General features: G+C 36.5%; 8 protein-coding genes, 2 long non-coding RNA genes and 2 other non-coding genes across 13 annotated transcripts; 7 read left to right on the top strand and 5 right to left on the bottom strand.

Annotated features, from left to right (window-relative positions):
* Positions 1-38,151: 38,151 nt before the first annotated feature.
* On the bottom strand, positions 38,152-39,676 carry LOC110903303. The gene is made up of 2 exons (XR_002571832.2): positions 38,417-39,676; positions 38,152-38,308 (listed from the first exon to the last, which is right to left on the bottom strand). It is a non-coding gene; the product is annotated as an uncharacterized LOC110903303 (long non-coding RNA).
* A 337-nt stretch (positions 39,677-40,013) lies between these two features.
* Positions 40,014-41,860, bottom strand: LOC118485459. Its single transcript, XR_004876165.1, has 3 exons — positions 41,577-41,860; positions 40,614-40,700; positions 40,014-40,528 (listed from the first exon to the last, which is right to left on the bottom strand). It is a non-coding gene; the product is annotated as an uncharacterized LOC118485459 (long non-coding RNA).
* Positions 41,861-42,895: 1,035 nt separating this feature from the next.
* LOC110899524 (exocyst complex component SEC10a) lies at positions 42,896-50,685 on the top strand. The gene is made up of 25 exons (XM_022146410.2): positions 42,896-43,042; positions 43,610-43,684; positions 43,773-43,994; positions 44,086-44,160; positions 44,842-44,943; positions 45,034-45,084; positions 45,172-45,283; positions 45,376-45,486; positions 46,226-46,317; positions 46,383-46,548; positions 46,644-46,720; positions 46,828-46,926; positions 47,014-47,104; positions 47,447-47,532; positions 47,642-47,767; positions 47,970-48,023; positions 48,349-48,465; positions 48,546-48,638; positions 49,062-49,208; positions 49,289-49,386; positions 49,482-49,566; positions 49,752-49,810; positions 50,032-50,130; positions 50,233-50,316; positions 50,432-50,685. The coding sequence occupies exons 2-25, from the start codon at positions 43,610-43,612 to the stop codon at positions 50,499-50,501; spliced, it is 2,391 nt and encodes a 796-aa protein (XP_022002102.1). The 5' UTR covers positions 42,896-43,042; the 3' UTR covers positions 50,502-50,685.
* Positions 50,686-51,260: 575 nt separating this feature from the next.
* LOC110901840 (probable E3 ubiquitin-protein ligase ZFP1) lies at positions 51,261-51,752 on the bottom strand. The gene has a single exon (XM_022148612.1). The coding sequence runs from the start codon at positions 51,750-51,752 to the stop codon at positions 51,261-51,263; it is 492 nt and encodes a 163-aa protein (XP_022004304.1).
* Positions 51,753-52,645: 893 nt separating this feature from the next.
* LOC110903301 (homeobox-leucine zipper protein ATHB-7) lies at positions 52,646-53,629 on the top strand. Its single transcript, XM_022149336.2, has 2 exons — positions 52,646-52,955; positions 53,152-53,629. The coding sequence occupies exons 1-2, from the start codon at positions 52,662-52,664 to the stop codon at positions 53,413-53,415; spliced, it is 558 nt and encodes a 185-aa protein (XP_022005028.1). The 5' UTR covers positions 52,646-52,661; the 3' UTR covers positions 53,416-53,629.
* Positions 53,630-55,151: 1,522 nt separating this feature from the next.
* Positions 55,152-55,858, bottom strand: LOC110899523. The gene has a single exon (XM_022146409.2). It carries the CDS (start codon positions 55,807-55,809, stop codon positions 55,366-55,368), a length of 444 nt encoding a protein of 147 aa, XP_022002101.1. The 5' UTR covers positions 55,810-55,858; the 3' UTR covers positions 55,152-55,365.
* Positions 55,859-58,035: 2,177 nt separating this feature from the next.
* LOC110901839 lies at positions 58,036-58,749 on the top strand. Its single transcript, XM_022148611.1, has 2 exons — positions 58,036-58,132; positions 58,208-58,749. The coding sequence occupies exons 1-2, from the start codon at positions 58,036-58,038 to the stop codon at positions 58,747-58,749; spliced, it is 639 nt and encodes a 212-aa protein (XP_022004303.1).
* Positions 58,750-62,025: 3,276 nt separating this feature from the next.
* TRNAV-AAC lies at positions 62,026-62,099 on the top strand. Its single transcript has one exon. It is a non-coding gene; the product is annotated as a tRNA-Val (tRNA).
* A 6,233-nt stretch (positions 62,100-68,332) lies between these two features.
* LOC110899522 lies at positions 68,333-70,731 on the top strand. The gene is made up of 4 exons (XM_022146408.2): positions 68,333-68,494; positions 68,653-69,488; positions 69,558-69,811; positions 69,883-70,731. The coding sequence occupies exons 1-3, from the start codon at positions 68,416-68,418 to the stop codon at positions 69,594-69,596; spliced, it is 954 nt and encodes a 317-aa protein (XP_022002100.1). The 5' UTR covers positions 68,333-68,415; the 3' UTR covers positions 69,597-69,811; positions 69,883-70,731.
* A 2,891-nt stretch (positions 70,732-73,622) lies between these two features.
* On the top strand, positions 73,623-77,158 carry LOC110899521 (plant UBX domain-containing protein 10). The gene is made up of 4 exons (XM_022146407.2): positions 73,623-74,640; positions 75,382-75,552; positions 75,643-75,846; positions 76,734-77,158. Exons 1-4 carry the CDS (start codon positions 73,843-73,845, stop codon positions 76,962-76,964), a joined length of 1,404 nt encoding a protein of 467 aa, XP_022002099.1. The 5' UTR covers positions 73,623-73,842; the 3' UTR covers positions 76,965-77,158.
* Positions 77,159-113,936: 36,778 nt separating this feature from the next.
* On the top strand, positions 113,937-114,043 carry LOC118485983. The gene has a single exon (XR_004877840.1). It is a non-coding gene; the product is annotated as a small nucleolar RNA R71 (small nucleolar RNA).
* A 21,916-nt stretch (positions 114,044-135,959) lies between these two features.
* On the bottom strand, positions 135,960-137,884 carry LOC110899520 (dof zinc finger protein DOF1.8). 2 transcript variants are annotated; one of them, XM_022146405.2, is made up of 2 exons: positions 137,729-137,884; positions 135,960-137,217 (listed from the first exon to the last, which is right to left on the bottom strand). In XM_022146405.2, the coding sequence occupies exons 1-2, from the start codon at positions 137,750-137,752 to the stop codon at positions 136,342-136,344; spliced, it is 900 nt and encodes a 299-aa protein (XP_022002097.1). In that variant the 5' UTR covers positions 137,753-137,884; the 3' UTR covers positions 135,960-136,341. The 2 variants fall into 2 exon arrangements, with proteins under 2 accessions (XP_022002097.1, XP_022002098.1); XM_022146406.2 differs by having other exon boundaries at positions 137,544-137,746.
* Positions 137,885-144,179: the final 6,295 nt, after the last annotated feature.

Genomic DNA, 144,179 nt, shown 5'->3' on the forward strand with positions numbered 1-144,179 from the left:
ATAGTCCTCCCAAAGATGGTCCATCCCACAAAACTAGAGGGTATGGGAGGATGGTCCTAGATAATCCTGCCCCACCACTTTTATATTTTTTTATTTTTTTAATCTTCCACTTTTTTAACTTCTAACAAATAAATTAATAAAAATATTTATAGCTTATGCACATTAATAAAAATTATTAACAAACAGCACGTTATTCTTTTGGAGATAGGTTATTAGGGAAAAGATCAAATAGGAAGTTAATTTTCGCTAGGAAGGATAGGAAGCCATAGGATTATGACATGTGGCAAATTTTAAAATAAAGAGAAAGTGTATTTTAGTCAATCCAACTCCTTCTTCTTCCTTTTTCAAAACCCAGTAACTTCAAAACCCACCATTTTCAAAACCCACCATCTTCAACTATTTCTTCACTTTCTATCTCAATAATCACTATATTATAGTGCAGTTTTCATCACCAATCAATGATTCAAAACCCGATCAACGTGTTCTTCGGCTTTTTTTTTGAAGAAAACCCAGTTTAATTTCATAAAAAAAAATCTCGTTTTTTCCGGTGATTTTGGAGATAATCACTCGATTCGTTCGATTCGAGCGTTGATAAGTGTTTCTATCATTCAAATTTCGTCAGTCAATTGATGAAGAAATCGGCTTCGATCCATGTAAGAAATTCTTTAATTTCATTTTCACGATCTGGGTTTTTTATTTAGTCATTGCGTTTTACGATCTTTGCGGGGGTCCGGGGGCGACAACCCCAGGTAGCGGGGTCCCAGGGGCGGCAGCCCCTGGCTGGGGTTGAGCTGTACTAAAAACGCATCAGAAAAATTAATTTTCCAGAAATTGGCTCATTTCGAAGACAATAATTCATAGACAATTCAGAAAGTTCACAGTGACAGTTTTGTGTGTCCATTGCGTTTTAGAAATAAGAGAGTTTTATGTGGTTTCTGGCTATTGCGTTTTAGAAAAAAACACATTTTTAAGTGTTTTTAGGCATTGCGTTTTAGGTAAAACACATTTTTTAGGTGTTTTCAGTCCATTGCGTTTTAGAATGAGTCATTTTTAAGTGTTTTCTGGCCATTGCGTTTTACATAAAAGACATTTCTTTGTGTTTTTGGTGCATTGCGTTTTAGGTAAAACACTTTTTTATGTGTTTTCAGTCCATTGCGTTTTAGAAAACAAACATTTTAAGTGTTTTCTGGCCATTGCGTTTTACAAATAAGACATTTCTTTGTGTTTTTGGTGCATTGCGTTTTAGGTAAAACACATTTTTATGTGTTTTCTGGCCATTGCGTTTTACAAATAAGACATTTCTGTGTGTTTTCTGGCCATTGCGTTTTACAAATAAGTCATTTCTTTGTGTTTTTGGTGCATTGCGTTTTAGAAAAATGTCATTTTTTAGGTTTTTTTTTTCCATTGCGTTTTACGTAACTGGTGGTTTTTCTATTGCGTTTTACGCAACTGGGTTTTAAATTTTTTTTTTAATATAGCAATAGTATACTCATTTTAAAGATAAAAAAACGCTCGTTTTTTTGGTGCAATTTTTATAAAAAAAATAATGTCGTATGAAAGAGTTATTAACGTTTAAAAAATGGGAGGGAATTGAAGGAGAGAGAAACTATTGGCTTGGATTGACTAGAATGCCCTTAAGCAAACTCACGCGCCTCTTTTCTTCCTTTCAATTTCCCTGATTTAATCTTAGCCCTTGATTAACTTAATGGATGGTCAAGATCACTTCCTAGCCTTCCTAGCTAAATAAACTTCCTATTGTATCTCCACCCTAGGTTATTAAAGATAATTTCCATTTTTTTTGTTATTTTAAATTTATAAAGCAAGCACTTTATAGCTTATGCACATTTTTATGTTAAAATAAAGGAAGCATTTTTATGCAGAACATTAAGGCCCATACTGAAGTCCAAAGCAAAAGCCCAACTGAGCCTACCACAAAAAAATCCCTAACTTTCACTATCTTCATCACTACCGCACCAACCTTTCTTCCTTCCGGCGCCTGCACTTTTACGACTCCGAAAATGGTAAACTCAATTTCCATCATTTTTTTTATTAAACGGTCATAAAGTTGTGAATGGTCCCCACAATTTTTTGTCATTTACTGTCCGTCTCCAACGTCAAGGTCTCGCCGGTGAGGACGGGGCCGGGATGGTGTGAAGGTGGCGCCGGACCTCGACGGGTATGGGGACGTATGTTGGATCGTCGTTGACCCTGAATGAGTCGATCAGAAGAGTCGTTTTCCAATTCAAAGGCGGAATCAGTGAATTAGATGCTCAAACTAAATATAATGCTTCACTTTATTGATTCTGACAATGTTTACAACCTGGAAGCAAATCGGCAGCACTTCGTTACAAGTTCCAAGCTGTTACAAATGAAACAACCATGCACCTATTTATAGAGATCTTGAACCGCTTATACGGACATGCCATAAAAGCGGTCCAGACAAATTGTGTGGTTCGCTTATATGAACAATGTTCATATAAGCGGTCCAACATGATAGTGTGGTTCGCTTTTATGGTCACTGTCCATATAAGCGGTCCACAATGCTAATTCATCACGTTTCGTTTCTCGAACCTCGTGCACTGGTTATTCTAACCTATCCTATCCTAATACATGATACAAGACGAAGTCAATAGACGTAATGCACCAACAGACTCCCCCTCGGATATTGACGAAGTCTTCAGTGAACATTCTCTGTTATGCCACCTCTTCAGTCTTGATCATATTTGCCAACTTGTTCAGATTGTAACAATATAAGTACCCGTCAATCTTTCTCTTTGATCATCTTTACAACTTCATCATCAGAAGGCTCCCCCTCTCGTCAAGCTTCCGTGCTTTTAGGGATCGACACCTTGCTTTTCAGCTACAAGCTTTTCCTGGAATAATACCTGACTCTCTGCACACTTTCGTTTGCGTTGAGCTCGTCTTCAGACTCCCCCTAAGACTCGGCTTTCGGGATCGTAGTCTGGTTCTTTCCTATAATCACTCATACAAATGATAAGTAACAACATTTTAAAATCATCAACCAGTAACCGTAAACTGACTCTATCCAATTTTCTAAAACACTCCCCCTATCAACAATATTTCTTATTTTGACAGTGTTAAAGAAACCAACTCCTCCACAGATTATCATTCAAGTTCAAATTAATGACCTTGAAGATATTTACAAACTGTTTTTGAAGTTTTTTTTTTTTTTTTAGAAATTTCAAGTTTCAAATTAATGAACTTGTTTTATTTTCAGAAACACAATCAGCATACTTAGATTTTGAAACTCAGCATCTCAGACATCGGTTTATCGAAAATAAAGCAGAAATCAAAATCTTTTTGTATTTTCTGAAAATATAAAGCTGTAAAGAAATATGTACAAGCATATTTACAAATAATATTTTTGATTGAGTATACGTCAGAGGATCATATCAGTTTTTTACAAGTCACAAGTACCGTTGAGCTTAAATTCACATTAAGAATTAAACAATTCACTTAGATTGTCGATATACTGATCCATTTAAATTTTCATACAAATTTCAACTGATTCAGGATACGATTTAGATGTTTTAAGACTTAAACTCATTCATGTGTCCCACCTCTTGAATATACTCCCGTATCCAGAATCCCAATATTCAGTCTTACAGGTAAGAATACTACAATGATGTCTGTACATAAATTAGGGGTTAAATGCGAGAACTGAGGGATCTCAGGTCAGAACTTCCGTTCAGCAGAGAGATATCAGTTTCGACTTTGCAGTATGTCCCCTTTAGAGGATCTTTTCAGCTACAACAGATGATTATCAATTTTATTGTCTAATTAGCTGAGGGCTTTATGCTATATTTCAAGCATTTCAAGATAAAGTATTAGCCAGGGACTAGGTCAGAACTACCGTTCAGCAGAAGTCCCGGAATAATACCCCAGACATCATAGAGTATAAACACCTAGTATATCAGAATACGAGACCTTTCAAACGAGATTTCAGGGATTACCTATATATCCAAGTAGTGTTCCCCACAAAATAAGTAAGTTTGAATTTAGGTTTATATCCCGAAAAAGCTTACTAAATGTATAAAAACCTATCGGCATATCATTAGTGAGACTGTTTAATGCTATTTAATCATTACATTTCTTTAGCATACTGTAACTGTCTACTGATGTACAATCATTTCCTCTTTTTATGCAAAACTCAAATTTTTGAATTTTATCAATTTTTTTGGCTTTTTCAAATTTTCTAATGTTTTTGTATTTTCTGACAAATTTTCTCCCCCTAAAATGCAAAACCATTAAAGAAAATTTGACAAACCGATGTAGATAGCTTTGTCTCGCCATCCATTTTCTGCATCTCATGCTCTGTTTTTCAGAAAGTATAATGTACCCCCATGATTTACAACCCATTGATTTTTACAGTTAGACAACCATTCTTCAACCTGTGACTGTAATCATGCTTGTTCAGCCGTGAGGGTTTCGGCATTGTCCATCACCACTTATTCAAAGTAAACTAACATCAAACATCACAATCATCAACCAAGCAAACAAACAACCAACAAACAAACAGCAATCATCAACCACAACATAAACTTATACAAAACAACAAACAAACTCCCTGTCTGACCAAAACCAGGGATCTTCAACCTCTTCCTGTGCAACACTCTCACAATCTTCATCAGCAATTATCACCTGCACATTCAAACCTTATCAAATACGCAAACAATTTGACATAAAAATTTCAATCAATAAAGATAGATGCCGATTCATGCTTCGCGATAAAGGAAGCTCCGGCAATTCCAACCGCTTAATCAAACATGGTGTCCACCCAGGCCTCAGCAGCCTTAGGTGTAACCTTGATTCTAGCAACCTGAATTTTAAAGTTTTCAGCCTTGAGCGGTGGAAAATTTGCATCATAGGCAACCAAAACTGAATCCTCAGACGTTTTCACCTCAGAAGTTGAATTTATTGTTTCAGTTTTTGGTTTCCAAATTTGTTTCTGTTTCTCATCTTTTATCAAATCAACACGTTTCTTAACCAACCATACTTGACCTTCCAGAGTACCTCTTTTGTAAAAATTTGTTTCTTTCTGAATCTTTTGAGTTTGAACAACATTTTTAGGTTTCCAAATCTCTTGAAGTTTTGTCACACCAACCGATGTTCTCTGACTCTGTTTCGTTCTCAACCTGGGTGTGTGAGAGTTCCAGGTCTGTCTAAAATCAAACCTGTTCGGATTTGATTTCCAATTTTGATTTGAAGCAAACTCGTTTGTGCTAAACTTCCAAGTTTGTCTCGAATCAAATCTGGTTGACCTTGGTTTCTCATTCCCAGATTTCTGTTTATCAACATCAACAGACTTTGGATTTTGACACTTCTGTACAATGTGTCCAATTTGATCACATTTAAAACACACTTTCTTTGACACATCTTTTGGCTGTTGTTGTTTCTTTTTCATGGCCTCAAACTCTGCATTAGATTGTTTTCCAATTTTGAATTTTTCTTCTTCGGTAAAGCTTTTTCCTTGAACAAAAGTCATTTTTGTCTGAAAATTTGACCTTTCAGTTCTGTTTCGATTATGTTTCTTCTTATACCCCAAACCAGACTTCATGTTTTTCTTCTTAGAACCAGGTTTGTTATAAGACCCTTTGAAACCTTTACCAGCAAACTTCGACATTTCAGACTTCTCAATTTCAACCATCTTGAAAACTTTGTCAATTTTTTCTGAAATCACATTCTGAATCGGGAAAACCACATCCAAGAATAGTTTGTCCGATCCAATCATGGTATAAACCAATCCTTTTGAATCATCATTCAAATTCTTCTCAGATTTCGTGTCTTTCGGATATCCATCATAAAGATTTCCTTCACCTTCATCCTGTGATTCAGACTTACCTTTCAAAACACTATCACCCACCTTACATACCACCTTTGAATCATCTGCATCATCAGATTTGGTGTAAGTCACATCGATACTTTCAGGTAATTGGTCAACTATGTTTAAACCCTTTGCCACCTTTTCCTCATCATAAAAAGTATAATTGTCTCTCAAAGGTGGTGGTACCTGATGAAACTCTGAACCAATACCCTTTTTACAATTATTAGTATCTTTGTCATCTGGTGTGATATTGAAAATACGTTCGAGAATGTACGAAGAGTTATGATAACTTTGAAGTTTTGTAACAATCTTTTCTTTTTCAGCCAAGACTTGTTTAAGATTAGCAATTTCATCAACACGCTTGTTTAATTCAATTTGCTTTTCTTTAAACTGTCTTTCATACAATTCTTTGGTTGTTAAAGTTTCAGACAATCTTTGATCAAAACTTTTGACTTGGCTCTTCAAAGTATCATAAGCTTGTTGTACTTTCTGACTTGACCATTTTAAAGAATCATACTGTTTTTGTAACTCTAGAAACTTAGATTCTTTCTCAATGCAATCAACACATTTTGTGTCACATTTTTCTTTCAAAACCTTATTTTCTTTTTCAAAATCATGACATTTCTGTGTTAATTTCTCAACTTTTAACTTTAAGCTTTGCTCTGTGTCAATCCTTTCTTTACATTTCAGTTTTAAAGCATTTTCAAGTTTATTCATTTCATTATCTTTTGTTTTTATTATTTCTTCTTTTTCAGTACAAGCTTTGCACTTTTCAATGCAATTCATGCACTTGTTTTCTTTTTCAACAACCAATTCAACATTTAATAGTTCATAAGATTATATTACCTCAGTGATTGACACCTCGGCATGCTCAGCTGCTTTTGTCTCCTGTATCTTCTCAACTTTTTCTTCCATCTCTTTCGGCTTTTGTTCTTCCTCAGCTTTTTGATTCTCTTCACCAGCAAGCTTTGCAACAGTCTTTACCTCTTCAATCATCTTCTTCAACTCTTCTTCTTTTCTCTTCTTCATCTCTACCACCTTCGGTAGACTAGCTTCAAAAACTTCTCTCAACTTGTTCATCAAATCTGGCAGATAACTTTTATCAGAAAGCCTTTTTGTATTGAAAATACGCTCACTTGGAAACACATTGGTTACAGCATCAAAATCCACTTTTGACGGATCTACCACTGGATTCCCCTGTGGATCCAAATAACACTCCAACTCTTCATTCCATCTCTTGGCTCTCTGTGCTTCTTGAAATGGTTCATACAGCTTGCCAATCTCCCATCTTGCACTGTCTCTTCTCCACCAGGTATCATGATCATCATTTGCAACAAAAGCATAACCAACAGCATCTCGTTCTGGAAGAACTTCTTTGCTCCAGTCATAACCTTCATCATCATAAATGACTGCTAGAGCCCTTGATTTTTCTTCCTGTTGTTTCAACCTTGGTGGTTCAGACTTATTTTGATGATAAATCGCTTTCTTGTAATAGTCTTCGTTGAACGGATTTTCAGAATCTTCAGCAACATACGAATTTCTGCACTCGCGCTTGAAGTGACCTTTTTGTTTGCATTTGAAACATGTCACTTTGGATTTATCAAAACCCAATTTGGTAGATGGCCCTCCAATTGACTTCCTCCCAGTAATCTCCATGAACCGCTGTGCTCGACGAACTGCACTGGCCATGCACCATCTGATATCCATCAGTTCCATCTCCTCTGGATCTATTTGATCATACTCTTCTTTTGTCAAGTTGGTATTTCCAATCTTCCCTGCGACGAGCCCTTCATATGATTCCAGTACAGATCCTAAGAAAATCATCTGTTGTTTTGCTGATTCTTTGCTGAAATTCTGTCCATTCTTCAAATCAACTGCGATATTACACTGGAATACATTCTTTGAATTAGATTGATCTGAAGTGTTTGAAGAAGCACCACTGTGAAAACCACTGTGAAGACTTTCATTGTTGACTGATTTCGAACTTTCAGCAGAAAATGCTGTTTTTGGAGAACCAGCATTTGGTACATTTCCTCTGTAATAAATCTCTACATTCTGCTGATACGCTGGACTGTTGACTTTAGATCTCTTTAACTCCAATTCATGACTTTCAAGCCTTTCAATCAGCAAATCAATCTTTAACTCATCTGGTTTGATTGTATTCTTCAGCATAAGAGCGAAATATTTCCAATCTTGATCATCGAGCAATGCATCAAACAATTTATCCACCATCAATTCTTCAGAATAGTCTGTGTTATATCTAACCAACTCCATTTTCAGATGTCCAAATCTCTCTAACATCTTACAAACAGATTCATTTTTCATGCAATTGAATACTTCAAACTCTTTACGCAACAATTTCTTCTTATTTTTTGACAATCTCGTTACTCCCAACACACTTTCTCTCCAATGCTTCCCACAATTTCTTTGACGTTTTTTCTTGTTCAAGCAATGAAATAATATCCTCTCTCACTGACTGTTTAATCAAAGTTATCATTCTGTATTCAGCAACAACATTCTTTACATCTTTTTCTGTAAAATCTTTCTCCTCGATTAACTCTCCCTCTGCTTTCTCTGGTGCTTGATATTCAGTTACTAATTTTAACCAGCTTTCAGGAGCGAAAGCTTTCACCCATCCTTCAAATCTGTTTTTCCACCAATTATAATCTTCAACTTTCATCAATTTTGGTGGCTTCTGTTGACTTCCGTACATGTTTTCGAACTTCAGATTATCCGAAATCTCTTTTGAATATTCTTTCAACTCAGCTCTTCTATCTGACGATTCAGAAGTGAACGCGTTGTAGAATGTATTGTAGAATTCTTCACCGTTGTTCGACATTTTTGATCTCCTGAAAATCAATAACCTGGAAGCAAACAAACAAACTTAATCACTTCAAACAATATCAAGTAATTTTGAAATACACTAACACTCGATTGTCGTGAAATAATCTTGACACTTGGACGAAATCAGATTGATCGTATAAGCGAAAACCAATTTGGACAAATAAGTGGAACTGGTTGGACAGATAAGCGAACCAACAACTTTGACCAAAAGAGCGAACTGGATTGGACCAAATAAGCGAACCAGTTATCGTTCGAACGAGCGGACCAGAACTTGTCACTCGAGCGGTCCAGAAATTGTTTGTTCGAGCGGACCACGATTGTCTTATGAGCGGTCCAGATATCGTTACTCGAGCGGACCAGGAAATTTTCGTAAACACGGACCAGATGATGTATGCTCGAGCGGACTAAGCTTGTTTTCGGAGCGGTCCAGACGCAAAAATGTACAAATGAGCGGACCAGAATTGTTCGGATGAGCGGACCAAACTTATTTTTGGAGCGGTCCAGATGAAATAATGTACGAATGAGCGGCCCTGGACCTCTCAGATGACCGAAAACGCGGACCTCAATTCGAAGACTATTTTGTCCATTTTTAGTTCGAGTCTTAGTCTGAAAGTTTCAAGGGTTTGTTATTGTCCAATAATACACGTCCTGTGAAAAATTCGACCGATTTTAACCGTGGAAACTTGTCTAAATCGAAAAAGAAGGTGTAGAAGACAGAAAACGGATCAAATTTGAGCTGAACTCTTCTTCCTGTGCTCTGATACCACTTGTTGGATTGTCGTTGACCCTGAATGAGTCGATCAGAAGAGTCGTTTTCCAATTCAAAGGCAGAATCAGTGAATTAGATGCTCAAACTAAATATAATGCTTCACTTTATTGATTCTGACAATGTTTACAACCTGGAAGCAAATCGGCAGCTTTTCGTTACAAGTTCCAAGCTGTTACAAATGAAACAACCATGCACCTATTTATAGAGATCTTGAACCGCTTATACGGACATGCCATAAAAGCGGTCCAGACAAATTGTGTGGTTCGCTTATATGAACAATGTTCATATAAGCGGTCCAACATGATAGTGTGGTTCGCTTTTATGGTCACTGTCCATATAAGCGGTCCACAATGCTAATTCATCACGTTTCGTTTCTCGAACCTCGTGCACTGGTTATTCTAACTTATCCTATCCTAATACATGATACAAGACGAAGTCAATAGACGTAATGCACCAACAACGTACCCCATACCGACAGCCTAATAATTGACCTTATTACTTGTTGGTCAATAATAATTTATGTTTGTTATTTGATCAATGACACTTCTTTCACATTTTGTTGTCAAGGGGCAATCCCATTCATATAATCATATTATAGACTTACACTTGATTTCACTTACATGGAAGGTCGCGCATTTGTCCATTTCACTTAGAATCATCATTGTGAGAAAAAATCGAGTGAAAATCAAGTGTAAATCTATAATACACGATTATATGAATGAGATTACCCATAAAACAAAAGCGAAACTGTAGGATCGGGGAATCGATCAAATGAGTCGATCAGAAGAGTTCTAGACCAAATCAGAGGCGGAATTCATTTATTTGATCTTCATTGCAGCTTGATTTGCACTTAGAAGTAGATTAAATGTCGTTTATATTGATTTGACACAGTTACACGAGCTGGCGACACTTCGGCAGAGCTTTGCTACCGGATTCAGAATGTTACCAATGAAGACACAAGACTACCTATTTATAGGAAATGCCAGACCGCACGAACCTATTTCGCACGATCTGGTCCAGGTCGCACGACCTGGTCCAGTCCGCACGAACTGGTCACTTCGTGCGAAGTGGCTGGTTCTGGTCTGTTTCCCGTTTCTCTCGAACAACATGTCCTGGTCTATCTATTCTATTACATGACTCGATGCAAGACGAAGTCAACAGACATATGCACTAACAAACTCCCCCTTGGATGTTGACGAGTCTTCAGTGTATTGAGTCTTCTGTCTTGATCAGTCTTCTCGCTCTTTTCAAAGTATCTTTCTCTGTAAGCATCCTTCAATCTCTCTCTTACTCTCACAGAATCTCAACCTGGCTCTATCCTCTCTCTAATTCTCTTTATCGGGTCTCTTGATTCCTTAAGTTTATCAGCATCAGCAGCTTCTATCTCGAGCTTTGTTCCAGAATCTGAGTCTGACTCTTTATCTTCAGACTCCCTCTTTCGATAAGCTGGGATCGCAGTCTGGAATCTTTTATCTACAGGTTTTCGCATGTTCAGGAATGTCTCCTGGTTCTCCATAGCAATAAGATCAGAAACCTGGCTCTAATCTGCATATGCTTATGCGGAAATTCCTCAGGAGTCGAAACTTAGCTCTTTCGAAGCTTTTTACCTGCACAAACTCTACCCAAAAGTAAATTTCACAATTGTTAAAATTTAACAATTTTAAAAACCACTTGTAAATATCATTCAAACATCAACAATAGTTATATCAAGTTCAAATTAATGACGTTGATTAATAACAGTAAAATCAGTCTCAAAACATCACTTGTAAAATTCATCTTATAACATTTCTCAAATTATCTCAAACTTTGACTTCATTTTTTATTTCAATCACACTCTCCCAATCCACTGTCGTTCATCATGTTTAACACTCGGAATTTTGAAAATCAGCTTTTCAACATCAGTTGTCGAAAATAAGATGAAACAAAATCTTTTTGATTTTTCAAAATTTTATGCTAAAACGGGTTTTTTTTTAAAGATTTTCAGTGTGTAAAAATGCCATAAAGAAATATTTACAGAGAATATTTTTGTGAGTTTGTGTAAGAGGATCATATCAGTTTATGAGACAAATCACTAACACCGTTGATCTTCATTTAACTTTAAGTTTTAAACAAATTCACTTCTGATTGTCAGTATTGTTGTCCACTTAAACTTCTACACAAGTTTCAATTGATTCGAGATACGAATTAGTGTTTTAAGGACGTAAACTTATTCGCGTGTCCCACCTCAGAATATACTCCCGTATCAAAATCCCCTAGATTCAGTCTTACAGGTGAGTATACCAATTTGATATCGGTATCTGGGTTAGTGCGAGACCTTGAGAGCTCAAGTATGAACTTTCATTCAGCCAACGAGATGAAGGTTCGACTTTAGGTGTGTTCCCTTTAGGGAATCTTTTCTTCAACTGCAATTGATACATATCTTTCGATATTTTTCAATTTTTATGCAGAGGGTAAGCTTTTAAAGCGCATAAAGTATTATACGAAGTCTAGGCCATTGCTTCCGCAATATCAGAAGACCAGGTATAATACCCCAGATATCAAACAGTATAAAGACCTAGTATCTCAGAATCAGGCAATCTCTCAAACAACATTTCGGGGGTTACCCGTATACCCGAGAGATGTTCCCCACAAGATAAGTAAGTATTGATATTTAGGTTTATATCTCAAATTCAATCTACTAGTCGTGTGAAGTCTACTGGCACATCATCAGTGAGACTTGTTTAAAAACATTTTGACTTTCCATTTCTTTAGCATGTTGTGATAGTCCACTGATGTACTATCATTTACTCTTTTTCACAACAAAACTCATTTTTGATTTTTTCGATGTTTTTTTTTACTTTTTTAGATTTTATCATGGTTTTGGATTTTTCAAATTTTCAAAATTTTAATTTTTTACTCCCCCTAAAATCAAAAATATGTTTCAATTTTTGATTTTCAAGGAAAATTTGAAAATAAACGCAATAAACTGTACAAATAAAATGACACAATGACGCAAATTGCTTCAATTCTCCATTCTCTTGGCTTAAACAATCAGAACTCCCCCTGATAACAAAGTATTTTCCCATTATGATTTCAAAACACTTATGATTGTTTTAATCAAAATGGTTTTTCCGGAAAATTAGTTTTGTTGAATTCACACATCATGGGGTTTAATTCATCATTTTGTTCTTTCAACAGCTTATGAATGAATTCTTTTTTTCTTTTAACCACTTGTACAAGCTATAACTTTTAGGTATTTCACAAAAACATTTTTCAAGAATAATGTCGATTCATGCTCCACGATTACCAACTTGGGAGCTCCGGCAAGTCAGGATTTCAGTTAAAGAGATTCACCCAAGCCTGACGGTCCTTGGGTGATTCCGAGTCATCATCACTCGGTTTCTTTCCTTTCTTATTCTTTTCATAGAATTCCTTTACCCCTTTGACCTTCCCGTCAACCATTTTTCCAAAAGTATTTAGAACTTTAGGGTTAAAGGTTTTTTCAACATCAAATTCTTTCTTTTCAGAAAAGAATTAAGAATTGATTTAAAATCTCAACTTTGCCAATTTTTTGCTTTAAGTTTCCGTTTGACAATGGTGGAAAATTTGCATCATCCATTGACGGAACTGAATTTTCTCTTTTTAGCTCAACTTGTGGCTCCTCTGACTTTGACGAGTCAGATTCATCGCTAGAAAGTGCCTCCTTTGCTTCCGAAGAAACAAACTCATCGCCAGATTTAACATCTGATTTCTTAACAACCCACATTTGATTGTTAAGATTCACATTTCTTTTGTAGAATTTTTAAACACTTTGAATTTGTCCGTTGGTGGTTCAGTTTTATCAACAACTTTCTCTTTGAGTTTAGAAGACACTCCCTGTTGTGTGTTGGTTGCCTTTGGACAGTTCCAGGCGATGTGACCAACTTTTTTGCATCGGTAACAGATTCTTGTCTCCTTTTTCTGAGCAACATTTTTCTTCATTCCCTCTTGCTTTTTAGCAAGGAATTCTTTGTTCGTCTGCTTTCTGAACAAATTTTCTTTTTCTTCTTCAGAAGATGTTCCTGAAACAAATTAATTTTTTGGTTTATAAATTTTCTCATTTTTATGATTTCAGGTGGAATAAAACCTAATCCTTTCATTTTGAAATTACTGTTATGGTTTGGTTTCTTTCGATAATCCGAACCAGAACTGTAACCCTTTTTCTTGTTCAATCTTTGTTGAGCTCTTGAAGTGTATTTTTTAGGTTTTTCAGTAAGATTTACATCTTTTATTTCAGAAATATTAATTTCTGTTAATTTGAAAATCTTTTTAATCATTTCAGTTTTAACACCTCTTATTGGAAATTCTTTATCAATTATATAATTTGTCGGAGTCATTCAAAGTATATGCTACTTTGAATATTTCGTCATTCAAATTATTTTTTGATATCAAAAACTCATTATTGTAAACGCTTTTGACCGGTGAACTCGAGCTTTTGTCTGATGAACTCGAATTTTCAGATTTAGACTCTCACTTTGACTCTTCATCTTTATCCAACACCTGATCGACCACTTTCTTAATTAACTCGGACTCATGATCAGTGTCAGACGCTGTGAAGGTGATGTCAATATTATCTGGCAATCCATCTGAAGGTTCAGATTCCCACTTTAAATTGGTTGCCTTTTTGACTCTTTCTGAATTAGGATTTCGTGAAGAATATCCTTCTTCAAGCGGAGGTGGACACCTTGTATAATTGGTACTATGTTTCTTACCAGTATTCTTTACTTCAGATTTCTTCTCTTCAAACGCTTCCATGCCTTCTACTGTAGGGTAAATCCTGTCAATAACATAAGAAGCACATGAATAACTTTTCAATAACCTGTTTACCCTCTCAGTTTCTATCCTCTGAGTTTCCAATTTTTGTTCAAGTTCAGCACATTTCTCAATGTACTGATTGATGATTTTCTGCTTCGTCATGAACGCTCCATTGAGTGTCTTCATAGCTATCTCTTGTTCATTGCTTGACTTGCTATATTGATTCATAGCTTTGTTTAAAACATCATAAGATTCTTTCAGTCTGTTCATGTTATGAATCAATTTGTTGTTGTGCCTTTTCACAGTATCACAATTTTCACACTTCTCAGGTATCTTTTCAGTACCTGCTTCCTTTTCAACCTTGATAGCTGAAATTTCTTTAACCTGCTTCTTTACTACTCGAACATTTTCCTCAGGTTTGACCTTTTCTTCAACAGTTGCTGCCTTATGATTCTTCTTTTTCGCAGCTTGTCTTTCTTTGATCTCTTCCATTTTTCCAGCAAAATACAAATTATACCTATCAGGTGAAAGTTCTCTTTTATAATATTCAAGTTTTCGAATTTCTTCACTGTTATCATCACTCTCTTCATCTGATGAGTGATCAAAGATTGGTGCTTTTTCTAAAGCCTCTTCTGTTGAAACTGGTTCTTCTTCTTTCTTTTTAGGACTAAATTGTTGAGATTCGTAATAAGTGGTACGTGCGCGACTATACATATTTTTACAATGAATTTACACACGAATTGGTTTTAAATTTATAAAAGTGATCATTACTTTTACATCAAAACACACACGAAAGAGGCAAGTGTACCCCGTCATATATGTAGTAAAGTATCGGTAAGAACCAAGTATCGATCCACGGAAATGGGCGGAGAAATAATACTAGACCTTTGTCACTAAATTGCCGGTAAAAACATAATTTGTTTTGGTTTTTAATTAAACTAAAGTAAGCATAAATAAATAATTATAAAACATAGTAAATTATATATAAATAGCCTTGCTTAATACACAACCACAGCATGTCAACTAAGTCAGTTTTGGCACTAGAAGCATTCGGTCAATTTTCCATTTCGAGACAATTAGTATCCCTTTCGGGAATCCTAACATGACAATCATTCGGAAAGTTAAAACGATAAACACACTTTAACCACCTAAAATTGTTCTTTAACGTGCAATTGATAAATGTCTATGAAAATCTCCTAAAAATAAGTTAGTCATCCGTTAGGAGTTTTCTAACCTCACTTAATCAAGGAAAGCAACACCGATAAACACAATGCAACCACCGAGACAAGCATAAACTAGATTAAATCACAACCGAGTTCATTTTACAAATCTTGCACATAAATTCACCAAGATAGCAATTTTGGCCGAAACTACTAACTAAGCTAACAAATCATGGCAGGAATTCGTAACAACACCATCTAACCCGTTAGAGTCCTTCCGTGAGGGCAAGCTCTCTTGATTAATAATAATTACATTTTATTAAACCACTAACCCGTTAGAGTATCATGGTGCCTACATTTTAACCAAGTTAAACTAGTTAACCAAATTAAAAGTTTACTAATACATGATTAAATAAGCTTCATTTTGCAACTATCTTACCTAACCAAGCACCAATCATCCAACACAATTACTTATAATCAAGAAATCAATATCAATAACAAGGTTGCAAACTAATCATCAAAGATAATCATAGAAAACACTTCAAAATGTCATTACAAACATAGATTAACATACTAATGGTTATAATCAAGCAAGGGATTGTTGTGTTTTTGCCCAAAGGCTACATTAATACATAATAATCAGTCTAAATGCTTGAAACATAACAAAATAATGGAAAGATTTGAGAAACCAAACCATAAACAAGCATAAGAATGAGAATCTGGATAGTAAATGAGCAAAACCGGGCAATGTGGCTTGAATCCGAGTGAAAGCAGCAGCCTTCGGAGCCTCAAAATCGCCTGCAGAGCTCCCAAAATGTCCAGAGTTCTCACTAAAATGGTGCTGTTCTGTTTAAATGCTTTTTCGAAGTTGCACGGCCGTTCTTCCGATCGCACGACCGTGCACTTTAAGCATTATTGGTGGTGGGCCACCATACTGCATGACGTCACAGATCGTTGACTAGTCTTCGGTCACGCACGGTCGTTCTTGGTTTGGCATGACCGTTCCTTTCCGAGGTTTGAGTTGCACGCTCGGTTCTTTGGTCGTTCTTCTCCGAGTTTATGTTTGACCTCGGATCCGCACGATCGTTCTTGATCGGGAACGGTCGTTCCTTATCGGGCTTGCCTTCAGTGCCTTGCACGGTGAGTTGCACGCCTGGTTCACTGCCGGATCTTCTTGGTTTGTCGGATATGCACGGTCGTGCATATGGCCGCATGACCGTGCCAAACGCCCAGGTCAGTCTTTTTCCACAGAATCTTCGCAGCTTCATCGTTTTGTCCGGAAAGTCCTCGTTTTTGGTATCATCTCGTCTGGTATGCTGTTTTAGGCCTGTAAACCAAAATGTAGATAATTAAGTATCCGAATGACGGTTTTACGGCCGAAAACGCATAAAATGGGGGTAAAACGGGGGACTAAAATATGTGTAAATTAGCGAATATCAATAAGCATACGCTATTTCATCTTCAGCAGTTGAATCTTCAAAAATTTGAGCAACAAACGCTTTAGAATCTGAAGTTATGTTAGGATCATAATGATCCCAATTAAAACCTTCTGGAATTCTCTCATCTTCTTGATGAACTAGATAAGCTTTCTTTGATGGCTCTTCGATCAGATCCTTCCTAGCATGTGAAGTTTCTGGCGATTGTTGTTGATGCGGCTGTAGATCAATTTGATGATAGATCGCTTTTCGATGATACTCATTGTTGCCGAATGGATTTTGAGCTCCACTTGCTTCACGATTTGTGCATTCTCGCTTAAAATGCCCCTTCTCCCTGCAACGAAAACAAGTAACTTTAGATTTATCAAAACCTAAAGGTGAAGTCCCAGCATCACGAAAATCATCTCTTCCAGTGATCTGTTTAAACTTCTCAGCTCTTCTCAACACTCTAGCCATACACCACTTTATATCCATTAGTTCCATCTCTTCAGCATCAATCCGATCATAATCCTCTTTGGTTAACATTGGATTACCAATCCTTCCGGCTACCAAACTTTCATAAGACTCTAATACAGTCACCAATAAAGACATATGACCTTTGGCAACCTTTTCCGAGAAATTCTGACCATTCTGAAGATGTAATGCAATGTTGCATTGTAGTACTTGGCCATTATTGGTTGCTGAAAAATTTGGATCAAATGATGGATATGAAGAGAATCCATTATTGTTGTTTGATCCTTGAGATGACCCTCCAGAAGAACTGTTTGCGTTAAATGCAGTTTCGATCTTTGGTGCAATGTTGGTCTTATCATTCGTACTTCCTTTGTAGTACAAATCAATGTCCTGTTCACAATTAGAATTCTTCATTTTCTCCATCTTCCGTTGTTCCATCTCTTGAACTTCGAGTTTTTCAATAAACTTGCTCAGCGATAGATTCGCAAATTCACCATTATTCTTCAAAATCATAAGATAAGTGCCCCAAACATCTTGTGGTAATGCATCGGCCAATTTTTCCACCCATTCCTCTCTATCTTTCTTGATATCCAATCGCTTCATGTTAACCACCAAATTGCAATATCTTTCTATAATCATTTTGGTGTTTTTAGTCTTCAATCCACGAAATAGATCAAATTCTTTCTTCAAAAGCGATTTTTTGTTCTTGATCATGTCTAAACTTCCAACAAACTTCGTGTTTAGTGCTTTCCACATTGAGTGTGCACTTCCGTTGTGTTGCAATAAGATCAAAATGTCTTCCTTAATGGCTTGTTGCAATATACTGATCATCATCTTTTCACTTTTGTATTTCTTTTTCTCTTGGTCATCTAAATCTTTAATAGCAACAATCTCTCCGTATTCATCAATCGGTCTAACATATCGTTCTTCAACACATTCCCATGCCTCTAAGTGATTCGCTTGAACCCAATTTTCGAATCGTTCCACCCATCCACTATACTCCTCGATATTCATGAGCTTAGGCGGTTTTTGCATTGTGCCCATTTCATTCTCTAAGTTCACGTTCTGAGCCATAGTGATCGGGGTAGCAAATGCGTTGTAAAATTCAGAATCCATGTTTCGGTTTTAAAAATTCACAATGACTGATTGTTCAAACGATCTGAGTTTTTAAACGATCTGGAATTCAACTCGTACGACCTGGTAAGATTTCAAACGATCTGGTATGATTTCAAATGATCTGGACTCAACTCGTACGACCTGGTAATATTTCAAACAACCTGGACTTAGTTTCAAATGACCTGAAGACCTATTTCAAACGATCTGGTGAGATTCCAAGCGACATGGATCACAGTCTCAAACGATCTGGATTTGCTTTCAAACCGTACGACCTGATGTGCTTTCAAACCGTACGATCTGGTTCAATTATAAACAACCTGATCCAATTTCCACACGACCTCAAGCGAGCTGGAAGTAATTTCACACGACCTGGACACTTTTCACACGATTTGGACCACCTTCAAACGACCTGACCCAAACCACACGACCTGGAACATAGTTTCAAACGATCCGATGACTTGTCGAACGATCTGATATGTTTTTGTCAATTTTTATCAAGTTTTAGGTTGAATTAGGTTCTGATTTGTTCAAGGATTGATTAAAACTCAGTTTTATGTGTTATATGTGAAATTCAGATCATTTTATCCATGAAATCTCGGTAAATTTGATGAAAAAGTGTAGAAATTTAGTAGAAAGAAGTAGAAATCAGATTTTATCCGTGAAAGCAAGCTAAAATGGTAAGAACTCTTCCTCCTAAGCTCTGATACCACTTGTAGGATCGGGGAATCGATCAAATGAGTCGATCAGAAGAGTTCTAGACCAAATCAAAGGCGGAATTCATTGATTTGATCTTCATTGCAGCTTGATTTACACTTAGAAGTAGATTAAATGTCGTTTATATTGATTTGACACAGTTACACAAGCTGGCGACATTTCGGCAGAGCTTCGCTATCGGAATCAGAATGTTACAAATGAAGACACAAGACTACCTATTTATAGGAAATGCCAGACCGCACGAACCTGTTTCACACGACCTAGTCCAGGTCGCACGACCTGGTCTAGTCCGCACGAACTAGTCACTTCGTGCAAAGTGGTTGGTTCCGGTCTGTTTCCCGTTTCTCTCGAACAATGTGTCCTGGTCTATCTATTCTATTACATGACTCGATACAAGACGAAGTCAACAGGCATATGCACTAACAGAAACTTACGAATGATAATGGTTAAATTGGCAATATGGATTATTACTGATTAGTAACTTAAAACTTGAAATATTAAAACCCAATTTGCCTTCTAGATGATATCTTTTTTAACCATGGTAGGAATTATTTCAATGATTTAACTTTTCTTTTTCATATTCTTTTAATTATGTTTATTGCTACAAAATACAAAATTATATACTGTGGTTAATATCATAATATATTTATATTTTTTTATATTTTATGTAAAAAAATCAAATTATAAAAGAAAATTATATATATACACACACATGAAAATCCCAAGGTGTATTTTTTAAAAACACCAACGAATATACTTGATACAAGCGGTTATGCCGATACCCAACAGGCAAATAGCAGAAAATGGGTTTCGTTAAAAAGTTGTGGGGTTTGAATAGGGATGTTAGTCGGATCTCTGTGACGGACTTATATAAATGGGTTTCTATAAAATGTAATATACTTATGTGGAGGGTGGAGTTGGATGGGCTTCCTACTTTGACTACTTTGAGTGCTTTGACTAGGAGAGATATCCAAGTTAATTTTCATTTATGTCCAATTTGAGAGTTCAGTTTGAAGACTGTCGATTAAATCTTTTCGGGTTGCTCTGTGGCTACGGTGGTTTGGCAGTATAATAGTTATAGGTGTAAAGTGCTATATGTTTTGGCCTCTTCGGCTAAGGACTTGCTAGAGCTGTACAAGCTTGTTGGGTTAGGAGAGTGGAAAAAGAACCGTTTCAAGGTATCATGATAATTTAAGGATTTGAAAAGGATAAAGAGATCAAGATGGAAGAGATCATTGAAGATTTGAGGTCATTGAGGTTTTTAAAGCTATTTAAATTAATAATATTATTGTAACTCTTAATTTCTTTTAATTGATTGAGACTAAAAGACAAGAATAATAGTTATTAAATTGTCAATGAGTCTTAAATTAATTGGTTTAAGAAAAGGCACCCTATGGCTTTTTAATATGGAGGTTGAAGTCTCATTTAGTGTAATGTTTTTCAGGTGGATCAGGGGTTTTACTACAATGAGCCTTTGGTGGGTTTGCCCTGAAATGTTGGGCGGACCTGGTCACCAACGTTGTCTATGTTCGTAGGGCATGGGTGAGCTTTCGCCAATGAGTTTGTCCAGGTGACCCGGCTTGTATAGTATTTGTTTGTCATTAAAAAAGTAGTTATTAAACTCTTTCGATTAATCTTTGGTGATCTATTTGATTTAGAGTGAATTTCAAGGATTGTCCTTTACCTTTATACTCATTATCAGGCGTTCTCCTTTATGTTCAAATTTGATGAGTTTTGTACTTTATGTTTTAAAATCCATCACGTTTTGTCCTTTAGGCATAACCCAGTTTGTTTTTTCAGTTAAATATGACCATGTGCAGGTCACATGAGGGTAGATATGCCATTTAATGTCTCTTCCTGAAAACCCTAACCCCAAACCCACCCCCTTTTTCATCTTCTTCTGCAACAAGCTCCACCGCCACCATCACCCTCTACCATCACCAACAACAACACCGTCACTGCCACCATCTTCAGTAACCTCCGACCTAAAACTCACACCCTTATCCTTCTTCGTTGTTTTCCCAACACGGCACCACCACCGCCGTCCGATGCGAATTTCAACAAGCTCTACAGTTATCATCAGTTCCTTCGCTCGTCTTCTCATTCTACAAAATTGCAAGGTTTTTTAGAAGGGTATATGTGGTTTCGTATGTAGATGGATTTAGGTTTCTTATTATTTGTACCCATTTCCGTGTAAACATAGGGAACTAAGTTAAATTGAAGGGTAATGTGTTGTACTAAGGTATAAATGAGAATTATGCCTTTGTTAATTTATCTGTTTAGATTCATTTTTTGAAAGCTAGGATTAGGGAATGGGTTTTGTTTCGAAATGTCATATGGTTGCATCTAAAACTATAGAACTTGCACCATGTAATGCAAAAAACCCTACATCGGAGGTTCACTGTCTACCATCATCATATGTTAATTCGTTGTGCCGGTGTCAGTGGATTGGGCGAATCTATTGCAGCGGCTGCGGCTAATTTGGTCACATATGTTACCGTTAGTGATCGGGTCGACCTACGAATCATGAAACCTGTTAATGCTAAGATCTGGATTATTGTTTCTTTACCTTCACTCTATGATTTGTAATTTGTAGTACATTGTGTCAATGGCGTCTTATTGCTTGCACTCCAACATGTTTATTTACTTTTATCAATTTAAGTTATTATTGGTAACTTGAGCTACGAACCTATTATCAATTTAAAGGAATGGAATACATTGTTAAATTATCATGGCATGCTTGTATAATGTGGTTTTTAACCGGAATAATACGTCGGAAAATGTGCAGGTTTGCCGGAGAACATGAGGGAGGGCATGGAAGTGAGGTTCAGAGTTAAATTATAAAAAAAGTAGGACCCACTTTAATTATTAAATGATTAAATACATTTATAAGTTTTTTTATTATTTAATATTGAGGGAAATGTTCAGGGAGAGACATTAAATGACATATTTACCCTCGTGACTTGCACATGGTCACATTTAACTGAAAAAACAAATTGGGTTATGCCTATAGGACAAAACATGATGGATTTTAAAACATGATGGATTTTAAAACATAAAGTACAAAATTCATCAATTTTGAACATAAAGGACAACACATGAAAATGAATACAAAGATAAAGGACAATACTTTAAATTCACTCTTTAATTTATCCGTTAAATTGCCTTAAATAAGCTTTATGTCATTAAGTTTACCCGGTTAGACCGGAGGGTATGGAGAGCCTCATCCCCAAGGAGATGGGCTGCCACGTAAGCGGGGCTTGAAGGGGATGGACCTAGGGGTGGGGATGAACCCCTTTATATATATATATATATATATATATATATATATATATATATATATATATATATATATATATATATATATATATATCTATATATATATATATATATATATATATATATATATAGGGTAGGGATCCTAAGAGAAGTCCACCCTATATGTGTATAACTCAATATACATATATGTATATAGTCAATTTTAAACTATACATATGTGTATATTACGAAAGGCTTAGAAAAATGTGTGGTCCAGAATGCTTCTCAAGTTTCTCAACTAGCCTATCACTTCTCACATGATCCTTATCCTATATATATATATATATATATATATATATATATATATATGTATGTATGTATGTATGTATGTATGTATGTATGTATGTATGTATGTATGTATGTATGTATGTATGTATAGCTGTGTGTCTAAGGAGAGAGAAGTGAGGCCCGTCGAATCCGGCTTGTGGAGGACGGAGACGACGCACCGGACATGAGGGGGCGGTGTGGGGGACCGGCGCCGGGCCAGGCCGGGCCTAAGCCGGCCCCCATACCCTTTAGTCTTATAAATTCCTTCATAATAGGATATTTTTAAACTTGAGTGGTTTTCTAAGTTAAAAAATGTAATGAATTTAGTTGCCTATTAATATACATTATCTCATTAATGAGAACACAACTTTTTTAAGTGGGTTCTGCTTAATGCACTTAACACGTGAGAGATGAGAATACTATATATTATGTCCCGACAAGATAAATTTGCAATCAATATATAATAACTATCTAATTAGATCATTCGTGTTAGAGAGGGAAAATCAGTAGTGTTGTGAGTACGCTAAAAAGAGTAAAAAAGTAATAAAATAAGTGTTCGTGAATATGATGAAGATAGAGATAGAGAGTTTAATGTGGGAGATTTTTAAAAAAATAAATAAAATATAAAAAATATGTTTTTTAGTTGAATTATATAGATTGAGATAGAGCCTCCAATATGGATGAAAAACCATGTATAAAAAAAATCTTGAAAAATGTTTTTTTTTTTTTAATACGCACACAATAAAAACCATGTAGAATTAATTAACCTCCCTTTATAACTAAAGTTTGAAGTCAATAAATTAAAAAGGACAGGACAAAGATGGAGAATAGATTCACAGTCTACTCCTTTTCCTAAAACCTATTTGAAAACTTCCATGATGTCTCACTGTTTTTTTACTGCCTCTAAAAAGTTTGACAATACGTGTGTATGTGACGGTAGTAATAAAACTTCAAAAAATATTAAAAAGTAATTATAAATTCATATATAAATACTCATATGCAATGTATGACTATAACAATAAAGCAATAGTCCCATCCTCTCACTCAACTAGGGATGAGCATGGTATCCGTTCGGTACCGAACAGGTACCGGTATCGAAAGTATCGGTACCGAAAATTCCCAAAAGCGAGTACCGGTACCGAATATATCTGGTACGGTACGGTACGGTATTTTAGTGTAAAAACCGGTATCGAACCAGTACCGTACCGGACCGGTACTGAAAACGTCAAAAGTCAGTACCAAAAATGTACCCGGTTCGGTAAATTCGGTATCAGTACCGGTTCAATATTGATACCCGGTACCATTTGCTCATCCCTACACTCAACACACACTAGCACCACCATCCAAGCATATAAATTTATGACAAGATACTTACCTATCATAATCGTTAGTATGAGTTTAGTCAAAGCGGATTTAGGTAGTTTGGATCGAACCTGCAAAACACGTTTAGTTAAATGGGTTGCGTTCAAGTTGAACTTAACGGTTCGTAGGTTTACTCTTTTTATGTTATTGTTTAGAAATGTGCTCTAATGTTGTAAGTTAAGCTAGTTGTGTGTGTTATGTCGGTATCTAAAAATTAAAGGAAATACTAGAATTACTACCCGCCACAATGTGGCGGGGGGCTTGATATGCATTGTATATAGCACAAGCCGGATTTTTGTTACATAAAGATGGTTTGGGCGTAAAACCGTGTCTTTGGTCCTTAAAAATGTATACTCATTTACAGTGTCCTCACAGCCTCTTGGGAATAATTTGCTAGGACCACCTAAGGTGCATTTGCACCATCACACCTATATAGTTTACTCCTAACTTCATAGGAGGATACAAAAGTTACATAACAATGACAAATAAGGCCAGCATCACTGTATTCCCTTCTGTAATTATGGATGTACAAAGCTGAATAGAGATTGGTGCAGCAAGCACTACCCCGTTGTTGGCGGTGCCCGAGCATGATTTTGTTACTCCGTTTTCGTGCACCAGCCTATATTGGCCTGCTTATTGACCCTTCAAAAATCCGGGTATATGGTTGAAAGAGCATCTTTTACTTGATTCTGCATAACCGAGTCTTCCACATGGGTGTGTTCTTGCATATAGTTTATAACCAACTTATATTGCTTTTTTATAAGGTTCGGGATTCACTCAAACAAAAATAAATCTAGGGACTTTTGCACGACTTCAGCAAAAGTACATTATCTTTTGACATGTTCCCTTATCATAACATCTTATAATCAAACTATCATGAATCTTGGTAAGAACACATAGAAGATTGATTCAAGAAAGTGAATTTGACCCTTAAGATCATGTACAACGAATGGTTTTCCTTGTATGATATCGAATTGTAACTCTAAGACTGCAATTCCAGGTATGACAACAATCGCATTGAAGTCTTCAACATGCACCTTGATTGGTTCACTAGGGTATCGCCAGAGGTTGGCCGGTTCTTCATCGGAAACCTAATCTGGCCGGAATACGCCTCTGCATCCAAACCGTCTCTGAGAATCAAAACAATCATCAGAACTTTTAATGATTATCTATATATTAATAAACAAACCCAATATAATTATTTGTAATATTGATATTTAAAAGCAATTTACATCGAGATAGTTGGTAAACGGGCTACAAGCTGCGCCGCTACCCCTTTTTGAATAGCAAATTACAAAGGACCTTTTAAGGCCTTAAGCAAGTCGTGAGAGCTGGTTTTATAAACAAAAGAAAGACCTCGCTAATTAATTTATCATTATCTATATATTATTATTATTATTATTATCTATATATTAATAAATTAGTTTCATAACCAAACTTTTGCTTATGGAGAGAACTACTTTAATTTTTCTTTGCTTCAATTTTTAACTTAACGCCTATAATTATTATTATTTGGTCTAACCTAATCCGTATAGGAAAGACCCGTATTGCCTTCTTTCTGCCAAACATTCCCAGCCCTAAATATTTAACAACAAACAATCACAGGCTATATAAAAAGAATTCAACAAAAACAAAAATACCTTCAAAATATATATCTAACAAACCGCTACAGTCCCCTTAGAAAAACAATTAAGAATGCCCAATCTAGACAACGATAATAACAAACTCACCACAACAAAGAGATAGCCCCATCAGCATAAAGGCCAGTTCCAGCAGTGACAAAACAGACCCAGAAGCCCAAATACATGAGAAGATGCAGATTAAACAAAAAAAAAATAATTAGGCTAAGGCTAAGAACATATCAAAGTGCATCAGCAAAATCTTGAGATAAAAACCACAATGACAATTAAAACCATACATCAAATACGAAAATCTTGAGATAAAAACCACAATGACAATTAAAACCATACATCAAATACGAACACAGAGCAAACTTTAAAAGACATACCTACTCTGCAACCACAAGTTAAGATGGAATCACAAATTGACTAAGACCATTTGTACCTGAATTGGAGCATGTCTACCGAATCATCCCCGGTCAGCGTTTTCATCTAATCCTCTTACTACCACCAAAACATGAGTGGGGCCTAAAATTCCAGAAAAAAATAACATAATTTAAAGTCCGACGACACGAAACCAATCAATTCAACAAAGAAAAAGTTACAAATCACGCAGCAAAAGAACAGAATCATATTGAAGCGAAAACTTTTAATGATAGGGTTAATTGAATACAAAATCAAAGCAAATGCCCAATTAACATGTACAAAGATAATAATTGAGATGTATAACCGATGAAAACATGTGTAAGTGCAAGCTAGGGTGAGGATTATACCTACAAAGAGACGGGTTGTTGATCCGATTCACTCTCAACTGTTCATAACTTCCCAAATCTAACAACAATCAATTGGTAAACAACAATAAAAAGAAACCATCAGCAGTTTCACTTAATTAAAACCCCAAATCGCACCTTAATATAGAGACAGGGATGCCGGAACCCTAAGCGCCACCGTGAACCACTTCGAGACACCTAATCGTTGCTAGAAAGCTTGCCCTCACCGGTGGTTGAGTGAGACACCACCGTCTCTCTGTCAACGGAACCCGATCTATGCTTCGCCTCCCAAAACTCCGATTTGGCGTTGATTGGCGACGTTGTTGGAGGGGTTTTTCAACCGGCAGCGTTGGTTTAGGGAGAGTTGTGGGGCTGATTGTTTGCAAAGATGGTATATGAGAGGTACGGTGGACAATTTTTTTTGAAACACACCCAAAGCATATAGTACAACCCATACAAGCCAAATATAGTTGCTTATTTATAGGTTATAATTAGTATCAACATCTATAATCTAAACGTAAATCAAAACAAATAGTGACATGTAGAGAATTCTTCAACACACCTCGATCTTCGTACTCTACTCATTTTCTTTGTATTCTATGTTGCTTGTTTAACCAATTGTCGAACGAGAGATTATTAATTCAACACATTACAAATGTCATCATTCTGAGACAACAACTATTTCTTTGGGCAGTGTGCTAACAAGTCATGGGTGCCTGAAACCGATCTGGTAACATTTATTAACTTAAACTTATTGTTGTTTTGATTATTTACTATTTATCATACCGTTTTTAAGAGGAGTCTGGTGTTCTCGATTCTAACGAGGAAGATAAGGTTGTGTCTGGTGAACATGCCGATCAAAACAAACCGTTTCTATATTGAACGAGCCTCCCCTTGTTGATGAACCATATTGGCGCAACAAGGGTATCTGAATTACGGATACGGGTGTGAAACTTCTTACGTGCAACAAGACTATCCGGATGGATACGGAGGATGCGGTGGTGAGCCTCCATTCATTGCATAGTATGGTGATGAGCAATTAACTAACCCGAGCAATCCTTGCGAAAGTTACTATGCATCATGTTCTTTGTATATTCAACAAGACTATCCGGACGAGAGAGGATATGGTGGTGAGCTTCTGGATACACCGCCATATGATGACGAGGAACCCCTGACCATGGGCAATCCGTAACAAACTAAATAGGTATCAAATTTATTTAGTTACGTGAGACAGTGATATACGTATTTTTTTAGTTAAATGCTATATATTAAAACTAGGTTTAGCACCCGTGTGATATACGGGCTTAGAAAGGGAACATGTCGTTAATGATTAATAAATAAGAAACATACGAAATAATTTTAGAATTGTAATACAAAGTAAATCGATAATTTAACAGAATACAGGAGTGATTCATAGATCTTTGAAAACTTCTTTGTACACAACGTTAGACATTTTATTGGTAACATTGACATTCTTATCTGTTAACATAGTAATGGATATTATTTTCATTCAATAACATTCTATATTTTTTAATGAAAAATCAAATGATCACGTACCGTTTAATTTGGAAACTTTGTATGCGAATTTCAAATAATATCTTGAAAGTTAATAAACCAAGCAATATAATGTCACAAAACCATAAATTATAATTATAAGAGTAAATTACTTTTTTTTGAGTCCCTGTGTTTTAGTGGTTTTAACCACTTGAGTCCAAAATCAAAAAGTTTAACGCCTTGAGTCCCTAGCCATTTATTTTATAACGTTTTGAGTCCAATTTTGTTTATTTTATAACGATTTGAGTCCAAAAAATTGGACTCAAAAGGTTAAAATTTGGACTCAAAAGGACTCAAATGGTTAATGAAAATGCTTATAGGGACTCAGGTCGTTAAACTTTTTGCTTTTGGACTCAACTAGTTAAAATCACTAAAACACAGGGACTCCAAAAGTAATTTACCCTAATTATAACTTCATAAGAAATAAACAAAGAATATAGGAGTAAATTGCCATTTTAGTCCCTGAGTTTTGTCCAAATTTGCTATTTTAGTCCAAATAGTTTTTTTTTTTTGCCTCTAGGTCCCTGACTTTTCTCTTTTGTTGCCATTTTGATCACATACACTAACTCCATCCAAAAACTCCATCTTTAACCAGGGGTATTTTGGGGATTTTCATTTTAAATGTTTTCAATTGCCATTTTGATCCAATTCCAAAAAATCAAAAAAAATTCCAAAAAATCAAAAAATTCCAAAAAATTCTAAAAAATAATAAAAATTCTAAAAAATTATAAAAATTCTAAAAAATTCTAAAAAATGCGTTTCGGCGTGAACTGTTTCGAACCCGAACCGTTTCGAGCTGAACCGTTTCGACCCGTACCGTTTCGAGCTGAACCGTTTCGACGCGTACAGTTTCGACCCGTACCGTTTCGAAGCCGAACCGTTTCAAGCCGAACCATTTCAACACGTACCGTTTCGAAGCCGAACCGTTTCAAGCCGTACCGTTTCGAACCGAACCGTGCCTTGTCGAACCGAACCATTTCGAGCTGAACCGTTTCGAGCTGAACCGTTTCGACGGTTCGGGTCGAAACGGTTCGGTTCGAAACGGTTCGCATCGAAACGGTTCGCGTCGATAAGGCACGGTTTGCGTCGAAACGGTACGGTTCGAAACGATTCGCGTCGATAAGGCACGGTTCGCGTCGAAACGATTCAGCTCGAAACGGTTCGGGTCGAAACGGTACGGGTCGAAACGGTTCGCGTGGAAACGGTTCAGCTCGAAACGGTTCGGTTCGAAACGGTTCAGCTAGAAACGGTTCGGTTCGAAACGGTTCAGCTCGAAACGGTTCGCGTCGAAACGGTTCAGCTCGAAACGGTACGGGTCGAAACGGTTCGCGTCGAAACGGTTCGGGTCGAAACGGTTCGGGTCGAAACAGTACGGGTCGAAACGGTTCGCGTCAAAACGGTTCAGCTCGAAACGGTTCGGGTCAAAACGGTACGGGTCGAAACGGTTCGCGTCGAAACGGTTCAGCTCGAAACGGTTCGGGTCGAAACGGTACGGGTCGAAACGGTTCGCGTCGAAACGGTTAAGCTCGAAACGGTTCAGGTTCGAAATGGTTCGCGCCGAAACGGATTTTTTGGATTTTTTAGAATTTTTTAGAATTTTTATGATTTTTTAGAATTTTTATTATTTTCTGTAATTTTTTTGATTTTTTGGATTTTTTTTTAATTTTTTGGAATTGGATCAAAATGGCAATTGAAAACATTTAAAATGAAAATCCCCAAAATACCCCTGGTTAAAGATGGAGTTTTTGGATGGAGTTAGTGTATGTGATCAAAATGGCAACAAAAGGGAAAAGTAAGGGACCCAGAGGCAAAAAAAACTATTTGGACTAAAATGACAAATTTGGACAAAACTCAGGGACTAAAATGACAATTTACTCAAGAATATAGTGTCTTGAAAGTTAATGAACTCACAAACCAAACATAATAAACTGTTTAAAACAAACCACAACCGTAAATTTTTCAAAATACACCAAAGATTAAAATGAGTATGATACAGTAAAAAATAAAAACACGACATATTTTGAGATGTCCATTCAATTTTCAAGTTTAGTAATCAAAAGTTGTTGATCGTGTTTCCTATTCCCAGCAACGACTTGCTCTTTTTTACGAGGTTTTGCAACATATATAGCACTTGAATCATCTACATGATATGTTTATTCAATGTTGCGTTTAAGATCTACTGCATGCGTGTTTTCAACTTTGTTCTCATAGTTTGAAATTAGTGTTGCATTCTCTTTAGTACAAGACATAGATCCTAAAAATAAGTTATATAAATATGTATTATATTTAACTTGATAAAAGGGAAATGTACTATAATATGAAACATTATATTACCTTCAAAGAAGATGCAGATTGTGAATGATATTCAGGGGTGGCAAAATTGATTGAATCAAATTTGGCAACCTATATTTGAAAAATTATAGTTAACATATTTGTGGTTATAAATTAAAGGTAATTGGAAATAAATAATTCTAACTCACTGTTATTGGCCAATAATAATCCCAACTCATTTAATCACCAATAATAATCCGAACTATTCGCTTTTGTTTGTAAAATACTCGCACGTTAAAAAAACACTAACTAGGTTAAAATATTGCTGATGTGGCTTAACATGTGTGGACTGACGTGGCTGGTTAACATCTTACCTGTGTATAAAATGATTATCAGCCTCATTTGCACACACAATCGACTGAATTTGCCCAATTTGTAGAATTAGGGTTTTGAAGGAGAGTGCGATTGTGTGTGCAAATGAGGCTGATAATCATTTTATACACAGGTAAGTTGTTAACCAGCCACGTCAGTCCACACATATTAAGCCACATCAGCAATATTTTAACCTAGTTAGTGTTTTTTTTAACGTGGGAGTATTTTACAAACAAAAGTGAATAGTTCGGATTATTATTGGTGATTAAATGAGTTGGGATTATTATTGGCCAATAACAGTGAGTTGGGATTATTTATTTCCAATTTGCCTAAATTAAATGTAATAATACTCTGTTAGATATACCTGAGCAAAATTAAATTTATTTTGAAGTTCATCTAAGATTCTCTCATACAATATGATTTTATAAAGGGTAAGTTACACTTCTCGTCATTTGTGTTTGTATCGAATTTCAATATATGCCTTTTAACTTCAATAGATGCCCTTTAATTTCAATAATTACAGTTATAATTTTTTATTCGTAAAAATTTATTACACCTTACGTCCTTTGACTCAAACCTAGTTCAAATTTTCAGTTAAGTATGACATATGCCTTGCACATAAGGGTATATTAGTAATTTTACTATATATTTAAAATATATCTTTTTTTCCTTTCATTTTTACAACCATGTGTCCCAAAATCTTATCCCCTTTCTCTTTATTCTCTCTCATGTCTCTCTCTCTCTAGAAAAGGTCGGCCACCACCTTAGTGGCGGATCCATGACGGTAGCGTGTCATGGTGGTGGTCCCGACTAGTGGGTGTGGTGACGTCAGTGGCAATGCGGTGCGGTTGGGGCTGAGCGTGGGTTTCAGGGGTGATGGTGACGAGGAAGAGGGGTGTGCGATGGAGTGGGATTTGGCTATGGCAGTCGTGTGTGGGTGTGTAGTGGTGGTATGCAACGGTGGTTAGGTGGTGTTTGATGGTGAGTTGAAGTCTTAAAGGTGGCACTGATGGGAGGTACGAGCCCTAGTTTGTTTTTCAGGTCACAACCTTCGGATCTGGTTGTAACCGTGACACTAAGAAGCGGCAGGGCTAAACACAGTGGCCATGGGCTCCGGTAGTGCGTCTACGTTCTCCAACAAAGCCCCGGTTAGAAATCGTATGTGTTTATTGTGGAAGGCCAATTATACCCTTTTAACCTATTTTTAGGTTATCCGTTATGATATCTACTTTCGAAAAGGCATTGTTGGTGATTCTGTTAGTTATGCGACTTAGACTAGACGGTATGGGGGCCGGTTAAGGCCCGGCGAGCCCCGGCGCCGGTCCCCCACACCGCCCCCCTCTTCCCGTTCCGGCGAGTTCGGCTCCCCACAGACGATTATGACGGCCCGGCTTTCTCTCTCTCTCTCTTCTTTCTCTGTCCTCTCTCTCTCTTTCTCTCTCCTCTCTATCTCTTTCTCTCTCTTAAATAATCAAATAAATTAAATTTTTAATTGTTTTTATAAATTATGTGGGGCCTCATCCTCCACCCCCCTCAAAAGTGAAGGAGGCCCATCCCTCATGAGCCGGTGATGTGGCGCCTACGTAGCGGCCCATCCTCATCACCATACCCTCTAGTCTTAATATATTTTGGCAATTATAGTAACTGATACAACCTCACTGGATAATCGAACCACATCTATATCTACAAAATACTGAATGAAAGAACAAAAAAAAAATTGCATGAACTTTTGAATTGGCTAGTAATAACATTGATTAATATAACGAGAACATTGAGAAAAGTTTTGACTAGTTTTTAAAAATTTTGCATTTAAAAGGGTCTGACTTTATAGTTTGTTTAGTGTCTCCAAAAACGTTGGACTAACACTGTACGGTCACTTGATATTGTGTTAACTGTAAGCGTCGGACATATCACTCGTTGTAGAGCCATTTGTTATTAACGAATTTTTCAAAACTTGAAATACATAAAACTCTATATTTATCACACATAAACCAAAAATCAATATTCTTATTTTTTTTTTTAAGTACCGTCACCTATTAAAATGAAGCAGTCATCTTAGGCTGAAGGGTGTGAAGAAAATGGGTTGGGTCATCAATCGTCACGTAGGATCATTAATGGATTGTTGCATCATCCCTTTGCCTCATCTACCATGGTTGGTATAGACTAAACCATGATAACCATGGACCTCCTTTCCTTTTTCAATATTTCCTTTTCCTTTTCACAAAACTAAATTAATGTAAGAGAATAGTGGTTTGGGTCATGACCACACCCTTAGGCTAGTGGTTTTGGATGATGGATTAGAAGTGGGTGACATGCCGCGGATGTGTAAGGTCATGGTAACCATGAAGGTTATGACCACACCCTATAGCCTTATAAAAAACTTTGATTTATTCTAAGACAATTTTTTTTTAAGATAGGACCATCAATATCATTCCACACGAAAAAGGGCAATTACAAAGCAATGGCAGGTAGTCGGGCAACAAGTTGCGCCGCCACCCCCTTTTGAATAGAAAAACCAATTCTACTAAATACAAAGTTTGAAACCTTTAACGACGAAGAATTACTATTAACGACTTTTTGAACCCGATTCAAAAGTCGCACAGCGTCAGGAGCGAGACCACCAAAGGTATCAAACGCAAACGGGACAAACACATGTTGATTCTCCAGGCAGGCTTTCTCATGTTTTGCCACTTTGCTCGCCTCTGCCTTGAGCACCGTTTGCCCTACGCAAAACCCTTGTCCTTGATCCCGACAAGGGAGGAGACTCCAGTTAGATCTAAACAAGCGTGTTTCCCCCTTCCCATCCAAACACAAGGATATTCGCCGGGCGTAAAGTGGACCTCCCCTCTAAGGGGTCAGTCAGGAAATTTACTGGAGCCTCCTTTTCGGCAGAGATCCCGGCCCGCTTAAGAACATCACATAACACATCTCTCACCCAATCATGCCGATATTTAAACCCTGATAGCTCTTTACAGTGGATCGCGTGCTCGCCGAAAGAATCCAAACACGCTTTGCGGCATACCGGACATGGCTCGTCAACTGGGAACAAAGGAATCATCAGTCGGTATCTAAGGATAACACGGTATTCCACAGCCGACATGTGTTGCCCCAATCCTTCAATAGGTGCGACAGACAGAAAATTTTGAGCATTTGGGGCACGTAGACATTCAAACACAGCTCTTTGCCGAGGGGATAACACAAACTTCTCTTCAGACCTCTTGACAATTTCGCCGTATAAGGCATTCGCCAGAATTTTCTGGGATTTAGGAGGGGCGATGTCTTTAATGTAGAAACCGCCAATATCAAGGTCGGGAAGAGAACCATGCAAAAGTTCCAACGCACTCCTGTAATCGGAGTCTAAAACATTCCCACCACATTCTCGGAGTATGTGGTCTTGTAAACCCCAAGATTGGGCCCTTGAAGCCACGAAAGCATATGAAGAGGCATCCTCGGCCGTACAAATCCCTAAGCCCCCGAACCGGGTCGGGAGAGAAGCCAACCTCCACTGGAGATCTCCAAAAAAGGCACCCCCACAAACAACAATATCCTCTAATGCTCCCCGGAGGCCTTCATCAAAAACAGAGACAGCTCCCCCGACCAAAGAAGGTTGACACGTTCGAAGACCAATGAGCCGTCAAAAGTAGACGTGTAGATGTCTATAGACTAAGATATCATTTTTCTGACATTGGTGTGGTTTTACCCGCTCAACCTCTTCTACAGTTATATTAATATTGTTGGATCTAATCTTTGCTTATCGCCTGTAGAAACAAATTTGTATATGGGCCGACCCTTCCACTACAATAACATCAAGCCCATTATAAAGCCAGTTCTAGAGGGTGTTTGGGGTTAAGTTTTGAAGGAGATTTTTAGTGAGTTTTGAAATCGTAAATAATCTGTTTTGAGTGTTTGGATAAAAAATGAAAAAATTGATTATTTGCGTTTAGAAAGTTACAAAACACAGTTTTCCAAAAGCAGCTCCCACCCTACTGCAACAAAATGCAGTTTTCCAAAAATTGATTATTTGCGTTTAGAAAAGGATTTTCACTTGTTTATTTTTTAAATATATATTTTCCAAACACTCAAATAGTTGATTATCTGATTATTGTGATATCAAGCAACATAATCAAATCCAAACACTATCTTTCAACATCACGTTTTATTACAGTTAATTATCTGATTCTGATTATTCAAAACGCATAATCTATTTTCAAAACTCAACCCCAAACACCCTCTTATTGACTTATTGTCTTTTTCCCCTCACATACACCCTCATTGCCAAATATCATTTTGGAGCTTATGACTTTTCAAAAAGCCAATAAGTCAATAACTTGTTTTAAAAAGCTTAGCCAAACATGCTACACTGGTGTTAAGCTTGGCATTGACTATTAGGTTTCTTCACGGGCAGTGAAGGAAAGGTTGTGTACCTGTTTTTTTTTTTACAATTGAGTAAACTGCCATTTTGGTCCCAGAGGTTTGGTCACTTGTGCCACTTTAGTCCAGAACTCAAACCTTTTAAATCTGAGTCCCTGTTGTTTCACTTTTATTGTCATTGTGGTCCAAAAGTGAAATCAGCTAACATTTGTCTAATAAAATCTTGTTATTTGTCCTTTTTCTCAGGGGCAAAATTGTCAATATAATTTTATTATAACACATTATTAATTAAATTAAATAACCCTTTGATCCTATAAAAGCAGACTTATCATCTTTATCTTCCCCAAATCCAAACCTAAACCCTAATCCATCATCTTCTCCGAACACCATTCTTCTGCAACCGTTCTGATCGACAATGGTGGTATGCACGTGTGGAGCCCCAACCCAACTGAGAACATCCTGAACAACACAAAACCCAGGTCGTCGATTTCATCGCTGCAACTAACTATCAAGCTATGGTTTATCAATCCTTGTAATATGGAGTTGTATGTGGCTATTGCTCTGGTTGAAATACACATGAACCCTGATCTCTACAATCCTAAAATTCAATCAATCATGAATCGAAAAATAGGGACTTGTATGGGGCTATTGCTCTGGTTGAAATAACAATCAGAAAGTATAGGAAAACTCATAGATTTGCGAAAGGGTGATCAACTGCAACGACGGCCGGAGTTCATCCAATTCCGGTGAGATTGTTGCTCCGGCTAATTTTGCAAATGAAGAACAAAAGATTTTTTTGGTGGAATTGTTCATGTGTAAAGTTTCTGAGTTGTTGTTAAGACTCGTTTTAATACTCGAACTCGACCGATACTCTGCTAAAAGGAATGATTCACGAATAAAGGAAGGCTCTGATTGATGATTTAATTTAATTAATTTAATTAATAACGTGTTATAATAAAATTATATTGACAATTTTGCCCCTAACGAAAAAGACAAAATAACAAGATTTTATTAGACAAACATCAGGTGATTTCACTTTTGGACCAAAATGGCAACAAAAGTGAAATCATAGGGACGCAGATTTAAAAAGTTTGAGTTTTGGACAAAAATGACAAAAGTGACCAAACCTCATGGACCAAAATGGCAGTTTACTCTTTACAATTTCACGTGATAAAACAAGCATCTATTAGTTGTACATATTGCATAAAGTGGTGGAATCAATGTAAAATTACATGTGTGTACATCATATTTGTTTATATAGTTATATAGATTTAGATAGATGGCCTAACAATCTTAAATGAATATATTAACGAACGAAATGAAACAAAAACATAGACAAACGAATGTTCACGAACATAAACGAACAAAACTTAAATGAACGTTCACGAACACAAATGAATGAACGAGACATGTGTTCATGTTCATTCGACAAAAAGTTGTGTTCATGCTCGTTCAATAATTAAATAAATGAACATAAACGAGCTTCCATTGGACAGTTGACGAAAGGTCCATTGAACGTTCTGTTCATTACAAGCCTAGGTGACTCAACTGAAAAACTTAACATTCGCTAATAAAAATTAAGAAATCTATATATTTTTAGATTAAAGTACACTAAATAAAAGTCAATTACAGTCCTGACAAGTTGGTATATTGGTTAGTCACTTGGTTTCTCTCATTGAGGTCCTAAGTTCAACTCACACTGGCATCACTTTGAAGAATATTGGTGGTGGCAATGAAGTTTAGAACTAGGTCTCTCTGGAGGTCACCAGTTCAAAACCGAGACGAACCGGGTCTTACCGCAGTGGGCCTTCGGGCGGGCAGGTTTTCCACGGAACTGGTGGCTTGGTGGCTCGGGTATGCATCCAACTCTGACCGTTATGGAGGAGGGGATGCATTTGCTTGATTCAAGGTATTACAGGATGCTTATCCGGTGATTTAATTGGCCGTTCAAAAAAAAGTCAATTACAAGAAAAAAGTGAAAGTCAATAATCTTCTATACATATAATAAAGTAAATCAATACGTGTCATTCATTTGAGCTATCAAATTTTTGGTTTTCCCGCCTTTAGCTTCTACTTAATTTTGGATAATTAATTTTTATCTAAAGTCTTTATCTTCTACTTAATTATAATTATTATTAACTAAAGTAAATTATTATATCATTATCTAAATAAAACATCAATATCTATTCATAGTAATGTTATGACCCCGAGATCTATGGACGTAGTTTTTAAAAGACTTAGTTTTGCTATTCAGAAGGGGTAGCGATGCAACTTGTTGCCCGTTTACCAACTATCTCGATGTGAATTCATAACACGATAAGGAATATTGAAATAAAATCAATCGTTTATTTATATTTATCTATATTTTTATCTTTCTATATCTATATATTAAATATAATCTTATAAATTCTAATAAAGGATTTCAGTTAATGCCACATGACATTTTCTCACTTAATCTACAAGAATTTATTAATATTTTTTAAACTTTTTTAACAATTAATTAATACATAAATATCACTTATGTTTATAAATAATAATAAAATTAATTATAAATTATTCCAAATAATTAATTAAAAAGGCTAAAAAAGTTTAATTACTTACAAATTATTACACATGTTTGTGTATTACCCGAAAGTTAATTTGGAAATTTATAATATTTACCCACAAATATTAACGTATTAATATAACACAAAGAGCAATGGATATATTTAATTGAAATATATTATTAACTAGGTGTAAGCCCCGCCGCATTGCGGCTAGAGCTTACAAATTAAGGCGCAATGTGTTATTGCTCACAACCTACTTTGAATGAACCCATTTTTTACTTGTCACTCAACCCGCTCATTTTGTGAGGCAATCTTAGCACACTCATAATGAATCGATCAAACCAGATTCCAACCCCACAAAGAGCACATAAGCAAGTGTTGTATAACTCCCTAAGAATACACCCACAATTATAGAACTACTACTAAAACTTCTTGCTCTTTCTTCATCTGGGTACAACAATATTAACACTCACACAACCGAGTTCCGAACATTTTAACTCAGCTTTACGGGCCCTATACTTGTTTCTCTGCTGATTAGTCAGAAAGAATACAATATTCAGCCCCCACCAGACTGTCTTTTTCAACCCGACCCCTTCTTTTAATCTTCATGGTCCTGGTAGGCATTGAGACACCAGATCCATCTTCATAAGAGTGAAATGGTAAAAAGAAAAGGTTGAAGAAGAAAGAGACTTGGTGAACCTATTGTAAACTATTGGTGCTTCTTGTCAATCTGCCTAGTGTCACATTCCTGCATGGATAAATAAAGACCTCTAAATCTATACAAGTTTAACCAGGAACAGTAAAAACAAAAAAAAATATTAAAAATATAAAATGTTTGGTATACAAAACATTGTACCTGGTTGGATTTTGCACTTCCCGTAGTTCAATTATTTAATCGGCTCAATCCCTGCTACTTTAACCATCTAACAACAAATGGGGGGGGGGGGGGGTTGTGAGTCATCAGCCATTATCCCTTGTTTCTCATTGGATAGCGCCACATTGTGGCAAAAAAATATACATCAACAAACATAAAAATTAATCCTTAAGAACTTGATCAATAAACAGATATGAAAACTTATTAGACATTAGAAAAGAGTGCTTAATTCAAAGTATTGTACCAAAATTAAATATCTAATTTGCTTAAATCATATATTGGTATCACCATTCACCATCATCACAGATATCCCCATATAAAAACTGGTCTTGCCAACACAAAGTTAAATGATTGAAAAGACGAACATGCTAAAAAGTAAGCTTCTTAACAGAAGGAAAAAGTACCAAATGAATAAAACAAAAGTATGGCATAACAACATCCAAAAATGTAGCAACCTCCTTCTCTGCCTTTTCTTTAGCTTTTTTTAGTCCATCTAATTTTCTAGGGAAAGAAAGATTATTATAACAGATAATTCGCTAGGTCCCTAAAATTCGGTACGCTCCTAGTATGAGATCCATACTCACATAGTTCGCGGTACGCTTCGGCACGGGAACGTGGAACGGGATCGCAATTCGCCAGGTCCCTAAAATTCGGTACAAGGGGGTAAGCTCATTTCAGATCGCTTCGGTAGATGTACCATATAATGTGGTACAATTACAACATAACGAAGCACTGAAACTATTTAATACATTCAATGTACAACTAACCAAGCTATATGTACAATAAATAAACTAAAAATGTAAATTTAGAAAATATTAGGGTCAAATTTGACCAAAACAGTCAAAAACATATGTTGTAATCTACACATAAACTGATTGGATTGTGTGCGAGGGTTTATGTGTTCTTGTTTGGGGCTTCTTAAGGGTTTGTGTTACACGCGACAGAAAAGAAAGATACGTGGCTGTTGTTCAGGGGTGGATTTACGTGTTACCGAGGGGGTGCCTGAGATATATCTTAGTAGTAGAAAATGTTCGGTATTTTTATGGTTTTTTTGGCAGGCAACTTTGAAAATACTTGGAAGGCACCCATGACAAACACAAACGAGAAAAAAGAAAAGAGGAAGTTGATGTTTATTTGCAACGAGAGATGACATTGAGCTTTACCTGAAGTTTTAGTGGAAAAAAAAGTTATATGGTGGAGAAGATGAAGTCTAAAAAGATAAAATAGTGAGAGAAGATGATGTTGACATTTAATAAGTCTTAAGCAATTTGTTGGAACTTGACACTATAGATTCTTAAAAAAGTTACACATGAATCCCTTTAATTAAATTTAACTTATAAAATAGACCCTTAAGTTTAAGTTAAGACTTTAAATAACTCCACATAACATTTCATATTACTATATTAATTATAAATCATAAGTAAGTTGTGTTTTGTTTAAAGATTAGTTAATTGATACATAACTAGGATAAAGACCCGCGCGCGTTGCGTCGCGGGGCTTTTTGAGTTGAACACATAATATGATGCTAAAGAACCATAGTAAAAAGCAAACACGTATTTATAAATTTCAGTTCGTGCAAACTGTAATCAAGTGCAGGTCAATGAAATGGGGAAAAATATTAATGTTACAAAATCATAACAAAAACGAAGCATAAATTTATAAATTGTAGAGTTCTTGCAAATAGGGATGACCGGTACCGAGAATCCCCAAAAGTGGGCACCGGTAGCGGTACTGAATATACCCGGTACGGTTCGGTACCGGTACTGAAAATCTCAAAAAGTTGGTACCGAATCGGTACTAAAAGTGTACCCGGTATGGAAACATTCGATACCGGTACCGGGTACCATTTGCTCATCCCTACTTGCAAACCATAACCATGGGCAGCTCAACCAAAAAAGTTCGGTACTAAAAAGCGTGTACAAAATAAGTGAAGAGTCTAATATCGAAATTCCCTTTGTAAATTGGAATTAGTGAAAATTTGTTACCGTCGCGCGTGTTCAACCCGATAAGAAAGTCATGCCCGTCTTTAGCTTTGGGATCAAATGCATGACACACAGGGTTTGAGTTACCAAAACTAATCGATTTTATTGGATCCTGGAAGTAATATATTCTCTGGGTCAAAATCTAATCAATAATTAATTAGCATTCGAATTTCAAAACTTGAAAGTATCGCAATTACCTTTTCTTCGGAGAGGTGAAGTCGCTCGGGTTCCTTCGGATTAAAAATAGGTCACTGATTCACAGTACTATAAGATAGCCTCATCCTCTATCCAGATAACAATTGAATTAACAAAACAACTCATGATTAAGTGTAAGGATGAACTATGTTCCGTTTGAGCCAGATCATCAAAGTCGATATAAAACGCGCATGCATAACGTTATTCATAGAAACATAACATGTCAATAGATGAAAGCAATAACAATAATACCACATAATCACTCGAATGCATGCGACTCCCCTTATAATATATACTGGGGTCTAACAGCTTTTAATTCATATGTGTTGTGTTTGTCATTTAGTTATCTTCACAAATTATTACCTAAATGACACAAAATAAACCTCAAGCACGAACACAAATATAAAGACATCTTATATTACAGCATCAAAGTTCGATAAAGCAACAGCCAGATACATATATATAGCCACACGGATCAACCCAGCTAACCAGAGCTAAGCATCCTTATTCACCCACCCACCCACCCACCCACCCAATAACAATCAAAGATATTAATGCTCACAATTGACAAACGATTACAAAACTCAGACCTTGAAAATATCAGGGCGAATGCGATTCAGCAGATATCCTAAAACAAAAACCCAATTGTTGTAAGTGTTTTTTTATTTATCATTTCTATATTTATATACACAATTATCTAATCATATTCATGCTAAATCATGGCAATCTAAATCGATTCCTACAAAACATAAAGAGCATGTGAAGTAGAATCCTTATTCACCCACCCTCTCTCTGGAAATTTTGTTCTGTTTATGAAGTAGAATCCATGTTCAAGAAAGACAACATCTTAATCAACATTCAGAAATCACAAGAAAACAAAACCGATTTCAATTGTAAACTATTCAACAATGACAAAGTGAGGGGAAAATCAAACCATTCGACAAGGAGAAAGGGGGAAATTGAACCTGCCCGAACCATGTCACTATCGTTACGGCCGATCTCTTATTCACCTTCTGCCGACTTTGGGCTCACCGGAATCGCGTCTGAATTACCAAAATTTGGCTAAAACCCATGCTTCCTAGCAGAACGTCGTACAGGTACACCATTAACACCACAGATCTTCATGAAAACCAGACATGAAGCTAGAAATCGGCTCAACAAAACCCTAGCTGCCAGAGACGGAGGTAAGGGTTTTTAATGATATCATGTTGGTGAAGAAGATGACCATGGATGATCTTCAAAGAAGATTTGGCTTCCCACATGTCTAAGGAAGAGATGATCGACTAAAAAGTAGAAATCAATTTTTTTTAAACACTCCCAAAGCCCATTGTACAACCACTCAAAGCCAAAATGTGTTGCTTATTTATAGGTTTTAATTTTGTTTGTTTACTTTACATGTTTGAGCTTGATTAAAATATATTATTGTAAATTCATCGTATCATCAAGTAAATAAGTACGAATAGATTTGAGTCGACCTATTTTTTGACCCATTTAATTTAAGTTGACCCGTTCTGACCCGACTAGATTTGAGTCGACCCATTTTTGTGTACCCCCTCACAAAAAACTCTGGATCCGCCACTGCTACTGTTGCAATACATGTCTCTCTCTAAATTGAAGTTACAAACCACATAGCTCAAGATACACATACAAATAGCTGGGAAAACCTTAACAGTAAGAAGTACAAGAAGTACAACTACCTGATGCCTAACCTTGTTTTAAATTAATAGTATATAAATTGTAATACAATGAAATGGGTTCATTATATATTACTACTAAAAAATTAACTTTTTAATAATTAATTAAAGAAATTTACCTTTTTTAAGAAGTAACTAATTAACGATTCCAAATAATGTCAACCCGTGTAATACACGGGTTTGTAATACACGTGTAATAATTATTAAAAAAGTTTATAATTTATATTTTTCTTTTTTTGATTTTCAACATTTGTAATATACAGGTTTCCAAAGAATGTTACGTATCACTCACTTATGTATTAGTAACAACATACTAATCTACTTATTTATTTATCAATCTCAAAATAATTATAAGCAACAAATTAACGATATTATATTTCTTAAAACTATTTATTTACGATAATATTTATTTATTTAACCCGTATAATAACGATATTATATTTCTTAGAACTATTTGTTTACGATAATAGTTATTTATTTAATCGGTATAATGCTAATACACCTAGTCTTAACCTAATTTATAATTTTGGAAAACATAACACAAAAAGTGTGAAACAATTTCTTTAAATAGAGAGAAACGGAAGTGAATACCGAGTCATATTCAATTTCATGTTTTCATGCATAACACTCTCTCAATTCCATCTCTCTTGATCTATTCTTAAAATCAACAACACCACCACGAAGAAGAAGAATTATTTGCGAAATAAATCAAATCATCATCTCTCGTAGTCATTGAGGTTAATCATTTACCATAACCTATACACATAACATGCTTTTGCCTTTTGGTTTCTTTTTACTCGTGGTATTAAAATTAAATATTATTAATCAGATCATAAACGTTATCACTGGCTTATAGGTGATGTTAATGAGCACTGAATAGGAGTGGAGATAATGTAACATAATTACACCTTTAAGGATGAATAATATTACAATGACTTCTTTAATTCGCGAATATCTTGCTATTATCTTGTTAAACATTTAATTACATAGTTTGTACTCTCTTGTTAATTCGTGATAGATTCCTTATGATTTTGGTTTTGAGTGGATGAGTAGCTGTAATATTTACAATGAGATGAAAAATTGCAGACTATTAAGCAGTTAACACACATGAATGTCAACCGAGATTGAGGTTAATATGCATACTAAATAATGTTTCATAATACAATGACCGAATATATAAATATATATTTTTTGTGATGAATTCCATGTATGATATATCACTGTTTATAAAAGAGGATCTTCAAGACTAATGTTGTATAGCTTCATTCGATTGTCTTATTTATTGAGTTGTTTCTGGTGTTTAGATGAAAGAGACTCAAGTATCAACACATTCATCTTACAGTTCTGCATCACTTGATTTAGACATAGAAAAATTCAAGGTAAATACTGAATCACTTCATGTTGTGTGTGCTCCACAATTTGTTTGAATAATCTGACGTTTTCAGTAACGCTCTATTTTATACGAAGGGGGACTTTTCATACGATGCTTTATTTGCGAAACTAGTGAATGGGTTGCTGCCATCTTTCGTAGAAGAAGAGGCTGACTCAGTGGACGGACCGATTAATATTAGTATAAGTGATGTTTCGTCAACTGCAAAAGGGTTGTTAGGTCCGGTATTTCCTGAAGTAGACACTTTATTGTTAATCTTTAAGGATTCTTGCACACAGTTAGTCGAACTTCGGAAACAGGTAGATATTGACTTTGTAGTCGTGTTATTCATCTCTGCATATATGCACTTCACACTTTTATCACTCTCACATATTCTAATGTTTGTTCAAGATTGATGGAAAACTACAAAAGCTTAAAAAGGATGTTGTTTCACAAGACAAAAAGCATAGGAAGACACTTGGTGAGGTAATTTATTCATCTCATTTTATTGAAATCTAATATTAATGGTTCACATATATCTAGCATTTTACAAATGTGCAATACATGCAAGGATGAATCTTAAGCAAACCTATTGGTAGAATTCTTAATCACAGTTTGATAATATCAATCCATTTTGGAAGTATTTTATTTACTAAAAGTCGTCGCAAGAAGAACTACAGTTTGATAATATCAATCCATTTTGATACTATACTGTTATACTAGGGGGGGGGGGGGGGGTTATTGCACGGACCTCCCGGCCGCTGGAGTGATCCCACTCCACAAGCTAGCAACGTCCCAATGCTGCCTGGCGGTGAATACCCCATCCCGAGCTGAGTCCGTTTCCCTCTGGGAAGAAGGTGGCAGAATACCCCCTGCCTGGACTCGAACCCGGGTCTCTGTGAAGAGTAGAGGTGGGACTGGCCAACTGGGACACCCCAGTTGGTTACTATACTGTTATACTAACTTTATATAGTATGTATACTATTCGACTTCAATATGGAGGTCAAGTTTTACTAATGCCTGTAATTCAATTATCACTCTGTAAAGTCAAATTGAGTTCACTACAGGATTTAATAAATGTTTAAGCACTACCATTTTCATGTGATCTTAGTTAGACACCGAGTGCAATACTCCTTCACAAGGTCTTGACTATATCTCATTTTTCAGCTAGAGAAGCGTTTAGATGGAATATTTAGTAGTTTTGCGAGACTGGACTCACGTATCTCAAGCGTTGGACAAACAGCTGCCAAGATTGGGGATCATTTGCAGGTCGAGTTTTACTAACGCCTATAATTAATGCTTCCGCGGATGTTAACCGTTTGGTTGCCATGTTTAAACCTTTCTGTTGTGTATTACCAGAGTGCAGACTCACAACGCGAGACTGCCAACCAGACTATGGAGCTCATAAAGGTATTCTCACCTTTCAGTTGACAGTGATTATCGATTTATCGGTCCCCTGCAAAGTTTCAATATCACATGTTTGTTTTGGTCCTCTAGTATCTCATGGAGTTCAACAGTAGCCAGGGCGAGGACAATATGATGCAGCTTTCCTCACTATTCTCCGATGACAAGCGTGTAGGAGAGGCTGCTTCTATCGCACAAAAATTGCGTATGATAACGTTTCTACACATGTCTTAACATTAAATAAATATGTAACAAGGTATAGGATATTGAATGTTTTTTTTCTTTCTTTCATTTTAGGTTCGCTTGCGGAGGAAGATATTGGAAGGCACGCGACAACTGTTCCGGGAAATGCAGGTGCTAGTAAAGGACTCGAGGTTGCAATTACTAACCTGCAAGAATACTGCAATGGTATGTTGTTATTGAGTTTTGAAGTTCTACTTATATGCAGCGGCGAAGCTTGAGATTTCCGAACTGGGGGGGGGGGGGGGGGGGGGGGGGGGGGGCGAAAACGTATATACCAAAAATTTCTATAAAACCGGGGGGTCAAAAACGTGTATACCCAAAACTTTCTATACGAAAACTACATACTCTCCACTAACGAGCGAAAAATTCGGGGAGGGGGGGGGGTGGGCCACCCCCTCCCGCCCCCACAAAGGTACGCCCTTGCTTATATGTGTATATGATAATAAAAGACAATTGATGGACTATTGTCACATGTATAAGACATGATTAGACCTGTTTATTGAAAGGTCACTACGTGATTTTTTTTACTTTTTTAATAATAAATAAAATTAGGGGGGGCTAGGATCCATCATTTCTTCTTCTTAGTACATAAAACATACAACTATGCTATAGACATGAGATATAAAGTAGTTAAACGAGCTGTATTCATGTTTAATACTTGTGTAATTCGCGTCGTCAAAGACCTGTTAAACTCGATAAGACATGATTTTCCAGCCCTAACTGTTGAGATCATATGTTTCGTTCCGGATCTTACTTTGATATTACAGCTAAAGGTCAATTCAAGTTTAAACTTCCACCGCATTCAAAAAGTTGATGATTTTTCATATTTTGGTATAGGGGAAGTAGTTAAAATTCACTACTTTTAATGCTGAGTGAAGTTTGTTTGTGGTGAATGTATATTTAGAACTGGAGAACAAGTTGTTGTCTCGATTTGATTCCGCATCTCAAAGAAGAGAATTGACGAATATGGCAGAGTGTGCAAAAATCCTTTCACAGGTAGTCACTCCGCACTTTGTTTATTTGTCTAGTTTGCAAGTATTTTGATATGTATATATGTGCAGTTTAACAGAGGCACCAGTGCCATGCAACACTATGTCGGTTTACGGCCAATGTTTGATGTAGAGGTGATGAATGAAGACTCTAGGTCGGTTCTCGGCGACCAAGATTCCACACCTAACCATGATGATGTCAACGTTGCACTATCAGAACGGTACAAACAAATAACGGGTATGTTATTATGTTATATGATAAATGTTCAATAACAATTATTTAGAAAAAAAAAATTGTATGTCTCATATATAATTTCTATGAATGGCTTACAGATACTGTCCGAAAAGAATCATCCACCATCAGGACTGTATTCCCTTGTCCCAATGATGTCATGTCAATATTGGTTCAGGTATTCGAAATGAACAACCGTATATATCGTCTCCTCGTGAAGGACACATTAGGAATTTTACGTACAGTGTGTACTTGGTGATAAGTCACTTCATGTTCTTGTGACAGAGAGTTATGGAGGACCGTATCCCAAACCTTCTAGAGAAGCTATTGGTAAAACCGTCTCTCGTTAATCCCCCTCCTATGAGACAAGGTGGATTATTGCTAGTAAGTCATATTTGCTCGTTTTGTGAGAACGAGACATGAATTTTTAAGTTTAAATTTTTTATTTTGCTTTTGTATTTGTGGTTTAAGTATCTTAGAAGGCTTGCGGTGGGATATGAGAGGACGCAGGAACTTGCCAAAAATCTCCGCGATGTGGGATGTGGTGACTTGGATGTTGAAGGTACCGCCTTTTTAAGACACACCGCTACGTCTGTTTCAAGATGACTCAAAATGTGGCATCGGTCTTTACATGTTAGTCACACAAGTAGATTTTTATTGGAAATAAGTTATAAGATTCAGGAAAATTATATATACATTTAGATCTAATATATATGTATAACCAATATGGATTTGAGTAGCATACACCTTGATGGTCAATATTGCTTAAGTGCTAAACCGGGTCACATTAATAGCAATTTAAAACGTATTATGTCATTTAATTACCATAATAATTATAGATCATGTGAGATATGTAAAATGATATAACATGATGCTGTGAAACTTTTTTTTTCTGTTGGTACAGGCCTAACGGAAGCTCTGTTTACCGAGCACAAAGGTATCTATCTTGAGTGTGAACGAGCATCTATGAGACAACTTTACAAAGCAAAGGTTTTTATCAACACTTTTCGATCTCTCTTTTTCCCTCCCTCCATCATTACATCATGGACTATATTTATTTTGATTTGTTTAGAACATCATCTATTATTATTCTCTGCAGATGGAGGAACTGCTTGCTGAGGGCCAGCTGTCATCCAAAGGAGCTTCAATATCTGTTACAGTGGTACAAGAGTTTGTGAGTTGGAATGAAGAAGCGATTTCGCGATGCCAATTATTTTCACCTCAGGTAAATTTTAATGCAATGTTACAATGCATCTATAGAGGCTGCGGTTGAAAGAACCAATGAGAAAAATACGCAAATAAAAGTACAAATTTACAAGGAACCGAAGATTATAGAGAATTAAATATGGCAACATAAGATTGCAAAAACTTGCTTAAGAAGAAAAAAAAACATATTTGTAACTGTTTCGTTTGTTTGTCTTCTACAGCCTGCTAATCTTGCTGCCATTGCCAAACATGTGTTTACTTGTCTTCTAGACCAAGTAAGTTATCAGCATTTTACGCATGTCATTTTGTGCTTGTTTATCCTCTGATTCCTGTATTTTCATGCTGCATTGTTTGAAGTAATTTAACTAAATGCTATTATTATATGCGACACAATAAGTATGTCATTATGTGAGTCAAACAGTTAGTTAATCATCCTTCTCGAAAGGTTGCACTGGACTGATGGTTAATGCACACCGATTCACATAGTATATAACGCTCAATGTAAAACACCTTATAGAGTGACATATGTATGTATATTACAAAATACACACAGCTTATTGATTACATCTTCATTTCAAAACCAACTGATCCGACATGCAGGTCAGGCAATATACGACAGAAGGGCTTGAGAGAGCTAGAGAGGGCCTCAGGGAAGCCGCTTCTCAGAGGGAACGGTTTGTGTTGGGTCGAAAAGTGGCTTCCGGCCCTGCTTCCACGGTAGCTTCTCTGTTCACTCCTTTAATCATACATCGTATATGTTTCTTTCTTTATTTAGAAAAATTAAATTTGACATGTAGACAGAAGGTGCAGCTACCGCCGGTGAAACTAGTTTTAGATCTTTCATGCTTGCTTTACAAGGTTGTGGAAGCAGTGTGGCGATGATTCAGCAAGTATGCATCCATTTGTACACTTGGTATTTACTATTTACCGGTGTTGGAAAAATCGGGATAAATCGACGACTAGTCGGTGATTAATAGCTAGCCGGTCGGAAATAAGTGATTCCGATGAGATTCCGGTTAGATTCTGACCAATTTCCGGCCAAAATCTGTAAATTTCGGTTAATTTTGTATACTTAAAAAATGGGTAGAGGATGGGTTAAAATCTATCTACTTAAAAAAATACATATAAAAATGTGTAAATATATACGTACAACACAAAAAATCACATATAAAAATCCCAGTCCGATTAATCACGACAAATCCTAATTAATCGCTAGTCGGTACCCCACCGGCCGACTAGCGCCTAGCGATTCTTACAACCATGTTATTTACTAATTAATGCCACCATTTAAATGCAACTGTACTCCATTGTAGTACTTTGTGAAATCTATTTCAAGGCTTCTATTACCAGTGGATGGTGCACACGCTGCTTCTTGTGAGGAGATGTCCTCAGCTATGTCCGGTGCAGAGAGTTCCGCAATTAAAGGCCTTCAACAATGCATTGATATAGTTATTGTTGAGGTCTACATTGTACTTGTTTAAGCTCTATAATTTTTCTAATAACATGTTTATATAACTGTACAAGTCTCTTTATTCTGCAGGTGGAACGGTTGCTTTCAGCTGAGCAAAAGGCAACCGACTTTAGGTCAGCAGACGATGGCCTCATGGCAGATCCTCGGCCTACAACTGCATGTTCAAGGTTGTGCGGTGTGTTTAAAATTTAAATCTGTAAAATTGTTTTCTTAATAGGATACTAACTTATGATTTTTTTTTTTTTTTTTTTTTTTTTGTCAGAGTTGTAGCATATCTCTCTCGTGTGCTTGAGTCAGCATTCACTGCACTAGAAGGTCTTAACAAACAATCTTTCCTAAATGAATTGGTACGGCTAAATTTCTTCGGTATATTTTCTGTATATAGTTATAGATAGAAGTTACATATTCATTCATATAGGACTATAAACATTCAGGATGGGTACATTACTTAATCTCTAGCTTTATGTTATAATGCTTTACTATCCTGCTAGTTTTTAAAATTTCCAGGTAATAACTTTGTTGATCTATATAGGGAAACCGTTTGCACAAGACACTGACTAACCACTGGTTGAAGTTCGCTTTTAATGCCAGGTAACATTCACATTTCTTCTTAAACTTGCATTAGCAAAGTTCTCTTCAAATTGACATGTATATATAGATATATATTCTTTTCTTCTGAAATTTGTGTAATGCAATATGTTGAAATGCAATAGTATGAAAAGAGAAATATGTAGATATATTTTTCAAAAAAATATAATGTGTTATGCCTTTATTGTGTATAATATAAAAAAACTCTATCTTTATATATGCAGTGGAGGACTGAAACTTAAACGTGACATCACCGAGTATGGGGATTTTTTGCGGAACTTCAATGCCCCTACAATTGATGAAAAATTTGAATCGTTAAGCATGTAAGTTTAAGTTATTGCTTGCCTGCCTATCTTTAATTAAACAGGTTTCGTTCCTAGTTCCTAAATTACTACTTAATATAACATGCTTTAAATATTTTTCAGCATGGCCAATATATTTATTGTTGCCCCTGAAAGCTTGTCAAGTCTGATTGAGGGCACCCCCAGCATTAAAAAAGAGGCCCAAAGGTCCATCTCATTTATTTCTTCATATTATCTCATTTACTTGCAATAATTTGAAAAACAAAAAGGGTATGTAGTTTCCGTATTGTTAAAAAAAATCCGTTTTGTATCCAAACTTTAGGTTCGTGCAACTCCGAGACGACTACAGAAGTGCAAGACTCGCATCCAAGCTCAGTTCGGTCTGGGCTTAGCCCAAACAATGCACATTATGATTTGTCTTTTATGGTTTTTTTTCATATTCATATCTGGTTTTTAATCCATCAATGCACATTATGACTTGCCTGCAGGATCCTAATTTAACCTTTTGAGTTGTTTATTGCCTCTTGTAGCCCTTCAGATGGCCTTTTTCTATAAATTAAGGGGTGTTTGATTGAACTTTAGCTGTTTAATATGTATTTTTTTTCTTCGGCCTTGTTATGAAAAACATGCTAAGAATTATAAGTATTTTTTTTGGGTTGAGTTCTCTCATGTTTGGGCTAGGACACTAAACTTATCAAGTCTACCCGTTTGATGGGAAACCGCAAGAGAAACAGGTAATGTCATCTTCTTTGACGGTTGGTTAACGGGTCAAAACAGTTATATTATAGAACAGGTCAAAACAGTTAATTTTTAGAACAGGCCAAAACGGGACATCAACTTATCGAGTCAACCCGTTGTGACTCAGGATTATCTACAAACTCAAATGGGTTCCAGATTTTGTTTATAGGAACTCATGTTGGTATTTTTCAATTTATTCAAGAATTAGCATTCCTGATCTACCATAAATATTTTAGATAAAAAAAAATACACATTCTTATAAAGAGAATAACATATTGACAGCAAATCCCAAATTGATGATATATATATTTCAGTAGACAATTTACAAATTACCAACCAAAACACACCATAATTCAAACCTACTTTGAACCAACCCACATATAATATGGTCAAAAAAAGTCAAACATTAAACTTTACACCTTTAGTCCTTGGGATTTGCACACTGGGCAAACATTCATCCTGATCAACCATTCTTTGATGCACTCAGGATGATACCGATGCTTGCATTCAAGAACCGCTAACATCTCCTTCCTTTTAAACTCATCTTGACAGATCACGCATAGTTCACCTTCTTCTCCACTTCCACTGTACTTTAACATCTTCAAGTTCTTAATTACCACATTCTTAGACACCCCACTACCATTGTAACGCTCCGTAGCACGATCGAAACCGTCAAGTATAAGAACTTCATCAACATTAGGATACGCAGGCGATTGTCGAATACATTGATAGTTGTTATGGACATCAGCAGCATTGAATATAAATGCTTGATCAATATACACATACCGTGTATATGGTGGATAGCTAAGATGACGGTAGGATGATGAGATTGCAGGATTGAAACTGTTTGATGCGGGTATGGGTAGTCTTTGATTATATCTATATGGATTTATATTCATATCCATTGAAACAAACTTAAAATTGTAAAAAGGGAGAAGTTGTAGGTCGTTAATGGTGGAAATAGAAGAGAACGTTGAGAGAAGATGGTGGTGAATAGTAATAGAAGCAAGTTAAATAGGATATTTCTCGAGGGTTTTGGTAACAAATTTGAATATGTTTACCGTTTACCTTTGTGAATTTCAAACTATAGGTATCTTGAGTGGGCTTAAAAACTAAGAATATGGGCTGACTTTGAGAATTGATCGGGCCTCCCCATAGCTGTATACTTGGACTCAGTTAGGGCTGGCAAATCGTGTTTTATCGGGTTTAACAGGTCTCTGACGACGTGGATAACATAAGTATTAACCATGAATACAACTTGTTTAACTACTTTATATCTCATGTCTAGAATACAGTTGTGTTTTATGTACCAAGGAGAAGAAATGATGGATCGTATCCTCCTAATTCTATTTATTTTTAAAAAGGTAAAAAATCAAGTAGTGTATTTTTTCAGTAAACAAGTATAATCGTGTCTTATAAAGATATCTATTGCTCCAGACGCAGTATCGATTACTTAACTGTCTAAACCAACATAATGTGCATGTTTTACCACCTTCTTAAGTTCTTATACCTTTGAGTGTGGGCCTACAAATTTCAGAGGATAATCATATAACAAAAAGCCCAAAACCCTTCAAAAGTTCAAATTCTCTTGTTTTTTTTTTCTCAAATATAAATATCTTGTACACACAAATAGACAAGACCAAAGTAATCATAGGCGTACGGATACAATTCACTAAACACCGCTGAGGTGGAAAATATGGTAAGATTAACGTCAACTTCAAAGGGTACAACTGGTGCTTTTAACAAAAAGTTTCCAACTATATATAACCAATATGTTCAATTATCAACAAACATACCTCAAAAGTATCCGTAAGATGTCGGCTGCAGGAACCAAGAACGAGGGACGAAGTAGATTTAGTGACGAACAAATCCGGTTCCTTGAGTGCATGTTTGAGACACACTCGAGACCCGAGTTGAAGATGAAGCAAGAGCTTGCGAAAACACTCGGGCTTCAACCACGCCAGGTGGCCATATGGTTCCAAAACAGAAGAGCCCGGTCAAAGTCAAGGCAGATCGAGGAAGAGTTTAACAGCCTCAAACATAACTACGAGATGTTGGCATCGATGTCCGAGTGTTTAAAAGAAGAGAATCGAGCCTTGGTTACGCAGGTACGATTATAGTTAAAGCGTCATAACGGGCTAGGTTAATATTTACCTTTTTTTTAAATCCATTTTTTATAAATAATAGTGTGTCCAATAGAATTATATAACATGAATTATTTAAATATTTAACTTTTTAAATAAAGTTATTTAGTACGTTTTATGTTTTAAAAATACACGTGTTAACATATGATTTGATCAGCAGTTGCAGACGCTAAGAGAACTTGCGAAAACACAAGAAGGAAGCGTAACTTTGACGCGAAACTTCACCAACAAGAACAATAATGAAGACTTGGGTCCCGTTTCAGTGGCAAACGACTCAAAATTTATATCAGAAGATTGTCGCCATGAAATTAGTGTCCCGTTTTATGGTGGTACTTCATATGTTGGAGAGGATGATATAATCTTAGACATTGAAGACTACGGCTTTTTCCAAGATGGTGGGGGGTCTAGGGGATTTTTGGGATAAATTAATGTTTTATGATGTTACATATTAGTACTTATTGAAGAATACGGCTTTGTCCAAGATGGTGGGGGGTCTAGGGGATTTTCGGGATAAATTACTGTTTTATAATGTTACATATTAGTACTTAAAAGAGTGTTTGTTATTAGACGGAAACAATAACGAGTATTGTAACTAGACGTGGCAATTGATTTATGTGAAAATGCGATCATTTTGGTTATTTTGTTGCTAACAAGTCAAATTGAGCGAAGTCAAAAGCTTTAAACGTTCTAGTACTTTATGAGGTTACATATTAGTACTTAAAAGAGTGTTTGTTATTAGACGGAAACAATAATGAGTATTGTAACTAGACGTGGCAATTTTAACGATGATTTATGTGAAAATGCGACCATTTTGGTTATTTTGTTGCTAACAAGTCAAATGAGCGAAGTCAAAAGCTTTAAACGTTCTAGTACGTTAAACTGAAACGGGTCAAGTGATGTACAAAGCCATATTCTTACAACCTTAGAATTTGTTTTATTAAATTTGATATTAGTTTAACAAGAGTATTTGTACTCATATTTAGGGTTAGGATATAATAGGAAGTTTTTTTTTGCTAAAAAGGCTAGCAAGTAATCTTGACTATCAACCGATTTAATCAAGGGCTAAGATCAAATGAGTGAAATTGAAGAGGAGAAAAAGAGGTGTGTGGGTTTGTGTAAGGGCATTCTAGTCAATCCAGGACAATAGTTTTTTTCTCCTCCAATTCTTCCCCATTTTTTAAACGTTAATAACTTTTTTCATGCGACATTATTTTTTTATAAAAATTGCACCAAAAAAACGAGTGTTTTTTTATCTTTAAAACGAGTATATGACCCAATTCGTTTTAGAAAGCATAACGAAGAAAAAGATGATGACAATCCAATATGACCCAATTCGTTTTGACCCGTTATCAAATACATGTAATTTTTTATTTTTATCTCCAATAATTGCACTCGAATAAGAATTCGGATATTAACATTCACCATCCGAAATTTTGAATATATCCAAAAGTCGGACAATCTGATCTTGATCATCCCTTCCTCCTTGACTTAAATGATGAACACACCCTATCACACATTCATATTTAAGAATGTTCAAATACACAAAATTTTTTCTACACCTTTTTTTTAACGACCAACTAAATCACTGGATAAGCATCCTAGGATGCCCTATATCGAGCAAAATCATCCCCTCCTTCATAACGGTCACAGATTTTGTTCTACATCTCAACATAAATTATACATATATTAAAAATAGAAGGCAGTGAATAATGTTTTAAATATTATAATAATATATATAGTTTTTTTAATACTTTTATAATCTTCTTTACTTTTAATTTTATTTAATTTAAAACAAATAAAAGCCCAATATTCGTAGAATTTACTCTACACAAAGTGTTCCAAGTGTTCAAAACTCCTCATACTTATTCCATGACATTTCGCGACCTACTTGTTGACTAATCTAGAGTCGTGTAGAATTTTCATATAGATGTAGGGTGGGTCACACACACCTCTAATAGGTTCAACTGATTGTAGGTTGTGTTTAGATTTATAATCATTTGTTGATATCAAAAGTATTTTATGTTTTTTTGTTATCATTTTTACAATCACACAAGGGGTTAGTCATAACCTAAGGAGAACGTAAGATGTCACACTTGTATCTTTATTGCCCATATGACTTCACATGACTAACTAATATGATTAGTGAAATTTACTAGTTCATTTAGATCTCTCTAGATTTTCCACAAATTATTTATTCTCCAAATCAAAGAAAATGTTACAACTTAATTTGGATATCGTATCCAAAATATATCTTAAAATCGATAAATAATCTATTAGCGGTCTCATGAGTCATGATCAGCTTAACATATAGCAAAAACCCGAAAATAGAGAAATGAAAATGTACTTATGACGATTTCAATAACTCGAACTTGATTTACTTGGATCGCTCGATGTACTTATTATTTTCTTCATCACTCATGAAAGCCGAAATAGGAAAAGACTTCCCTACCCCGATCGGGATCTTGAAGTAAATTTTCGAGCTATCGACATTTTCCACACTCATCTCAACAACGGGTACCCACATCAATAGTTGTTTACTTTTAACCCCCGTCATCTTCTTCATCTTACATTTTTCAATATACGCGGTCACTTCTATAGCGTAACTCACACGTGTATTAGTCCCTTCAAAAAAGTGCTCGTATGGAGCCTTTTGCTTCATCCAAACAAAGCCCGTTTCTCGAACCCGGCCACACTCTACAAGGTCTTTTAGTGGGAGAACGCCTCGAGGGAAACCGAGCTCATCTAGAAGCTCAATGGAATGACGAAGGCACTCTTCGGCTCCATACACGATCTCGGCCCCGTCTCTCTCATCTGCCATCTTTTCCACAATTTTTGAGAGCTGGTTTTTTTATTTGAATGATGGGAAGTGACCGAGCCTTGTGTTTTATAGTCCACAAGGGTTTAGGGTTGGGCTTAAATGGGATTTGGTTGGAGGGGTGGTTCACCTATTTAAGATATGGTTCGTGGCTGGTGAGCCACCTTCAATTTAACTATTTTAGGTATGATGAAACAAAAGATATACAAAATTCAGTTTGAGATTGGGCTCAATAGGACAAAAGTTTGGGTTAATCGGGCCCGTTATATGAATAGGAATTATTGCATATGCACTCATGACTGAATATACGGATATGTAGAGGTGCACAAATCGGTAAAAAAAAAAAATTAATCGAACCTTTTTTCTCTAAAAAATAAAAAAAGTTATTAAATTAACCGGTTAGATTAATAACCAATATCACCAATGAAGATTCGAAGGCTACAAGTATCAAATTCGAATCCGATCCTATCGGTTTTTACTGAAGTGATCCTCCGGTCTAGAGATGGTGGGCTTGGGCTACCTAGTGATGTCTGTAATCATGGGCGTATGAGGTCGCCTTTTTCATTGGATTACCCCGGATAGCTGGGCTTTTATTCGTTGGTCGTTGAAAAAGAAGGTTAGTAAGCGGTATTGCATGGTGGAAATCTATAACATATATAAAGCAATGAGAATAATGCTCGAATAGTCCCTGTGGTTTGCTCCATTTTCACCTGTAGTTTTATCACCCTAGCCGCGTTGCAGCAAACTTCTTTTGTTATTTAGTCTGTGTTTACATGTGTTTTAAAATCACTACGAGCGCGTTGCACACACAGAACCACTAACAAGAATAAAAAGAAAATGTAAAAAACTGTAAAAAGTAATCGAAAGAAAATCAACAAAAAAAGTTGTATGTTAATGATGTTGTTCGTATGAAACCCGTGGTCAGAGATGAGCAAATAATATTGGGTACCGGTACCGAATTTCTCGAACAGAAGGATCCTAAGTACCAATTCGGTACCGACTTTTGGCGTTTCTAGTACCGGTTCGCTACCGATTTTTACCTTCATATACCGGTACCGTAACCGGTATTTTCGGTATCAGTTGCCACGGAGCTCTGATCAGGGATGAGCAAATGGTACCGTGTAGCAGTACCGAATTTCCCGAACTAAAAGATTTTCAAACTCAATCCGGTAGCGACTTTTGGCATTTTCTGTATCAGGCTGGCACCAATTTTTACCTTCATGTACCTGAACCGGACCGTACCAGTATTTTCGATACCAGTATTGATTGACACCAAACTTATCCAACTTAGAAAGTAAAGAAAATAATAATAATTATTAATTTATTAATATATTAATATATGATTATAATATATTATAATAACTGTTTATTCCATTTGCTTTTTTTTAATTTTAATTTAATTTAATATACAGTAATAATAATAACCATTCGTTTTATTAGAGTGGGTCCATATAACTAGGCTTGATGTTGATGCTTTTTTAACATACATCACATATTGTATAAATTAGGGATGAGCATATCGGTATCTGATACCGAACTGATACCGATACCGTCTAATACCGATCCCGAATTTCACCCAAACTAGGTACTGATACCGATACCGAAACATGTCGGTTAGGTATCGGTACGGTACGGTATCGGTATTATACCGTATTTTGAGGGTCGGTATCGGTATAATACCGATACCGTACCGTACCGTACCGATACCGAAAACGCCAAAAAGTGGATACCGATCGGGATCGGGATCGGTACGGGATCGGTACGGGATCGGTACGGGATCGGTATTCGGTGGCATATGCTCATCCCTAGTATAAATGTTGATGCTTTGCTATTTTACATATGGTATTGTGTAACTAGGCTTGATGGTGTGGGGCTTGATTTGGGCTCGTCGAGGTCCGTTGCCGCCTGCTACACCATCCCCTCCCCCCCCCCCCCGCCCCGGTGGCGTATTAAACGTCTTGGGCTCGACGTTGGAGACAGGCATAAAGGACAAAAATTTGGACCGTTGGAGAACTAGCCGTTTGGTTAAAAAAAATTATTTTTCAAATCTCACTTTATAAATATACACCCTTATTCTTCCACTTTTAACCTAAAATTCTTATTCTCTCTCATTTTTTTATACACAATCATACTTTTATAAAAAAAAAAAAAAATAGGTATGTCTTCGTCTTCTTCATGTGGTATTCGTCATCTTCAGGTGAAAGCGAAGTATTTTTTTCAAACATCATTATGTATGCAGCACAGATGATCATAGAGGAGGACGAAGAGGCTGAAACGTCGTCACAACGGCAAACTAGGAGAGTCGCTTTAAACCGAGACCGAGAAGGTATTTTATTTTTTTAGTTTATCTTTATTTAAATTTAATAATGAATTTAATTTATTTTTCGTTGTTAATATATAGCCGGCCATGATAATTTAGTGGCCGGTTATTTTGCCGACGAACATGTGTACACGGACGCGATGTTTCGACGTCGGTTTCGAATGAGTCGTCGACTATTCTTACATATCGCAGACAACTTGGACCAGTCTGATCCGTTTTTCACATTGCGATACGACGTTAGGGGCCAAAGGGGATTGACTACTTTACAGAAATGTACGTCGGCCATTCGCCAACTAGCATACGGGTACGCAGCCAATTCATTGGACAAGTATTTAAGGATGTCCAAAAGAACTGCACGTGAATGTTTGCACACGTTTTGCGAATGGATCGTGAGATTATATAGAAAGAAATATCTGCGGAAACCAAACGCAAACGACGTCCAAAAATTATATCCAGCACACGAACAAAGACATAGTTTTCCAGGAATGCTCGGAAGCATTGATTGCATGCACTGGCCGTGGCAGAACTGCCCTACTGCCTGGCAAGGTCAATATACTCGGGGCGATCATGGTCATCCAACTATAGTTCTAGAGGTTGTTGTGTCACAGGATCTCTGGATTTAGCATGTTTTTTTTGGTCTGCCTGGTTCACTTAATAACCTTAACATCAGTCACGGATATTTGATGATGTAGTAGCAGGAATAGGTCCAGACACCTGATTTACGGTTTTGGGGGTCGAATACAGGCGGGGTTACTACCTTGCGGATGGAATATACCCAACGTACTCTACAATCGTTAAAACTATTCCGCACTCGACAGACGGTAAATGAAAGAAATTTGCAAAGCTTCAAAAAGGGGCGAGAAAAGATACTGAACGGTGTTTTGGGGTTCTACAAAAATAGCATATCATTGAACATCCAACACGTTCTTCTACACCACAGAGGTTGCGATACATTATGTATGCTTGTATCTTGTTGCATAACATGATCATCGAAGACGAAGGTAGAGCGATTTGTGACTACGACGAAAACGCGTCTATTGGGAATTTTGTTCCAGCGAGTTTGAAACAACAAGATTTAAACGGATTTTCGCAACGTAACAAGTACATATATCAAAACCTACAAGCGGACTTGGTGGAGTACATTTAGAACAACGCACAAAACGAATCTAACGACTACATGCCGGATAAAGACTCGTAGTTTTTATTATTTCTTTTAAGAATATGTGGGTTTTTTTTAATGTAATGTTGGAATTAATATTTATTTTAGAGTTTATATTAATTTTAGTTTTATATGTATATATTGCATATTTAATTTGCCAAAACTAAAAAGGTAAATAAATAAAGTTGGTGGGGTAGGCTCATCCTCCATTTCCATGGTTTCATCCTTAGAGGGGCATCCTCCAAAGACTATGACGTTGCGATTACGTGGCGGGTCATCCTCCAATGATGAGTCTCTACCATACCGTCTAGCCTAAGGCCAATGTACAAATGAAGTATCCCGTAACAATTGAAAACGGAAAGCTATGTAGAGATTAGCCCACCCGTAGTGGGGTTGTATATCACGGTAAAAACAAGCATGGCCCCCGCCACACCACTACGGCGGGCGCTATGGGCTGGTGAATCCGGGTCCTTGCGAAGAGCATATCGGCGTGGCCCTTTCTTCTCCACTCACACACATATATATACATACATACATAAAGCCTCATACATGTATATATCCTCACTACACACTCAAGTTGTATAAAGACTCTCTCTTACGTGTTTCGCCACTTATCACATAACGTCCCACAAAAAGCTTTATGACTACACATGGCCTTACTAACTGATTGTTTTGCTCTCCCTTACCATTTCTTTGGCTTCCTAATTTTTTAATTTCTTTATTATATTTTATTAATATTATTATAATTACTTTCGGCTTGTTTTTCGACAAGTTTATTTACTGAAATCATTTTTAACATTTTTTTTATTTACGTGATTATCATATAAGTTTTGTTCCAAAATCGAACGGGTCAAATATAATTATATTTTTACTATGACGAACTGATCCAATATTGTCCGAACAATATCAGTACGGTATTCATTATTATAGTTTTATCGACGTTCCAATATAAATTTAGTTGAAAACGGATTTGTATTTGCAATAGAGTATTTTATGGTATCATAAATTGTATCAAGTGTCGGTACCTTACTTGTACCATGACGAACCGAACCACTACCATTCGAACATCGGTACTAGTATGGGTTTTTTTATGGTTTTCGATCGATGTAAAACACATGTCGATTGCTATATCGAGTGCGAGTATCTGTAACGAACCGAACCCCGATGCCAACCGAAAGCCTTTTTTTCTAGGAAAAATTACAAGTTTTGTCCTTTATCTTTATACCACTTTTCAGGCGGTGTCCTTTTTAACGAATGTTGACAGGCGGTGTCCTTTACTGGGTATTTTGTTGCAAGTTTAGTCCTTTACACCAAACCCAGTTAAAAAACCATGTTAATTGTTGACAGGCGGTGTCCTTTACTAGATATTTTGTTGCACATTTAGTCCTTTACCTAGGTATTTTGTTGCAAGTTTAGTCCTTTATACCCAACAATTAACATGGTTTTTTAACTGGGTTGGGTGTAAAGGATTAAACTTGCAACAAAATACCTAGTAAAGGACACCGCCTGTCAACATTCGTTAAAAAGAACATCGCCTAAAAAGTGGTATAAAGATAAAGGACAAAACTTGTGTTGAGATAAATTTTGACGAGATGTGTTTTTTTTTTCTTTTAGCATTAATGCACTCTTCTCTAATCTGAAATTGCCAACCTGCATTAACTTCAGGGCCGACTCAAAATTTTCTAAATTTTTCTAGGCCTAAAGCGGATAGTAAAATTAGGGCCCTTTTTGTAAACCAAAAAATTGCTATGGATCCTATTATGCATATATCATCTTTGTAAACGCAAAATTATATATCATAAACCTCAATGTTAACAATCTCAAAGCCAAAATTACCAATGTATAAAATATTTTCTTAGAATTGAGGCCTTAAGAAAATGAAGGCATAAAGCTCTTGCTTTATTTCACTCCCCCTTAAGCCGGCCCTGATTAACTTCATAACTAATTACCACGATGAAGAGGTATGGTCCCGAACAGCACGCATGGTCATGGGCATACAGGATCATACCCACATTTAATTTACGAATACTCAACCAGCTCAAGAGTTCCCCTGCATGAGAATAGCCACGTGTGTGCATCATGACAGCTCTCGAAAGGGACATATAGTACACATGACAGCAGCATGCAGCCATTTGATTACCGTTTCCTGTTTAACTTTTTTTTTTCTAGATGATTCCTAATCTATAGTTGTGGGTTAATTCAAAGAACGTGAATACATTTAGTGATTTAGTCTGGTTAGTTGATGATATGTCCAACGACTTTATTTGGAAATGTGAATTGAGTTGGTTATGGACAATCATATTAACTAAAATTAATGGGCTACATAAATACAAGGAACTCATATTTGTATTGAAAAATTATAATGAAAATTGTATTAAAAAGTTGGTTACACTACATAACTTTCGTTTTTTAATTTTGGAAAGCAAATCTATTAGAACAAAGCCCAGCGGGAAACTGGAAGAGGAAAATTGAAGTCCTAGATACCTTAATATTGTTGAACGGAGAAATATTTATGGTTTTCTAATTTTCTTCATCCGGTACAAAAGTCTCAATAATTTGTTATTCATACAAAAAAAATACTATATATTATTTTCATCTATCAACTTTCTTGTTTTATACAAGATCCAAATCATATCACAAAGCACAATATGTTCAACTAAATACGTTATCATCCCAAAAATTGGTTAGCCGAAAAAAGTTATTATATAAGGAGAGAACATGTAGCATTTGAAAACAAATTGGTTTCGTGGTGTAGTTGGTTATCACGTCAGTCTAACACACTGAAGGTCTCCGGTTCGAACCCGGGCGAAGCCATATTATTTTTATTTCCCTGATTTAAATGCAGAATTGCATGAAAAAGAGCTCTTTATCATCGAGTCTATATTTTTTGTCTCTTTCACTTTCATCTATATATTTAGGTAGACAAATTATTCATCTATATTTTTAGGTAAACACATTATAAATTAAAATGCACATGCATGCATATTCAAATGTGTTGTAAAAATCGCGACCAGTCGGCGATTAATCGCTAGTCGGCCAGTAACTAAGTAATATTTCGTTAATCAGTTCATTAATCGTTAGTCGGACCTAGTCGGCCAGTCAAAAATCGGCGATTCCGGCAAAAAACCTGTATATTCCGACCAAAACCTCTAAATTCCTGCCAGTTTCCAACCAAACCATGTGTCTTCTAACAATGGGTTGTTTGGTAGCCTCTGAATGGTCATTAAGAGACTACCTCTTAATGGAACCATTAAGAATTTTACCAATGAGAAGGTAGAAGAATGTGACATGTGATGATTTACCATTCAGAGGTTACCTCTTAACCATTCAGACTTGAGGTTGCCTCTTATTCATTCAGAGGTTTTAAACCATTAAGAGGTAGCATCTGAATGGTCATTAAGAGGCTACCAAACAGCCCCTTAATCTTGTATACTTAAAAAAATGAGTTGAGTAAGTGTTAAAAACTAGCTACTTAAAATATTTACCTATAAAAACTAGCTACTTAAAATATTTACCTATAAAAATATGTATATGTATACATAAAACTGAAAATTACATATAAAAACCTGATCCGATTAATCTCGATTAATCCCGAGTAGTCACTAGTCCCCACCTCACCGGCCGACTAGGCGAGTTTTTCAACCTTGTTCAAATGACTTAACAAGCAAAGGATTTAAAAAAAAGATTACAACCGATCAAGTTAAAAAACTTAAAAGTTTTTATAATCAACTAACTAAAAACAATTCAAACCCTATCTTTCTATACTAATAAATGAAAACCTTTTTTTGACACGTGTCACTTCCTGGTACATTCTTATCTTATTTTCCTATTTATCTCTCGTATTAAATAATAATAATTTTAAACAAAAAATTAGATAAGAATAAATATTTGTTTTTCTATAAAATTTTAAACAAAAAATTAGATAGGATAAACGTTTGTTTTTATTATGATCATATTAAATAATTATAATTAAAAAAATAGATAAGAATAAATATTTACTTTTCCTATAAATAATTTTAAACAAAAATTTAGATAAGAATGAACGTTTGTTTTTAATATGAGTAGATTCAAAGTTCATTTTTAAAAGATAAATCTTGACGACTATATAGTGTTAACATATGACATTATATTTTATTCAACACGTGCAATATACGAGTTTTTTAAAAGATATTTTATTATTATCTATTATATAAAATTACATTTACGCAAAATAAAAAAATAAAGTAAAATGTTATAATAAGTAAATAGTACATCAAAGTTCATTTTTAAAAGATAAACTTGACGACTGTATGTGTTAACATATAACATTATATTTTATTCAAGAGTAAATTACAAGTTTTGTCCTTTATCTTTGGACCAAATTTCAGACGGTGTCCTTTACCTTTAAAATTGATGAGTTTTGTACTTAATGTTTCTAAATGTTACACGGTTTGTCCGTTAGCACTAACCTAGTTTAGTTTTTATTGTTAAATTAGATAGAAGAAGGGTATTTTAGACTAGGGATGAGCTCGGTACCGTCCGGTACCGAAAATCCCTAAAAGTGGGTACCGGTACCGAATATACCCGGTTCGGTACCGGTATTTGAGGGTAAAAATCGGTAAATACCGGTACCGAAAATGTCAAAAGTGGGTACCGAATCGGTACCGAAAAAGCACTCGGTTCGGTAAATTCGGTACAGGTTCAGTACCGGTACCGGGTCTGATTTGCTCATCCCTATTTTAGACTTTATATTAATTTGTTTAAAGATAATTTAATAAATAAAACAAAATTATATATATATATATATATATCATATAACTTTCTCTTTCACAGCCCATCTCTCTTCACCCCTCTCACTCTCGCTCAAGTGCAGCCACCGCCCTTAGCTGTCACTCTTGCTCCGATCACTATGTCTGACGCACCACCACATCATTCAATTGACACCCACAACCAGAATAATAAAGATCCATTAACCCGCACAAAATCCATCAAAAATTCCCCAAATTTCCCAATAGATTGCACTGAACCCATAAAAAACCCACCACCTAATCACCCCAAATCTACCAAATCGCCATGACAGATGACACCGAACAAGAACAAATACATCAACGAACCATTACTCGAAGATGAGATTCGTGTAGGGTTTCCAGTTTTCAAGGATTAATACATTGTTCACTTGTTGTTCATCTTGTTCAGATCTGTTGACCACAACCGGAAACCACAATAACAGACACCTCATATTCAACTGTTGGGAGAGGTGTGCTCAGACTTCAGGATTGTAAAGGTCTTATTGTGGTTTTTAGTTTTATTGTTTGTGTGTAATGTGTGCTAATGGTGTTGATCGAAGGGAGGGTGAACTATGGTGGTGGAGGTTGACGGGAATGGCGGTTGCAGTGGCGGGTGGTGTAGGGGTGGCGATGGCGGTTACCAACGGTGTGGGTAGTGGTGGTGGTGGTATGTGGGAGACAGTGTTTGTTGTGTTGATTCCGGTTGTGTCTGATTGTGGTGGTAACGAATTGAAGGTGGTGGTTAGTTTCTGGTGGTGGGTTGCAGATGGTGATGTTGGGTGGTGTTGGCAACTGGGAGAGAGAGGTGACAGAGAGAAAGGGGAGAAAAACTAGGGTTTTGGTTGGGTATAAGTTGGGGAAAATGGAAAATGGGCTGGAGATGACTTAAAATGATGATGTTTGTTTTATTTATTAAATTATCTTTAAACAAATAAATATAAAGACCAAAATACCCATCTTCTATCTAATTTAACAATAAAGATTAACTAGGTTAGTGCTAAAGGACAAACCGTGTAACATTTAGAAACATTAAGTACAAAATTCATCAATTTTAAAGGTAAATGACACTGCCTGAAATTTGGTACAAAGATAAAGGACAAAACTTGTAATTTACTTTTTATTCAATACGTGCAATATACGAGTTTTTTTAAAGATATATCTTTTTTATCATTTATTATAAAAAAATTACATTTATGCAACTCGTATAATACACGGGGTTTCAATCTAGTTCTTATAATAAACAAAAAGATAAACTAGGAATCCAAATCACCACAAATAGAAAAATATTTAGCTAAATAAACTAGAAGATCATGTTAAATAATTTCTTTTCTTGAGCCTTCTCAGGTTGTCATTCTCCATCCTGAAGCCCACTCGGCCCAATAACATCCCATGAGCCCAATCAAGCTAATAACTCAATCTTCGGATCAAAAGGCTCTCTAAAGTCTAAACGAAGACGCCACGATTGAACCCATGCATGCTCCTGTTAGATCATTTTTACACTCTAGATGGGCTATGATGGATGCTTGGTAACTATTGTGGATCAAGAAAATTGGGAAGTTAAACAACTGTTTGTTTCAGTAGTTCATTTTTTTTAAAAAGTATCATTAACATGGAGAAATCTTGTTAGTGAGTTCTTAGTGATAGTCCATGGGTGTTACTTATTTTATATGTGAAACCAGTGGTCATGGGAGGCCATGACCCAAACTAATAACAAACGGTTTTTTTAACGAGAAAATCATTTGTTTGTTTTGGTTATGTCTTGTTACAAACTGAACTGTATTGCATCAAAACTGAACCAAACCGCACAGAAACTTGTTTATAATGTTTGCTATTAGATCTGTAGCTCAATTGCTCAAAGCCACAAACTCATTAAAAAGGCTAAAAGTTTTAGGCCGAATTTCATTAACAAACGGTTAACAAATACTTTTAGCCTAAAGTTTCGGACACAAGTTCATTAGTTTCGGACTTTCGGTCAATCTTTTAGCTCCAGTCATTTGAAGTTTGAATCTAATACACACCTCTGTTAGATGGGAAGAAGATGAAACAAAAAAACTCTAGTGTTTTAATAAAACAGTTATTAAAAACATCCCTATACTATAAAGTACCTGGTGGTGGATTGGTAAGAAAGAGGGGGTTTTACCTCATCGCACTGTCGTGCCTTAGGGCTAGTGTTCACGGGCTTCGGCCCTAGGTGAGGATTTTCCTCGGTTCAGAGGTGAGTGAATTGTGATGTGGTGAATTTCACCGGTAAGCTATTTGGAGGATTCATTGACTGTTAAAAAAAGGCTATAAACTATAAGGTATATAAATTTATCAACATCATTGTTAATTCAACAAAACAATAAACTACAAACAAATTATACTATATATTAAAACACATCATGGGTGGGATCAAATAGCAAGTTTATTTTACCTAGGAATGATAGGAAGCAATAGGATTATGACATGTGACAAAATTTAAAATAAAGAGAAAGGGTATTTTAGTCAATCCAATTCTTTCTTCTTACTTCTTTTCCCCAATAACTTCAAAATCCACCATTTTCAAAACCCACCATCTTCAACCTTTTCTTCACTTACTGTCTCAATAATCACTACATTATAATGCGATTTTCGTCATCAATCAATGATTCCAACACCCGATCAATGTGTTCTTCAGCTTTTTTTTTTTTTTGAAAAAAACCCAGTTTAATTTCATTCAAAATCTCGTTTTTTTCCCGTGATTTTGAAGTTAATCACTCGATCCGTTCGATTCGATCGCTGATAAGTGTTTCTATCTTTCGTCAATCGTTGAAGAAATCGGCTTTGATCCATGTAAGAAATTCTTTAATTTCATTTTTACGATCTGGGTTTTTGATTTAGACATTGCGTTTTACGATCTTAGCGGGGGTCCCGGGGCAGCGCCCTTGGTAGCGGGGTCCAAGGGGCAGAGCCCCTGGCTTGTCGATTAAATTGCTTTAATAAAAATGCATCAGAAAATTTAATTTTCTGTAAATTGCCTCTGAAAAACTGCATTCGTAGACAACTTTTTATCTTCTACTTCCTGGTTCAGACAATTCATAGACAAAACTATTGTCCTAGTTCAATGCGTTTTAGAGAGAACATTTTCTTTGTTGTTTTTAGGCCATTGCGTTTTAGAACTAAGACATTTTTATGTGTTTGCTGGCCATTGCGTTTTAGAAAAACACATTTTTGAAGTGTTTTTAGTCATTGTGTTTTAGGTAAAACACATTTTTAGGTGTTTTCAGTCCATTGCGTTTTACAGAGAACATTTTCTTTTGTTTTTTAGGCCATTGCGTTTTACAGAGAACATTTTCTTTGTGTTTTTAGTGCATTGCGTTTTAGGTAAAACACTTTTTTATGTGTTTTCAGTCCATTGTGTTTTAGAAAACAGACATTTTAAGTGTTTTCTGGCCATTGCGTTTTAGAAATAAGACATTTGTTTGTGTTTTTGGTGCATTGCGTTTTAGGTAAAACACATTTTTATATGTTTTCAGTCCATTGCGTTTTAGAAACTACACTTTCTTTTGTGTTTTTAGGCTATTGCGTTTTAGAAATAAGACATTTCTTTGTGTTTCTGGCCATTGGGTTTTACAAATAAGACATTTATTTGTGTTTTTGGTGCGTTGCGTTTTAGAAAAAATGTCATTTTTTAGGTTTTTTTTCCATTGCGTTTTACGCAACTGGGTTTTCAAAATTTTTTTTCGAAAATATAGCAATAATATACTCGTTTTAACGATAAAAAACGCTTGTTTTTTTGGTGCAATTTTTATAAAAAAATAATCTCGTATGAAAGAGTTATTAACGTTTAAAAAATGGGGGGGAATTGGAGGAGAGAGAAACTATTGCCTTGGATTGACTAGAATGGCCCTAGATAAACCCACGCGCCTCCTTTTTCTCCTTGAATTTCACTCATTTAATCTTAGCCCTTGATTAAATAAATGGATGGTCAAGATTACTTACTAGGCTTCCTACCCAAATAAACTTTTTATTATATCCTAACTCAACACATCATTAGCTACAGTGTATACAATATTCATTGTTTTGAATTTAATTACAAGTGTGTCATCCACTCACATACTTAACTTTTATATTAGAGTGAAATTCAATTTTGCTCCCCGAGGTTTGACAAAAACATCGATTTTCCTTCAAAAGATTTAAAACATCGATCTACCTCCAAAAGTTTCATAAGTTGTTTCATTTTTATCCGGACCTTTTAGCAACATTCATTTTCCTCATTAAATCTAACCCATGTACATGTCATGTGATGAGCATCTTGATTATTTTCCATACTTAAAATAAAAAACCTACTCAAAAACAAAGCTGCTCTCGTTATTTGCCATCTCAAAAAAACCATTCATGCCACCATGAACCCTAATGACAACAACCACAAGTTATGGTCCTTTCGAAGAGCAGGAGAAGTATTCGATCCTACTCAAGTATATGGTGAGTTTAACTTCAATTTTTTTTTGGGTAAAAAGTTTAACTTCAATTTTGATGATTTAAAATATCAATATAAAGTCACAAATTGATGTTGTATAATTCAACATGTAATCGAAACTGATAGGATTTTTTTTATACCTCTTATGTTTAATTTTTATCAGGCCGCAACCCAACCCTTTTCTCATTGAGGTTTAACCATGGAGGAAACTTCACCAGTACCCCGGGAAGAAGGTATCTCAACGGACGTATAGATTACTTTGACATGGTGGATCCAGATGAATTTTCAGTCATTGAAGTCATGTCAATGGTTAGGGTCTTAGGTTATCCATCTAATGAAGTGTTTTTTTACCACTTTTTGATTCCTAATCGAGATTTGGATCATGGTTTGAGGGGCCTATGGAATGATTCAGATGTTATAAACTTTATGCAATATGTTGCCAACAATAAAGTCATGGACATATTTATTGAGCATGGGGTCTCTAGTTTGACTACATATGGCAACCCTTCATCAAGACTTGTACTTGAGGATGATGAAGTTACTGAGGATTATGAAGTTTTTAGAGCAAAACACAAGGCTACTAAAAAGATTGAAGGAGATTATGTTGCTCAGTACGGAATCTTAAGAGATTATTGTGAAGAATTGATAAGGGCCAACCCAGGTACTACTGTGACTATTGATGTTGAAACGGAATGCAACCCTTCAAATGAAACAAAGCAGTTCAGGAGAATATACATATGCTTAGGGCCTTTGAAGGCTGGGTTTAAGATGTGTGGGAGACAGTTACTTGGTTTAGATGGTTCATTCATGAAAGGGCCATTTCCCGGGCAAATCTTATCTGCAGTAGCTATAGATGCAAATAATGGTATATATCCTGTGGCCTATGCCTTGGTAGAAGCTGAAACATGCAGTGCTTGGACTTGGTTCTTAGAATGCCTTGGTCATGACCTTGATTTGTCATCCAACTCTAACTTCACATTCATTAGTGACAGGCAAAAGGTATCTTATTTTTCTTTTCATAAGTGATGTTCCAAATTTATTATTCAATTAACTTTATTTTTTATGTAGGGCATTATACCTACCTGCTATACGCAATGTATTTCCTAGTGCGGAACATAGATACTGTTTGAGGCATATTCATGAAAACATGAAGTCAAAGTGGAGAGGGGACTTATATAAGAACCAACTTTGGAATTGTGCAAATGCTACTACAATTCCATATTTTGAGAAAGCAATGTTAGAGATTAAAACCCAGGATCTAGCACTACATGATTGACTTAGAGAAATTCCCCCAAAGCACTGGTCTAGAGCCCATTTCACAGGTATTATTACTTACTTTATACTTATTGTGTACTTGTCATCGCATTTATAATTGTTTATGTAACTTATGCAGGAAGATGTATGAGTGATGTGCTTTTGAACAACCTGTGTGAGGTATTTAACAGGCAATTAGTAGGGGGGAGGGACAAGCCTGTGATAACATGTTTGGAGTTTATTAGGGAATATTTGATGAAAAGAATAGTTGTTGTGCACAAAATAATTTCTAAGTCTGCTGGCCCGTTGACTCCTAAGGCCACAAAGTTGTTTGAAACCATCAAATCTGAGGCCGTTAATTACAACGTCATCTGGTGTGGGAATAACAAATATCAAGTTACTAGGGGTCCTTTATCACAATATGCGGTTAATGTTGAAACAAAAACTTGTTCTTGTAGAAAATGGGAGCTAACTAGCATGCCATGTAGGCATGCAGTAGCTGTGATATGGAACATGAAACAACATGGAATGGATGTTGGCATACCAGAGAATTGGGTTTCTGAGGTGTATTGGTTAGACACATGGAAGAAAGTATATGCTAACACAATTGATCCAATAAATGGAAGGGATATGTGGATGCCTTCTGCTTGCCCAACTAAGCTTACCCCACCAAAGCATCACAAACAAATTGGAAGGCCCAAGAAAAAGAGAAAGAAAACTTCTGAAGAACTAAGTCAACCGGTTGTGAGTGGGAAGATGTCTAGGATTGGAAGCACCACAACATGTGGAAAATATGGAGAAAAGGGTCATAACAAGAGGTCATGCAAGTGAGTGCCTCCTTCAGCAAGTCAGCAATGATGATTCGGGTGATGAAACTGAAATTTTTAATCATTTAGGTTGTTTAACGTGATGAACTATGTTTAATCTTCAAACTATTTTATCTTTGGGTTGTGATGTAATTATTTTATCTTTTGGGTTGTGATTTAACTGGTCCTAATAAAGTTTTTTTTGTCATTTTTCACACATTTTAATTAGTTTTGGTCATTTTTATCATTTTTAATGCATTTTAGTCATGTATTTGCAGCAGCAATTTCGTATGAAATTATGGATCTTGGAGAACATATTTTCTATATGATTCAAAAAGTATATAAATGAAACAAGTGATTAAACTTTTGGAGTTAAAGGGAAAAATTATTAGTCAATTAAAGGGAAAATGACCAAGATGTTCATCACATGACATGCACATGGGTTAGATTTAATGGAGGAAATGGATGTTGTTAAAGGTCTGGATAAAAATGAAACAACTTATGAAACTTTTGGAGGTAAATCGATGTTTTAAATCTTTTGGAGGAAAATCGATTTTTTTGTCAAACCTCAAGGAGCAAAATTGAATTTAACTCTTTATATTATTTACGACATTTTTGTAATTTACTTATCTTTGAGTGGCATTTGTAACCGTCTCACAAGAATTTTTTTTTTATGTTTGATCACCAAGGTTTTGGTTCTTACCATTTTGCCCTCCTCAACTTTTGTTAGTTTTATTTAAAAGCAACTTACATTCTTAACCCTTGAATTTTGATAAAATTATTAAACGTCCCCTGAACTCCAATAAAGTTATCATTACCCATTTTAAACCGTTTCTACATACAATGCTATAATATTTTTTTAAGTTTCAAATTAGTCCTTTAGACTTTAAATAATATAGGCCTTTAACCCAATACTTTCATTTTCCTATTATAACTTTCGTTTGTTAATTTTTTTACTACTAATTCGCGTTATAGTTTTTTAGAAAATAGACTAATCTGGTACCCATCGAGAAAAATTATAAATTTACTTTTAAGTTATCTAAAATTGATGTTTTAAAACTGGTCATTATTAATCAAGGTTGGAGAACTCGCTAGTCGCTAGCGGGTCGGTGAGGTAGGGACTAGCGACTACTCGGGATTACTCGGGATTAATCGGGATTAATTGGATCGGACTTTTTATGTATAATTTTAAGTTTTTATACATATATACATATATTTTTATACGTAATTTTTTAAGTGGACAAGTTTTGACCGGAATCTGGGAGGTTTTGGCTGGAATATGTGTTTTTTTCCGATTTTTTTCTGATTTTTTCCGATTTTTCTGATTTTTTCCGATTTTTTTTTTTGTTTTTTCCCAATTTTTTCCGATTTTTCCCGACCGACTAGTCGCGATTAGGGCCGACTAGGCCGAATAGCGATTTTTTTTACTGATTAGCTGAAAATTACTCAGTTGATGGGCGACTAGCGACTAGTCAGCGATTAATCGCCGGCTAGTCGCGATTTTTACAACCATGTTATTAATTATTACAAGTTGGTTTTGAATACATATATTGTATTGTAATATAGTAGTTTAAAAAGCTGATCTTTATTGTTTGATTTGTACACAGATTCCCCGCTGCAATGCGCGATGGGGTGGGGTATATACTAAAAAAACATCTTCATAGCTATAGTAACTCTATAGTCTTTATCTATTTATTTTTAATTTTTTAAAGTTTCAAACTCTTTGCACAATAAATATTATACACCTTTACCCAGCAGTTTTATTTTTTCTTATAACTTCTGTTTCTTATTTTTTTTTTTCAAAAACTATATACGTGATATATATATATTTTTTTTTGAAAACGAATAAAAAAACACGTGTTGACCACCTTTGGACTTGCCACGACTTTAATTTTTAACTTTCCCCTTTCGATTTCTATAACGAGTATCAGCACCATATCATAGTGGAACGAACCAATATCGACCAGATTCTCGCTATTAACATTATTGCCGCCTCCGCCGCGAAGAGCGGGTGTAACCACTAGTTATTAAAAAAGCAAAATATAAAACTATAACCAGTGTTTTCAGAATCGGACCGGATGTCGAACCGGTTTTCTTACCGGTTCAATGGTCCGACTGGTCCGACAGGACGTAAGAACCGGAAGATATCGTAAATATTATAAAAATTAATATAGTTAAATTTGAAAAAAAATTATAAAAAACCGGTTCAACCCTTTCAAAAACCGGTCTGACCGCCCGGTTTCCCGGTTCAACCGCCGGGTCACCGATTCAACTTCGGTTTAATGCATTTCCGGCCCGATACCATGACCCGTACAGGCTCAACCTCCGGTCCGGTCTGAAAACACTGACTATAAGGTCGGAGGGTGTGGAGGGCGCCACCCATGCCACATCACCTCCGGTAGCGCCACCCCTCCGCCACCATCCATACCATCAACTCTAAAGGGGGCGCCATGGTTCCAGCGCCACCATGGTAACGAGGAGGAAGAAGGGTTCAGGTGGGGCCACATGCATTTCAACCAATACAATTTTTTTTTTAATTTTGTTTATAAGACCATGTGTAGTGGTAGTGGGTTATAATGCCCCCACCATGGGGCATTATCCGACACGTGGCGTCTTAATCAGCAATGGGGCATTATAGCAAAAGTGGCGTAGTGGGGCATTATACCAATAACGCCCCTTCCAATCAATAAACAATTATTTTTTATAGAGAAAAGAAAAAAAAAAATGACACTACACTTGGAAGTCTCCCATTGGACCCTTGCACATTATTCAAATAAAACGGCTGCTAGTCAAAGCCTTGGACCCACCATGTGGCCACATGCAAGCAAAGCCTCGGCGTTATAATTAAAACGCGAAGAACAATTTTTTTCAAAAAAAAAAACGCCTATAACGCCGGGTGTAGTGGAAGGGGGGGCGTTTTGGGGCGTTATTTTTGATTTTTTTTTTAAAAAAAACGCCCCACTACGGGCGGTCTAAGGAGCTTTTATTCCACACCATACAAGTTAAAAGAACACCGTCCAAGCTAAGAGAAACATTATAAAACCTCCTGAGTGATGTGGATCCTACGTATCGCTATAGTGTCTTGATGAAGCCCGGGGTCCATCCCACACCTTCCATCCTAACTACTAATAATTCGTCTTGTTTTGATAACCAAACGATCAAACTACCCTCATTCAATTCATCTTCTCTTTCGATAAGATCGCAAAACAATCAACCAATTCATCATCTCCAAACCCTAATTTCACCACTTCACCGATCAAACCTTCATCACCTCCCCCACAAATCACACCAAAATGACCGATTCAACCGACAAATTATCATACTTTCAAGCCATCACAGGCGTCGAAGACATCGATTTATGCACCGAAATCCTCTCCGCCCATAACTGGGACCTCGAACAAGCCATCTCCACCTTCACCTCCACCTCATCCACCGTCAAAAATGATAATAATACTCCGGCCACCACTTCCGCCGCCAGTTCCGCCACCGCCACAGGTAACAATACTCCGATCGATACATTTCAACCACCAGAAACAGTTAACAACGGTAACGGAACAAGTTTAGTCTGGAATATTATTACGCTTCCGATTACTATAGTTTCCAGTAGCCTAGGGTTAGTTTCCAGTGCAATTGGATTAGGTTTTTGGATTGCCGGTGGTGTGTTGTCCTATACTTTAGGTGTGTTAGGGTTCGGTAGTTCGGTCTCGCCTCGTATAAGTTCGAGTTCTGCGAATTCGGCCGGTGCTGAGGCGGTTGAGTTTGTTGAAATGTTTGAGAGGGAGTTTGGGAATAGGCATGTGAATTTTGTAGGTGAGGGGTTTATGGAGGTGTTGCAGCGGTCGAGGCGGGAGTTTAAGTTGATGTTTGTGTATTTGCATTCGCCGGAGCATCCGGATACCGAGAGGTTTTGTGTGGAGACGTTGTGTTCGGAGGTGTTGTCAGAGTTTGTGAATGAGAATTTTGTGGCGTGGGGTGGGAGTGTTAGGGGAGTTGAAGGGTTTAAGATGGGGAATAGTTTGAAAGCGTCGAGGTTTCCGTTTTGTGCGGTGGTTATGGCGGCGACGAATCAGAGGATCGCTTTGTTACAGCAGGTTTGTGGTTTAAATACGTGATTTCAGTATATTTGAAGGTTATGAAACTGTGTTGAACTGTTGATTATATGAAACTAAAATCAAGTACCAAATACAACTAAATCAGTTAAAGGAAAATTTGGTTATATGTGTTTGTTGTTATCAACCATTTATTTACTTTTGTTCTTTCTATATATCTTATGAACTTTGAGAATTGGAATGCTCATTTCCCCTTAGAGAGGTTTAGAAATGACATATATTGTAATCCTTCAAATTTTAGTAATGCTTGTTACTTTAAAATCAACTTACTACAGCCAACAATATATGATAGATTAAGGGACGTTTTATATACGACCTCTTATCTTAGTATTCCGCTTCAGAATAAATGGTTACTCAGTTTTTTGAAAGGTTTTATCCTATGCAGTTAATATCGCCGCTATATCATATATTGGTGATATGTCGGTTATCGGTCCTCTGGCGAGATATCGGTGTAATATATCAGTATCGATATTATCGATGATATTGACCGATATTGGACCAATATTTGACCGATATATCACCGGTTTTCCGGATATCAATGCCTTTTTTCTTAGTTCTACCATTCGTCTTTCTTCTTATTTTTCCTACTAGTGTTTTAAGTCTTAATTGTTAATTGTTAGTGTTTTACGTCTGATTGAGGAACAGAGGTTGTTTTCAACTAAATCACTAATATTTTTTTATTTTGTAATTTGTACTGATTTCATTTTTTTATATTTGTTGTAGATCGAGGGGCCTAAATCCCCTGAAGAAATGCTAACATCGTTGCAGAGAGTTCTAGAAGAAAGCTCCACAGTCCTTGTTGCTGCAAGACTCGAGGCCGAGGAGCGTATGAACAACATACGTTTGAGGGAGGAACAAGATGCCGCATACCAAGCTGCACTTGAAGCTGATCAAGTATGTTTTAATCTAATCCTTTATCTGCATCGTAATAAATAGTTCACCAAATACATAACATTATTACTACTTTTAATGATGGCACATCAGGCTAGAGAACGACAAAGAAGGGAAGAAGAAGAAAGACTAGCAAGAGAAGCTGCTGAAGCTGAGCGGAAGCAGAAAGAAGAAGAAGAGGCCCGTGCTAAAGCAGCCCGTGAAGCTGCCGAGAGAGAAGCTGCGTTGGTTAAATTGCGTGAGGAGAAAGGTCTGTCCTTGGGCCCAGAACCCGAAAAAGGGCCCGACGTTTCACAGGTATTCCATTTTCCCTCATCTAATGATTTTTTTTAATTGGTTAGCATCAAAAGGCTTGACGACAAATGGGGTCAATCATTTTTTTTTTCAATTATGGGTTAGTTGCTATTTAACATAACGACTTCTATGTCATGGAGTTTCCATTATATCTGACCAGCGTTTGACTTCTACTGCTATAAGACAAAATGCCCCATCTAGGGCTGTAGTGAAAACGAACCGAACGTTTAACGAACAGTTCATGAAACGTTCGGTGGGAAGTTCGTTCGTTTAATAAATGAACAAACACGAACAAGAAATTTCGTATGAAAAGTCAAACAAACGAACATGGGCAGAGGCTTCGTTCATTCGTTTATGTTCGTGAAGGTTCGGTAATGTGTTCATTTATGTTCTATCGTTTATGTTCATTTAAAGGTTCTTTTATGTTATTTTTATATTTTATTGGTTTTAGTTTTAAAAACTTTGAACTCGTAGCTATAGTTATACTATACGTCTCCACCAACATCCTTCATTTGACCATTTCAAGTTCAGTTTGTGTTAAAGCTTGACAAACTTCTTAATTTTTGTGTTAATTATGTTTATAATAATTATGCCAACTATGTTCGGATAGTTATGTTAAGCACTTAGTTAGTTTTGGTGAATTCTTCGTAATCTTTCTTTCTGATGAAAAATGCCGTTTTTATTCTAAAATGTATATATAATGTTCGTTTGTGTTCATTTATGTCCATGAACATTTTGTGTTCGTATGCGTTCATGAACATGTTTATTTCATACGTCATCAAGCCTTTTAAAAATAACTCATTTTTGTAAAGAAAAACATCTCATCTTACATGATTAAAATCTCATAGATGATGGATATATAAGATACTTTTACTGTGGGATGAACTCAGGTATTGGTGAGATTACCAAACGGGGATCGCAAGGGTCGGAGATTTTACTGTACTGCTACAATACAGTCTCTATACGACTTTGTTGACTCTTCAAGTAGCTTAGAAATTGGAAATTACACTCTTGCCACCAACTTCCCTCGTGTTCTCTACGGTCCGGACAAACTATCTTTAACGCTTAAAGAGGCTGGGCTACACCCTCAGGTCAGTCTTTTTGTCGAACTGAATTCATGAAACTTTAAATAGGATTTTTTTTTGGTTTTCAGTCTTGCAAGACCATTTCTGTTTCATTGCAAACGTTAAGTACACATTGACACCAAATTGAACGTTGGTTGCCATTTTTTGACAGTTTTTTCGGTTAGGTGACTTGTTTGGAATCTTTTAATAATTTTCTTTTGTATATTACCATCGTATTTCTTTTCAATGTATCTGCAAGAGCTTCTGTCCATGGTCATGTGTGTGCTTCTTACCTTTAAGGATAAAAATTATCAATCCCACAGGAAACCCGAAACCCAAAATATTTGGAGCGGGTTTTCGGGTATGAAACTAAGTATGGTATTAGGCGATACTCGTTTGATTATCTGAAACCAATGCTATACCCGTTTACCTACATTAGTACTGAATATTTTAATATGTTATATAATGTTAATAAATCGTAATTTGAGTTCGTTAGAATGAGTTTATTAAAAATAGAGTTTTAAGAGTTGTAACTGAGATTTTTACATCTGAAGGCGGATTTTGTATTGGGTGGAGATTGGGTTTAGAGTGATGACAATCTTAACTGGTAGTTTTTAATTAACTAAGATCATATGCTAAAATCTTAACATGTAACTTTTAACCATCTAAGATGATAAGCTGGAATCTCAACATATAATTTTACCACGTAGGATTTTTGTTCATGTTTGTTTGTTAATAATGGAGTAAATTACAAGTTTTATCCTTTATGTTTACACCAAATTCCAGACGCTGTTCTTTAGCGCAAAAGTTGACAAATTCTATACTTAATGTTCCAAAATCTTTTACGTTATGTTCTTTAGCCCTAACCCAGTTAGATTTTTTGGTGAAATATGGTCATGTGCCTTGCAGATGAGAGTATTCTTGTCATTTTATATTCCTAGGGACTATTGAGTAAATAATTATAACAAGGGACTATTTGTGTAAAATATAAAAAATAAAAACCTTTAATCTCTCTCTCTAAACTCATCTATCTCTCTGTTCTCTCCTCCCTCCTCTCTCTCTACCTATCTACCTATCTGTTATTCTCTCAAAGAAATTGAATAAAAAACAAGTTATACGTATAAAAGATTTGGAAGAATCTGAGAAAATTGACAGCAACAATGACGGTGGTGGTGGTTTCAAGATGAATTGGCAACAACGACGATCATGATGAAGGTGGGTGCATATTTTTTGATGATCAGAGTGTTGTGTGTGGAATCAGATCCGAACGGATTTTCAGATCTGAACGGGGGTTGCTGTGCGTGATGAACTGTGATGATCGGACTGTTGCGGCGGTGATGGTGGGTGCAGTGGGGTAGTGGTGGTCGATAGGTGGAGGTGGTGTGGTGGAATTGGTGGTGGTCGGTAGGTGGGGGTGGTGGTAGTTTTCAGTCCGACAGTGGGTGGGGCGGGGGTGGGTGGTGGTGGTGAAGGTTGTGGGGAGGTGGGTGAAGTGTGTGAGAGAGAGAGAGAGAGAGAGAGAGAGTAGAGAGAGAGAGGGGTATAGAGAGAGAGAGGTAGAGTTGTATATATAATTTTGCTTTATTTTAATAATATTAAAAAAAAACTTATTTATATGTCCAAATTATCCGTGTGTAATATGATTTAACCAAAAAAATCTAACTGAGTTTAGCTTAAAGGACATAACGTGTAAGATTTTGGAACATTTAAATACAGAACTTGTCAACTTTTGCGTTAAAGGACCGCCTAAAGGACAAAACTTGTAATTTACTCTTAATGATGAAAGGAATTTTTCTCCTTACGGTTCACCGATGGTTCATTTAAGGTTGGTATGTTTACCGTATTTTGTGAACAATGAGAAATTTTGCAACATTATGAAGGAACATGTTTTCTAATTGTTAGAGATGGTGTGACATACTTGTTTTTAGTTCACATGATTTAGTATCATGTAATGGGAATCTAACATTATGTATTGGGAAATTAGATTTTAAAAAATCCCACCTAGTGGTGGTTCGTGGTTGGCCATGGTAGTGTCATCTTTGAAAATTCTCACTGGCAGTCTCACTTTTTAACTATTTTGCCTTTAACAGTCATCAGTTAAAAAACTTAACTTCATTAAGGTTTTTTTTTTTTTTTTCCGAATTACAAAGTGATGTTTTAAGTCTTTTAATTAAATTCGTTGTAAATAGCTAAATCGCTACGTGTACGGTATCGGTCTTAAAAACACATTACGAAAATAAAGCAGCCTATCAAATTCGGTACCAATATCATTTTTACTGAACCAGTATTGATACCGAAAGTAGGGAATAGTGAAATCCTTAGAACTTGGTACCAACACATGTACCGAATAGGCAAAATCGATATGGGTACAGTATCGGTATTAAAAAAAAAGTCCAATCCTAGAACTGAGCGTTGTTACATGTTCATCAAGCGTGATGTTCTCTCAACAATATGCAAATATTCATCAAGCGCGTCTGGAACATCTCTGTACGCTAGCTGTTGTATAGCTACGTGTGCTTTTATAATGTCGTAAAACTCTGATTACTCTTTGCATTAAAACTCGTTTGAAAGTACTCAAAAATTTTCTCCAAATCACCAATGACTAGTAAAACAGATCTTTATCCATTAAAAACCTTCTGTGAAACATCTCATGGGTGAATGCTAGCAGTGTAGTAGTGTGCAACTAGTCGTTTATGAGGCTCAACACGGCTGTCTCTATAGAAATACCTAATTAATATAAACAAACTTAGAAAAATTACAAAATCTCAAATTCCAAAACAAACTACAACATTTTATTTTTATGAAAACAACAAAAAAAAAAATGTAAAACCTTCTTGATGATGAACCGGTTTCTTAAACTTCGTTTAGAGATAAAGTGATGACAATGGTAAAAAATATTTTAAGTAGCGTTTAGTCGTCTTAATATTTTCTTCCTCGGAGCTTGACGAATCGTATGAAAACTCGTATGAAAATAATGGAAAGTTAAATGAACCTGTGTAAAATGTGTGAAAAATTTGGGTGAGAAAATAGAGCACTTTGCAATGGTCATACTACCGTTTGGTTCCAACGATCTAAAAATCCTTTGAAAATGGATGAGCGATAAAATTTCACCGGGTTCCAGAAGGTATACCCGCCCGGGGATGTTTTCCCCACCCCCTCTCCGGATCCCACTCCGTCCTCTCTTAAAATTATATAAAATAAATTGTATCCATTGGGAATAGCCCAATGGTGTTGGTGAGTTAGATAAGATGTAGGATAGGTAAAGGTTATGAGTTCAATCCACATGGTATGTAAGTTTAGCTATTAAAAAAATATAGAATAAATTGTGGAATTATCTTAAATATACTCATGTAAATTTATCTTCTTAATTGTAAATTTGGGTTAATGTTAGACCATTAAACTAAGTTCACTAAGGGTAGGGTTAATTTATCTTCTTTATATATACTCATGCATTAAGTATTGAGGATCACATAAAAATATAATGAACGAATTTTCCACCTTTTCCAATATTTTTAAGGTAAGTGCACCAATTACTACCTACGCAGGATTTGAATTTACAACCTTTTCGATTGTAAAACACACCACTTAACCACCGGTGTTATGAAGGAAGAAGTTCTAACAATATAAGGCGTGAAGATGAAATCGAATATAAGAAAAAAACAAGGTTACACATTCAATCACCTGCACTGACTTTTTTTATATAATGTATTCCTTACAAGAAAATATAATACTCGACTTAACTAACATTCTGAGACAAGGTTGGGGTTACTGAGGTTAGTGAGCTAACCTTTCAACAAGTAACTTATACCTAGTTGCCTCGGCTTGGCCCGCCTCGCCTAGGTTTTGAACCTTAGCATAAAGTTTAAGTTTTAGTTTGGCTCGGCCCAGTTTTTATAAGGTAATATTATAAATACATTCCAATTTGGTAGTTTAAGTTGCCATTCAATAATTCAAAAAACATATGGTAAATAAGCTCAACAATACATAACAAGCCCAAATCAAGTTCAACCGAACGCAAAATAAGTTCAATAAAATACAAAATAAATTCAAATCAAGTTCAACCATATAGAAACTAAGAATATATTATATATGTATAATATCTTTACCATGAGCCTTCACCCAACGTTCCATTCCAGAACCCAATGGAATCACAATTCTAATCTTAATTTTGCCCAACATGATCATCATCTTCATGATCAGTTGCTGATAATGATGACGATGATGATGATGATCTCCTGTTCTTTCTTGATCCACCAACAGGAAGTGTTTGAACTTCAGTCCAATACTTTCTACAATTCTTGCAAAAGTATCATGGCTGCGAAAGATTGTAATTGCTGTAGTAACAAACCTTCGTGTTTGTAGAACCGCATTTGGGACACTTTAGAGGTGCTTCCTTTTGTGGTCTAGCTCTTCTTTCAGAAGATGAAGAACCTGAAAATGGCTTTGAGAGATTATTATTATTAATGTTACTTGAATTTTCGGTGTTGGGTTCAAGTGTTTCCTCAAGGGTCTTCACCACTATCTCTTGTTTAGACAAAATAATGGGTAAAATGGTGGATTACGAGTAAATTGACTGTTAGAAATGTGAGGTATCTAGACGAACATAGGAACCGTTTAATAATTAAATAATAAAATACATTATAATTGACCTTACTCCTTTTTTAACGAAACTTAGGTCAAATTGTAGATAAAAATATGTTCGTTTTAATGCCATATTCATCGTTTTATAAAACGTCATATTTTAGAAGTTATAAAAGATAAATAAGTGAAGCAGCTGAATTAATTATAATACTAAAATAATAATAAAAATTAAAACTAACATATGAATTGAAATTGTGTACGTGTCTGTATATTATAGATATGTGCATGAACATGATTTCCTTCGTGATCTCCAAGTTTCACAATTCAGTATAAATAGGAGTAGGGGATGTAGGAAGTAGGTTTACTTTTTATTAAAATATATTAAAAAATATATATAATAACAAGACTTTCGTTATTTATGGGAATTTCGACTAGTACAATATCGGTTACAAAAACTAAATAAACGAATATAAAATACAATATAATTGTATCAATCTTGATTCAAGCAAGCATCTTTGGAAACTTCAACTGCACCTTCCAGATCGAAACTCCGCTGCAAGACAAGCAAAATTGTTGACGGTTTTGGTTGAGGCACGTGTTCAACACGCTTCCCTTAAAACAGATTCCACGCCTCCTCTCAGACGGTTCTGTCTCCCAGGGTACAACAACCGGAACAGTATGTGTACTGCCGGAGATGACTCTCACGCCCGAGATTACACCGGGTATAATTTGGTGTTCTTTATTTTGTAGGAAAATACTGAGTTGTGTAAAAAGACAATTTAGAGAATACTCTTCTCTAAATTTCTATGGAACAAAAGTTATATTGTGTGTATTTTTCTCTATTTAGAATGAACCTTTATATTCATACTTATACTCACACTATTGAAAGACTTATTCAAACCTATTAAAATTGGTCATAAACAAGATAATTAATCTTGTAATAAAACCAGGTTTAAAGTCTTCATAAATGGATTTTAGTAGTTGGTCAAAAAACAACCGTTTTCATTCATCACAGAATTAAACGTTTTTTTTGAAACCGTTTAGACATTAACTCTAGTGGTTGACCAATATGACTGGCCACTCGTGCACGCATGTGAACCTGTGCCAAGGCCACTGTCAGACCGACACTTCGGTCCGCGCCATATGAAGTCCGCGTACCCGCGCTTTTCGAAAGCCGCAAGTCCTGCGCCTTCTAGACTTGCGCACAAACTGCTCCTCCGCCATAGCCAATAATAGACACATAATGAACTTGTGTCATGCGCCTATGCCACCCAAGGTGCACCATAAGCTGAGCCGCCACCCGCCATGTACCTGACCACGCGCTCATGGACAAAAATACAAGGCGGTGTGCGAAGTGCTAAGTGCGCCACATTGCGCCCATGGCCTACGCCACGCGTGCACATGTGCGAGGAAGGGTGCGCCGTACCCTTTAGGGTCCCACTAGTTTTTGTCCAAAGGTAGATAATATACAAGGAGTCCTCCTCCTTATAAACCACTACAAGTTTTATCATCTCACCTATGTGGGACAAGTTGACAAAACTTAATCCATTTTTCTCATCTTTGTTTGTTCCAAACATACAACTTTAAGCTTCGATATCTCATTCATCTTAGCTCTATTTGGACATAGTTTGAACACAAACCCATAAATAATTATTTATACAACACATATATAAATATTATTGATGTCCAAAATATTTAGTGAAAAACTGATTTTCACTAAATTTCCAAAAATCCCCCACATGAATGGAGATCGATGAAAACACCCAAAAGTTCCCCGATAAAACCTCGACAGTCGAGTATTGCAGGATAGGTAGGTTTTGCCTTTGAACCTTCCTTTGTGAAGCATACTTAGTCTACTAGCGTTTTGTAGACGTGATGTCCTTGAACAACCCCCCATTTGTGTAAACGACAATATACATTCACACAATACTTTCCCTAGCCGGGTCATCCCATCACTATCGTGTCCTATTATGGTCCTGGAACACTAGCCTGGTTCTGCAGAGCTCTAGGATTGCGCACCCCACAATGCCATTCGAAGCGACCCTACTTCTCTCTCACATAGGTGATTCCTTTGAATCATTAAAAGCATTATGGTTTACTATGATTTCCACAAATCAATTAGCCATATATTATGTTTAGCCTCACAACAATGTCACTGGATATTATAGGAATGGACTAGGATATATATTTAAACACCCTTTTATAGTTTTAGGGGATATATGAACACATACACTAGCTTATACATAAATATATATATTAGTTATGCCCCCACAGTGACTACCCTTCGGTTCATGATTAAGTTGTCCTATTGAACCTAGATCTTGGGATCTCCAGTCAACTAGGTTAGGTTTCCCTCATGTCCCTCTTCCATGGGCTTTAGTCTCATTCCACAACTTGATCTCTTATCAACCCACTGGTTGTTGGATCCAAAATTATTTGTTGACTTCGCTAAGTCAACAACAATAATTTTCAGTTTAGATCAGTTGTTCTAACGTGTTCTTGACTCGCTAGTCACCTTTGCCTTTTAGTCGATTCATAAGACTTATAACTCGTGATCTCAACCTGGATCCAGTTATGTACCTTGTCTTTAGAATGACATGAAACTCAATTCATGGCTAGACACTTTTTCACCATGCCCTTGGTGTGTCATGACTGACATCTTACTAGATTTTGAATCTAACCGATTGGCATTTGAGTCCAATCTACTCGATGTTTGCAATATATATTAGGATTTCTAAAATCCTTATTGCCAAACCTTCCATATTCAAGTGCAAGTCACCCCACATTTAAGTGTAATTGGATAGCATCCAAATGGGGTGATGAAAGGTTCTCCCTTTGATTTCGAGTTTGAGAAAACTTCTCAACTACCATTTCTTCATACAAATGCAAGTCACGCCCACATTTAAGTGTAATTTGGATAGCATCCAAATGGGGTGATGAAAGGTTCTCCCTTTCATTTCGAGTTTGAGAAAGCTTCTCAACTCCCATTTCTTTATACCCTAAAGGGTTTGTTTCTTAAATGGCTCCTCCCCCCACATTGCTTGCATTTTAATTAACTATCCGTTTGGACTAAAATGAAGTTATATTTATAGTTTTGTTTTAGCACAAAATTCGTTCTTGTGTCATCACATATTCTGAATGTTTAAAGTTAATTTAATCTCCGTCGAGCATATAAATTAACAAGTATTAGTCTAGCATGCTTTAGACCACAATACTCTAGCATGTGAACAGAAGATGCATCATTCTGATTTTTCACAGCCTTAAGAGATAACGCACTATCTCTTCCAAACATAACTCATTTGCCTTTTTATCTCCAAGGCTTCACCATTGACTTTCTAAAGACTTAAACATAAGTCTTAATCCAAGTCACTTTGATGAAAAATCTTTGTATAAAATCACTTGAGTCTTGAGATATAGCCAATTAGATTGACTCTCAACAACAAAGCATTCACGTATGCCTATAGTGATATATACATTTACGTTGTTGTTTCATTAATACCATGTATTGGGATACTCTCCCAAATTGAGGACCAAGCCTCCACATAGTTTAAACAACATTGATGGTGGTAGAAGTATCTACAAGTCCATCACTATTGTAAATTTCCGTTAATAAATTTGCTAAATTTATTAAAATCATTTACAATAATAACATATATTTCTTTAATATGTTATATTCTTTGAAAACTCACATGTGCATTTCCATGTTGATGCTCTCAACATTAGATGGCATATCTCGTTTTCGTGCATTTCATCTCAAACCATTCACCACGTTTCTTACGACGTCGTTATGCATTTGATGTTTGATTTGTGACTTATTACATAAGTCATGATCACAACCCGTTCGTTGTGTTTGTGTAAATTACTTTTTACACTTTGTACCAAAATGTGTATCCTTTTGACAAATTATTAATAGTCCAAAATAAATATTTATCTTTTATTATATTTAAACCATTTATTTATGTGAAATAAACCCAAACGATAGTCTACCATTTATAATAAAATAAAAGTGGACAAAAAAAAAAAAACCGGATACACTAAAGATGTCTAAACATTAAATGCCAAAGTGTTATTATCTTCAACACTTTTGACCGAAATAAACGCAATTATTTCGTTCGGTGTCATGTTTTGAGGTACTCCCTCATCTTGGAACTCTAAACTTGAATAATTACAAGTTGTCCAAAAATATAAAGTTGTTTACAATTTACTACTCGCAAGTAGTTAAGCAACTTATTATGTCTATAACAACATCGAGTTGTTTTTCACTAAATAGTCTTTCCGAGACTATTATATGGTTCAAGACGTTATACTTCTCGTGGAAGTATATTGAATCACTTATAATTCGCAAAGACATGTTTTATTCGTTCAAAACATTTCTCATTTTGCAAGTGCTTTAAAAATAAACTATATATTTATGTTTTGATTAAAAATCAAGACAATAAACCTTATAATAGTTTATTAAATAAAACAATTTCAAACTCGCTCGTTTGAAAAATAAAATGAATACACATCGTTTTAATAATTGGTTTATCATATTTAAACCATTTATAACCACTGTTAGATAATAACGATTACCGATCGTTAAAATGAGTGGTTTGTATGATAACCAATTCTAATATGCTAATTAGAATTGAAATGTTTATCAAACATTCAAAATATTCGGTTTTTATAAAGTAAACCGTTCCTAACGCGCTCGTTAAAAAAACAAATACATTTATTCACTTTTGGTTTATATAAATGAACGTTTTCTAACACGCTCGTTAGAAATGAACACAAATCTTTTCTAACACGCTCGTTAGAAAATATATAAAACGATTACAAATCATCTTAAATAGTTTATCATAGTTAACCCGGTTTTAACCCGCTTGTTAGAAATTAACGATTGCAAATCGTTAAAATAGTTTGTTATAAGATAAACTAATTCTAATACGCCCATTAGAAAATTAAACGATTATTTATTGCCATAATCCGTTTTTGGTTTATATAAAATAAATGTTTTCTAACTCGCTTGTTAGAAATGAAAAATTGACAACGTCGTTAAATCGTTTCTAACACGCTCGTTAGAAAATAAAAACTGTCAAACTCTTTAACGAGCGTGTTAGAATTTTCACGAAAGTGTGTTTTAAGATTGTAGGAAGTAGGTTTACTTTTTATTAAAATATATTAAAAAATATATATAATAACGAGACTCTCGTTATTTGTTGGTGCACGAATGTCTAAAGCCTGCGTCTTAGTCTTAGTTGTTCATGTATAGGGTCTAGGAATGATAATTATGTATAGTATAGGGGGTTGCTATGTAAACGTTTGGTTTTAATGTCCTGATTTCGCCCCAAATGACATTGTGTCATTTAGAGCGAAATCACATCTTTCTGATTTCGCCCCAAATGACACAGTGTCATTAGGAGCGAAATCACACCCCCTATATATAGTGTTTTGTGTTTTCTCATTTGTAACTTCATGTCCATTGTGTAGCCGAACTGCTGCCGAACGTTTTCGTGAAAGATTAATGAGAAAACCAGTTTAAAGTAATCAGCATTCTGTTTCTACTCAATTTCTACTTTGTTTCTACCTGTTTGTGTATTTCCGCTGCATAAACAGTAGTATCTAGCTCTGATTGATTCACTTGACTGTCAATAACGGTCCTACAATTGGTATCAGAGCCAGTTATGAGCTAGAATACCAGAATCAAAGCATTTTTACAGCACATTTTGAGTTTCTGGACATTCCAACGGACAAAATGGACTGAAATTTGGACATATAGTGTAAAATTGTCTATTAATAAACCCTTGAGAATTTCAGAATAAAATACGGCTTAAAACTGGTCAAAAATGCCTCGAAACCTGATTTCGCTCCAGGAGGTGTTTGGTTGATTTCGCTCCAAAAGTGTTGATTTCGCTCGAGCTGTAGAAGCAAATCAGAGATTTCGCTCTTGTTTTGAGGTTTCGCTCCAAGTGTTATCATTGATTTCGCTCCTGAGGTGATTTCGCTCGAGTATCATTGTCTGATTTCGCTCCAAAGGGTCACTTTCTGATTTCGCTCCACAGAGCAAAGTTTGATTTCGCTCCAAAGTTAAAACTTTGATTTCGCCTGAAAATTAAACTTGTGATTTCGTTCCTAAAACTGTTTATTTTTGAAAATCATGGTTTGAGCGTTAAGTCCGTTTCGTTCGTGATAGCGTGTTGGAAACTTAGTTTGTGTTGAAAGTTTTTTGATAAAAGGTAACCTGTTTGTCAAAAAGTTAAACATTTTTGAAACTTGTCACCTAAAATGGAACATCAAGATTTTTATAACCTGTTTGCGGGAAGCGACATGACGGCTACGCAAAGTCCGACGAGTATAGTTCAAAATGTTAACATGGAGAATGAGTTAGGGACGATGCAGAAGCCACCGAAGCTTATGAGTTTGGACGAATATGCCGGATGGTCAGGTCGTTTCAAAAACTGGGTCCAAGCCAACCACTTCGAATGTTGGATGAAAATAGAGAAGAAGTATGTACCACCGGTTGATGGATTGGGATTGGAAAAAGGCATCGGGAGTTTAACAGAAACTGAACAGATTGAGTTCAAGGCTGAGAAGAAGATGGTCAGCATTCTGCAACAGGCCATCAAAGAAGATATTCTTGTTTTACTGCAACATGATGACAACTCTTAGTCGATGTGGCAAGCCTTAAAAATGAAGTTCCAAGGCAGTGTATCGATGATTAAAAGCAAGAAAGCATTAATCAAGAAAGAATTTGACATTTTTACCGGGATTAAAGGTGAAACGACAAAGCAGTTAATTGAACGATACTGTCATCTTGTAGTAGAAATGAAACGGTTGGAAATTACAAAGACGAATGAAGAATGGATTGACAAGTTGTGTGACGCATTACCGTATGATGAATGGGGCACTTACTTAATGATGCTGAAGAATAATTCTGATTTTGTGAATCTCAACCTCAGCTCATTCATCGAGAAGATAGAAGCCCATGAGCTGGAATTGCTGAAAATCAAGAAGATGAACTCAGCGAGTGTGCAACAAGATGTATCTTTGTATTACAAAGGCAACACTCCAGTTTCAACCAATCAAAGTCCAAAGATACAGACGGGTTTTATTGCTGATAACACCTCAAGTGCTTCTTCAAACACTCCTCAATCCAGCAAGTCTTCACCATTCATGAACTTTGAACCAAATGCCAAAGCTCAGGAACAGCCTTCACCTAAAGCTCTACAAGTTCCAATAATCAGGAATATGTTTCTGGGGTGCAGTGCAACATTGCGGTGAATATTAAGAATGGAAACGAGATTACTGAAACAACCGCAAAACAACACATTGCACTACTTGCTTCCGTTCTAGAGGCTTATGAAGGTTTAGTGGCGGGGAGGATTGGTAATCCTGATATGACGAAGGAGCATTACGACCAAATCGACCCGGAAGAGCTTGAATTGATTGATATAAAGTGGTGCATGAAGAGTTTGGTCAGAAGAGCACAACGTTTCATGGAGATCACAGGCCGGAACAGTCTCTCAGGTCCCGAACAAAAGTTAGGGTTCGACAAGTCAAAAGTTACATGCTTTAAATGTAAAGAACGTGGTCACTTCAAGAGAGAATTCCGTAACCGTGAAGTGAACAATCATCAAAACCTGTTCACAAACGATTATTACAGGCAGGCGATCTATCATCGACCTAACCAACAGCCAGCTGTTCAGAGGCCGCAGATTGAGAACAAACCGGAAAAGGCGCTTATCGTGAATCAAGACGACGAAAAAATAGCTGAAGGGTTTAGTTGGGATAAATACATCCCTGGTAGCGATGGGCAGGCCATGATGGCAGAAATTGTTGAAGTATCTGAGATGGTGACTGAGCCAGAAATAGTTACTAAAGATGTTTCTGTGGTTGTTGAAGAAATTCCTGTTGAGAGTGTGATCGATATTGAAGAAATAGATGCAGAAGCGTATTATTACCAGTCAGAACAGGAGGTATTGGCAAGTTCAATGAAATCGATAATGCCTCCTAAAGTGTTTGAATCTTTTGCAGGTTATTTCGAAGAACCGACGACCAGATCGTGTCCAAGATACGAAGAGAAGAAAGAAGTTGTCGAGTAGACGTGACGAAAGAGCTGACTGGAGAGGCATTGAAAGACATAGCTGACAAAGCTCTCATGGGAAAGCTCAAAGAGGTAGACTCAGAACTCGAGAAGTCAAAGTCTGTCAGTACTGTGTCGGTCAAACAGGAGTCTGATCAGAAAACTGGAGTCCAGGAGGTCAAAGTATCTGAGTCTGAATTGAGAAATGTCGGTAAACAAGATGTCAAAGTTGTTTGTGATGAACAGGTTGTGGAAAAAGTCGTTTCAATCCCTGAAACACCATGCCAACAGTGTTTACAACCGTGCATGGAGTGTCTTGAAAAAGACACCAAGTATCAGAAATTGAAACACCATGCTGATATGCTTAAATTTGACCTTGGACAAGTCAAAGAGGCTTACGATACTCTTTCCAGGTCAATCAAAATGATTCAAAAAGAAAGTGTTGAAAACGACAAAGCAACAAAATTGGCTAAGGCAATACTGTTTGATAAACAAATTGAGGTTAATTTTCATTTAGACACGATTGCTTCACTTAAAAAAGAGCTTGAATTGACTAAAATTGAAAATGATCGGATTGATAAAAAGTTGATGAGTTATGTGGCTTCATCTTATGTTCTCGAACAGATTGTCCCACAGCAGCCACATGCTGAACCAGTCTTTAAGAGCGTTCCACCCCCAATGTGGAATCATTATACGCAGAAATATCCAGATGGGGTGGAAGCTGCTTTGAATCTCAAATTGAGATCGATTGAGGATGATTTGCCTGAAAGCATAGATGTCACTTTCTCTACATCCGACACCGACAATGAATCACAGGTTATCAAAACAGTTGTCGATCAGGTGTTAGATGAGGAGAGTGATAAATCTGAAAAATCTCAATCTGAAAAGGCTGTTAGTGATTCTGAAGATGAGGGAAATTTCTTGGATCGCTTTATACCGAAATAGGACAAGAGTGCGAATGATGATCCGGTTATGGTGGTATACACTATGATTGGAATAGACAAACTTTACTCCGATTTCGAGTATCCTCTTCAGAATGTGAAGATTGAGAATGTCGAAAAAGTGTTTAAATTGGTTGAAATGAACATTAATGAGGTTAATAACAATGAATTCTTTTCAAAACCTAAAAAATCGTTTGTTACATCATGTCCTACAAGTTTGGGAAAGAAAGAAGGGGATGGTAAAGGTAATAACAAGAAAAACAATTTTAAAAACAAAGGAATCGGTTTTGAGAAGAAAACGGCTAAGCAGGCGTTTAAGCCGAAAGAGAAGATGAATGATATTTTTGTCGCTGGTCCAAGTGTAGATGATGAAAAGGATTATATTTTTAGTCAAAAGGCTGTGCACGATTTCAATGCAGCGAAAAAGTTGAAAGAAGAGACAGTCAAATCAACTTTTGTCGAATATGACAAAAGGGTGTGTTATCGCTATAGTGAAATTGGGCACATGGCGAAACAATGCAAGAAAGTGATTGAGAAACCTATTCAAAAACCAATTGTTCAAAAACAAATTGTTCAAAAACCAAGTGTTCAAAAACAAATTGTTAATAAACCAACTGTTCAAAAATCAATCGTTCAAAAACCTCGACCAAAAACACTGATCGATACAAAAGGTAAAAAGCCAATGGTTTCGCCGGTTCGCATTTTAAAGAGTGGTGAATCTTTGAAGTCGGAAGATAAGCCGAAATCGACTTTCAAGGTTGGCGAATCTTCTAAGTCTCGCAAGACTTCAAAAATTTACCCAAAAACAAAAATTTTTGAAAACCAATCTTGGGTCGCGAAGTCGAAACCATCTGTTGAGGTAAAAAAGATGGAGAATGCTTTGAAAATTGAATCAAATGTTTTTAAAGATGACGTTGTTGAGTTTGAAAATGAACTTGATAAATTTCTTTCTGATTTTCCCCCGATAAACAATAAAGTAAAATCAATTGTGAAAGAATAGGTTCCTAATGTCACCTTTAACTTTCCAAAAACAGTTGAGAAGTGTGATGTAGTGTTCAGCAGTGTGTCTGAGGTTAAGAAATCATGGGCTTCATTGTTTGAATAAGTTGATTTGATGTTTGCAAGGGCTGCCCAAGTCTATATTGTCAAAGTGGATTATGGATAGTGGTGCTTCAAGGCATATGACTGGGACGCTAGCCCTTCTCTACGACGTCAAATCCATAAATGGAAGCTATGTGGGATTTGCTGGGAATCAATGCGGGAGAATCGTTGGACAGGGAACGTTGTCAAATGGCGTGATTTCTTTCGACAAAGTGAACTATTGTAACAACTCTCACTAAAACCAATACTTAATATGTTAATTGTCTCTTAAGAAAACCCTAATTGACCCAAGTAATTCTGCATAAACCCTAAAATTTTCAGAATCATCAGAATCAGGATCAGGGCCCCTAAAACTCAGGGGGGTAAAACCCTAGTTACGATCATTTTAATAACTATCTGTCGAATTCAAATTTTAAGAAACCGCCGACTCAGCAAAGCTACATGCACGAAGGGCTACCCTATGAACATAGGTGACCCCTCGCGTCACGCGAGGGGGGTCAAAATTCGGGTATAAATAGAGGCATTGGCACTTGATTTCTGGCACAAAAACGACGTTAAAACTCAAAATACACACGGAGATATCGCCTGTATACTGCACAAACACACACGATTAACGAATCGCTGCCGCAATCAAGGTAATAACTTGATCGCTATTACGATTCAACATCCGATCGATTGTAACTATCCAACGATTGTTTAAGTGCTGCTCAAATTGAGTTTATACTTTGTTATTCATCGTGATTTCGACTTGAATGTTTGAGTGCTGTTCGAACTCGGACTATACTCTGTCATTCATTGTGAATCCGCTGAATTGTTAAGTATTGCACTTTGTTAATCGTTGTGAAGGTTTAATCTCGTGAATTGACGTAACTGCTGTATTAGTTACTAACCCCGTTTGTGTGCATTGTTATTTAAATTAGGTTAATCAAGGCTAATCAGTAGGCTTATACTCTGCTCGTTAAATCTGCAATGTGAGTCATTCTCTTTTTATCAACCATTTTACAAAACTCCAAGTTATTTTTAAAGTTATAATTACAGGGATTAAGTCTTTGTAATCACCAAGTTACAGCCAGTATGTGGGGTTTTGTATACATTACTTATTTCCCGTCACCATTGGACAACGTGTTAGCCAAGGGGTGATCTGACCACAGTCACAGACACCATTTGGACAACGAGATAGCCAATGGGTAGTCGAGTGACAAATACTGTGGGTAGTTAGTTGGTTTGATATCAGAAACATTGTAATCACCCTTAATACTGTGAATTATAACAAATGTGTCGTTTTCAGTAAAATGAATGATTCACTCAGTATTTCCCTGCTGACAAAACCTTTTTCAAACATGTTTCAGGTGATCTGTTGTGAGCAAAGAAAAAGTGCCGTGGAGCACTACAAGCTTAGAAAAGTGGCTCAATGTAAATAAATAAACATGTTTTGAGAAATAAAAGATTTCCCAGTGAAATCACCTTATTGTAAATTATGGGATTTATCCCTATATTATATATAAACGAGCAGTTTTAATATTAAATGATCCTGCTTAACAAGACTTTCGCTGTCACTTAAATAAATACCACGGGATTTCTATCCCGCGGCTCCTGAAACGGGTCAAACCGGGTCGGGGGCCGTGACAGAAAAAGGTGGTATCAGAGCCACTGATTTAAGCTTACTATTGATTTTAGCCTATTAAAGAAATTGAAAGATACTTAGGGATTCTAATTGCCATTCTGTGAAAATATGTTTTATTAACTGATTAATTGTTGAGTTACAATATGGGTAAACAAAAGCTTTCTGCTATCTACCACAAATTAGATACTGCAACCACAGAAAAAGGAACCTCTTCCTCAAAACACCCAGCAAATCTGGAAGAAGGGATTTTTGTCCGTAAGGCAAACTATGAAAATCCTCTCACCCCAGATAAAAGAAATTCGATTCTTAGGAAGGGACAAAAGAAAATAAAGAAACCCCAAGTCAAGAAAGTGAGGTTTAATCCAGAAACCGAGGAATTAGGCAATAGTCCACCTTGGGAAGACAAATTAGATGAAAAATGGGCAAATCTTTATATGCTAGCTACCATAGCAGAGAATGCAAACCTCTAAACTATCAATAAGCCTGGTCTAGTAGAAAATTCCTACCCAGTAAATAAATAAATTCTAGTGTGTTCTCTTTCCTGTTGTCTTTTGTACAAATTAGTATGCAATAAAACTTCAATGTTTATTTGTAAAACTTTGTTCCAAATTTTTAACTTAGCATTTTTGTGCATTTTGCATATATGCTATACAGCATGAATGAGATATTAGAAGCATTTCAGAATCTCAACCTCTACCTAGTACCAATTGAAGTCTCCCACGACTTTACTGGATATATTGCTGACATAGAGGAACCTTTGGAATTCCAAGCTCCACCGCTGGAAAAAGCAAAACCTAAAAAGAGAAGAAGATATGTAGGATGGAGGAAAGTGCGCAGAAGAAAGCTAGCCACTAGGAAACTCCCCAAAGTAGAAAACCCTATAGACAAAGGAAAAGGAATCGAAACCGGAGAGAGTTCTAAGCCAGCAGAGATAGAAATCAGGAAAGATTCTAAACAAAAAGGAATAGAAATTGGAGAGAGCTCTAGACAACCTGAAGAAATCACCTTTCAAGACGAAATAGATCGTCTACTGGCAAATTGTGATGTCATTAGCCCTATCCACAATAATCTATATCCTTAACCGGCCGAAAACCAACTTCCTGTAAATCTGGAACCAGCTATTCCAGACCCACTAATCCACACTCGATCTTTAGGCCAAATGGAAGAATGGTGGAAAAATGACTGGCAATTCCAAAATATGATCAATAGTCCTTATTCCTTCCTCCCACAGTTTGATCCAGAACCTATCCCCAATCCTCCAATGAGCAACGAAAACTTAGCCGAACTTCGTAAGTTCGGTGAAGAGCTGATAGGTACAGGGAATAGGATCCGGGAAATGGGGGAACAAATCTCCTGGAAATACGACGAGAGGGAGCGTCACTACTAAAAGGCCAGTTGACCAAAGAAATAGTGGGGTTGGGAAGTATGTCTGTATAATAACAGTAATAGTAAAATATAACTCTGTAAAATGGGAAATAAGACCTTGTAAGATAAACAGCGTGTATGGATGCCTATATAATCTATAAAACAAAATAGAAGTCGAAATATCGACAATTTTGGCTATATATATGTGTGTTGTGAAAAAGATTTATGTTATTAATTGCCATTGTTTTATTTATAATCATTTGATACTAATAGTTATATCTATAATAATTATCAGATGGAAAATGCTAGTAATGAACCAGTTAATGAAGGAAATCAATCTGAGCAAAATCAGGAAAACCAATATATGACTAGACAAGATATTGAAAATATCATCACTCAAGGTATAGCTAATGCTATTCCTGCAATCATGGCTGCTGCTCAGAAACCTGTTGAACCGCAACAAATCATTCCTAGTAAACGTACTCAGGAAGACAATTTTAGTCATAGTGTAAATGGAGGCGGCAATCATGACGATAATAATGCACGACAGGCTCCACTTCTTAAGAAAATGAAAGCTGCAACGCCTGGTTGCACTTTCAAAGAATTTCTTGCTTGCAAACCTGCTGAATTTGCAGGCAACGAAGGAGCAACTGCAGTACTACGTTGGTTAGAGAAAACCGAAGCAGTAATTGCAATAAGTAAGTGTGCCGAAGAAGATCAGGTTATGTATGCGTCAAATTTGTTCAAAGAAGGGGCGCTAGAGTGGTGGGACACAGTATTACAAGCAAAAGGAAGAAGGATGGCCTATGCTATGAACTGGGAAGAGTTTAAGAATCTTGTAGAAAGAAAATATTGCCCTGAATATGAAAAGGAACAAATGGCAAATAAGTTCCTAAGCCATCGTATGGTAGGTGTAGAATGTCGCGGTTATACTTCGAAATTCTTTGAATATGCTAGAGTGGTACCAACACTGGCTTCGCCAGAACCGGTACTCATTTCTCGTTATATTTGGGGACTAATTAGTGAAATCCGTAACATCGTTAAGGCTGCAAGACCACGCACTATTGACGATGCTGTGGAATTAGCTAACACCCTAACTGATGAATTGGTACGCACAAGAGATGAAACCAAAAAGAAGGAATTAGCTCAGAAAATTACCCAAGGATTTCGTATAGGTAATAACAATAAGTTCAAGAAAAGGGGTATCGGGCAATCTTCCACCGCCTTTCTGCAGGAATTGCAGAAAGAAACATTTTGGAAACTGCCCTGAAATCTGTAATTTCTGTAAGGCTATAGGGCATCGTGAGGAGGGTTGTAGGAGAAAGACCAAGATCTGCTATAACTGCGGGGAAGCGGGGCATTTCAAACCCGAATGCCCTAAATTGGTTAGACTAGCAGATAATAAAGGCAAAGCAGCTGACGGAGCTACTAAAAAGAATGCCAGAGCATTCCAGCTGACCACCCGGGAAGCAGAACTCATCCCAGATGTGATAGCCGGTACATTTTTAGTTCATGACGTGTTTGCAAAAGTATTATTTGACTCTGGTGCAAACCAAAGTTTTATCAATACTTCATTCTGCCAAGCTCTTAATTTACCCTTAACCACCCTTAGGCAGATTTTTACAATCGAAACGGCAGATGGAAGTTCTGTTAACATAAATAAGGTGTTGCAGGAAGGAAAGATAGAACTATTAGGCCATAAGTTTTCTGCAAACCTATTACCTATGAAGTTAGCCGGATTCGATGTAGTGTTAGGAATGGATTGGTTAGCAGCCAACCACGCTCGAATCCTTTGTGATAAGAATTCAGTAGAAACCCGTACTCCCACAGGAGAGGTAATTTTAATTACAGGAGATAAACCACGAAAGCCACTGAAATTCATTTCAGTAATGAAGTTGGCTAGTTATTCAAGAAAACAAGAAATGGTGTATATGATTTCGGTAATCATTAACACTAAAAGTAAGGAACTCCATGACATCTCTATAGTCTCAGAATACCCAGACGTCTTTCCGGAAGAATTACCTGGGTTACCACCTGATAGAGAAGTAGAGTTTAGAATTCATCTAATTCCGGGTACTACACCGATAGCCAAGGCACCTTATTGATTAGCACCCACTGAAATGCTAGAATTGAAGAAACAGTTAGATGAACTATTAAGCAAGGGATTTATACAAGCTAGTTCATCCCCTTGGGGAGCACCAGTGTTGTTTGTGAAAAAGAAAGATGGATCGATGAGAATGTGTATCGATTATAGGGAACTAAATAAGGTTACAATTAAGAGTCGGTACCCATTACCTAGGATTGACGATCTTTTTGATCAACTTCAAGGCGCTAGGTATTTTTCTAAAATAGACTTAAGATCCGGATATCACCAGCTGAAAGTACAAGAAGAAGACATACCTAAAACTGCTTTCAGAACTAGGTATGGTCATTATGAGTTTACAGTCATGCCCTTTGGACTAACAAATGCCCCAGCAGCATTTATGGACATGATGAATCGGATCTGTAAACCATATTTGGATAAATTTGTAATCGTTTTCATCGACGATATACTTATTTATTCCAAAAGTCAGGAAGAACATTGCAAGCACCTGCATGCACTCTTAACTTTGTTAAGAAAGGAAAAGCTTTACGCCAAATTCTCGAAGTGTGAATTCTGGCTGCAAGAAGTACAATTTTTAGGTCACATGGTAAATCACGAAGGAATTCACGTAGATCCTGCTAAAATAGAAGCAATCACTAAATGGAAGGTCCCGCAAATAGCTATGGAAATTAGAAGTTTTCTAGACTTAGCTGGATACTACAGACGATTTATTAAGGATTTCTCTAAGATAGCTGTACCTTTGACTAATTTGACCTGTAAAGCCGCTAAGTTTGAATGGGGACATAGACAAGAAGAAACTTTTAAAATTTTAAAGCACCGATTGACGAATGCTCCAGTTTTAGCATTGCCCGAAGGAACAGAAGATTTTGAAGTATATTGTGATGCTTCAAAATTAGGATTCGGATGTGTGTTGATGCAACGCAAGAAGGTAATTGCGTATGCCTCCCGACAGTTGAAAAAGCACGAGGAAAATTATACGACTCATGACTTAGAATTAGGAGCCATAATTTTTGCCCTTAAAATATGGAGACATTATCTGTATGGAAGTAAGTTTACTGTTTATACAGATCATAAAAGTTTAAGTTACATATTTGGGCAAAAAGAGTTAAATATGAGACAAAGAAGATGGATGGAAATCCTAAGCGATTACGACTGTGATATCTAATATCACGAAGGAAAGGCAAACGTAGTTGCAGATGCTTTAAGTCGTAAATATCATGAAAAGCAAAAGCGAGTCTGTGCTCTTAGATTAAATCTACAAGTAGATTTAATGGAACAATTAAAGAAAGTTCAGGAAACAGCAATCAAGGATGATGCTGAAGGAATGAAAGGTTATATAAAGGAATTAGAGCAAAGAAATGATGGAATTTGGAGATTCCACAAGAAACGAATTTGGGTACCAAAGCAGGGAGAATTAAGAAATAAGATTTTAGAAGAAGCTCATAAATCTAGGTATACCGTACACCCAGGAAACAATAAGATGTACCAAGATTTAAGAAACAATTTCTGGTGGATAGGAATGAAAAAGGACATAGCTGAATACGTATCTAAGTGTCTTACTTGTTCACAAGTTAAGGCCGAACACCAGAAACCTTCAGGACTACTACAACAATTGGAAATGCCCGTATGGAAATGGGAACTCATAACAATGGATTTTGTTACTAAGTTACCCAAAACCAGAAAAGGTAATAATGCAATTTGGGTAATTGTGGATAGATTAACCAAATCAGCTCATTTTCTACCAATAAAGGAAACCTTTAGCATGGAAAGATTAGCCAAATTATATGTAGATGAAGTAGTATCTTTACATGGAGTCCCACTCTCCATTGTATCAGATAGGGACAGTCGTTTCACTTCCCATTTCTGGACTAGTTTCCAGGAAGCAATGGGAACCCGACTCAATTTAAGTACTGCATATCATCCTCAAACAGACGGACAAAGTGAAAGGACGATACAAACCTTAGAGGACATGCTCCGAGCATGTGTAATTGATTTTGGTGGTAATTGGGATAACCACTTACCCTTAATTGAATTCTCCTATAACAATAGTTATCATTCAAGCATCGAAGCTGCTCCATTCGAAGCACTGTATGGACGTAAGTGCAGAACCCCAGTTTGTTGGGCAGAAATAGGAGAAAGTCAATTATCAGGTCCAGAAATTGTACAAGAAACCACAGACAAGATAACTCAAATCAAGGAAAGACTGAAGACTGCTAGAGATCGCCAGAAAAGCTATGCAGACAATCGCCGCAAGCCACTAGAATTTCAAGTCGGAAACAAGGTACTTTTGAAAGTTTCTCCTTGGAAATGAGTAGTACGATTCGGTAAGAAAGGAAAGCTGAGTCCAAGATACGTAGGACCACTTCCAGTAATACAACGAATAGGACCAGTTGCTTATCGCTTACAACTACCAGAAGAACTAGCTGGAGTACATGATGTATTTCATGTATCCAATCTCAAGAAATGCTTATCAGACGAATCCCTGGTAGTACCTCTTCAAGATGTGGAGGTAAATGAAAAGCTGAAATTCATGGAGAAACCACTACAGATAGAAGATAGAAAAGTCAAGTTTCTTAAACATAAGCGACTAGTGCTAGTCAAAGTCAAATGGGATTCAAAGAGAGGACCAGAATACACTTGGGAGCTGGAATCAGAAATGAAGCGGAAATATCCTCATCTATTCCAGTAAATCTCGAGGACGAGATTTTTCTTAAGGTGGGAAGGATGTAACAACTCTCACTAAAACCAATACTTAATATGTTAATTGTCTCTTAAGAAAACCCTAATTGAGAAACCCAAGTAATTCTGCATAAACCCTAAAATTTCCAGAATCATCAGAATCAGGATCAGGGCCCCTAAAACTCGGGGGGGTAAAACCCTAGTTAAGATTATCTTAATAACTATCTGTCGAATTCGAATTTTAAGAAACCATCGACTCAGCAAAGCTACATGCACGAAGGGCTACCCTATGAACATAGGTGACCCCTCGCGTCACGCGACGCCCATAGGGGTACCCCTCGCGTCACGCGAGGGGGGTCAAAATTCGGGTATAAATAGAGGGCATTGGCACTTGATTTCTGGCACAAAAACGATGTTAAAACTCAAAATACACACGGAAATATCGCCTGTATACTGCACAAACACACATGATTCACGAATCGCTGCCGTAATCAGGGTAATAACTTGATCGCTATTACGATTCAACGTCCGATCGATTGTAACTATCCAACGATTGTTTAAGTGCTGCTCAAATTGAGTTTATACTTTGTTATTCATCGTGATTTCGACTTGAATGTTTGAGTGCTGTTCGAACTCGGACTATACTCTGTCATTCGTTGTGAATCCGCTGAATTGTTAAGTATTGCACTTTGTTAATCGTTGTGAAGGTTTAATCTCGTGAATTGACGTAACTGCTGTATTAGTTACTAACCCCATTTGTGTGCATTGTTATTTAAATTAGGTTAATCAAGGCTAATCAGTAGGCTTATACTCTGCTCGTTAAATCTGCAATGTGAGTCATTCTCTTTTTATCAACCATTTTACAAAACTCCAAGTTATGTTTAAAGTTATAATTACAGGGATTAAGTCTTTGTAATCACCAAGTTACAGCCAGTATGTGGGGTTTTGTATACATTACTTATTTCCCGTCACCATTGGACAACGTGTTAGCCAAGGGGTGATCTGACCACAGTCACATACACCATTTGGACAACGAGATAGCTAATGGGTAGTCGAGTGACAAATACTGTGGGTAGTTGGTTTGATATCAGAAACATTGTAATCACCCTTAATACTGTGAATTATAACAAATGTGTCGTTTTCAGTAAAATGAATGATTCACTCAGTATTTCCCTGCTGACAAAACCTTTTTCAAAAATGTTCCAGGTGATCTGTTGTGAGCAAAGAAAAAGTGCCGTGGAGCACTACAAGCTTAGAAAAGTGGCTCAGTGTAAATAAATAAACATGTTTTGAGAAATAAAAGATTTCCCAGTGAAATCACCTTATTGTAAATTATGGGATTTATCCCTATATTATATATAAACGAGCAGTTTTAATATTAAACAATCCTGCTTAACAAGACTTCCGCTGTCACTTAAATAAATACCACGGGATTTCTGTCCCGCGGCTCCTGAAACGGGTCAAACCGGGTCGGGGGCCGTGACAACTATATAGTAGAATTAGAAAACAACTTACTCAGTATTTCGCAAATTTGTGATAAAGCTTTCAGTGTACATTTTACAAAAATAGAATGTGTGGTTTTGAAACCAGGGTTTAAAATCCCTGATGAGATGGTGTTGTTGCGCGCTCCACGGGAGAACAATCTTTATATTCTTGATATGAGCGTCGCAACACCAACAACTCATCAGAAACAATGTTTTGTGTCAAAGTCTAAAGCGACGGAAAAAGAGTTAATAATGTGGCATCGTAAGATGGGCCACATTCATGTTCGTAAAATGAACTTTTTAGTACACAATGATTTGGTAGATGGTGTAAATCTAAAGAATTTTCACTTGAATGATGATTGTGTAGCATGTAAAAAGGGGAAGCAGACTCGGAAGTCACACCCACTGAAGATCCTCAATTCAATCAGGTTACCTCTTGAGAGATTACACATGGATCTCTTCGGGCCTGTCAACGTAAAGAGCATCAGCGGAGACTTGTATTGCCTGGTGGTGACTGATGACTTTACGAGATTCTCGTGGGTCGTGTGCTTAGAAAGAAAAGATCAAACTTTTGAGTCGTTGATAGTGCTATTCAAGAAGATGGAAACGGTGTATAAGCTGTCGATCCAGAGAATTCGTAGTGACAACGGAACAGAATTTAAAAACAACAAAATGTACGAGTTCTGCAATGAGAAGGGAATTCTTCATGAATTCAGTGCGCCGTACACACCACAACATAACGGCGTTGCTGAACGAAAGAATCGGACCCTAATAGAGACAGCTCGCACAATGTTAGCCGATTCCAAACTACCAATCTTCTTCTGGAGCGAAGCAGTATCTGCAGCCTGCTACACATTGAATCGTGTTCTTACTGTCAAGAAGTACAAAAAGACATGCTTTGAGCTGCTGCACCGATATAAGCCGAATCTTGAATTTCTGGAGCCATTTGGGTCTCCTTGTACATTTATTGATGAGAACGGAAAATTTTGTGCTAAATCGAACGAGGGTTTCTTTGTAGGTTACGCAAGTCCGTTGAAGAGGGTGTTCATACCGTGCCTGGGGAAAGTGATTCAAGTCCAGCATGTGGATTGTCAGAAGCACACTCCATCTCCACAACTTCCCGGACAAAGATTCCTGTTTGATTACGATAAGTTCTGGGAGTCGTTTCAACTGCCGGTTCAGCCGAATGACGAGGAACTAGCACTTCTGTACCAGTATCAGCAACATATGCCACAGGAGCAAGTGTCTAGACCGCTAGTAGTTCCTCAACCCACCGGGGGTACTCACGATGATGAAGCAGGACCGAGTGGAACAACTCACGAACCACCAGAGGAACCAGCTCCAACATTTGATAATTCTGACGAATCAGAGGAGGAATCTACTCCGACCTTTGACGAGGAGCCAAATATTACTTCTCAGGAAGCTGAGGATCAAACCGTTGATCTTGATATATCGAACTTGCAATCGGAAGTTATTGTGCCTGACACTGCTATGCCTAGGACTTTGTCTTACCATCCGTCAGAGCAGATAATTGGTGACCTGCAAAGTGGTGTCAAAACCCGAGATCAAATAAACCGAGCTCTTACATGTTTTTATTCTTCTATTGCTGATTTGCAAAAAGAATTCTCATTAAAGTGTTTTATTTCGCAGATCGAGCCCAGAACTTACAAAGAGGCATTGACTGAGGATAGCTGGGTAAATGCGATGCAGGAGGAGCTACAACAATTTGAAAAGCTGGGTGTCTGGAGAGTCGTCGATCTGCTTGAAAATCAAAAGTTAATCAAAACAAAGTGGGGTTTTAAGTGTAAACGGGATGATAAAGGTGTCGTGGTGAGAAACAAAGCGCGACTTGTGGTACAAGGCTTTACTCAACCAGAAGGCATCGACTACGATGAAGTTTATGCGCCGGTTGCCAGACTCGAGGCAATTCGGATCTTTCTAGCCTTCGCGTCATGGAAAGACTTTAAAGTGTATCAGCTGGATGTCAAATCTGCCTTCCTTTACGGAAAAATCAAAGAGGAAGTGTATGTGGGGCAACCACCGGGGTTCACAGACCCACTGCACAAAAACAAGGTGTATCTACTGGACAAAGCGCTTTACGGACTTCACCAGGCCCCGAGAGCCTGGTACGAGACGCTTTCCAATACTTGTTGGCCAACGGGTTCACAAGAGGGACAGTAGACAGCACTTTGTTCACCAGGGAAGAGGCAGGCCACTTGTTGATCATGCAGATTTATGTTGACGATATCATTTTCAGTTCCACCAACGACGACCTATGTAAAGAGTTTGAGAAAGTGATGAAGAAAAAGTTTGAGATGAGTTCGATGGGGGAGATGAAGTTCTTCCTCGGGCTCCAGGTGGAGCAAATGCCCGATGGAATCTTCATTCACCAAACGAAGTATGTGAAGGACGTGCTTGACAAGTTTGATATGACAGAATGCAGTCCTGCTTCAACCCCCTTGCACAGAATCACGGGATTTGTCCAGACGAAAATGGTGTAAAAATGGACGAGACACTGGACCGATCAATCATTGGATCCCTGATGTATCTCACGGCTTCCCGTCCAGACATCATGTACCCGACATGCCTCTGTGCCAGATATCAGTCGAATCCAAAGCAGTCACACCTGACCATTGTGAAACGTATTTTACGGTATTTGAAAGGCTGCCCAAGCATCGGCTTGTGGTATCCTCGTTCGGGTGACTTTTCTTTATCAGGTTTCGTTGATTCTGACTTTGGGAGCTGCAAGCAGAGTGCAAAGTCCACCACTGCTGGGTGTCAGTTCTTCGGAACTCGACTCGTCACCTGGCAGTGCAAGAAACAAACCGCAATGGCGCTCTCTACATGTGAGGCTGAATACGTTTCAGCCTCCAGCTGTTGTTTGGAGATCCTTTGGATCCAACAGCAGATGCGCGGCTTCGGTTTGCAGTTCTTAGATACTCCGATCTATGTGGACAATGAAGCAGCTATAAACATCACTAAATATCCGGTTCACCATTCTAAAACGAAACATATTGAAATCCGTCACCACTTTATCCGTGATTGTCACGAGAAAAAGTTAATCCGGATTGAACACTTGCACACCGATGATTAGAAAGCGAATTTTTACACAAAACCCTTTGACAAAAAGAGATTTTATTATCTTTTGAAATTAAACGGGATGAAAAATCTGCAATCTGGGAGGGTAATAGAATGTGAAGCCGAGTTGGGCGGCGATCTGACGTGAACCATGTCGTGTTGTCAACTTTGTTTGTACAGTTTGTTTTCTGCTTTTCGATAAAAACAAAAATACAAAAATATATTTTTCTTTTTAGGGGGAGAAATTCGCAGAAAAATACAAAAACATGACAAAATATAAAAATCCAAAAACATTAGAAAACCTCAAAAAGAGCTTGTGTAGAATAGGGGAAATGATAGTACATCAGCTAGACGGACACAGTACGCTAAAGAATTGTAACGTTTAAAATGCAATTAAGCAGTCTCGCTAAAGATGTGCCGATAGGTTTTTACAAAATCAGTAGATCAGTTTGGGATATAAACCTAAAATTTACTTGCGTCTACGTGGGGAACACCAGGATATATGGGTAACCCCCGAAATCTCGTTTGAAAGGTCCCGTATTCTGAGATACTAGGTCTTTATGCTTAGTGATATCTGGGGTATTATCCCGGGACTTCTGTTGTATGGAAATACTGACCTAGACCCCGGATAATGCTTTACGCATTGCTTTACTCGTAAAGCCTCCCCTCAGCATAAAAAATGATTAAACATTGCAAAATGTCAAATCATGTGCTGTTGTAAAAAAGATTCCCTAAAGGGAACCCACCTTAAAGTCGAAGCCGTCATCTCTCTGCGTATACGGAAGTATCGACCTGAGATCTCACGACCCTCGCATTTCACCCCATTACAAATATCATCTAGGTATACTCACCTGTAAGACTGAATATTGGGATCTGGATACGGGAGTATATACTGAGGTGGGACACATGTAGAGGTTTAAGTCTTAAAACACTAATTCTGTATCCCGGACGGATTGAAAGTTTTGTGAGAATTTAAGAGGATCAGTATATCGGCAATCTACGCGAATTGTTTAAGGCTTGGTATGAAATAATAGCTTAACGATGCTTGTGTCTAGTCGGCAGCTGATATGATCCCCTAACACGCTCACAAAAAGATTGTGTGTACATAGTTCAGTTTATCCTGTTAAAAATCCAAAAAGATTTTAGTTTTTCATCTTATTTTCGACAACCGACGTTGGGAATCAGACGATCAAAGCTTTGTGCAGATCATGTCTGTGATTGATGAGGGCTGGGTAAGCAGGAGATACTTAGACTGTGATTGGTACATGTTTGAAGTTTGAAAAGGTGTTTGAAAGTGCAAAATGTTCAGAAGTTCATTAATTTGAACTGTTTTCAGAACGAAAAGACTGCGTACTTCATAATCTGGTCAACCAAGGTCATTTATTTGGACTTGGTGGGCCAAACAGTTGACCAAGGTCATTAACTTGGACTTGGTTAACTGGGTGTGTCAGTGAACAACCGGAAATTGCTAAAAAGTTAAAAATTTTGAACATAATATTCTGATTTCGCTCCTAAACACACAAAATGTTGATTTCGCTCATGTTGACACTTAAAATCTAATTTCGCTCCTAAGCTGCTTCAACACTTGATTTCGCTTGTAGCCTTCATTGGTGATTCCGCTCGAGAGTTGTTTGGGCCATTTCGAGCGAAATCAGATCGGCTATAAAAGCCATCTGATTCCGCTCATTGTGTCATTTATCTGATTTCGCCCAACCATTTCTCTCTCAGCGTTCTTGAGCGAAACCTCCAAAAACATCATTTTTCTACCGAATTGCTGCCCGATTTTCATTAGATCTTGTGATAATATCATCTACAATCATGGGCAAGGTAGATTTTAGGATCAATTTGACCTATATCTTTGTTTATTTGAACTGTCGGCATGTTTGTTGAACCATAACATAGTTTTAGGGCTTAATCTGTTAAATCTGAACATAAAATCAAACATGTGTTGTCGATTTAGTGAATAGATCATAAACTTATGTGTTGATTGTTCCCAATCTGAGTGGATCTCATGTTTGTCAATGAGGAAGTGTTGCAGACTTAGATCTAGGGCATGTTTAGGGTCAAAAATGAAATTAAAATATAACCCTAGTGTCAGAATCATTAGTTTAACACGTTAACATAATCAATTTCATCATTCAACAAGTTTTGAGAGATTGAATGTGATTTCGCCTCAAACTGTCACCAAATGTGATTTCGCCCCAAACAGTCACCAAATGTGATTTCGCCCCAAACAGTCACCAAATGTGATTTCGCCCCAAACAGTCACCAAATGTGATTTCGCTCTTAACATGTTTAAGTGTTTCGCTCCTGAGTGCATTTATTGAGATTTCGCTCCTGAGTGCATTTGTTGAGATTTCGTTCCTGTGTATCATGTTGATTTCGCTTCTAAGTATATTTGGTGATTCCGCTTCTAATCACTTGTTATGTGATTTCGCTCATAGTGCACTTTCTGATTTCGCTCTTTGTGTACTTAGTTGATTTCGCTTGTGATTGTTTTGAAATTGAAATTTTTATAAGTATGTTGATTCATGATGTACTGTTTTGATGTGCAGGGTTCAAGTGTGATCTTTGATCGTCTTCACAACAGCTGTTGTGATTTGGATGTGAAGAAAAATACTGAACTGGCCAAGTTCAGTAGTATTCTGGAGTTCATGGGCCGAGTTCCAATCCAGAAAGCGCTTACGGATCAACGTCCTATATACAAATCACATATTAAGCGGTTCTGGAAGCATTCAACGTATAATGAGGCCAACAAAACAATTCAGTCAATTGTAAAGGTGAATAATGAGAAGAAGGAAATTGTGATTACTGAGGCGTTCATTCGTGAAGTTGTGAATTTTCCGGACGATGCAGAGTCGCCAACAAGATTTTCAGAACGAATGGTAAAGGGTTGCATGCTCAGGATGGGTTATCAGGGTGCACTGAATGTTGGAAACTATTTGAAATCAAAATTCCAGAAACCCTACAAGTTCATTATTCACTGTATATTGATGTCACTGAGCTATACCAAGGGAAGTTATGATACAATGCGTGATTATCAGATGAACATGGTCACTGCTTTGGTGTTGAACAAGAAATACAATTTCTCACATATTGTTTTTCACTATATGGCTGAGAATATTACTACAAAGAGCAAGACTTGGATGTATCCAAGATTCGTGCAGATGCTAATCGATCATGCTTATCCAGAGATTGAACGTGATTTGGAGAACGATCTGTTGGTGCAATCACACATGAGCAATGATTCACTAATGCAACTTGCAAGATATCATCCAAATCACCCTGAACCAAAGATAGGTGCTGAATTCTTCGGGTATATAAAGGATGTGAATTATGTTGATCCTGATCCAGTTGATCATCAAAACTGGAGAAACGAAGAAGAAATGAAGGAAGCAGCCTATGCTGAAGAGCTAAAAACTCTTGTGGAGTTCAAAAACACAAGAAATTGGGTTGTCAAAGAAACGAGGAGGAGACGCAGAAAGGTTACTCCTAAAGTACAAGAGGGCGAGGGATTTTCATCACAACCGAAGAAGAAACAAAAGAAAGCCGCAAAGACATTATTGGTTGATGAACCTGAGGAAGATGAGCCAGTTGTAACTGTGGAAGAAGATCCATATAATGTTGATGAAAATTTGATGTTTAATGTTGATGTTTTAGATACTGAACAAGCTGTTCATGTAGAAGCTCAGAAAGAGAAGGTTATTGACGATATTGAAGGTGATGATGTTGATAAAGATACTACAAGTTCCTCGAGTTCTTCAGAAGATGAAGTAGATGAAGCTGAACGTTTAAGAAGAATTCAGGAAGCAACAGAGAAAGAGAAATTGTTGAGAAAGAGGAAGAGACAAGAGAAAGAAGATGCTCCATATGTGCCATCCCCAAAACATGTTTCTAATTCGCAATCTCCTTCAAGTGGCAGAAAGAAAGCCGGGGCAAGAAAGAAAGTTGTATCTCCAAAGATCCGAAAAGTTACTCCAAAGATTTCAAAGCTGAAGATCGTCTTAAAGAAGAAACCTTCCAAAGAAACCAGTAAACCACCAACACCACCACATGAGCCAACACCACACCAATCACCAATCCAATCACCTTCACGACAACCTACACCTCCACAACAACCTTCACCACCAAAACAACCAACACCACCCAGACAACCATCACCTATACATCTTTCACCACTACATCTTTCACCACGACAACAACAAACCTTATTCACATCGCAAGAAATCTTTCAAACACCACCACTCACCCAAATTCAACTAACACCTGGTTCTACTGGGCACAAAGGTCTTCATATTCCTCATGATACTCTTGAAGATATTGGAGATTTCGGCTTTGCAAATGATGAACAAGTTAAGAAGTTGGAAAAGAAGATGGATGAAGTGTAGGACGAAAACAAAAAGTTAGCTGCTGAGAACAAGAAAGTTTCTGATCGTGAGAAAATTCTTGAGATGCGTGTGAAGAGACTGAGACTGATAACAAAGAATTGTTGAAGAAGATTGACACTGATCAATCAGAGATTGATATCTTGAAAGTGCGAGTTGCTGAACTTGAAGAAGAAAAAGCTCGAAGAGATGAACATAACAAAAATTACGAGATGAAGAATAAAGAGCTTGAAGCTGCTAAGGCTTTGAAGGATCACGAGTTCTATATATTGAATAAAGTTGTTGAAAGTATGCTTGGAACGTCGATTGAACAAAAGTTTGAAGAAATACAAGTTGAAGAACTCAGGGCAAAACGCCAAGCCGAGATTGATGAACATATGAAAGATAAAGGTAAAGGCGTTGAAGGTAGTTCAGCAGTGACAGAGAGATCAATTGTTCCTTCCTTGGTTGTTGAGAATCCTGAACCTATAACTGCTATATCTGGTCTTTTTGAGGAAGAAACACATCTTGAAGAACTAGTTGGTGATGATGAAGAAGATGATGATGATGAGGATGACGAGGAAGATGACGATGATGAAAAAGTCTTTTCAGCGAGCAGTCATGGTTCTGATAACGACGATGACGATGCTCAAAGTGGTATGGGTATAAAAGTGACTGAAGCTTCCAGTGAAAGAACTGTTGAGGATTTGATGAATGATTCTGTGAATGAAGAATCAGGGGGAGCTGAAGGAAAGGGGGAGTCTGGTGATACTCAAAATGTTGAACATGTTGAGAAGTTAATTTTGAGATTAGATACTTATCGGGAAGAAGGTGAACATTTTCATACATACACATTGGAAACGATTAAAGAAATGACCCGTATGGTGAATCTTGATTTCAAGTTTGACTTTGAAGAAGAATTAAATGCATTCGACATCAACCAACAGCCTGAATACGAGTATAAGTATGTTGAGGATGCTGACATGTATGACAGGGTTGAGGTTGAGGACTGGACGGATGATGAAAGTGTTAGTAAAGATACTTCTCAGTTGCCTACGCTGATGGAGTTCTTTACAGAAGAGAATAGAGATGAGTTGAGAAGAAAGGTCGCTGAGATTTTAAAAGATAAAAACTCTGATGGCACTCCCAAAGACATGGAAAAGGAAGAACGGAAAAAGTGGTTTAAAGACAGTCACGAGAGGAAGTTCAAAAGACCGTTGAAGTACTATCAACGAGATTGAAGTGTGTCGCTCGGTGACATCATTAGCTGGGGTTTCTTACCTCAAGTTAATGCTTATGCTATCAGGAGAGAATGTGGGGTGCAATACTTTGAACGTTTATATGACATAATGTCATTACCATGGTGGGATGTGGAGGAGCTGTCTAAAGTAAGAACTTTAGGATACCCTGTGCGAAAGAATGATATTCCGATGTGGGGGTATATAAAGTTTGAATCATTGAAAGAGTTTCGACACTGGAAGCCGCACTATCCTAAAAGAGTGCAGAGGGTAAATCCGGAAACAGGGGTTGAAGAAACGATATTTAATGTGAAAAAGCCGAAGACGATAAAGACTATCCCAGTGCCACCAATGGAGCAGGATTTCTATAAAGGATTCTTGGGCTGGGTATATAGTTACATTTCGACTGAGGCTGTCATTACTTATCGAGCAGGAAGTGAGTTAAGAGAGATGCATGTGTATGACCCAATGTGGCTTGTGAATTGCTCTGCGAAGGATATTGAATGTCTATTCATAAACAAGATTCACTATCAGGCTGAAGATAAAGAGCAGGCCATGCAGTTTCAACGTGTTGCTACTCTTTGCTTTCAGAAAGGTATAAACTCTGAAAGTAAATGGAAGTCATCTTGGTGGTCACTCGATGAGAAAATGAAAAGGAAAGCTGAACGTGAACGTCGAAAGCTTGAAGAAAAGAGAGGAAAGTGGATGAACATTCAAGATGAAGAAGAGAAGAAAAGAAAGAAAGAGAAAGACTGAGTAAGGAACTTGCTTAGAAGGAAGCCTAAGTCAAGGGAAGAAACATTCAGAGCTGTTTGAAGACCCGAAGACAAGACTGAAGACTGCGGCTATATCCAAGGGGGAGTTTGTTGGTGCACGAATATCTAAAGCATGCGTCTTAGTCTTAGTTGTTCATGTATAGGGTCTAGGAATGATAACTTTGTATAGTATAGGGGGTTGTTATGTAAATGTTTGGTTTTAATGTCCTGATTTCGCCCCAAATGACATTGTGTCATTTGGAGCGAAATCACATCTTTCTGATTTCGCCCCAAATGACACAGTGTCATTAGGAGCGAAATCACACCCCCTATATATAGTGTTTTGTGTTTTCTCATTTGTAACTTCAAGTCCACTGTGTAGCCGAACTGCTGCCGAACTTTTTCGTGAAAGATTAATGAGAAAACCAGTTTAAAGTAATCAGCATTCTGTTTCTACTCAATTTCTACTTTGTTTCTACCTGTTTGTGTATTTCCGCTACATAAACAGTAGTATCTAGCTCTGATTGACTCACTTGACTGTCAATAACGGTCCTACATTATTTATGGGAAATTCGACTAGTACAATACCGGTTACAAAAACTAAATAAACGAATATAAAATACAATATAATTGTACCAATCTTGATTCAAGCAAGCGTCTTTTGAAACTTCAATTGCACCTTCCAGATCGAAACTCCGCTGCAAGACAAGCAAAATTGTTGACGGTTTTGGTTGAGGCACGTGTTCAACACGCTTCCCTTAAAACAGATTCCGCGCCTCCTCTCAGACGGTTCTGTCTCCCAGGGTACAACAACCGGAACAGTATGTGTACTGCCGGAGATGAATCTCACGCCCGAGATTACACTGGGTATAATTTGGTGTTCTTTATTTTGTAGGAAAATACTGAGTTGTGTAAAAAGACAATTTAGAGAATACTCTTCTCTAAATTCCTATGGAACAAAAGTTATATTGTGTGTATTTTTCTCTATTTAGAATGAACCTTTATGTTCATACTTATACTCACACTATTGAAAGACTTATTCAAACCTATTAAAATTGGTCATAAACAAAATAATTAATCTTGTAATAAAACCAGGTTTAAAGTCTTCATAAATGGATTTTAGTAGTTGGTCAAAAAACAACCGTTTTCATTCATGACAGAATTAAACGTTTTTTTGAAACTGTTTAGACATTAACTCTAGTGGTTGTCCAATATGACTGGCCACTCGCGCGCGCATGTGAACCTGTGCCAAGGCCACTGTCGGACCGACACTTCGGTCCACGCCATATGAAGTCCGCGTACCCGCGCTTTTCGAAAGCCGCAAGTCCTGCGTCTTCTAGACTTGCACGCAAACTGCTCCTCCGCCATAGCAAATAATAGACACATAATGAACTTGTGTCATGCGCCTACGCCACCCAAGGTGCGCCATAAGCTGAGTCGCCACCCGCCATGTACCTGACCACGCGCTCATGGACAAAAATACAAGGCGGTGTGCGAAGTGCTAAGTGCGCCACATTGCGCCCATGGCCTACGCCACGCGTGCACATGTGCGAGGAAGGGTGCGCCGCACCCTTTAGGGTCCCACTAGTTTTTGTCCAAAGGTAGACAATATACAAAGAGTCCTCCTCCTTATAAACCACTACAAGTTTTATCATCCCACCTATGTGGTACAAGTTGACAAAACTTAATCCATTTTTCTCATCTTTGTTTGTTCCAAACATATAACTTCAAGCTTCGATATCTCATTCATCTTAGATCTATTTGGACATAGTTTGGACACAAAACCATAAACAATTATTTATACAACACATATATAAATATTATTGATGTCCAAAATATTTAATGAAAAACTCATTTTCACTAAAATTCCAACAGAGGGTGAGCATTCTTTCACTCTCTCGCCCCTTCTCTGCTTTAGTATACACCTATTTTTCTTTAAAGTATTACACCCAAAAACACCGAGCCTCCAAAAACGTACAACGAGAACCAGCACGAGAAATGAAGAAGATCAGATTTTCACCCCGTCGCTTTACACGAAGATGATGGCATCTTCTGGTCGCGTAACGCGACCCCCTGAGATTCGACAGGGACACTTGGCAGACACGTGGTAGGAGGTGGCTTAGCTAGGGCCTTCGCGCTACGCGAAGGTGAAAGGATATTGCGGTCGCGTAACGCGACGAGATTGAATTTCAGCTATAAATTGAGCGTTCACGAGACATTTCAATCTGCTCAAATTCCTTTCTTTCTCTCTCTCTCAAACTTTCTGCTCAAGTTATTATACCCCTAATTTACAAAGATCTGCCCCGTTGTAAGTGTTTTAACCCCTGATCACTGATTCGATACCCTGCCCGATCGATCTTGAACCCAACAACGGATGTCAAGGCGCTGCCTGAATAAGGCTATGCTTTGCTAACTACGTTGGGGTTCTGATCTAGTGATGTATTGATAAAGTTGAATTGGGTTATTATACTAACACGAGTGCATTGTATATTTTATTAAGATTATACCAGGAGGCTTGTAGTTAAGCCATAAAGTTACAAAGTGAGTCATTCTCTCTTTTTATCAAACTGCTTTTCAAAACCCTAAATGTTTTTTAGTTATACTTACAGTGATCGAGTCTTTGTATTCTACAAATTACTGCCAGTATTATGAGGTTTTGTATACATTACTTGATGTAACTTCACCATTGGACATGGGTTAGCCAATGGGTGATATGACCATAGTCACAGATCCGTCGAGTGACAAGTACTTTGGAGTTTTTGTTAGATATAAATATTGTAATCTCCATCTTGATACTGTAAAGTTATAACAATGTGTCTTTTTATAAAATAGAATGAACTCACAAGTATTTTTTGCTGATAAAATGTTTTCAAACGCGTTTCAGAATAGAAGCCTGCTATGGAGCACTGAAGGCTTAAATAAAATGACTATAAATACCTGAATAAAAGAAAAAAATATGTTTTATTAATTAAGGTTTATCCCTATAAAAACATTTAAATGGAATATGGGTTTTAGGTGTCGGAGATGAGTCGAGATACAGTGAGTTTTTCTTTTCGGTGTCGGAGATGAGGCGAGATACAGTATCTTCAAGCCTTTCTCGTCCACCTTGTTGTTGAGAGAAATTTTGTGACTCGTTTCTTGGTTGTTGAAAGTTTGTTCGTTGGTTTAGATTTTGTTGGTTACTACTATTGTCGGGTTCTCTCCAACCAAGGTTAGGGTGGTTACGCCATCCTTGGTTGTAGGTACCCATTGGAGGACCCGACGGCCTAGGTCTATTGTCAATGTAGTTTACCGACTCGGTTTGATCATCTACTTCTTTCATACAACTCCAATTTTCATGTGGCCCACCACACCCCTCACAAGCCATAACCGAGACCGTTTTTGTCATTTCTAACTTTTTGATTTTAGAAGAAAGGGCCTCGATTTGGGCTTGTAAAGAAGTGCTTTCATCATCCTTATGGGCGCCCGGGGCAATAGATTTATTGCCTAGGGGAGTGTGCCACTGAAAATTGGTTTGAGCAATTTCCTCAATTTGATTGTATATTTCATTCGGGCGGCGATTACCTAAAAGTCCCCCGGAGCTAGAGTCAAATGTTTGTCTTGTGTGTGGCAACAACCCATTGTAGAAAGTGGATACTTGTTGCCACACCGCAAGACCGTGATGAGGACACTTTCTTAGTAGCTCCTTGAACCTTTCCCAAGTTTCATATAAGGATTCCCCATCCTCTTGTAAATATGTATTAATTTCAGTCATTAATTTAGCCGTTTTAGCAGGAGGGAAATACTTATATAGAAACTTTTGGGCTAGTTCATCCCAGGTGTTTACCGAGCCAACTGGGAGGGCGTTGAGCCAAGCCTTAGCTCGGTCTTTTAATGAAAATGGAAACATTCGAAGGCGGATGGCGTCGTTTGATGCTCCATTGATCCGAAAGGTATCACATATTTCTAAGAAGTTAGTAATATGTAGATGAGGATCCTCGTCCGCAAGCCCGTGGAAGGTTGCGGAGTTTTGAAGCATTTGTATCAAATGTGGCTGAAGTTCGAAGTTGTTGGCTTCGACATTCGGTGCATTGATAGCGGCGCCTAGATTACCTACGGTGGGTCGTAGGTAATCCATGAGGGTACGTTGGTCCGCCATTGGAAGTGGGTCCCCCGAAACTTTCTCTTGGTTTTTAGCTTTAAGTCTTTTTCTGAGAAAGCGTTCGGGTTCTTCTAGAGGTTCTTTTATGTCTCTACTAGAACTGGAGCTCATACACTACGTAGAAAGTCCAGATGTGGCGCCTGGGTTCCAAGTCTTGCAATAAAAACAGAAAAGAACGTTGGTTAGAAGGTTCACCACGGCCCCGTGCTCAGATGAACACGGCCCGTGGTCGGAGATACAGTGATTGTTTTCCGGATCCCTGTTACTGGGGAGTTGGACACGGCCCCGTGTTGCACCGACACGGCCCCGTGCTCAGCTCTCTGTAACTCGGAAAATAAAAACTGCCAGTAACAATGCTGGGCACGACCTTTGTCCGACCAGGCACGGCCCATGCTGAGCTCTGCAGAAGCTGAAAAATTAAGAAAATCCTAAAAAAAGCAGAAAAATTAAAAAAACACGATTAGGCCATTGATTCCTAACTTTCTTAAAATCCTTGTGTCCCCGGCAACGGCGCCAAAAACTTGATGTGCGTGAAGTGTAATATATTTTAGGTGTATATTTTAAGCCCTTTTACACTTTTTTAGCCAAGTTTTAAATTTATAAAACACGATATTTACTAACACTAAACACACATATGGGCAAGTGCACCCATCGTGGACGTAGTATAGTGTTGGTAAGATCCCGAGGTCGTCCAGGGATACAAGAGCTTTTAGTACCGGTTTATCCTCAACGTCTAATCAAATAAAAAATTAGAAAAAAGGTTTTTAAACTAGAAAAATAAAACTAACTATAATGCTGAAAAATAAAATAAAAATAAAAATAGATAGACAAGATGAATCACTTGGATCCGACTCGTGTGTAGTGTAACCTTTGATTATTTCCGCACCTTTTCAATTTTCAAGAGATTATCTTAGTTATTGTAGTAGGCCCCTCTTTTGAAGGTGACGTTACCCTCAACCCAGTAGTTTGAGTCAACATGGATACAATCCTAAAGGGTCAGATTATTGAAAGATAATTAATTAAGTTATTAATGCATAATGTGGTAGGCCCCTCTATTGAAGGTGACGTTACCCTCGGCTAAGTAGTCCGAGTCAGCAGGGATACAGTCCTAAGTAGCCGGGTTAAAGTTTTAATAGTAGCTTACTTATGAGGGGATCAAAGAGTTTGGACCCCCGCCATCCAATACCAGTGGGTATTGAAGGAGGTCCTACTAAATTTGACCCAGGTCCTTTGTAGGATCTATACACTGAACAATGGCAAGACTCTTACCAAACCGTTCCCTTAACCCCCGACCAGGTAGGCAACATATCTCCATACAGACCGTGGAGATTTGAATGGTGAAAATATTTTATTTTATATAGACAGTAAAATAATGCCAAGACGCCACAGACAAACGATAAGGAAGAATCACCTTCAACATAAGAAACTAGTTATTAAAGTTATTAATACATAACCAAATAAAAAGTGCGAAAAGATTAAAAGTAAAAAGTATTACACTAAACACTTGTCTTCACCAAGTGATGTAAGAGACTTAGGCAAACATGGCCTTTGATTGTCAAGAACTCTTACGATCAATCTTGGATCCCGAGATGACTCACACACTCTATGATGGACAATGGATGATGGTGGTGGATGATGGTGTTGTGATGGTGGTGGGTGAAGTGTGAGAGAGGTGGTGTGCCAAGGGATGAGTTGCAAGTGATCCAAGCACCCCTATTTATAGGCTGAACAGAAGCTCGGGCACGACCCCGTGTCCATCCTTCTCTCTTTCTTCATTAATTGCAGTTTGTCTGCATTAGTTGACCACGCCCCCGTGTCCGCTGAGCACGACCCCGTGTTTAGAAGCGTATCTGTACTATCAAGATTTCCCTAGATCCTGCGAATCTTAGAGTTGACCGCGGCCCCATGTTCGCTGAGCACGACCCCGTGGTGGGCGATAGAAGCTTCTACAACTTTGTCTTTTCTGCTGACACTTGGGCACGCCCCCGTGCTCATTGAGCACGGGGCGTGTTCAGCCTTCTGTTCTCTTGTTTTGCTTGGGAAGATGTTGTCGGGGAGGCCGGGCATGCCACGTTTGTTCCTTTTCTTGTATTTATGTTAGATTTAGCTGTCTTTTTGCTTCTTTTGTTTATTTGAGCCCATTTAATCCTGAAAATACAAAAGGAAGACAAAAGCACACTTTTTCCAACATTATTACTAAAAAGGGTTAGTTTTATGCCACAATTGATGTAATTTATATGTTGCATTTTGTGCACATCACGCCACACCGTTATTAGTGGTCGTTCCTAGTATACCCTGGTGGGTCATTTCTTTTCGGACAACAGCATAGGTGCCCTCAGCCGAGGGTAACGGATCCCATTGGAGAATGTAACACCACGTAAAAACATGTCCAATTATGTGAAGACACGTGTCCTAAACCCTAATCATGTGAAAGATTGGGTATTGAAAGGACTAAAGTTGTAAAACGATCCAAATATGAAACCGAAAGGACAAAAAGTGTCATCATGCCAAACTTGTGCCTCTGAATGACCACCCAAGCCGTTTGTGAAAATAATCGAAAGATTATAAACTACAGGGGTTACACGTGTCAACATGTTAATTCTTACCTCTGAGTGACCTTTTAACAAACCCGGGGCTTCGAAATATTCAAATATACTCTCAAGAATAAATGATATAAATTTCATGAGGTTTCAAGATCGTCATGCGTTGTTTACGCGAATTCCCAAGAATTAGGGTTTAAAGCGTCAACGAGGTGAAACTTATGTTTTCAAAGATCGTTTAACGAAACCGGACCTAACGGTGTTTGGTTATGCTCCATAGATCATCCACAAACTAACTACAAGGGCCAGATGTGCGTAAAATGAAAGTTATAAAGGTTATGAAGGTTCAGGGACTAGATATGTCAAAAATCGAACTTGAATTGTTGATCCAGACAGGCTCGCGTCGCGCGACGCCTCCGCTGATCTCCTATCGCACAGCGCGACGGCAGTAGCTGGACATAAAATTTTGACAGCTGCAGGTTACCTTCATTCCTTGTACTCCAAACAAGTTTTGATCGAATTCTAGGGCCTTGTTGATGGTTTTTAATACCACTAGGACACTTGTGATGATCTTAAAACATCCCTAAACACTTGGGATGATCTGGAGCAACTTGAATTCACTATAAATAGGCCCTTATGTCCAGCTTTTCATTTGCTCATTCATTCACTCTTCACTCTTCTCTCAAGTTCTTGTGTTCCTGGTTATTTCTAGAGCTAGCAAGCATTAGGAGAAGACTTAGAAGTGTAGAAAAGATAGCAAGGACCTTATGTAAGAGTTTAATCCCTGCTTAGTCCATTTTATTAGCTTAAAAACCGAAAAGTCAATTATATCGTAATTAGGCTTTGACTTTCGGTTTAATCATAAATGGTCCAGCCACTGACCGAAACGAAAGTGGTTATGGAACCAAATTAAGGTAGGTGATTAACCCTTAAAAGGGCACCTCCTAATTATTTCGTTTGACTAGTTAATTTTGTGGTCAAACTAGTTAGTCAAAAAGTCAAACTGGACATAAATTGTAATAATGATTCAAATTAATAAAAAACAGAGGTTATAAATTATGTTTTAACATTCTAATAACTTGGTAATTAGTATTAGAACATGTTTAAACATGTCTAACCCGACAATTATCAGTTTAAGGTCAGTTTATAACCGAAAGTCGTAAAAGCTTGACTTTTGCTTTGACTTTCAGTTATGACTCTTTAAGCTTGATCCTTCCATGTTCTAATCTTCCATTAGGACCGTATTATGTTATAGTATAACCTCCTAAGGTTATATTACATGGTCCTTAGTGGTTTGAATTATATGCTAATCTCCGTTAAAATGCTTATAAATGCCTGTATTGCCCTTTTGACATATGAATGAGATTTTTAGAAATGTGAGAGGACAAAAACTTTTGTTACTGATATATAAGTATGTCCCGAAAGTTTCACATCAGTTCTTGGTCTCAAACAAAAGTTATGCTCGATATCGTAATTAGAAGCTTTTTATTAATTAAATTGCGATATCTTGCATAAGGCATGTTTAAACTTGGATTTTGATCCAAAACTCATTACCTACTATTAAGATATTATTTTTAGGGATTTTTTGGAATTTTTGATCAGATTATAATCTGATCATATCAAGGAGTTCTTGTATGATTCGGTAAATGACGATAATACCCTTTTCACGCATAAAATGAGATTTACAAATGATTTGAATGCCAAACCTTTTCCTACTAATTTCATATATTAAATAAATTAATTTGAGCATTTAAGACTAATCAAAATCTCAGATTTACATAAACATTCATGATTATCGTCAATTAGCGACTTTACGCTAATTAAGGTGCATAGTATGGTTTAAAACCATATTTAACACCTAAGACTTATTACCTACTGAACTTTTAAGTAAATTTTAATATTATTACAGTTGGTATAAGTCATGAACTCAGACTTCCAAAAATGTCCTTAAAAGCATATGTGAAATGACCAAAATACCCTTTCGGGGCATAGTTTGGCCATAAATGGTAAACCTCACATATATATAATAGCTTACTGATGTAATGTGATAAAATAAATATTTTTACTGAGTATCAAAGACCAGAACCTCAGTTTACTTTAAAAGCTCTTTTATAAAGGGTAAAATGACCGAAATGCCCCTACGGGACTTAAATTGGTTTTAATTACTTTTTGGGCATATATGTTAACATCCTACTGATGTATTAACATATTTTAAGCATAATGACATAAGAGACTTGTATATGATTCATTTGGTTGCCCGTTATGCATTTACGCATTCGGATCGGTTTATGTAACTAGTTTACGTAAGTTTGCTGATACGGGTTTAACCTTATCATTTTTATCTCAAAATCCGGAATGTGTTTAGTTTACGCATATTATACAATTATCCAAACTTGTGGGGTCTAAATCACATTCTATTCCGGTCATCGCTTAATCTACTATGTTGTACCGTTTTAGATACTTTAAGCTAGCCGGTCTAAGTCTACGACTTAAATAAGACCGTTAGCATTCTGAATTAGTTATATATTACCACCACTCCAGACTAGAGCCACCCGGTAAAAGCTACATGCATTTAGGTAGATTGGATACGACTGAGTTATTTTGCTGTGAATCAAGTATTAGCTCAGGTAAATACTTTTAACTTATTTTCCCTACACGGGCTTGGGATACGGTAAATTATTACTGCTTGGTCGGGTATGAGATCATTTAGTCGGATTGTGATTTAATAAATCTGCATAACCCGTTTTAATCTGTATTGTTTGATAACATAAACATTGGGGGTTAACGACCGTGTCCTGGATATCCTCGGCTCATTAAAGTTAAAAATGGCCACTACCTATGCACGGGGTGTAGGCATACACCCGACATATGCGAATGCTAAAATATAAATAACCCACATGTTGGGAATAACTCCTTCGTGGGTTTTGTAAGTGGTGAGTCGGTTAATCATGACCGGCTTCCAAACTGGACCCATTTGTATGACAAACAATTAAATCGGTATACAAGATTTTATTAAAGATTGTCCCAAGTTATAAACGCTTTGCGCCTTGTGCACTTAAATCAATTTTCATAAACTCTTTTCAAAAGAGTCAGTTAATTGTATTTACCAGTGAAAACTGACGTATTTTCCAAAGACTAAGTGGCAGGTACTACTCGTAATAGGCTGGGAGATTGCTCGGTGTCGAAAAAGAGGATTTTGCAAATCCTTAAAGATGCCTTAAAGTCTGCTAAACTTCATTTCATGCATTCTGTAAAGATCCACCTGTGGATTTGATATTACAGGATCGTCTATAATAAATACTTTGATATTTTCAGACATTTGAGTTTGTAATAATATTTTATATTCCAAGACTTCCGCTGTGCTATTCTGTGTATGTATGACCATGATGATATCAATCTTACGTCACGATACTCCCCACCGGGCCCACTGGTAATATGTGGAAATATCGGGGTGTGACAGGTTGGTATCAGAGCCAACATTGAGTGAATTAAACACTAGTCTTTTGTGTTTAATCTCAATGACACAGTAACATATTCCTTAGACCTTTTGAGTCTAGACTTAACATAGGAATGCTCTCATCCCTATTAAGTAAACATTTTTTTCGATTTTATGTATTTTGAATAAGTCGCCAAGCAAGGAAGCCGTTGATGGAATTTCTCCTCATTCGAAGCCAAGGAATGCCATGCTTCATATTACGGCTAGAATAAGCGTGCGACCGGTTTGGAAGAAAGACCTTCATGGACCTATTCCTAAAACCAAATCTATTGAATTGTATTCAGACTTCGAAGCCCATACCGAAGGTCCCCGAGGCTCAAAGTTTTGAATTCTGTATCAGTGGAGTCCATACCAGGTGGTCCCTGAGGCTCCCATTTTGAAAATAATACCAGTGGATCCTAATGATCCCTATTCTTTACCTTCAAGTTTTGAAATCCCAAGATTTGGATTGTATCAGTCAAAACTCAATTCGTGATCCATATTATTCTTTAACCATGGAATTCTTAAATTCTACTTCTATAACGGATCCTGATTGGAATACTTACGTTATTCACTAAGGTCTTTAGTGTCCCTATCGAATATGGTAAACAAAGAAGAGAAACAATAAAAATGGAGCAAAGAAGGCGTTAGAGAATCCTTCTTTCATAATATTATTTGTCTTTTAAGTCCTTATAAGGACCTATCTCTTCTATATAGTCCCTGTGTGGACATACCTTTCAACTTAAGACCCTGTATGGGCATTCGCTATTCAGTCCCTTCAAGGACATTAAATTTCATTATAGTCCCTCTGTGGACTAGGTATTTCAATATAGTCCTCTCATGGACATTATACTTCATCATAAGTCCTTTTATGGGCATATCATTTCATTAAAAGTATTTTTGTAGACATATTATTTTATCAAAGTCCCCTGGCGGACATAATAATTCATTATAGTCCTTTCAAGGACGTATTATTTCATCATAGTCCCTTCGTGGACATGTTGATTCTTCAAAGTCCCTTTTATGGACGAATTATTACATTGAGATCCCTTGTGGATATGATATTTTATTATAGTCCTTTCAAGGATATATTGTTTCATTAATAAGTCCCATTGAGGACATGTCTCTCGACATAAAGTCCCTGTGAGGACATCTGTACAACAAATCCCTTTTGTGCGCACGCTGTACCAATATAGTCCTTTTATGGACATGTTATTTCATTAAAATCCCTTTGGGGATACGCTACTTTGAATTAGTCCCTTTGAGGACATGACATTTCATTATAACCCCTTTGAGGACATATTTTATAGTCCCTATATGGACTTATATTTTTCCCTTTAAGTCCCTGCGTGGACTAGTGTTGCTTTAAAGTCCCTATGTGGACAAATGAATTATTAAAAGTCCCGATTAAGGCACTATTGTAAATTCCTAATGATTTATGGGAAGTTTTTCTTATATAGGTATTCATATCGTCCTTTATCCAACGATCGTTCCGATTTTTACTCGAACTTTATCGATCAGCTGAAAAATTTCAAAGGATCCTCTTAATGGTATAACCTAGCCTATATGTCTATGAACATGGCTGTGATGGTAAAACCCTCTTAAGACAATTAATCCTTGTAAACATCTAAAAACATGTTAACATTCCTGGCTGTGTAACTTGAGAAACCACATTAGCTTCCAAAAGTACTTGGATCTTTCCAAGCCACCTTCATGGCCTAAATGATCAATATGAATCATGGCTAATAACGTTGAACATGATGTACACATCAAAACATCCATTTGAGATGTATGTCTATGGACAAACATGTATTCATGACAAAGATAATTTTATTTCATAACTTCTTGCCAAAAGGCAATGAACTATGAAATTTTCCGATCCAAAGGATCATTGATTATGATTAAAACTGTCCTAGTGACAAGGCCTTGATGCCATCTAAAAGTCCTTTGAGACAAGCCTTTGCGCTATATAAAATGTCTGTACGACATTGACAGTTGTGACTTATGTCCCCTGTCTAATAAATATGAAGGATTAGATTCCGTTAAAATGCAAAAAATGGTTCATTTAAAACCTAGGCAAAACATAATCAAATAAATTTCATACTATCTTATTGGCCTGTATGGTTTATTTAAACCATGGCTATTTAATCATCAAATTCGACGATTCGCTATATAATAAAATAAATTATTATTACTCAGTTATAGCCTTCAAAGCTTCACCATGGCTGACTCATATGAAGCTCATAATCATCTAGTTGATCAGAATAATATCGCAAGACTGAACTTAACGGGCACCGAGTTACAGGCTATGTTAGATACAGCCGTAAACAAAGCCGTGGACCGAGTATTAAAGGATCATAAACGAAAGTGCGATAATACCCCAAATAAGGGTTACAAAAAGGGTAAGACCGGTTCAAATTATAACCAGTCCAAGCCAAATGAGGCAAAACCCAAATGTAAAACCTGCGAGAAACAGCACTTCGGAAAATGTTTCCGTAAGCAAACCAGGGGATGTGGCATCTGTAAGGAGATGTATCACAAGACTCATGAATGCAAGGAGTTGATAAACGCCACATGCTATGGTTGTGGCGAGAAAGGGCATATAAAGACTAGCTGTCCAAAGAGGGCGACTAAAGGGAAATGCACTTTAGATTCACAAGCCAAGCCTTGTGGAATCTGTAATAAAGAAGGGCACAAAACTTTGGAGTGCCAAAACATAAAGGACGCAACCTGCTATGGTTGCAATGAAATAGGGCACATCAAAACTAATTGCCCAAATAAAACCAAGAAGCCTGAAGAGGCCAAGAAGGGAAATGCCTGAACTACCTGATGAATGTCAGAGGCAGTACATATTAATAATATCATCAGGTACATTCCTTATCCTTTATCAATGATAATTTCTGCTAAGTGTCATATTTTTAATACAGGCGATAATAAGTCTTTTATAGACTATAAGCTTAGCAAACTTTTGTTAATACTCAAGAACTCCAGACATTAAGTATAAGGTAGAACCTACCAATGAAACCATAGAGAACGTCTCTTCTATTCTCGACGATGATCCTTCTGAATATTCTGAAGTACTATTTCCCTAGATGGAGTACGGCAATATATGTTATTTTAATTATTTTTCTCATTGATTTCTATCAACTGCGAGTGCCAACTATGATTGACAAAAGTGCCATATGAGGATTGGCGTATCCCAGTGCATCCCATAGATTATGTTCATGCCTGATCAGTATGGAAGTTTAATGCATGGGACCACTAAGATATTTCAATGATCATATTGTACCAAAGTCAGCTGGTGGTATTCAAAGAAGATATCCATTATAGGAATGCCTAAGTAGACGTCTCTACTTAAGGCATCCATGCACTCGTAAAACAGATGTGTCAATTGCATGGCATAAGTGACTATCAACCTTGTTTACCTCCTGAGAGGCAAAGTGAAGTTAGGATTAACATTCTATTAGGAGCCGTATCTATTACAGAAGCTTTATATCGGTTAGCGCCTACAGAAATGAAAGAGCTCAGGACTCAATCGGATGAATTACTGGAAAAGGGTTTCATACAACCCAGCTCTTCCTTGGGGAACTCCTATACTGTTCGTGAAGAAGAAGGATGGGTCAATGCGTCTATGCATTGATTATCAAGAGCTAAATAAAGTAATGATCAAGAATCGTTATCCTTTGCCCAGGATCGACGACTTATTCGACCAACTCCAAGGGGCAAGCTTCTTCTCAAAGATCGATTTAAGATCTGGATATCATCAATTCAAGGTTAGAACTGAAGATGTACCTAAGACAGCGTTAAGAATGAGGTATGGATATTATGAGCTCTTAGTGATGTCTTTCGGGCTTACTAATGCACCAGCAGCATTCATGGACCTCATGAATAGAGTCTGCAAGCTATACTTAGATAAGTTTGTCATTGTCTTTATAGACGACATACTTATTTATTCTCGTAATCAGGATGATCATGAGAAACACCTTCGATGTATTTTAGGGTTGCTTCGACAGGAGAAACTGTATGCTAAGTTCTCTAAGTATGAGTTTTGGCTTCGTGAAGTCCAATTCCTTGGACATGTAGTTAGCAAGCGTGGTATCCAAGTAGATCCCGCTAAAATAGAAGTCATTATGAACTGGGAGGCACCAAAGACACCAACAGAAATTCACAGCATTCTGAGATTTGATGGTTATTATAGAAGATTCATTAAGAACTTCTCAAGGATAGCTGCATCATTGACTTCTCTGACCTGTAAAAAGGTGAAATTTGATTGGGGGTCCAAAACAACAAGAATCTTTTGAGATTCTTAAACAGAAATTGAGCAATGATCCGGTGTTGACATTGCCCAAAGGAATTGAAGAGTTTGTCGTAAACTATGATGCTTCACACAACAGTATGGGTTGTGTACTTATGTAGAAAGGCAAGGTGATCGCCTATGCATCACGACAGTTAAAAGTGCATGAAAATAGTTTAATCCACCCACGAATTAGAGTTGGGTGTCGTTGTCTTTGCACTTAAGTTGTGGAGACATTATTTATATGGATCTAAGTATATAATATATTCGGATCACGAAAGTCTCCAACATCTATCCAATCAAAAGGATCTCAATATGAGACAACGCCATTGGAGGGAGACTCTAAATAATTATGATTGCGAAATTCGCTACCATCCTGGCAAAGCGAATATAGTCGCCGATGCTCTAAGCCGAAAAGAAAGAGTCAAACCTATAAGGATTAATGCCAAGAGCATTGATCTAAAGAACCGCTTGAATGAAAGATTGTTAACGGAAGGAAGCTGTTTTGGAAACTAACCTTCCAAATGAAAAGATAGGTGTAACTGCTGAACAGTTAGCACCTGGCAAGAATGGAATCCTTAGAATGAATCTGGATTCCTATTCATGGAGGACTTCGAGATATAATCCTCCAGGAAGCTCACAATTCAAAATACTCAGTTCACCCTGGAGGTGACAAAATGTATCAAGATTTGAGAGCTAATTATTGGTGGATAGGTTTGAAGAAATCTATAGCCACACACGTAGATAAGTGCCTGACTTGTGCTTAGATTAAAGCTGTACATCAAAAGCCGTCAGGTTTACAACAGCCAGAGCTTCCCACATGGAAGTGGGAGATGGTAACCATGGATTTTATAACCAAGTTACCTAAAACAAGGCACGAAGACGATACTATATGGGTCATAATTGATAGACAAACTAAGTCATCACATTTCTTACCCATCAATGAGACTTATAGCTCCGATGAATTAGCTCAATTATATGTGGATGAGATTGTATCTCTCCATGGAGTGCTGGTATCTATTATATCTGATAGAAATACTAGATACACCTTTCACTTTTGGAAAAGTTGCTAACAATATTTAAGCACTCGTTTAAATTTTAGTACTGCTTACCATCCTCAGAAAGATAGACAAAGTGAGCATACAATTTAAACTTTGGAAGACATGCTTCGAGCATGTGTTATTAATTGGGAAGGTAGCTGAGATGACCACCTACCTTTGATCAAGTTTTCCTACAATAATAGCTACCATACTAGCATTCAAGTTGCGCCTTTTTAAGGCATTGTATGGAAAGAAATGCAGAACGCCTGTTTATTGGACAGAAGTAGGAGAAACTCAGTTATCAGGACCTGATATAGTCCTTAAAACGATGGACAAGATTGTTCAAATTCGTGATTGCCTGAAGGCTGCCAGGGATAGGCAGAAAAGTATGCTGATGCGAAGCGGAAACTTCTAAAGTTTGAAGTAGGGCGATAAAATCTTATTAAAGGTATCACCCTGGAAAGGAGTGATGCGGTATGGTAAGAAGGGCAAGTTAAGCCCTGGATGTATTAAAACGTTCGAGATCATCGAATGTGTCGACAGTATAGCTTATAAGCTAAACTTGCCTAAGGAGCTGAGTGGAATTCACAATGTATTCCACATCTATAATTTAAAGAAATGTCTAGCCAATGAATTGCTAGCAATGTTTCATAAAGACATACAGGTTGATGAAAGCCTGAGATTTGTTGAAAGACCTATATCGATCAATTATCGACAGGTTAAAAAGCTCCGAAAGAAGCATGTGCCTATAATTAAAGTTAAATAAGATGCTTGTAGAGGCCTGAAAATACGTGGGAAATTAAGTCCATTATGCGACAGAAGTATTCTCACTTGTTCCAGTAAATCTCAGGGCCGAGATCTCTTTTAAGGGGGTTAGGATGTAACACCACGTAAAAACATGTCCAATTATGTGAAGACACGTGTCCTAAACCCTAATCATGTGAAAGATTGGGTATTGAAGGACTAAAGTTTTAAAACGATCCAAATATGAAACCAAAGGCACTAAAAGTGTCATCATGCCAAACTTGTGCCTCTGAATGACCACCTACGAAAATATATTCTTAAACGAGTGATGAATTGGATCTAAGAAGCCATTTGTGAAAATAATCGAAAGCTTATAAACTACAGGGGTTAAACGTGTCAACATGATAATTCTTACCTCTGAGTGACCTTTTAACAAACCCGGGGCTTCGAAATATTCAAATATACTCTCAAGAATAAATGATATAAATTTCATGAGGTTTCAAGATCGTTATGCGTTGTTTACGCGAATTCCCAAGAATTAGGGTTTAAAGCGTCAACAAGGCAAAACTTATGTTTTCAAAGATCGTTTAACGAAACCGGACCTAACGGTGTTTGGTTATGCTCCCTAGATCATCCACAAACTAACTACAAGGGCCAGATGTTCATAAAATGAAAGTTATAAAGGTTATGAAGGTTTAGGGACTAGATATGTCAAAAATCAAACTTGAATTGTTGATCCAGATAGGCTCGCGTCGCGCGACGCCTCCCCTGATCTCCTGTCGCGCAGCGCGACGGCAGTAGCTGGACAGAAAAGTTTGACAGCTGCAGGTTACCTTCATTCCTTGTACTCCAAACAAGTTTTGATTGAATTCTAGGGCCTTGTTGATGGTTTTTTAAAACCACTAGGACACTTGTGATGATCTTAAAACATCCCTAAACACTTGGGATGATCTGGAGCAACTTCAATTCACTATAAATAGGCCCTTATATCCAGCTTTTCATTTGCTCATTCATTCACTCTTCACTCTTCTCTCAAGTTCTTGTGTTCCTGATCATTTCTGGAGCTAGCAAGCATTAGGAGAAGACTTAGAAGTGTAAAAAAGATAGCAAGGACCTTATGTAAGAGTTTAATCCCTGCTTAGTCCATTTTATTAGCTAAAAAACCGAAAAGTCAATTATATCGTAATTAGGCTTTGACTTTCGGTTTAATCATAAATGGTCCAGCCACTGACCGAAATGAAAGTGGTTATGGAACCATATTAAGGTAGGTGATTAACCCTTAAAAGGGCACCTCCTAATTATTTCGTTTGACTAATTAATTGTCGGGTCAAACTAGTTAGTCAAAAAGTCAAACTAGACAGAAATTGTAATAATGATTCAAATTAATAAAAAACTGAGGTTATAAATTATGTTTTAACATTCTAATAACTTGATAATTATTAGAACATGTTTAAACATGTCTAACCCGACAATTATCAGTTTAAGGTCAGTTTATAATCGAAAATCGCAAAAGCTTGACTTTTGATTTGACTTTCAGTTATGACTCGATTAAGCTTGATCCTTCCATGTTCTAAGCTTCCATTAGGACCGTATTATGTTATAGTATAACCTCCTAAGGTTATATTACCTAGTCCTTAGTGGTTTGAATTATATGCTAATCTCCGTTAATATGCTTATAAATGCCCGTTTTGCCCTTTTGACATATGAATGAGATTTTTAAAAATGTGAGAGGGACAAAAACCTTTTTTACTGATATATAAGTATGTCCCGAAAATTTCACATTAGTTCTTGGTCTCAAACAGAAGTTATGCTCGATATCGTAATTAGAAGCTTTTTATTAATTAAATTGCGATATCTTGCATAAGGCATGTTTAAACTTGGATTTTGATCCAAAACTCATTACCTACTATTAAGATATTAGTTTTAGGGATTTTTGGAATTTTTGATCAGATTATAATCTAATCATATCAAGGAGTTCTTGTATGATTCGGTAAATGACGATAATACCTTTTTCACGCATAAAATAAGATTTACAAATGATTTGAATGCCAAACCTTTTCCTACTGATTTCATATATTAAATAAATTAATTTGAGCATTTAAGACTGATCAAAATCTCAGATTTATATAAACATTCGTGATTATCGTCAATTAGCGACTTTACGCTAATTAAGGTGCATAGTATGGTTTAAAACCATATTTAACACCTAAGGCTTATTACCTACTAAACTTTTAAGTAAATTTTAATATTATTACAGTAGGTATAAGTCATGAACCCAGACTTCTAAAAATGTCCTTAAAAGCATATGTGAAATGACCAAAATACCCTTTCGGGGCATAGTTTGGCCATAAATGGTAAACCTCACATATATAAATATCTTACTGATGTAATGTGATAAAATAAATATTTTTACTGAGTATCAAAGACCAGAACCTCAGTTTACTTTAAAACCTCTTTTATAAGGGGTAAAATGACCAAAATGCCCCTACGGGACTTAAATTGGTTTTAATTACTTCTTGGGCATATATGTTAACATCCTACTGATGTATCAACATATCTTAAGCATAATAACATAAGAGACTTGTATATGATTCATTTGGTTGCCCGTTATGCATTTACGCATTCGGATCGGTTTATGTAACTAGTTTACGTAAGTTTGCCGAAACGGGTTTAACCTTATCATTTTTATCTCAAAATCTGGAATGTGTTTAGTTTACCCATATTATACAAGTATCCAAACTTGTCGGGTCTAAATCACATTCTATTCCGGTCATCGCTTAATTTAGCATATTGTACCGTTTTAGATACTTTAAGCTAGCCGGTCTAAGTCTACGACTTAAATAAGACCGCTAGCATTCTGAATTGGTTATATATTACCATCACTCCAGACTAGAGCAACCCGGTAAAAGCTACCTGCATTTAGATAGATTGGATACGACTGAGTTATTTTGCTGTGAATCAAGTATTAGCTCAGGTAAATACTTTTAACTTATTTTCCCTATACGGGCTTGGGATACGGTAAATTATTACTGCTTGGTCGGGTATGAGATCATTTAGTTGGATTGTGATTTAATAAATCTGCATAAGCCGTTTTAATCTGTATTGTTTGATAACATAAACATTGGGGGTTAATGACCGTGTCCTGGATATCCTCGGCTCATTAAAGTTAAAAATGGACACGACCTATGCACGGGGTGTAGGCATACACCTGACAGATGCAAATGCTAAAATTTAAATAACCCACATGTTGGGAATAACTCCTTCATGGGTTTTGTAAGTGGTGAGTCGGTTAATCATGACCGGCTTCCAAACCAGCCCCATATGTATGACAAACAAGTAAATTGGTATACAAGATTTTATTAAAGATTGTCCCAAGTTATAAACGGTTTGTGCCTTGTGCACTTAAATCAATTTTCATAAACTCTTTTCAAAAGAGTCAGTTAATTGTATTTACCAGTGAAAACTGACGTATTTTCCAAGACTAAGTGGCAGGTACTACTCGTAATAGGCTGGGAGATTGCTCGTTGTCGAAAAAGAGGATTTTGCAAATCCTTAAAGATGCCTTAAAGTCTGCTAAACTTCATTTCATACATTCTGTAAAGATCCACCTGTGGATTTGATATTACAGGCTCGTCTATAATAAATACTTTGATATTTTCAGACATTTGAGTTTGTAATAATATTTTATATTCCAAGACTTCCGCTGTGCTATTCTGTGTATGTATGACCATGATGATATCAATATTACGTCACGATATTCCCCACCGGGCCTACCGATAATATGTGGAAATATCGGGGTGTGACAGAGAACCTCTCTTTTTATGGTATCATTCTGTCTATTGAGTGTGTTTAGGAACTGGAAGAGTTTCTGCTCTGACCGAGTTTTATTGTAGGTTGCTATATCTGCAACCCATTTCATAGGGTTTGGATCTCTCCTGTTAATTTCGCCTCATATATCTTGCAAGATAATCTAGAAATCTTCAAGTGATGAACCATTTTGTTTTATCCCTTTTGCCTTGACATGAAGGGAAAAAGTTTGCAATTCGTCTTTCCCGCTATTGTAAGTAATAACCAAAGCATCTCGTATTGTTTTTGCAGTGGGGTATTTGGTTAAATTACTTGCAAGAGCGGGTTCGATGTTTTGTATCAACCATGAGAACATGATTATATCATCTTGTTTCCTATGTTTGTACCTTTCATCAGAAAGATGGCTTAGAATGGTTTTCGACTTGCCCCAATTGCAGCCTAGATCATTCGGGCCCACATGGCATAGTTTTTACTATTGAGTTTGCGACTGATTTTTAGAGCGTCAGAGAGTTTTTTTTATGGGGTTGATTATTTTGATTTTGAGGCTGGTTTTAAGAAGTTTGGTGATCTGCAGAGCCAAATCATTATCATTTGAATGTGCCATGGTTGCCTTCGATTATGATTTTGAAAGAGATAGATGATGAGCGGATCGATTGTAGGATCGTATACACCGCTTTGATACAATGTTTCAAATTGGATCAGAAAGCGTTTTGTGTATATTGCTTGAATTGTGAAGTACAAAGAAAGGAATGCAAAAAAAATACATGGCTGTCATATCCTTGATTGATGTAAAAACAACGGTCATATGCAATATTGAGGGATGCGCTAATGTTACGTTGTTATCCTCTATAGAGCATGTGATGTTTGTTATGTTGTTATGCTCTATAGAGCATGTGGTTCTATGCTCTATAGAGCATCTCCTGTTTGATCATTTTTCTAACACATACCCTTGTCATTGTAATCATTCGACGCATGATATATCCAATTGAAACGATATTAAAGTATATTCTAGGTTCTGTTAGTTGTTCTTAGTCAAACAGTAATTTACTAAACACTACAAATCGTTTCAACTTTATATAATTGTTAATTTAATTAAGCTAAGTGAATTTGGTCTTGACAAATGTGATAAGAATGTGCCAATGTGCCATATATTCTTCGAATGAGTCATAATGGAGCTAGGTTACTACTTTTGGCAATGTGACTTATATATGTTTGCTTGTAATTTGTAATGATGAGTGTTAATGTGTCAAATTTGGTTGCAATGATCCTCTTACGTGTAAATGGGTCTATTTTGTATGTATCACAGCCTTTTATTGAGTAATATTGGGTTGTAAAGTGTTGTAATGTGTCTCATTGAGTTATATTATGGTGCAATATTTTATATTGGGTTATATTTAGTTGAAACAACTAACATGTCACATTTATATACCATTATTTTGTAAGATTTGTATGCATGTATATTATTTTGTAAGATTTGTATGCATGTATGGTTGTAAATTGTGTTTAATTTGTTGTACCTTAATCAAATAATGGTTTTATTATCTTACCAAATTTAGTTTGTTTTTTATTCATGTATGGTTGTAAATTGTGCTTCAGTGGTTGTACCCTAATCAAATAATAGTTCCATTATCTTACCAAATTCAATTGGTTTGATCCATTCAAAGTTGTGTTTTATTTGTAAAGTATTACTATTTATAATAATCTAATTAATTTAGCCAAAATCTTCTATAAATATAATTTGTAACTTATTGATGCAAAGGTTGTTGTAATGTATGTATTATGGTTTGTATATATATATTATATATAGATTACGATGAACCTGTCAAACGGGAAAAAATAGACGCAGGTTCATCGTAACGTGCGAGTCCTAGATCAACTTAGTTATTTTATTCTATGTTTTACGTTTCATTTTAATTTCTTCGCATTAACACGCCACAACTTCAGTGTCGGTGATTGCTGGCAGTAGTGTGGCATTAGTGTTTGCCCCCGCCGCAACGCGAGGGTGCTTAATACTAGTTTTTATTTATGTTATATTTGGTTTGAAACAATCATATTTAGTTAGAACGGGTCTTAGTGGGTTATATTCACTTGCAATGGGTCATAACGGGTCACAATGGCTAGTCTAATTAACATACATTGCCTTTTATTAAGTAATATTTGAATTCACTGACTTGTATTACATTAGATCTAGTTGAAATTAGCCAATGAGGCAAAATTAGGTGTGATGACATGTATGTGTTTGTAACTAGTTTGGTCTCCCACGTTGCAGTGAGGGGGCGTAAAACTGTGGTACGAGCATTGCATGAGGGCGTAAAACCATACTAAGTAGCAACTAAACGACAACAAAACCAAAAATTACAGTATTGTAATCGTTTTAGTTTTTTTAACAAAACTATAGAAGTGTTTGGTTTTAATTGGTTGACTCGATTTAATTTTTATTCGTGTGTGAAGGAGCTGCCTAACCTCACTCACTAGTCCTGACAAATTACAGTTTTGCCCCGAGCTCAAAATTACGGTCTTGCCATCATTTTAATTTTTTTTAGCAAAACTATGATAGTGTTTTTTTTAATTGTTGTGGAAATATTCGGCATACTACCTCGCAAGACGGGCAGGGCTTTAACTAGTTGCGTACATTTTGTTAAAAATAGTATAATCGGATTTAATTGTTTCAGTTACTTTTTAATTTGTGATTTTTTTTTGGTTTATAATTTTGAAATTTGAATAAGTTTTTGACCTGAAAAAAAAAAAACTTGAAATCTCATCAGTTACTTTTTAATTTGTGATTTTTTTTTGGTTTATAATTTTGAAATTTGAATAATTTTTTTGACCTGGAAAAAAAAAAACTTGAAATCTCAAAAAAATGTATTTTTTTTTTTATAAAATTTCAAACAAATTAGATTCTAGTAATTAGGGACCGAAAATCGCCACCAATCGGCATCAAGGGTCACTACTCAGTACATATAACCGTCACAAGATTCTTCACCAAAATTTAATAGAATGCATTGCATAAACTGTCACAAATTTGTCTTGTCGCTAACTTGTCAACAAAACCATTACCGCTTTGTCTATAGAAACTGTCATAAAGTTTGTCCAAAAAACATTTACAAAAATTTATCTCTAAGATATGTGTAGTGGGATGGAAGCCCTTGTCAAGGGAATTATTTTGACCGGGTGAGAAATATAATACACACATATGCATAACGTTCGTTACCAAGCTTATGCCCCCTATGGCGCCCCAATAACGCCCATGTGGTTCTGTGGTTAGCCCCCTAATGGGCTTAGGTGGCAGTGGGCGCCATCCAGTTACACATAGTCTACATGTTTGTCATCCATCGCTGATATATCAGTCTCAAAAATTGTCACCGAATTCATTTCCATCGCAAGAAAAATAGCGAGACCATAAACTATATCAAACAATCCTTACGATACTTTTTTCCCACCACTTTCGCCCTTTTGTTGCTTTTTACCACCATTTTGCCCTTTTGTTGTAGTATCATGTCAATAATGGTGCCAAATCATGAACCAAACCTAAAACCAGAATTTTCTCCATTTGTGTACGATATGGCTTTGTATTTGGAATCTTATTTTCTAGCATTTTTTTGGATATCCAAGAGTTGGCACTTTCACATATCAACTGGATTCATGGGGAAATGTTTCATGGGTATTATTTTAATAATGGGACGATTATTTTTAGGCACATACCTTCGTCCTCATGTTGCATATAATATTTTTTTATGGGTGGGTATCGTACAGCAAACTAAAATCAATTATATTAAAAAGTTAAATTAATAATTTAATATGGAACATTCATCGATTGCATACTGTTTTACTAAAGTTAGAAGTGTGTGTATATATACCCCTCTCACTATACACACACGTATATATATAACATGATTTTTTTTATCTAAACTATCATCTGTCCCAAAGATTGTTTTTTTACTTTCAACTATTTTGCAAGAGGTTTAAATCTGTCGATTTCTTGCAAGTGGATTGGAGTGATTTGTTGATTATTCCTTTTAACTTTAGCACATTCCTCAAGGAGAATGTTTCTGACTCTCACATGGACAACAATGAAGAATAAACTAGGGTTTCTCACAGCTTCCTATATCCTTTACAAATGAAACAAAATATTATATTATCTTAAATACGCAATGTACTAAAAAAATCAGCAATGTTAATTAATATTTTGGTTAAAATAATCTTTCATTTTGGAAAATGTGGGGGTTATTGAGGATACTGAGTTGAAGTTCACCTTTTAACATGTAGCTTAATAATAATTTTAATGTCCAAAGAAAATTAAGCTTAATAATTTGTTAATTGACATACAAAAAAATCCAATATAAATAAATATCTTAACAGTGTAATTAGTAATTAATTCGTGTGAAATTGCATTATTATTTGGATGTTTATCCACATAAAATATTGATCAAGAAGAGAGAGCTTGAAAATTTCTGGTATGAAATACTGCCAAATAATCGAAGCTGAACTATATTAACAGAACACAAATTAATATTACAAGATACTAAGTTATTACAAATACAAATTAGGTTGTTAAATTAAAGCTTCTTACACACATATACTTAAGTTATACTAATTATTTTCATATATATATTTTTATTTATATCTTTTACGGCTATATATACATAAACGATTAATCAAATTAATTTGTTACTTCCCTGAAATCTAAGAGAGATTAGTGACAACGTTATATTAATTTGTATCATTTTCTTTTTGTTTTGAGATCATTTTAGATCAGAAAAATGGATATTTCATTTTATTTTGCGAGTGCTCTCTATATATAATGCATATTATTTTCTTAAAGTAGATATTTCCGCAAGGTTTAATCTCAAAATTCTCTTTTCGTTAATAAAATGCAAATAAGATAGTAGAAATACGTCTACAATTTAATGTAATCTCATAAATAATCCTGAGACAACAAAATCTCTAAAGTCAGTCCCTTTTCATATATAATATAAAAGGTAAAACGTAGATGTGAAGGTATTTACTATTTTCTAATGTGAATGTACTGCTACTATAACGTGAGAAAAAGATAAGATGGATGATATATGAATAAAGCAGTTGAAACTTTCAGTTGTAGCAGGCGTAACAGTTTCAACTTTAGCTCTTCAAAATTATGTATGTGATTTAAAGTATCCATCTTACCCCACACAAAACACATACCAAAGTAATTGTACAAACCTGGCTCATCACTTCATCTTGCTTTTATCCTTTTCAAAAGGAATGCTTTGTCATAATCCCAACTTTCATGTTCACACAATCCATCCATACGTGTAATCAGACCTAAAACGTACACATTTGAAATTGTACGCAATACGGTTCAGTGTCCCCCTCTATGCTGAACGCACACCATATATGAGAATAACCAGTGAGAAGAAGGTACATTCAATAAAAACAATAGGATGAGAATAACCGGTGAGAAGAAGGCACATTCAATAAAAACATTAGGACGTTGGATATGTTTAACACAACCCAATACATAGTACATGTGTGACAAGTACAACGTCTCTCTCTATATACATATTTATATAGAGAGAGAGGGAGAGTGTGTATGTGTGTGTGTGAGAGAGAGATGAACAAGGAGGCATGCGCGACACCCACAACTATGCTAGTGATAAAGGTTGGAAAGGAGAATTGCATATAATAAGAAATTCAACAACATACAATAATAAGTTGTACACAATGCATTAAAATATGTACCCAAATCCCCAATCTACCAATAACATTATGACATCAATTAGGTAATTTCCCTGCTAGCTCCTTCTAGTACCCAAAGTGAATATGAGATTATATAATCAAACCGAATTGAAGAAAACCACTTCTTTGATCCTATCAAGTTAGTCTTTAATTTTCAAGAAATCCAAACAAGTCATCATCACTCACACCACTTTGATACTAGAAAAATCAAGATTTTAAATGAAAGAAAGAACCAAATCCCCAACACCTTTAGTTTAAAACTATAATATAAATAGATATATATAAGAATATATATAATTTCTTTACCATGAGCCTCCACCCATCATTCCATTCCAGAACCCAATGGAATCACAATTCTGATCTTTATTTTGCCCAACATGAGGATCATCATCATGAGTTGCTGATGTGTTTGTTTTCAACTCTTCAAACGGGAACAAAAGCCTCCCACCATTACCACTTCCCATTCCATCTAAAGAAAAACTAAGTGATGATGGAATCTTGAATTCTGACATGGGCATCATCAACTGCCCCGAGGGTGTATAAACCGAATTAGGGTCCGGAATAGGCATGAACGAACTCGTTGTACCCCTTGATGTAATTCCAGTCAAGAGCTCCAAAGCCGAAAGCTGAGTATTAGTTGTTGTGGTAGTAGTAGAAACAGAAGAATTTGTATTCTTGGTGGCATCAAAGTTGGGTACTTGGAGAAACCCTAAATTTAGATCTTGACCATATTGGTCATGATGGATCCTAGGGTTTTGAGATAGTACAGCTGTAGATATGGAAGGTACAACTAGATCAGGAAGTGTTGGTTTTGCCACTGAAGAATAAGACGAAGTACTAGAAGTTGTTGTTGATGCTGATGATCTCTTGTTCTTTCTTGATCCACCACCAACAGGAATGTTTCTAAGTGTTCCACCTTCAGTCCAATACCTTCTACAAGTCTTGCAAAAGTATCGCGGTTGCGAAAGACTATAATTGTTGTAGTAACAGAACTTTGTGTTCGTCGAATCACATCTGGGACAGTTTACTGCGGCTGCCTTTTGTGGTCTTGCCCGTCTTTCGAAAGATGAAGAACTTGAAGAGGGCTTCGAGAGATTACTGTTACCGTTACTGTTATTGTTACTTGAAATTGCGGAGTTGGGTGCTAGTATTTCTTCCATGGGCTTCACCAATATCTCCTATTTAAACACAAAAAAGATGCATAAAGATAAAAAGCATGAAATAATTTAGGTAAAGAAAAGATGAACTTGACATAAAGATTCAAAAAAGCTTCAAGATTTGAAGACAAATGAACAAAACAAAAGCCAATCACTTTATGCTTTTCAGAATCCATATAAACCGATCTTCAAGAAAAAGGAACACATCAAAGTTAACATTTATTTTATATTATACTTTTGTATATATGTTATGAAAACTGAAAAGTAAAGTATTATACACATTCTGAAAAGATAAACAACCGAGAGAAAAAGGAATATAAAATATTTGAAGATCAGTGGAGGCTTACATGTATACTAATTGTATAGGATCATAATCATATCCCTTAAGAATTTATGTGGAAATAAAACTTTAGCTAAGTTCAATTCATATGATCATGAACCCAATGAAATGACATAATTCAGCCTTTTATCTTCCTTTTGTTGTGTGAATTTTAGCAAGTTGATGAGGAAGGTCAAAGATCTAGTTCTATACCTGTGGCCACTGAGGCCTGTCCATGGCTGAAAGAATTGAAGCAGATAGATTGATAGAGATAGAGAGAGAGAGAGAGAGATGAGAGAGAGAGAGAGAGAGAGAGAGAGAGAGATGGATGGCCTCCTTTTACTTTCCACTATTCTTGAAAAAAGCACAGAAAGGAATGTTTTAGATGGTTTCCGTGGAGTTGTATGCAACATAAAAAAATTGAGAACCGTTAATTAAATCAGAATATTAAAAAGCCTATGGTCAATTGTAATATTATTTTATAAAGGGTACTAGATCGAGTAGAAAAAAAGTATGGTATAGTGGTAATTGTATTTCCCTTCCTTGATTCGTGGCCATTCATCCCTCACTTTTCATATCTCTCTCTCTAATATGTTTCTCTTTCTAGGAGAGCCAAAGTCGTAATCAGAACACCAAGGTGGATCAGGCACCATCGTCTCACTAGCTTCCTTCAGAAGAAGACCACACGTTAACACGATATGACTCAATACAAAGTTAACTAGGTTAATTTTGGAGTAAATGAGTTTGGGGCATAAATGAGTGAACACTTTAATGAAGATCTTAGAATGCCTTATATTTCTTAAACATGTTTACTAAGTCATGCCAACAATCAAGTTAATTATGATGTGTGATATGTGTTATCAAGCATTTATATTTAATAGTATTAAGTGTGTTATGTTGTGTCGTGTCGCTTACTTATAAAATATGCATGTGTTATTATTTATGAAAATGATGTGTTTATTTTGTTGTATCGTGCTCAGATTCATTAAACTTGTTAAACGTGTTATGTCAACCATGACAAATTATGCCATCTCTAGAATGCCTTGAGGAATCCTAGCTCAGATGTTTCTTATGTCGCCCTATTCCTTCTCTTTACAAATCTCTAGCAAACCTCTCAAAATGGTCATGAAATTAGTCCGAAATTGTAACCCTAGCAACAATAGCATTACTTATGGTCACCAATGCATGTTGCCATCATAGAAGTTAGAACCATAGTCTTAACCCCAACCCTAATCCCCATAGGTCTCTTTGTCGTGTGAACAAGTATGAGTACTTAATTTTGATTTAATTAGCTAGACGCTCACTCGCAAGTTCGAATCCAAGCCAACACGGGTTTTCGTTCCTCCGTGCGTTACGCCAGAGAGTCTCGGCTCTTATGGTAGCGCAACGTCTGTCAATCGGCAGTTGGCAATATGGTTTCCCGTGGGGATAAGGAGGGTCCCATAAGCCGGTGTTATGTCCCTCCGTGGAGAAACCCGGTGGGTTCCGATCTGGGTTGGCCTACGGTTGCCCAATCACCCAGTATCTGTTATCTTAACAGTTGTTGTTCTAAAAAAATAATGTTCTATTCCTAAATTAGAACGTTCACATGTGAACACCGATGAAAAAGTACATATTTTTTATTGCTTAGTTGTGGACAACTAAAAAAATGTTGAACTTGAATAACTCCACACAAAAATGCTGCGATTTTATTATCACATGTTACGAACATCAAATTTAATAATTATAGAGCAAAAGATACGTAAGTTTTATTTAAGAACGTATTAGACCACATGTATAACCTTAAACTTACTCAAATGTTCCAAAATCATGAAAAATCACCTGATGCACAAGGAAACTTACCAAGGGCTTAAAAAGAATTTCAAATAAACGAATACCCACAAAAGTCTGAAATCTCATTTTCAATAATCATCGTTGTGCTCCACCATCATCAATGACTAATCAGCAAAAACGGTAATATCCACGACTAGCAAATCTTTATCTGATAAAAAATCATCTGGTAACACATTGTGATCTTCAAAGTATATAGATAGACGTTCTTCAAAGATCAATTATGTAGTCTTCTCTATGAATAGTAGTAAGCAATGTAATCTTCAAACATCATTATTCCCGGACGGTTAGTTCAGAAAATAAGTCATCTGCTGAAAATCAAATATGTAGTCTTTTCCAGTTAGAGTTGCCACGTTCAAGCCCCTCATGTGCTTGAAATCTCCACTGAAAACTGGCATTCAGTAAAAAAAACGTTGATATACTATGCAAACTATCTTTCATGAAGACTGAGATTTCAATTTGTTTCCAAACTAAAAAATACGAGATGCTACGCATTATCAAATAATTTGAGTCAAAACCACCCGAAAACTGTTGCATATCATCTCTGTCACTATCTGTCTAAATTTCCAAAAATGCTCAAATATTCAACATTTGACATGAAATTTTTATTCTTCCTCATTTTCAGCAAATTCTGATCCCTATCATCCTTTACTACGAAATATTTGACATTTTGCCCCATTAATAGTCACTATGTTCACTCCGTCTCCATGACTAACCCACTCTTTTTAATTCTCTGTGATTCCATTATCTTAACACACTTTCCAACTCCTCCTAGATGCCCCCGAACAACCCATTTTTAACGCTAAAATTTTGGAAAAATTTTCTATCACCCATTTTTTTCTGGACATTCGTCTCGTTACCATGGTGTTTATCACTCTTACACGCATATCACTTTTGCGCTTCAATATGGTGCACGCGTATGACTCCTACGCTATACGTGGTGTGCGCATACGGCTCCTACGCTCCAACACGCTTTCATAATTTTTTCTATCCTAAATCTTCATTTCTTCGAATCTGATGATAAACCACCACAGACAAGTGCGAAAATTAATTCTAAACACAAATAAATCTTCAATTTAACACTATGACCTTAAATTTTGACTTTAACGTGTTGGCACCTTTGGTTTATCATTTAAAACACTTTAATTAAGAGTGTAGGTGTATCAATCAACGATTAGATCGATTGAATCAGTACCGTAGCAGTGATACCACTTGTAGAATCCGGTGCTAGGATCTTTAAATGTTTCGCATAGTGTTTAGATGGAAGTTTGGATAGAAAGAAATTAACTCAGTAGAAATTTCGGCAGCATAACGACTAGTTAACACAATTTTTATTAGCTTCCATTTCACAGCGAAAGAGTATACATCATTAAGCATTGGGAGAGAACACACGTTTGATCTCCTCTCAATTCCAAAATTTATGAAGTCCATGCGCATCACTGCCCTTTATATAGGCGTAGGACACCTAGCGCAGGACTCTCACTCACGTACGACTCATACATGCGAATGACTCTTGCGTGCGTATGAGTCTTGAATTCCTCTCATACTTAATCACATACACAACTATACAATGTTCAACACACGCTCTATCTAGCATATTCACACAGTAACGGACACACTAAATGCACCAACATCTTCCTTAAAAACTTGTGCATATCAAACCTAGCTTCAACACCATTTACCCACGTTATACCAAGTTACCAGCTACTCTCGAATAATGGTGTTGAATACAGGAAAGCCAATGAAGTTTCGGATTTTAGTTTTCATCCAAGTAAAGCAAGATTTTGTCTAGTCTAGGAGAATGACCATGCCTCCTAAGAAGAAATATCTTGCTTCCTACTTCCTTTGCCTTCTTTCTAAGAGAGTCCTCTAGAGTTTGAAACCCACAAATTTAACTCAAAAAATTGGTGACTCCATCTATTTTCAAGCATTCAAGAGGCTTCCAACATCAAAAAGATCATCATTCATCAAGCAACCGCCTTACTCACCTTGCTTGGTTATGGTTTGAATATCTTAATTTTAGCCGTGAATGTCTTAGTAAGGTAATTTATGTAAGCCTCGTGAGCTAAGCACATTAGTTATCTATATTATGATGAAACTACTGTTAATGTGATGACTATTGTGTCCGAAATGATGATGTTTTATGTTAATCTTTATATCATGTTATAATTTGTTCCAATAATGTTGTATGCTTATTTGAGTGGATTTCATTTAAGGTTTGATAAATTTTTGTCATTGACTTGGATTTCATTTAAGGTTTGATAAAGATTTGTCATGATATAAGGTTTGATAAATGTTTGTCATACTATGTTGGAAAACCATGTGTAGGCATTGGTTTATAGATCCCATGAACTTGTATAATAGATTTATGCCATGAACTAGGAATGCTGAATAGAAACTAAAAATGTGTTGAAAATTATAGAAATATACTTTGTTACATATGGGTCTAAAAAGACCTTTAAATGTTATTATGGATTTTTGAGCAAGATAATTATTTAAGTTAGGAATTTGTGGCCAAAATTACCTAGTTGTACAGTTCATGTTTAAAGTTTGTAAGTTGAGATAGATTTAAATGTGCAATTCATAATGACTTTCCTTAAAAGGGGAAACGTGGCACTATCACGGGTACCCTCTCCGGGTTCCTTCTTGTGCCACAACACCACCGCCATGCACAAGGGTAAGCATAGCAGGTATGTTTTCCGGGTTACACAACCCGTGAGCTGGTGATGTTGTCGAGGTCAAACATGATCTGCCAGTGTTTTGTGACTCAAGGGTAGTTTCTAAAAAATTTGACGTGGTGTGCTTTGATTGGTTAGGGCATGGGTACTACCATTGAGGTGCCCCTTCTCCCCTAAGTTGTGGAATTAGAACTTTTGATGAACGAATTAATTCATATATCGAGGTTAACATTTAAATTATCAAAGTGAGCTTCATTGTATGATTCTAGGTGATTAAGGTGTGTTTATCATTTTAATTTTCCAAAGATGTATAAAATTAGAATAACTTAGTTGGAACCTAATTTCTTGTGTCATCATTGTTTCATGCTAGATTTTATTACTAAGCTAAAATCTAAAGCTAAACTCTAAACTTTAAACCCTAATGTTAAACCCTAAAACTAATTTCTGAAGCTAAATCCTAAAAAGTTAAAGTCTAAATATATATGATATATACGATTAGGATTCAACGAGCCGTTTCCAACATTGCTAGAATGAGTTCAATCAAAGTTTGTTTGACAAATTTCCTACATTTCTTAACTTGAAATCTATTTGTTCTTTTATCTTGCCTCTCATACATTGTTCAATCATGTATCCTTTACCATCGAAAGATTTCCGCTCCTTTAAGAACTGCATTCTATGAGGTTCCTTTTTTTATTATTTTAATAGAGCACGCTTGATTAAAAAAAAATCTCACAAAATTTCGTGTCATATATATGCAAATCAAACACTCTTTGTATATGAGTCATAATATGTTAATTTTATATTTGGCTACAAAGGTGAATAGATGGTTGGTTAATCGGTGTGCTAGGCTTCGAAGCACCAAAGCAAAAAGGAGCAGACGATGATTCAAAAGTCATGAAGAATCATAATCAAAAACCACAAAGGACAATCATCGTAAAAGTAGTAGAAAATAAGGCCTGTTTTGGACCACATCTATTTGATGTAGTTGAATGATAAAGATGTCTAAAAGATTAGAGAATTAACGTACAATCTGGGATGGCGCTAACCTGGAAATGATGTTTTATAAGTATTTTATAATTATAAAAGAAAAAAATCAAATAATAAATATTGTCGGATGACAGATCACATATATAGTTATCATGCCAATGAACAATAGTACCACAAAAAAAGAGCAAATCTACCAGAAGTTTCAATGTCATTTCATGAAGAAAAAAAAGGTTGAGAAGAAGAAATCTATTTTTAACCTAAATATAGGAGGGTTTTTTTTTTTTTTTCATATAATGTATATATGTGTGGGCGTTCCGAGACAAAAGTGAAAGTACACTAATTTTAACGTTATTTTACTAAATTCGTGAAAATAATGTTAAAAGAGGGGGATGGTTAATCATGCATCATGTAGTGACGTTGATAGTCGAAAGACAATGGAGTACATGCACTAATTGGCCTTTGTCTTAATTGCCGAGTGTTACATGTCTTATGTCCAAGGCTTGATACAAAACTACCATCGAGCAGGGGATCTCACTGGAAGCAGGTTCTCTATTCTTACGGGGTAGAGGTAAGGCTGTCTATATCTTAGCCTCCTCAGACCCTACCTTAACTTTGCTATTAGTGGGATATACTGAGTATGTTGATGTTGTAATTTACTACAATAACTATAGGAAACCAAGTATTTTCACTTGAGATATTTACTATTTTAATTTTAGCGAGTCATTAAGATTGGGCGGTGTTGGGTAATGCCCCTAGCCACCTAAGTTGGGTGACGCCCCTAACATCGGCCCGCCTTCGTTAAACATGGCGTTATAGCAACCTTCACCAAGCCTACAACGGCCGTGAAACGTTTAAAAGTAGGGGGCCCTTTGATTGTGACCGTTGGCCAACGGTCAAAATTAAAATAATTAAACTTTTTTTTCCATTTTTAATATATATATATATATATATATATATATATATATATATATATAGTCTTAGGATCCTGTAAAAATGACATTTTTTGTGAGAAGTGTGAGAAGGCATAAAATTCATATGTAGACATCATATTTTGGACTTGGGCACAATGTTTTGGGTTGTTTTGGCAAGAAAAACACCAAACATAACAATTTAAGACACGATGCAATGAATTTTAGGCTTAAAACTTAAAACACCATGCCAAGAACATT

Source organism: Helianthus annuus, chromosome 13 (genome assembly GCF_002127325.2).
Source record: "Helianthus annuus cultivar XRQ/B chromosome 13, HanXRQr2.0-SUNRISE, whole genome shotgun sequence".
NCBI classification, from domain to species: Eukaryota; Viridiplantae; Streptophyta; class Magnoliopsida; order Asterales; family Asteraceae; genus Helianthus; species Helianthus annuus.

What these genes read in the sequence shown, in the direction of transcription:
- LOC110899522 (XM_022146408.2), top strand. Translation starts at nt 68,416, where the DNA reads ATGAACCCTAATGACAACAACCACAAGTTATGGTCCTTTCGAAGAGCA. An exon ending in CGATCCTACTCAAGTATATG is followed by an intron (nt 68,495 to 68,652) that starts GTGAGTTTAACT and finishes AATTTTTATCAG; the next exon opens with GCCGCAACCCAACCCTTTTC. An exon ending in TCATTAGTGACAGGCAAAAG is followed by an intron (nt 69,489 to 69,557) that starts GTATCTTATTTT and finishes TTTTTTATGTAG; the next exon opens with GGCATTATACCTACCTGCTA.
- LOC110899524 (XM_022146410.2), top strand. Translation starts at nt 43,610, where the DNA reads ATGAAAGAGACTCAAGTATCAACACATTCATCTTACAGTTCTGCATCA. An exon ending in AGACTATGGAGCTCATAAAG is followed by an intron (nt 45,085 to 45,171) that starts GTATTCTCACCT and finishes TTGGTCCTCTAG; the next exon opens with TATCTCATGGAGTTCAACAG. An exon ending in ATTAAAAAAGAGGCCCAAAG is followed by an intron (nt 50,317 to 50,431) that starts GTCCATCTCATT and finishes TCCAAACTTTAG; the next exon opens with GTTCGTGCAACTCCGAGACG.
- LOC110903301 (XM_022149336.2), top strand. Translation starts at nt 52,662, where the DNA reads ATGTCGGCTGCAGGAACCAAGAACGAGGGACGAAGTAGATTTAGTGAC. An exon ending in ATCGAGCCTTGGTTACGCAG is followed by an intron (nt 52,956 to 53,151) that starts GTACGATTATAG and finishes TTTGATCAGCAG; the next exon opens with TTGCAGACGCTAAGAGAACT.
- LOC110899520 (XM_022146405.2), bottom strand. Translation starts at nt 137,752, where the DNA reads ATGGACAGGCCTCAGTGGCCACAG. An exon ending in ACAGGCCTCAGTGGCCACAG is followed by an intron (nt 137,218 to 137,728) that starts GTATAGAACTAG and finishes GTGTTTAAATAG; the next exon opens with GAGATATTGGTGAAGCCCAT.
- LOC110899523 (XM_022146409.2), bottom strand. Translation starts at nt 55,809, where the DNA reads ATGGCAGATGAGAGAGACGGGGCCGAGATCGTGTATGGAGCCGAAGAG.
- LOC110899521 (XM_022146407.2), top strand. Translation starts at nt 73,843, where the DNA reads ATGACCGATTCAACCGACAAATTATCATACTTTCAAGCCATCACAGGC. An exon ending in CTGCACTTGAAGCTGATCAA is followed by an intron (nt 75,553 to 75,642) that starts GTATGTTTTAAT and finishes ATGGCACATCAG; the next exon opens with GCTAGAGAACGACAAAGAAG. An exon ending in AAGGGCCCGACGTTTCACAG is followed by an intron (nt 75,847 to 76,733) that starts GTATTCCATTTT and finishes GGATGAACTCAG; the next exon opens with GTATTGGTGAGATTACCAAA.
- LOC110901839 (XM_022148611.1), top strand. Translation starts at nt 58,036, where the DNA reads ATGTATGCAGCACAGATGATCATAGAGGAGGACGAAGAGGCTGAAACG. An exon ending in TTTAAACCGAGACCGAGAAG is followed by an intron (nt 58,133 to 58,207) that starts GTATTTTATTTT and finishes GTTAATATATAG; the next exon opens with CCGGCCATGATAATTTAGTG.
- LOC110901840 (XM_022148612.1), bottom strand. Translation starts at nt 51,752, where the DNA reads ATGGATATGAATATAAATCCATATAGATATAATCAAAGACTACCCATA.